At 36.7% G+C, this 144,179-nt stretch overlaps 1 pseudogene; it reads left to right on the top strand.

Annotated features, from left to right (window-relative positions):
• The first annotated feature begins 7,440 nt into the window (after positions 1–7,440).
• Positions 7,441–96,864, top strand: LOC101606459 (annotated as a pseudogene).
• The last annotated feature ends 47,315 nt before the right edge of the window (positions 96,865–144,179 follow it).

Here is a 144,179-nt window from a genome sequence, read left to right on the forward strand (position 1 = left end):
CAAAATCCAATTTTAGGGGAAAATTGTGTAGTTTTACTCTTATTCACATCTCCCAAAAACATATTGTAGAATATAAAAGATAAAGGCAAATATTTTTTATTATAATTCTTATCACTGCTCACTCGTCTTTTCTTTCTTTGAAACAGCCTTAAGAGATGCCTTAAGAACATAATGTCCTCATCAGGTCTGCAAGAAGGTAAACAGAGCTGTGGCAATGGCCACTGGCTGGAGTGAGGGGAAATGAAAGCAGATCTGTCCTTTCATCAGAGCTGAGCTGTTACATGTAGTGCCCTCCTCCTCAGATCTCTGCCACAGTCTTGGGTTGCCTGAGTCAGGACAAGGTGGTCTGTAGGAAAGCTCTGACTTTGGGGGAGTGGGTGCCAGATGCTGCAATGATTGCATCTCTCTTCTGTTTTTATTTCTCACCCTATGACACAAAGAATTTTCAAAGTTATGATTTTTAGTCCAATATATATAAATATTCTTCTTGGGTTACTTATCCATTTCTTTCTTCCAATTTGTGTTCCTTTTTCTGAGAAATGGCTGCTGCCCTAAAAGTAATCCTGTTACTACTAAGGTTTTTCAAACAAAGGGAGAGTTTTTTTTTTTTAATATCCAGTTTCCAATTAATATTCCTAGTAATTGTGGTGTAATTTCAGATGCTTCTAGTAAATGGTGACCATAATCACAGAGTTTAATGAGGGTTACCAAAAGGTGGAAAATCCAGATGCTGGCAGGCTTCCCATTCTCCAAGTTACAGTGAACATAGCAGAGATATATGGGAGTGAATATGGTAATTAATAGAAGGGTCATGCTCAGAGTGCAATTTTGAATTTATTTTTGAAATGTGGTAAACTTCTAAATACATCCTTAGAATTTAGAGGAGAATTCAATCAATATACAAGTTTATTAAACAGTTCCTCAATTCCATAGCGTATAGGATGGCCAGAGAGGAATTGTTTGAGCAAAACCCAATCTCCTAATTCTAACTTGCTTGTAATATACTCAGGATGAAAAAACAATAACAGTACATTTAATGATAGTGTTTAAGATAAAACAATGAGATGAATGTTCTAAATTGGGTGAAGGAGGCATATGCTCATCAAGTCTTGGACTCAAAACATCTATCATAGAATTTGGACTGGCACTTGATACATGTTTGTAAGAATGAATTATGATAAAATGATAAACAGTGAGGAGTAGAGAGTAAATTATTAATAGAAATGAAGTTTCAGAAAAGAATTAGAAGTAAGCAGGATGAATGGAGAAACATAAACCCAACACACAATTCAGAATCAGTGGACATGGACTCAGAGGTGTTGCAGTCAGTTTTTCCTACCCTTAATAAACATCCAAAAAGAAGCAGCTTGTAGGAGGAAAGGGTTTGACTCGAGGGGAAGCTCCATGATGGCAGGGGAAAATGATGGCATGAGAAGACACTAGACATCACCTCCTGGCCAACATCAGATGGAAAACAGCAACAAGAAAGTGTGATAAACACTGACAAGAGGAAAATGATTCTAACACCCATAAGCCTGTCCCCAACAATACATCATCATCTTAAAGAGGCTCCAATTCCCAAATTTCCACCAGCTGAGGACCTACCCTTCAAAATACCTAAGTTTATGGGGGACAGCTGGATCAATCCACCACAGAGGTGGAGTGCAAACCAACATGATTTGAATGCAGCTGTATTTGTTACATTCGTACAAAATATAACAGCATAGATCTGATGTGCTAAACATTTTAATATAGGAAAAAAAAGTGAAAACTTAGTTTAGGTGTTCAAAACACCTGTGCTTTGAAACTAAGGTTGAACAGGCATGAAGAATTCAAATTAAGGATGCTTAAAAATCTGGAGCAAACAATTCATATTTCATATAATTCAATATGTTTAATAATGGACAGTGCATGATTAAAAACATGATGAAAGCTTTTGCAAATAACTTCTAAACTAACATCACATAGGATAAATGAAGAAATTCCTTCTATTCATATTTTTGATAGCATCACAAAATGTCTTGCACATTTTACTTCACTTTTGTTCATACTTCTTAGGCAACAGAGATTGCTGAAATCATTGCCATAATTGCTCTGAGACTGCTTCAGCTTCTTAACCTCTAACTTACTATATTAAAAGAAATACCTTCTAGATTCTTAGAATAGCCCAAAATATAGTCAAATATATATTATAAAAATTATTTTGAAGAAATACAAAGACAGACAAGCACTATTCCTAAAACTTTATTTAATGGATTCATATTAATCCACAAGGCAGCATACATTATTTAAGTTGGTGACCTCACTAGAGTGTCACAGGCAAATGTGAGATAGAAAAGGTAAGGGTCAATCTGAAGCAATGCCACAGCTTCAAGGTTTCCAGTACTCTGCTATGTCACCCACTTTATTCCTTATTATGAGTCCCAGTGCCTGGCTTAGCAGGTAGTCAGGAGCAGGTGGCATTATCACAATATTGGTAGTGTTAGGGAAAGGCATGGCAAATTAGGGAAACTTACAGATGGGTTTTTTACTCCAGATTATCATCACACTTGTGTTGCTGTTAAATAAGATAAAATACTTTCCAACTGTTGTTAAGACACTTTAGGTTCGTGGTCTGTTGCTAAAGAAACCTGCATTTTGTAGGATACATATTAAGCATGTGAAGTGACAGTGATGACTACTTCGACTTTTAAAGTAAGGTCAAAATCATTGATAACTGCCTAAATATTAACTTTCAAAGCAGAAATTTCTGCATTTTTTTAAATTTTCCCATTACTTGATTTGCAATTGAGATTACTTCAAATGTGATATTTTTCCCTTAGAGCATATTCAATATTAAGTATTACTTAACAGTTTTTAGAAACCTCAAAGAAGTAATGGATTTTTCCTGACAACTACAGAGGCTGATAATTTCCTGACCTCTCTTTTTGTCCATCGTCTATATTACTAAGGTTTTAAATATGCACTGAGAGAAGTTGATTCGAATTCCATGAAATCCACTTATTTCAAGTCTGCAAGTCTTTATGGTAGACCATTTCAGACACAAGAAAAATTAGCTTTGCATGTGTAATTTTTGTTTGCTTGTTTTTTTCGAGGTAGGGTCTCACTCTAGTCCAGGCTGACCTATATTTCACTATGGAGTCTCAGGGTCACCTCAAACTCATGGTGATCCTCCTCCTACTTCTGTCTCCTGAGTGCTGGGATTAAAGCCACCATGCCCGGCTATACTGCATGTATAAATTTTGTGGTGCTATATTGCCCAGAGTTGTATGACAAGGCACTGGCTACTTGGGCTTCAATACAGTGAAGTCAAGGTACACAGTGATTTGATGATGCACTGGGCATACCATCTTGTATATCTCTGGAACATAAACACTGTAGTCTTTCCTGGTGTTCTGTTGGCTTCTTTTCCAACCAAAACTAATAAATTGCTAAGCTTTATTGTGACTTCCTTTAGATTAGTACTTTGGTAAAAACAATATGTGTTTTCACCATTGAAGCACACATTTGAGATTTCAGAAGGAAAGTTTTACTACAAAATATTCTACATTTAAAATACTGCTTAATTATAATTTAATCCTTAGGGATTGAATCATCATGTAATTTAATTTGGTATATACCCTAAGAAGAACATGGTATAGTATTTCCTCCACAAACAATAATAGTTCAATGATTTTTTTGAGGGCGGGGGAAGGATTTGAGGTAGGGTTTCACTCTAGCCCAGGCTAACCTGGAATTCACTATGTAATCACAGGTTGGCCTCAAACTCATGGCGATCCTCCTACCTCTGCCTCCCAAGTGCTGGGATTGAAGGCTTGTGCCACTGTTGCAGTCCGGTTCACACTGCTGGTAGAAATCACCCAACCAAGAGTAGCTTCTGGGAAAAAGAGGTTTATTTGGCTTATAGGCTCGAGGGGAAGCTTCACGATGGCAGGGGAAAACGATGGCATGAGCAGAGGGTGGACATCACCCCCTGGCCAACATAAGATGGAACACAGCAACAGGAGGGTGTGCCAAACACTGGCATGGGGATACTGGCTTTAATACCCATAAGCCAGGCCCCAACAATACACTTCCTCCAGGAGGCATTAATTCCCAAATCTCCATCAGCTGGGAACCTAGCATTCAGAACACCTAAGTTTATGGGGACACCTGAACCAAACCACCACAGCCACCATGCCCAGCTTCAATGATTTATTTCAGGCAGATACTGTAACATGGCCTCTTCCCCTGGAATTTTTATGCCATTGTATTTAAAAATGTAGAGCAGGTAGCCCAAGAAACATGTGAAACAAACATAAGCACTATTTCAGTCCCACCCAGAAGTCATATATTCATGTATATTTCCAGTCTGTTCCTACTACTTCAATTATTTTATGTTGAGAAGAGAATTTAGGAAGCTGAGAGCCATGAAACAGTTATGTTATTATCTCTTCAAAAAGTTCATTTTTGGACAAGTATCATTTGGATGGGGATTAACTTAATCAGAGATTTTGAATCTTCTTTACTTTAATTTTAATCTCTTTAAAAAATATGACTGAATCTTTAAAAGACCTAAACCTGTAGTCACAAAGCACTGCTTCAAAAAAGGGGGAAAAAGAAAAAAAAAAAAAGGAAAGTTTTTACAGCAGCCAGTGGCTGCAAGAGAGATAGCGCAGGCAGCAGATTTGTGACAGAGTGGAGCATGAAACCCATCAGCTGATGAGTGAAAATCCCTGGTTTCTAATTAATCGAGGTACACAGGCCAAGGGATGAAGAGGATCAGGGAAATGAAATCAGGAAAAAGATACCATCAGTCATTTCTGCGGCCCATTGTCATACTTCAGAATCTGCTGTAATGAATCACTCAGGCATTCCACAGATACATTCAAATGGTGAAGAAAATTCATTGTCCGGTGAAGAGCGCATGATAAAAATCTTTCTTTTCCCCCTCTTTGTCAGAAGCCTATGATCAGAAAAGGAAATCCAGACAGCACACACAACAGGTGTGCTTTCTGCAAGCCTAGTGAAATCTGCAAATGAACCAAGTATGGAAGAATTTTTTTTGCACTAATTTTTTCCCTCCCCAAATGTGTATTTGGAGGGTACTGGGGTCCAGTATCCAATGAAGGGGTGTGTTGTAGTCAAAAAGGTTGGAAGGGGAGGAGAAAAGGGTGTGTGGGATGAAAAGAATTAGAGTCCCTTCCTGCAGCTGAGAAATGCATGTTCTCGCATGAGCTCAATGAGGGAGATACGGGGTGACCGTTGGAAAGGTAGCTAGTCTACTGCACTGAATTATAGTAAGGGAGACATTTCATTGAAAGACCATCATGCCATTGAAGGAAGTGTCCTGCAAAATATCCTCACCCCAATCAGAAGAGAGAAAGTTCATCTTCAAAGACAGACAGCTGCTCACTAGGGATCAAGACACATTTTTGCCTGAAGATTTTGTGCCAAAGTTTCCTAATTCAGGCCTGAGTTCCTTCTGTGTTATAGCTCAGTGTTGTGGTAGTCATTTTAGTGGGAAAATAGACAGCATGGCATGGTATCTTTGTGTTCCAATGCAGGGCAGCTTTGTGACCCAGAACAATCTAGGAACAGGTCTAAGTGCTGTCTGGCATTAGGTAACATACAAAGATAATTGTTTTCAAATAATCAGGTACTATAGTACTGAGGCATGTAAGGGTGGCTGATTCATTTTAAATTTAATTATTATAATATAGGGTTTTGCTTTCTATATTATCAATCACCAAGACACTTTGGAGTTGATAATATTAAAATTGCAACAATAATGAGAATTCTACTTCATGATGAAAATAATTTTAATCATGGGTATATTACAAATCCATTTACAGTTAGAGTCACTGAGAATTCTATTATCTACCTTCTCTTGTAGAAGATGTTAAGACATGTTTTCAAGAACCATAAAAGATTATAGAAGTATGCTGCATCTATAACGTTATGCATACAGGCTTTCAGAAAACCACAAGAAAGCTTGCAAATTGTTAAGGATTGGTGGGAAGTATACAGGGCAGAGAAGGTGGCTGTGATAACAGGTCAGCATAAAGCTCTTTCTGACTCCTGTTTGCTTTACATTTTCAATATGTATGTACATATATATATATGCATATGTTGAATATATATGTATATATATGTTGAAATGAAATGAAATGAAATGAAATGAAATGAAATGAAATGTGTTATATATATGAGAGAGAGAGAGTCCTGTTGGTAGCAGGAAGTGTTAGATGCAGGGGATATTTGGCAGTGAACAACAATTTGGTTTCTATCCTACATTGAGTATTGTCTGGTGTGCACTGATGACTGTCCTGGTCTTGAATAGGCTTGGGGCTTTAAGTTGATTTCAATGTAAATCATTACAGAGCAGTGAATAAACTTAGACGGACTGGTCCATAATTCTGGAGATACATTAGACTCACGTTGGAAATTAAAGACATATCTGTTCTATCTTCATCTCCAATTCATGTCCATCTTTATAAGTATCATCTATCTATCTATCTATCTATCTATCTGTCTGTCTGTCTGTCTGTCTGTCTGTCTGTGTATCTATCTATCTATCTTCTAGCTATCTATCATCTGTCTATCTATCTATCACCTACCTATCTAATCTATCTATCAATCATCTATTGAATCTTTGCCCACGCCTTATTCTTAAGAATTTTGTGCAGGGTGAGACACAGGAACGGTATTATCTTAAAATATCCCCAGAGAATTCTCTTATGCAGCTAGGATCACAAAACACTGTACCATCTAATAGGAAAAGCTTCTACAGAAACCACATCCTAGATGCTAAGTGGGAAGATAATCATTTCATTTAGCAAACTTTGGAGAAATTTTTCTACTGTCCTATTGGCTGGTATTAACTCCTTTATAATTTTGATTCCAGAAGATTATTTGTTTCAGGATCCCCAACATCCAGCTATTTATTTTTTAAGGAACATATAACCTCATATCCTACTCTAAGAACACTTGTGCTAGCTTTTTCTTTACTTCCTATGTTATTATCAAGGTTATACAATTTCTAGTGATAATTTGTCCAAGCAAGATTTACTTATTGCTTTTCATTGGTCATTGAATATTGTGTACCCTGGAACTTCTAATAGGTAGATTTTATTATGCTAGGAATTCATTTAGGAATTGGCATCATGCTCAACTATTGATTGCCAATTACTTATAAAAATAAATTTTAAAAAAATGTCTAGATTGGGATTAGTGAGAATGTGGAATGGATATTGCTAAGACATGATTTGTCATTAGTTGATAATTATATAGCTGAGAATTGGGCAGATAGAAGTTAATTATACTGCTTTGTTTGCATTTATGTATGCTTTAACAATTACAAAGAAAACTGTACCTGTAGCTTAGCAGCAGAAGACACTGACTAAAAGAGATGTGCAAAGGGCTAGAAGGAACTCAGTGGTATGAAGGCATAGGAATGCAATGGGGATGAATGGTCAGCTTGTCCCAGCTGCATTTGCTGAACTGGTGTGGCTGCGCTCCAAAGTCACTGATAAACTGGATTCTTCTGTGCGGGGCTGTATTTTCTTTCTGAATTTGGACATTTGTCAGTGTAAGGATGTTCACTCAAATTGTTTCTTATGTGTTCCTTCTTATTCATATATTTAATCCATTTAAATATATATATATATTATATATATATAGTTATATATATATATATAATATATATATATATATTGTACATTTATAATATGCTACAAATAAAATATACAGTTTCAGCTATTGCAATTTTCTTCATATTCTCTCTACTTTCCATCTCCGTATTAGGATTTCCTTTCTGTTTGGTACCTTTCTTCATTTTTAACTCTCACCTTGCCTTTGCACATGTTTCTTCCTGTCTTTGTATTCTGAGAAACTCACAAGCCTTTACCTGATCCCTCTCCTCAGTCTTTGTTTTCCATAGTATTCATGTCTTGAATATGTGTGTCCATAGGCACAGACATGGAGATAGGTTGAAAATCAGTGTGTTACTCTCACTGTCACTTAAAACATTCCCACAAGCGTGTCAACTGCGCCCCACACTGGTTCCCTGCTTTGGCGGAACTCTATGAATAAATTACATTTCTGGAGCTTGCCAGCTTTCTAACTCCAGCTTATTGCACTTTGGAATGACATCTTTCCTTCATATGTTGCATGATTTTTGTCTTTCCGGGTCTATTTTTACATTTCTGTTTCTGTAGCTGACCAATAACTTTGTAGGGAGACATGGCCAGAGCTTCTTAGGGCAGTAATCCTTAATTAGGTCAAATTATTTGGGTTATGGTTAGAACAGAAAGCTGTGTTCAGTGGAGCTTGCCCAAGAGCATCATTATTTAACGTGCGTGTTAGTATCCTGTTTTTCAGAATTTGTAAACACATGGGTACAAATGTAAAATCAGTTGCAGTTTTCTTTAAATCATTAAAGTAGGTTTGTTATAGTGTCTTCTAACATTTAGAGAAATACAAAGCTTTGAGTTCTCACATCTTAACAGTGACAATCCAAAATTCTGAATGCGGATTTGGGAGCACACACATTTCAATCATTTAGTGTACATACCTGAATTTACACAATCAGTTGGCAAAGGGAACCGGAGCATCAACAACAACAAAAAGTTGTGAAATCGTTCAAGAAGATAGCATGCACATTGTATAGCCCACCGTTTTAATCCAGCCACTTTGCAAAATACAGCGTATTTATGTCTCATTAGGAAAAAAAAAAAAAATGAAATTGACCAGAGAGCCCACAGGTGATCTGTTCCCAAGCTTCCCCTAGAGTCAGCCCTTCAAATATTTATCACAAATGTATGCATGTTTTCTTAGAACATGATAAGGTATCAATTTGAGATTTTTTTTGGAAACTGAGCTACAATATCACCTCAGACACAGCCTGATTGGACTGGGCTCAGAAGCAAAGTGCCTTGAGAGGCCAAAAGAGGCAGAGAGGGTGAGCTTGAGAGCAGGCAGGACTGGACAGCCCGTGTTGCCAGCTCTAATATCCCAGTGCAATTATTTTGTGGACATCCACTCCTTGCCTGCACAGGAGATAGGGCTATAAGTGTATGTTATTTTTTAATTACAAGGGGGGTAGAAAAATCCTGATGACGGGCTGGAAGGTGCCATCGCATTGTTATTTTCTCCTCTCCCTTCGTTTGCTGATTATGTGAGCCGGGCTCCTTTGCTAGCCGATGATAAGCAGAATTTCCATGTTCTCTGCATAATTAATCCATCTCTGCCTCTCTTCATGCCAACTCGCCCGTTATCGCCGGCACATGCCTGAATTGCAAAAGAATCCGCTCTTCAATTGGAACTTATTGATATTCTAAGAAAAAAAAGGGGGGGAGAAGGGGGAAAAAACTGAAAATCCTTAAGTTTAAGCCGCAGATTTTTAAATGGATTAATTTCGCTGCAATCGCAGCCATCTAAGGCGGGAAGGCAGGCAGAGCAAATTGAAAGCGTCCCCATGTTTGCAGAATTGGGTCCGGAACGCTGAAATGTACTGGCATAGCTCTCTTTTAAAGTCAGAAAATTACCATTCATTTACATCACATGAAATACTTTTTTATGCTAGAAATATTCAAGAGACGTTCTTTAAATGCCTGCTAATGCTTGATAACATTTCTAACTTTCAACGTTTGGCTAGACTTTGATATGACATGATAGGAATGCCTTCTAGTAGAGAATATTATATCTGTCTTTATCACATATTAGATTACATCATCTTTTTAATTGTTCCTAAGTAGTCTTTAAACAATTAAGTTTGTCATTGGGTATGTAGGATTTTGTGTGTTGAAGAAAGCCAAGGTTGGTCACTTATTTTTCAAGTCTACCTACAACAGAAGAAAAAAAAAATGTTTTAAGTTTTCTTCAAACGCTTAGCATACTTGGATAATGATAACAGCAGTATAACAATGACCACAATTTTAAAGTAGTCATTGTTTTGACTATTTTCCTCAGCACTACAGTAAACTTCCATTTTCTCAGAGAGTTGATTCTTTCTCATTATAACTTGTAAATAGTTACTTGTGAAATCTCCTGACTTACAAATGCATCTATATCTATAGTTGGAGTCTTTCTTCAAAACGCACAGTTTAAGAATCACAGATACAGAAACTTGTCGTTCCAGGAACCTTGAGTTTCCACACCAAATTCAGAAATCTCACTAGTGGGTACTGTTTGCTTCTTGATCCGGAAGCACAGTGTATGTTCACTTCCTGACCCCTGCCAGGACTAAAAGTCTCCTTGAGACCCAGGGCTAGAGCACCTGCATTCACTCTTCCAGTGGGGAGAGAGAGGCTCACCAAACTGCACTGTATGCTGATCTGCCTGGTGAGGCCAATGTGCTCTCAGCTGGGGAGAAGAGCTGCTAACAGCTAATAGGAAGGAAAGTGTGAATTTGAATTTCTAAAACATATTCACCATTAAGTACTTTCCAAACATTTTGAATTCAGCAGAACATCAGAGGTGGGGAATAGCAATCACGCCTTAAAATGCTACTTAACTGAGAGGTGTATTTCCTTGGTATAATGTCTTTGGAGACAATTCTTCCAGTTATAAAACTACAGGCCATTTTAACACAAAATACCATCATTAGCATAAGAAGGTATGTGGCATCAGTGAGTGATTTACTTGCTAGCCTCATAGTTTTGGGGTTTTTATTTTTTTTTCTACAAGTAAACCAAAAAAATAATGGGGTAGATGAGCCTGTATTATTTTATAGTTATCAAAAAATATTTGAAAGTGATAATTACTATAAACATAATATCAATTAAGTGATAGTTTTAACTTAATCACTTTATAAAATCTTATACAATTCTTGGGCTATATAAAACATAGAATAGAGTAAACTGCCAGCTGCACATTGAGTAATTTTGTATAGTCAGCTAAACACTTTAAGGCAATTTTAAAAATGAAATGAAAAATGACCCTTCTTAAAATAGATGTAGCAAAAACATTTCAACCATAAATAACAATTTCACTGACCTTGTATATACAACCCTTTCATTTAAAGGTGTGAATTTAAAAGGAATTGAAAACAGCAAAGGAAACTTCTGAGTATTCTGAGTTAAAAAGAAAAAAAAAATAATGTGATTTAAAACTCAAATATATGCATTTAGTTCAGATTTTGGACATGTCATAAAGGATAGCCAGTCCACTTTGGAATTCATGTTTTCATAAAATCATATTGTATATTTCTGTTCTGAAATCAATGCAGAATTTTTCTCTGTATAATTAACTGCTGCAACTTAGTTTATGCAGCTTAGTACAATATTTTCTTGTGAAGTATGAAAGATACTGGTATTACTGTTATATTATAAATTCACTGGGTATTTTAAATGAGTTTAAGGTATCATGTTCCTAATTACTACCACATGTGCAGATCAGAGCAAGAAGAATGATGCAAATGGTTTGGAGATGACAGGCTAAGTCAAACAGCAGCTATTCAGTGGGAAGGAGTGATGGTGAATACAATATGAATTTGCTATTTTTCTGGAAAAGCTAAGGCACTGGCATGGTTTCATAAATAATGAACTGACTTGTAATGGAAACAATCAAATGGGATATTTTTTTCTTTTAAGTTTTAGAATGAATTGAAAGTGAAAAAGGCTATTACAAATGCTTCCCTTGGTGTCAAAAATTACTAAATAATTCTCTTCTTCTGACATTAAGAAAATGAGTGACAGCCCTTTATTTGTGTTGTGTGTGATGGATGGATTCCATCACCATGTCTCCTCTCCTTCCTCTTGTCATCTTTGCAGTTGAATGGAATTGAAGTATTTACCGCCTCAAAGTCGGCTTTTTAATCATCAGCTACCACTCTTTTCTAAGATTGAAACCTCTTCCATGCTTGTTCCAATATGCATATGCACCAAATATGTCTTCCTCACATGTGTAAAAATATCCAGTACATCCTCTAGAATAAAATAGATAGCAATACTTCTTTATCCTCCATTCTTGCCCCAAATCCAAGGGCTTCAAACTTACTCAGTCCTAGAGGAAACTTAATATACTTGAACACCCTTTCCATTTCTATTCAGTCCTACTGGGTTATGTGGTTCTTATGATAAAGAAGAAATTCAAAGAGCGTTCTACCTGATTTTAGAGTCTATTCTCAGACTCTGAACCATCATTGTTCCCAAATTTGCTCTCAAAAGATACCACCATGGGTCATCAAAAATTGGCATCCAACAATCAAAAGGAGACAACCAAGAATGTCCTATTTATCATTACACTGCACTGGTCACTGGTTAGAGAAAGAAGTTTTGTGTTCTCTCTAAATCAGTGAAGTGTTTTTTGTCTTTTTTTCACAGCATAAGTGTACTATGAAACCTCCACAATTTGTTTAATTCTAAAACACAAAGTACATTCTATTAGCAGCTACTTATTCTTTCATATACACCTAGAGTTCATTTCTGTAAGTGTAAGAACATACTTTCCAAATTGGTGATTCTCACATATAAACCATTTAATTGATATCAAGTTTCAGGATTTATATACACTACAAGAATCAATATCTTGAAATAGCTGAATTACAGTCCTTTAGAAAGAACCGTGTTGTAACTTATAGAATCAAATGGAAAGAAAGGCCCTTTCTAGGCCCCTAATTGAGTAATAGTACTTAAGCCATCATTGGTTCCTTATTTTAAAAATGTCCTTGATAATATCCCTCAGCCTTATAGATATTAACTATAGTTTTTATCAATGAAAAAACCCTGAGGTGTTGTCTTTAGAACTGTTAAGGAAACACTAAAGAAATGTCAGTTCTTGCTGCTAATTCTCTCTGATCACCTATCCTATTTATGACATTAATAATAAGACCTTAATTCCTTCATTTGTTATAATTAGAAAAAGAATACTCATACCAAAGGGTGGCTAGGATCATAAATGTGTGAAAGCACTTAACATATTTCATGGAGCATTGTACTGCCATGAAAGTAGCATCCTATATCCTGCTATGTGATCCTTAATTTATATTGGACAAATACTGGAAGAGGAGAGAAGAGTGAAGAGTGAAGAGACGATCAAGGTGGCGCGTTTGTACATGTTTCTACTTCTTTACATGCATCAGATATTTTTAATTCAAACATTAGGTAGAAATGAAAATTTTCCAATTTTTCAGAGACTTAAAATAGCTATTGTGATTTTCTAAAATAATTTCACTGTATTTGCTGTCAATCTTATGAGAAACTAAAAGGATTACAGAAGACTGAGCATTGGTTGATACTGCTGCTTTCATATAAGAAAACCTCAAAGTCCTCTTAGTTTTTTGCCGGACTGCTTGCTTCTGGCTTTCTGTTTAGTAGCTCCAGAGAAGCAGGCTGGACCTACACATGAAAGTTGTGATTTTGAAGTATAATCATCCCTCTACATTTGGTACAGTTTGGTTCCAGGATCCCCCATTGTTACTAAGTCTGTGGCTGCTCAAGTTCTTTAGATAAAACACTACAGCATTTGCACAGTACCTTATGCAATTCTCTCATAACTTCAAACCATCTGTAGATGACTAAACACATGCAAGCAATGCAAATGGGAGGTAAACAGTTGTAACACTGCATTGTATAATGACACATAAAAAGTTTATATATGTTTCTTTAATACTTCACTTTTTACACATATTTTCAATTTCTGCTTGGTTAAATCACAGTTACAAAGAATCACTGGTTACATAAGGAAGATTATAGGTAAATACTTGATTTGAACATATACATATGTTCAAATGTATATATATATATATATATATATATATATATATTCAAATATATTTCATATAATTATATCTCTTATATGTATGATCATGGATATAATTAACAAGGCAGGCTTGGTGGAGGACACCTTTAATCAATCCCAGCACTTGGGAGTCAGTGGTAGGAGGATCACTGTGAGTTTGAGGCCAGCCTAGGACTACAGAGTTCCAGGAAAGTCTGGGCTAGAATGAGACCCTACTTTGAAAAAAAAAAAAATCAACATAGTGAATTTTTAATAGATGTATCACTTGAAGAACTCAAAAGTTAAAATGTAAATCAAAGCATTTTATTTCCTATTTATTTATAATAATTCCAAGAAAGTATGTGTTTATATCTATTTGCCCTATTGAGTTAGAAACAAATTCACAATAAAATTCATGCTTTTGATTAAAAAATTTTTCATTGATTTTTTTAATGCATATACTTATGGAGTAAGACATGATATTGAATAAAAAGTATACTCTATGAAAAGATTATGTCAAGCTCAATAGTAATCTGTTATCTGACATTTTTGGAGGTAGAACACTTAAAATCTCTCCTCACAATTAGAAATATACAATATGTTATTATTAACTGTAGTCACCATGGGGAACATTAAATTTCTTAAATTTATTTCTTGTAACTTGAATTTCATAGCATTTAACCAACTTCCCTTCAATCATATGTCTCCAAGTAAGCACTGCTCTGTATTGCTTTTATTAGGTAAACTGTCTCAGATTACACAAATACTTGAAAGCACACAGTATTTGTCCTTTGGTTCCTGGATTTTTCACCATGCCCTCCATATTTAGCCATAATATCATAAAGACATTATTCCCTTATTTTTAAAGGCTGAATATTATTGCAAATGCTGTCTTTACTTGTTGGCCCACATTCAATTAAAACTTTACTAAAGAAATGATAAACTGAGTATTTTTTTCAACATTGGACTGTGTCATTACTTTATGTCTGATTTATTTCATATCACTGTTAATTTTTTATTAGTTTAGTTTATTATAAACATCGATTACTTTCACAGAAACTCCCTTGTGTCATGATCTGAATCTAAAATCATTTTCTTAAAAAATGAACAACCAGGGACTAGAGAGATGTCTTAGTGGTTAAGTCCTTGCCTGTGAAGCCTAAGGACCCCAGTTTGAGGATCGATTCCCAGTACCCAGGTAAGCCAGATGCATAAGGTGGCACATGCATCTGAAGTTCAGTTGCAATGGCTGGAGGCCCTGGTGCACCTATATTCTCTCTCTCTCCATCTCTTTTTCTCTCTTTGTCTGTCTGTCACTCACAAATAAATAAATAAATAAAACAAACTTAATAGAAAAATGCAACCAGAACATGACAGATTTCTAATTTAAGCACTTATAATAATTATTATTATACTAATAAATTTATTTAACAAATGCCTACAATGTATAAATCCATGTACAGATAGTGCAATTAATTATAACACAGGAAAGAATATAATTTCCAAGTTCATGAAAACACAATTTAATTCCAACTAGTATAATTTCTATTCTGTTACTATTTCCCTCTATATATGCCTCTGATTTTGCTGAGTCCTACACAGATCAAATGGATCATCACTGACATTTGGGAGTCTCCTTGCAGTATAGCCAACATAATTACATTACAATTACAATAAAGTCGATGAACACAGACAAAGAGCAACTGTTGGAATATGATTCTTCAATTGGCTCAGCTAGTCTTGAACCCATACTGGGAATCTGGTAACAGCGAAAATAAAACACATGCAAGTAAATAATTAGAGAAAGAAGAATGGGGCTAGGGGAGCTAAAAAAAAAAAAAATCATGTTCACATCTGAGTGTAGACTGGACTGGATTAGAACAAAAGGCTAATTGTTAGGCCTGTCAGAATGTCAGTACATGTTGGAATCCTAAAGGAACTCTGTACTGCAAACCCCAACTTATTTCTTTTGGGATCCTTCATTTACTGAAACATACTTTAGTAGATTGAGAATGCGTGATGTGCACATGCATCTTACTGAAATGAAAGACTAATTGGATACATAAAATTTAAAACTCATACTACTCATACTCTGTTGTTTTAATTAAAAATAAACAAATAAATGTGCATATTTTCATGGTAGGGTTTATTTTAAAATTTTCCTTCTTACCAATAATGAACCTATTGGTATGCTTTATAGGAAAATTCATTTCACAAAATTTTAGCAACATTTTCCCAACCTTTCCTCTTGATTTTTCCTAAAAATGTATTATTTCTATTAGTTTGCTTTTTCTGTGCTTTTAGTTCTCTGTCTTGCAATAAAGTTGGAGTTTAATGGTGTAGACTATAGTGTTAGGCTGCTGGGATCGAGCCTCAGCTGCATCCTGCTGCTGCTGTGTGAGGCCACAGAAATTCCTCTCCTCTCTGCGTTTAAGTCTTCTCATCCAAGCAGCAGAGGTGGGGATACTAGTCCTTCAAGGACTGTTGTGAATCATTTCACATTTAAATCAATTAGAAGGGGGACCAGCACAAATGAAAGCACTAAATGGTTGCTAGCTTTAAAATGCCAGCTAATTTAAGGAGTTATAGTGTCTGTGTGCATGCATTATAACATGCAAACTGAAAACACTTGGAAAATTATATATCGGTTTGGTAAGCTGTGATTTCTCTTTTTCATTTAGTTTCAAGTAATAGTGCCTGACATAGAAGCAACAGCCACTTTTCTTGATGAGGTAAATATTTCTAGAACTCTCTCAAACAGGTAGCTATTTCATAACCCTCATTAATGTTATTGTCACTACTCCCTCACCTCCACTCGGCATTGGGAATACATGATACATACCTAATCAAACCAGTGGGCTGGATGGATGGCTTAATGGTTAAGGCATTTGCCTGCAAAGCCACAGGTCCCAGGTTTGATTGTCCAGGACCCACATTAGCCAGATGCACAAGTGGTCGAATGTGTCTTGAGTTTGTTTGCAGTGGCTGGAGGCCCTGGCATGCCCATTTGTTCTCTCTCTTCCTCTTTCTCTGTCAAATAAATAAGTAAATAAATAAAAAATAATCAAACCAAGTTCACTGAGAGGTCCAAAGAAGAGCCATTGTTCACTCAGGCCCCCTTTTAAATATTATTATTTTGTTTATTTATTATTATTATTGTCATTTTCTTAATTATTGAAAACTTCTACAATTGTAAAAAAGAAATCCCATGGTAATTCCCTCCCTCCCAGCAATTTCAGCTTTGAAACTCCCCTCTCCATCATATCCCTCCCCCCTCAGTCAGTCTCTCTTTCATTTTGATGTCATGATCTTTTCCTCTTATTATGATGGTCTTTTGTCAGGCACTGTGAGGTCATGGATATCCAAGACATTTTGTATCTGGAGGAACACATTGTAAGGATCCCTGCCTTTCCTTTGGCTCTTAAATTCTTTCTGCCACCCCTTCTATAATGGACCCTAAGCCATGGAAGGTGTGATAGAGATATTTCAGTGCTGAGCACTCCTCTGTCCTTCCTCTCAGCACCATGATGCCTTCTGAGTCACCCCAAGGTCACTGCCATCTGAAAAGGGAAGGTTCTCTAATCAACAGTGAGAGTAACATTAATATATGGGTATGAACATTAAGAGAAGGGCTTACTAGACAGTTTGGTAAGCATAGTTTATAGATGTAGCCAGATACTAGCAGATGTAATACCCTTAGGGCTCATGACTACCTCTGTTTTATGTTTTCAGTATTAGGGATGTATTCCCTCACATGAAGCAGGCCTCTAGTAAAATTCAAGGGTGGTTGGTTTCCCCCATAACAGACATGCCACTATTGTACCTGTTGGCTCATTTGGCCTGGTTGGCCAAATATAAGGCTTGCAGTGTCCACTGTTGAGTATCTTTACTGGTGATTTCTCTCTCTCCCATTGAACTGCATGAAGCCTGACTTTTTCCAGCTTTCTGTCAGCTGGACTACATGGAGGAGGTTTTCAGTTCAGCTCCAGAAGGATTTCTCACTGACCTTGCAGCCCAAGTATGTGGAGTCTTCAGCAATAGGGTCTCACCATCTAAACCTGGTGGGAAACCTTGGGCCTCAGTAATGGCCTTTAATGTTTTGTGGGCATCAGGGACCTCTCTGGCCAGCAACTCACTGGAAGGTATCCCATCGCTGGCACTGAAAATTTTCTAGCACCAATCTATGGCTCCTGCGTGTTCCATGTTCCATAAAAAGTAGGTTTCCATATGACTTATTTATATCCTCTTTGATTTTGATTAGCCCTTCCTCTACCTTTCCTTTACTCAATCTCTTTCCCTGACCTTACTTATGCCTTTTTACCCTATTAATCTGTTCTTCTGTTTACATACATACAATGCTATCCTATTAATTCCCCCCATAGCAGAGGCCAGTAAGATAGAATGGTGATATAAAGGGAATATTTATCATTTTTGTATTCATTTATGTGTGTGACTGCATATGGATATGAATGACACTGCACACATGTGGAGATCTGAAGCCAACTTTGAGGTGTCTGTGTTCCACCTTCTTTGAAACAGGGTCTCTTGCCACTGCAAATGACCTGCCAGACTGCAAATTAACATCAAAGACTGTCCTGAAAACTTTAGATTCTAGTGTCTCTGCTTCTCAGTGGTGTAGACAAGTTGGGATCACAGATGTATATGTCACTTTGCATACAGTTTTACGTGGATGCTTAGAATTGAACTTAAACCAGTAGGCTTTGTAAGCAAGTACCTTTAACCACTGAACCACCTCCCCTGCCTCTTCCCCAACCTTTTGAAAAGCAATGTCTAGTTGTGAAGTCTGAGTCTGGCTTGAATGCTAGAAAGTTTATAGTTTACATCTTTGTTCTAAGTATCAGCCTGCCTATACCTTATATTTTGACCAAGTTTTCTGTTTATGTTATTTCTACTTTTCTCAGAAGGCTGAAACTTCCAATGAGGTCTCAAACTTCTGATCTTCCTGTCGCAGCCTCTTGGGTGATAGAATTGCAGGGGTGTACCTACCACATCTGCCTCTGTTCATATTTAACTAAATTCTTTGGGCTGTTTGTAATGTTGATATTTTAACCACTTATGCCACCATTCTATGAGTTCATCTTCTCTAATGGTCTACGAAATTCAAAGTGAAGAAACAATTAGTGGCAGTTAGTAAAATGACAGTTTTAATTATGGTATCTCATTTTAAGGAGAAACAGTAATACACTCCACATGTAATAACTTAAGGAATTCTAACTGGTATAACCAACAGACCCAACCTTGTATAAGTCTCAAAAGGGAAAGAAGTTCAGTACTAAGCATGTAAGGTCTGTTATCTATGATGGATTAATAACTCTTTATCTTTTCAACTTGGAACTCTATCATTTTTAATCTGTGACTTTCCAAGTTACTCTATGATGGAAAACAAACTGGCATGGAAAACCACACAAGGCATTCTCCCATTTCCTTCATATACCTCTCCTTAGTGAGTTAGAGCTACACTTAGCTCCAAGAGCTATGCTGTGTTATACAAGTTTATATAAAATAGATACTGCAATTCTGTGTCCCACAAGTTTATACAAAAGCTTCTGCATTTCATGTCCCATTTTTAAAGCTGTGTGGTAGTGTTTGTACAGTGTCCCACAATTAGGAAGTGAAAGAATGGCAATACAATTTTGTCCCTGTATATTATAGTTATGTGATAAATGAAATCGCTTAGTGGTACAGAGTCTATTCTTGGTGAACCTGTCCTGGCTAAGAATGATCACTGCTCTAGAAAAAAGAGAAACAAATGCTTTAAAACTAATTCAGTACTAAATCTCACAACACTTAAATTTCTAAAAGTTAAGCTTCCCAGTGCTTAAATTTGTACTTTAAAAATTTCTGAACAGCAGGATTGGGGATATGGCTTAGCATTTAAAGGCACTTGCTTACAAGCCTGCTGAGTCCAGTTCAATCCTCCTCAGTGCCCATATAAAGCAAAATGCAAAGTGGGACATCCATCTGTGACTCCAACACTCCTATAGCAATGGGGCAGAAAGAATATGGAAGGTCTCAAGAAGTGGCAGGAAGAAGAAGGCAGAAGAGAGGAGAAATACTCTGAGGCTGTCCTCTGATCTCTACATGCATACCTTGGTGTGTACACATCCATACATACATTTCATACACACATCATGTATATAGACACAAACATATACATATGAATACACACATATAAATAATATAATAAAATAAAACAATTTGATTAGCATTTAGAATCTCTTTAATCTTTTTTTTTTTATTGTGGTAGAGGTGAAAATAAAATCCAGGGCCTCATGCATCCTAATCACATATGCTATGATTGAGCTATTCCCAGTCTCTTGATGATCTTGATCTCTCTGACATCCTTTCTGTTGTATATTTGACAGAGATGAGTGGCACTGTGGCATACATTTTTTTCTGAACCAACAGACTAGAACTCGACACCACCTTGGCAAATTTTTATGTACTAATTATTCTAGGTCTCTATCTCTACAACTATATTTGTTCTACCTCAACCAGTTAAAACATTAATTTCTTTGATACAAAGTAGAACTGTGCTCATTTCCTACCACTTACTAATTCATACTTTGGTGTGTGTGTGTGTGTGTGTGTGTGAAATTGACCCATCCCTTTCTTTTCCTTGTTCCATGCAAATGGACGAAGACCATCTTCTCATTCTTGGGATCATGAGCATCAATTACCCTTGGCAGTCTGAAAGGCACACTATCCTCTGGATTATAACTTCCTGAGTCAATTTTCACTTTTTCATATTCTACCTTTAATACAAAATACATTTAAAAATAGAGAATTGGTTTATCATTGAACTATCCACAAAGAAAACATTTGTTATGGTGTCTGGGGCCTAGCATCTTTACTTTAAAAGCTTTATTTTGTAGCTTAATTTTTGATGTGTAAAAGTTTGGGGAAAATGTTTGTTATAAGAAAACAGATGGCAAATTTGTGTATCAGAGAAAGACAGCTTTTTGTCACATACTACTTTATTTCTCTGATACTGAGATTCTTTGTGCTTGTAATTTGTGGTTTAAAATCCCTTCACTTAGAATTTTCCAGCATTAGTAGAATATCTTCCTTTTGAGATACTGACTCTGGAACAGTTGGTATAATTTGAGCTGTACTGTTGGACTTTATTGAATATTCTCTTGAATGTTTTGACCTTTAAGAAAACATGGCAACAGTCTCTTCATATTTCTATTATGTGTATTTTTCAAGATGATTCATATTGTTGGAACATTTTCCATAAATACCTATTAGGGCTTGTGGCTGACAAGTAACCAAAATCTTTGCAAAAAAGGAAATATTTGGCTAACTGGAAATAAGTGGATGAGGTTAGCAACAGGCGTTATTAAGCAAAAGATGTGCCATCTTTGTGTCATAGCCTCTCCTCCCTCCCTCGTCACCTCTGTCTTGCTTATGTGTATAAATGTGAAATGTGGTGTGTGGATGTGTAGTGTGTGAGATGTGTGTGGGATTGTATGTAGTATGTACATATATGTGTCCTTGTGGTGCCCCATGTACTCTCTGTGGAATGTAGACACCACTGTGTGTAGATGAAGTCTCTCCTGATCCCTGAGCTTGCCATGCCCCTGACCCCAAACTCTGGAAATTTTCTGCTCCTCAAGGGACCAAATTTACTGATAAGTGTGGACATGTCAGGGGTTTATGTGGGTCATAGGGATCAAACAGGACTGGTCTCTCAAACATCCTCAGGCACTCATGTGGACACAGGAAGTGCAAGTAACCACGGAACCACTTTTCCAGCCCTAACCTCTCTTTTTATGTGGTATTTCCACTTCTCCATCTAGTTTCCAATCCATAGATGATGGCTACTAGTAACCTTATAGCTTGACGGGAAGGAAGAAAGGAAGGAGGGAGGGAGGGAGGGAAGTAGGGAGGAAGGAAGGGTGGGTGAGAGAGAGGGAGGGAAGGAGGAAAGAAGGAAAGACAGTGATTAATTGCGTGTTTAGGTAACTGGCTCATCCTTGAGACAACTATTGTATTATAGGACTGATGTATCATGTGGCTAGACCTTACCCAAATGTAAGCAATTCAAGCAATGATCATGATAACTTGATTCATTGCAGATGATATAGATCTTTGTTAATTATACAAAATAAGTAGAGTATTACTAGCCAAAAGAAGAAACATTATTGTGCATGACTGGAAAATAAATATCCCTTTATTCTTATGGATGTTATTCTTCTGGTTCTGCATATGGCCTGGCAAGTTCAGGTGCCTGGTTTCCTCAGCAAGTGATTTCCATATAAATGAAACTTTGTTACATCTACTACAAGGTGGTAAAACAATAGTTTGTCCAAAATATAAGACCATTATACCCCCCACAGTAGTTTTAAACTGTTCTGGAATGATAAACTACATTACAAAGATGTCATTGCTTTCTTATCCAACATAAGTGTTCTATAATTTTTCTACCTATATATATTTTTGCTGCATAACAAGTTCTTTCAAATCATATTGGCTAGGGAAATGATGCTGATTTTGTTCACATCTCTGCAGCTTGTGTAAAAGGGTCTGTGACAGAATCTCATCTCTGGTCTCTTTGACATTCTGATGGAAATTTGAAGGCTGGTGAGTAGAGTCTTCTGCAGGCTTAATTCTCATTCACAAGCCTCGTGGTTCATGCTGGCAACTGGCTGAGACAGCTGGGTCTTTGCCTGGACATATTGACATATAGCCTTGCTATATTATGTGAACTTCCTCACAAAATGGTAGATAGGCTCCAGTGGTGACCATTTTGACAGGAAGGATGAGATGAAACCTATGTTTTTCTGCTTATTAGAACACAAAGGAGGCCTCAGTGACAAAAGGAAAGGGGGAATAACCTCCATTTCCTTTTGTAAGAAAGTGGTAAGGTTCTTGGATAGCGTAGGAGATACTTGGACTAGATCTGTTTCTGTGGTTATTTTCAGAAAACACAAGGTACTGTAGTAACGTACTTACTAATTATGCTATCACTGTCTTGATCTTTGTAGTTTTACCTCCTTTCAGGTGTTATGTATTTCCCTTTGCCTCTATTTCCTACATTATGTTTCTAACTACCTCCAGTACAGGTAGAATTTGTAATTACTATTGTCAGTTGCAACGAAAGATGGGAAAGTATGAAAGCTATATAATTTACTTCAGAAAGCTCATATATACATGGCCTCTTAGCTTAATGGGAATGAATCATTAAACAAATATTACTTTCTAATGACATCATTATTAGAAAGAGTATATTCTAATACTTTTGCCTTATTAAATACAGTATTTTACATTTATTCATGAACTTCACTTTGTGAATTGAAATCTAAGTGCTTGAATCCAAGTAAATTGTTTTGAATTTTTTTTACCAGTATATTTTTCTAAAGGAATACTTCTCTATGACCTTCCCTTTCTCTATCATATCTGTTATCTATGGCAAAATAATTTTTATTTCTATTCATATCACTCTTCAACTTGAAATCTTTATAAATAAGTCATTTCATGTTCTTTTATGTATAATTACTGCCATCTGCATAAAATAAACTTCTATAAATGTCCCCTTTTATGACACACATGTATTTAGTTCCCCATGTCCTTGTGTTCATTATCTAGTTAACATCAAGTATTAACAATTAACAGCATGGATCTCTCTGTTCAGAGGACTGAGAGAATGACTATTTTCACTCAGAAATAAAGACCATCACTATGTATCACTTATGATTATTTTAAAGGAAAGCAGTAAAGTTATAGTACAAGCAACCTACTTAGAAGATATATTAGGTATCTGATTTTGATAGGTATTGTGGGAAATAATTTTTTATATTATTAATATTTTTATTTATTTGTGAGAGGGAGAGAAAGAGAGAGAGAGAGAGAGAGAGAGAGAGAGAGAGAGAGAGAGAGAAATAAAGAGAATAAGAATGTATATGGGTATGCCAGGGCCTCTTACCAATTCAAATACACTCCAGAGTCATGTGTCATCTTGTGCATCTGGCTTTATGTAGGTACTAGGGATTTAAACCTGGGCTGAGCCCAGGCAGGCAGGCTTTGTAAGTAAGCCCCTTTAATCACTGAACAATCTCCCCAGTCCAGAAAAAACATTTTTAACAGATTTACTTCATTTTATGGCACAGACTTTGTCTAGAAAATGTACAGCTTCTCAGTTGCAAATATTTCTTCTTATGATACTATATTTTCACAATCTAAAATCCTTCTTACTTAGGTCTTTCTTTTTAATTCATTTTTACGTTTTCATATGAGTACATATTGTAGGTTGGTTATATTCTCCATACTCCTCTGTCTTATCTGCTCTCACAGTCTTTCTATCCTTCCTACATATTCTTCTAGATATAACTTTACTTCTCCTTCCATGATGCATGCATGATTTATTCCTTCAAACTTGTCCATAGACACTATAAGATAGTATTTAAAATAGCTTCAACCTCAATAGAAATATTTTTAAGGATAATTTGGGAGAAATCATTGTAGACCGTTAATGGTAAGGTCATTGCAGACCATGACCACATTACTACTGCTGCTACTACTAAATGGCTGAGCATCACATGCTATGCAAGCACTCTACCACAGAGCTGCATCTACAGCCCTCTTCTCATGGCATCAAAGCTATTGCTTTTGGGTAGACGTAGACTTGCAGGCCAAAGTGTGAAGAGATATGCAAACTGACTGCTAGCCCTCACTACCACTGTCAGCCCAGCTAGACGCTACTGCTCTGCCTTCCTGGCTCTTTGTATAGAAGTGTATATTTGTAATTCCATGTGAGTGCTATTGAAGTGTAAAAGGCACTAGGTCTGCTCTGAGGGCAGCAATGGTACAGACTGTTCTGAAGAATAGAATTTTGGGAAATTATTTATGTCTTTTTGTTTAAACCCTAAGCCACCACAACATACAAATCTACTGGCTGGAAATTAAAAAAAAAAAACAAAAAAAAAACTTACTTTTAAACTATATTCATTAGGCGAAAACAAAAACAAAAACAAAGGAAAATGGAAACCAATTCTGACATTAATAGAGGATGGAGCCAGAGAGCAACCTTCCAGTGCCAGGGCTGGTTAAGTCTCACTGGTCAGTGCCAGGGTTTGGTGAAGTGTGGTCAGTCTGCCCCTTTGGAGCACTGAGAATACAAACCTGCTGTTTGGGATGCAGCCATCTTTTCTTTACAGACAATGAGGAGAGAGAGACAGAGAGAGAGAGAGAGGGAGAGAGAGAGAGAGAGAGAGAGAGAGAGAGAGAGAGAGAGAGAGAGAGGGAGGGGGAGAGGGAGAGAGAGAGAGGGAGGGAGGGAAGGAGAGGAAAGGGAGGGGAGGGAGAAGTACTGATAATTGAGCAAAAATAAAAAACAGGATTCTCAGAAGCTTGGAAGAAAGCTAATAAGTGGGTTGTTCTGTGTCTTCTGTGGACAAAACATGGATAGCCCTGTTGTATTAAAAGAATAAATAAGTACAATTGAGAGCATGACTGTAATCCCTTATTAAACTGCACAGTGCATTGTCACGTGTATTTGGAAAAGAGTTGGGTTAGTAGCTATTTTTTTTTCCAATAAATTTCAACTTCAGGAATTATATCTTGCTAATTTACAAGGGCCAACTTGTATACTACTGATCTCATTCATATTTTTATCTGCCAGTTTTTAAAAACCAGCTGCATTTCAGATGTTAAGGTATTATACATTTGAAAATGAAAATAACTGCTTAAAATTCAGTAGTTGAAATTATGTAATTATGTTATTGTGGTTACAAAATAAACTTTAGTGTCTGGTCATTGAAAAATTAAATGCTTTAAATGCTTCTTTACCTAGTCTGAAAATGAAAGACCTATGTTTCTACTTCAAAGGACAGAGAATTTTACATCATGATAGGCACTGTTGGAATGCCCACCATGTGCCAAACACACTTCACATCTGTTGTTTCATTTAAATGCCACCTCAAACCCGCAGTTACCTCCAATTTCAGCAAACAGAAACTCACTGACTCTGAGAAACCTGACCGAGCCACTCAGCTACTCAGGGAAGTTGAATCATGTTTATAGGCTCATTTAGTTTGGCCCTAAACTCCACACTTTTTGCCTCTAAATGGACTTCCTTACTACATTGGGATCTCTTAGTACAGGTCAATATACATTGATCGTAATATTTTTAGTCTTACTCAATTTGAATAATTTTCAGGTCCAATTACCTACTGATGTGTAACTAGTTATTGAGGATTTTGAACTCAGTAGGGTGTAAAATGGTTTGATTCGTTTTAATCACTGCTTTTACTTGTGCTCTGAGGAATTGCCTTGTCCTGTGTCCTTAATGAAATTTTAGGCAGACTTCATAAATTTCTATTTCCAATCAAATTTAGGGTGCTCCTCCCCACTCCCAAGCTGATGTGTTTTGTCATGAAAGGCAAGATGGGGGATGGAGGCCATTCTGTGGTACTCTCCCTCCCTGTTCCCCAGCTGATCCATGATTCTGTTTTGGTTTTCATGCCCGCACAGCTGGCCAGATGCTAAATCACTTGTTTGGGCTGTTTTCTTGGCCCTGGCTCTTAGATTTTGCCTAGGATAGATGGGATGTACAATTTTGAAATCATCCTGCTTCTTTGAACTTTGTAAATTCCTTCCAAGGGCAGCCAGCCACTATCCTATTGGCTCACAGTGGTCGCTGTTCTATCCAGTGGTTTCTCCACAAGGCCAGGCAGTAGCAGTAGCTCCTTTTGTACTTGAGCTCTGTACTCCTCAACTGCAAGCAAAGGCTCCTACGCCTCTGTGCCCACAATGCAGTCCATTCTCTCCTATGACAAGAGCACACCGAAGGATCTCTCACTTCTTTAACTAACCACATGATGTGTCTCTTTCTATGCTCAGCTCCCCTCTAATGGCGTTAGTGGCAGTGTGTCATCTTCTAGAATTCTCTATCTCAGCCTCTAAGGATGAATGGTACAACATTAAGATGAGGAGAAAAAGGGCGCACGATGACAGAAGAGAGGAAGGCGAGGGAGAGGGGAGATGAGAAAGGAAATGAGATAAAGGAGAGGCTAGGGCCTGAGAAGAAGGGAGGAGAAGAATGCACTCAACACTCTGCTGGATCTCTGTCCTGAGAACTCTGCGTGTCTAGGAGGTTAAAGGTGGGGGTGGCGATTTTAATGGGAGTTGGCTGGCATTTCTGCCTCATCTGTGAGCCGGTAGTACGGCACTAGTTTTCAGTAGCTTATGGATAGTTTTAGCATATGTGCAACTTCCATTTCTTTTTCCTATTTAGCTTTGAGGCAATTCATTTTGAGGCAACCATAATTTCAATGGACAGAAAAATTCAGGTTCAACATTGAATGAGAATTTAGAAAAGTAATTTAGCCTCGTGTTTTTATAAGGTAGATGCAGTTGTTTTCCTTAATACATAGTTTATAATTTAAGAAGATAAAACAAAGTAGGAGATCCGAATAAAAATGTTTAGGTTTCTATAGTTTTTCAACTATTTTTCTTTATATTTGTGAATCTCAGCAATTGTTTGATGTGGTTATTTCCATTTTATAGGTGATAACCTTGAGGCTTAGATTAGGAAATGATTATTCTAGAAAAATCCCTTTAGGTTTCAGTGCTGGACTTTTGACTCAATGATTGCTCGATTGATATGTACTTTTCTTTCTTTTTTAAAATTATTTTTATTTATTTGAGAGAGAGGAAGAGGGAGAATGGGCATGCCAGGGCCTTCAGCTGCTGCAAATAAACTCCACGCATGTGCCACTTGTGCACGGGGCTTACATGAGTCCTGGGTAATCATACCTGGGTCCTTTGGCTTTGCAGGCAAGTGTCCTAACTACAAAGCCATCTCTTTAGCCCAATATGTGCTTTTCTTAAGGGAGTTACTCAGAAAAACCTGAGAATTGGATGCCTGCAGTGGAATTTTACAAGAGGCTTGATCAGAAAAATATGCACTAGCTTGAGGAACTATAAAAGACAAAGGAAAGAATTTCATCAAGAAAGTGAATTCAGGAGGAGCCCAAAGGCACAAGTGTATGTTGTAGAGTTGAAGCTCTCTGGATTCTTTGTCGCCTTTTGTGCCTTACCTGTCAGTCACTGGTGAGAATGAAATGAAGTGTGACTAATGCTTAGGCACTCAGGATAAGTGGGGATGCTAACCTTTTTGTCATACTAAGTAGCCCAATCAAGAAATACCAGATAAAAAAAAAATTCAAATAATTTCAATTCTTGGGTAAATTGGGCAACTGTAACACTGAAAATACTGCCCTAGGATGGGTGGTAAGTCATGAAAGCTACATCACTGGAGTCTTCTGTGAAACTTGCAGACAAATGCACCACCAGAGAGCCCCCTCTCTGCAGGAGTAGTTTACTGCTTATATGATCTGGGAGAGGGGCTTTGCGAGTCCTGTGGGTTTTGAGTGTATTTATTTTCTTGTGAGTTTCTTGAGCTTCCTCTATTCCTCCACTAGTTAAAAATGTAATTTAAAGACAGAGAGTGAGTGAGAGAGAGAGAGAGAGAGAGAGAGAGAGAGAGAGAGAGAGAGAACGAGGAGGGGGATAATATCCAATAGGGCCTGCTTTGACTGTAAGCCATAGGTTGTTACAGTGAAACCCCAGTGTTAGGAATGTGATACCTCCTACTGAGTTGTTTGCAGGAATGCCAATAAGACCTTCCCAAGCAATAAAGGTCATTGTCAATGCTCTTGATTGCCCACCAGGATGAGATGGTAATATAGGACTGCTAAAGACACCACATACAAGGCACTGAGAATTAGCTCTGGAAATGAGCTGGGAGCCTATTTCCCATTGGCTAGCCATCAAAGTGGTGGAAAGTGACATGCAGGCTGTTGGGGGAGAAAAGGCTGATCACCAATTTTAACCAATAATAGATTTTCAAGATAAAAACTGGCCACCAAGGCAAGATATACCCAATGATGCAACAGTGACATGACTTATGGGGGCAAACTGCTGCTGTCAGACTGGATTTCAGGTATGCTCTATAGGACTGAATTCATGCATGATACTGAAAACCTAGTCTTAAACCCTGTGTGTTGGAAGGCTATAGCTCTTAGGAGGGAAAGAGACTACTGTTATTTGTCCAAATAGATAGGCTAGGCTCATCAAATTGTCCTTGAAATGGTTATTCTTATTCCCATTAATTAGTGCTACTCTCACTTTTGGTTGGAGAAGCTACCTTTTGTTAAGGTTGATAATTACTGAGGAGATCTAAAAACTCATCAAAGTGCTGTGAAGCAGCAGTTGAGAGCTCAGTACAAAATGAGACATGACTATCTTATCCACCAAGGCACAGGTATCATTGAAAAAAAGGTGACATAAGGAATATAAGAGCCAGGGAACATAGTGGAAGAGGAGGCACAAGAAAGATTATAAAAGCTTCAGGGTGGGTGGAAATAGCTCCCCCAGCCCAGAGACTTGGTGCTCTCAAGGAATACAATAACCCTACCTAGGAAGACCCTCAGAATTGAGTCAGGAAAGACAGAATGTAAGAGTACAATCTTTTTATTTAAAAAAAAATCAATAAAAATGAGTTTAAAAAAATAAGACAAGAGCCAGCAGATGGGAAGAAGTGCTTTGGAATGTCCTCTTTCGGTTCTGAAATGACTGTTACATTCATGACCTCACATCTGCTGTTGTTAACTGAATAATACTGATGTCATCATGAGTGATGGAAAAAGACACAAATATAGGATAGGCACTAGTATGAAAGAATATGTCTAGTGGAATGGAGATGTGAAAGATGGGACAAAAGAAAGTAATGGGAGGGGACTATAATGAAAATATATTAAGATTATGTATAAAATTATCAAAAAAGGTAAAACTAGCATATAGCCACAAGTCACATAATTGGTGGGTAGATGTGTTCATGTTTGAGCATAGGTAGTATGAGTTTAAAGCCATGATCTGTGCATAAAATATGAAAAGTATATTTTAAACATTTATTCATTCTACTGCTTATTTTTTCCCCATATGTTCTGTTTTGACTACCTGTTTATAGATTAAGCAAATTAAAATTCAGGATAATTTGACTTGAAAAAGAACATAGTCAACAATATAATCACTAAACAAGGACTAGGTACATCATGGTATTAAGGTGAATAACTTCATTATGCAAATGTATTTAATCCTATATGTTATATAATTCAAAATTTATTGTTCCATGTTTTTGTTTTTATAATTCCCTATAATTCTGTGTGTGGTTTGTAAAGGGTTATTAGAGCATTACATTTTATTTGTTTTATTATAAAATTTATCATTGTTATTTTCTATATTTCCCAAATATATTCTAGATCCTACGTCTACTCTTCTGTAAAATAAATACATACATATATGCACAGAGATGATTAAGCATGCATGTAGAGTTTAAGTAAACTATAAAGTCTTAGTGGGGTTTCAGTGTCAGTGGAGTTTCAGCATATACCTGTAACATAAGATGTCCTTTGCTTTCAGATTTTACTCAGTGTATTCCATCATCCTTCTGTTCTCCTTCCCTTCATGCCTCCCTCCTGCCCTTCCTTCATTCTTTCTTCCCCTGTCTTCCTTTTGTCCTTCCTTGTTCAGCACTTAATTAGCTTGTATTCTGACTCTATAAACCCCTCTAAGGTCAAATCATAAGAAACATATACTTGGAGTGCGAGAAATAAAACCAGTTGAAAGTAGAGAGGTTTGTAAGGTGTTCAGACTCCAAATGGTATGTAATTGGAATCTATAGGAAACTTGGAAAAACTCTTTTGGTTTCTCTTCTGAAATTTCAGTGGTGTGGATGTTCACTTAAGTGTCCTAGGATTTTGAAGGCAAACATAAATTGAATATACTTTCCAGTTTTATAATATAATTCAAAGTAAATATAGTATAAGAAAAACCAGCTAAGTAAGCATGTATGTATAAGGCATGATTAATATAATAATTAATAAAATATTTTCCTATTGGTACAAGAAATTAAGCCATGTGTAATAGTCACTATGAGTAATTTAGAAATGAAAACCTGCAGGGAATATGGAAGGAGGACTGACTTGCCTGGAAAGGACACAGATTTGTCTAAAATATACTTTTTTAGCTCTATCACTGGATTGTTACCAAACCCATTCTACTTTTGTATGGCTCTAATTTCACATGGATATCCATCTATCCATCTTATTCTTGGTTCTTATTACCATGTTATTCTGACACAAAAATCAAAATGCACATTCATAGAACATTTATAACATATCACTGCCCCATGATCCAAATATCTTTGAAAAAGCTTGGTTTTTAGTAGTAACTTATTAAATTAGAAAATAGCATTTATTATCTGATTTAAAGAATAGTGTTCAAACAAAATTTACATTCATTTTAAAATACATTCTGTGTTAATTCCTTTAAACATATCAAGTAAATTATAGACTTTTATGACACTAAGGTTGATTGACACATGTTAAGGTTTTGTTTTGTTTTCATATAAGTGACATGTATCCCACGTATTCATTTGTACGTGTAATTGCTATTTCATATATAAGTATATGAAAGTTAAGAATACATTTTAATAAGTTATTTTTCAAACAATAAACTTTAATAGCTAAGAATAAAATCACATTTCATGAGTTATTTTTACCAATCTTTAAATATTTTTATTTATTTACTTATTTAAGAGAGGGAGAGAGAAAGAAAGAGAGAATGGGAATATCAGGCCTCCAGCTGCTACAAACAAGCTCCAGAAGCATGCTCCACCTTGTGCATCTTGTTTACATGGGTGCTGGGGTATCGAACCTGGGTCCTTTGGTTTCCAGGTAAGTACTTTAACTGCTAAGCCATTTCTCCATCCCTTTTACTAATAGTTTATTTATCAACAACTTATTCTAGGTTTGATACAGAATTTGAACTTTAGTGTACTTGCCTGAAAGATTATACATTATTTAGTTGAGTCACATCAGGGGATTGAAAAGATTAATAGAAATTGTCTTTTCTTTTTGTCAATACAAAACAATGCCAGGAAACCAGCTTATTAATAACAGAAAAGTCTATACCCCAATGCATAAGTATTTTTGCCATTATTGTGAGAATCACAGTACTGGTTTCCTCTAAATTGTATATATGATGCAGACTATGGAAATTCAGTTTGAAAATGAAAGTGAGTCTTCATGATGACTATTACAAAAACTTTTTTTTAAGGTCAAAAGATCCTTTGGGATAGCCAAGCCCAGCCAAAATCCTGAGTCCCGAATCATGGGTCTGAAGACATACGGGTGAAAGTGCATTTTTCCTAAGGATTTAGGAAAATCCACTGCAGCCCTGGAACTCGAGAGGAAAGGCTATAAATACTGGTGACTCCTTGGTTTACTACAAAAGTATGGTGGTTTTTCTGTCTTGCTCAGTTCATTTTGCTTCCCCAACTTTCTTTATTCCCAGACACTGACCTCTATGCTGTGCTACAGCTGCAGCTAGCCTGGGATAATCTGCCAAGGCTGCTTCCCACACAGGAAGAAAAGCACTTACATTCCTCTCATTAGACTATGGGAATCTGCTTGGCCATAAAACAGAAGCGAGATAGGATGAACCCAGAATGGTTGAACACAGTAGCATGAAAGAGAACATTGAAAGGCAACTGGGTTTACTAAATGAAGAAGTTTCTGAAGGAGGAAATCAGGACATCTCATTTAAAGAGTATTAGCAGGGCTCAAAACCTCTAGCCAATCCTAATCTCTAGAGTAAATCCTAAAAACAAATGGCGCCTCTCTCTCTCTCTCTCTCTCTCTCTCTCTCTCTCTCTCTCTCTCTCTCTCTCTCTCTCGTTTTTTGAGGTAGGGTCTCACTCTAGCTGAGGCTGACCTGGAGTTCACTATGTAGTTTCAAGGTGGCATCAAACTGACTGCGATCCTCCTTCCTCTGCCTCTCGAGTGCTAGGATTAAAGCATGTGCCACCACGCCAGGTTTGTACAAATGGTGTCTCTTAATTACCTAGATTTTTCTTTGCATTCACAATTCTGCTTGCTAATGGAAAAGTTCCTGAGAAGTAATTTACTGAGTATAATTTCAACAGCATTTTCATAGATCTTTAGAAATATAGAAATGGACTTTTAAAACCTTTCAGAAATGAAACTAGCTTGTTATATTTTGATCTGTCTAAAAGAAGCACAGAGAGATTTATTAACATCAATTTTCCACTTTTGATGCTCTCTGTAGGAGCTGCTAGTAAAATTCAGACATTTTCCCAGGGCCTCGGCTTGAGAGTCCTGCTGATAGTTATCCAGATGGGAGCCATAGAACTGTTCTTTCTCCTCATATGATAAGTCGGCTTGTGGAAGATTTGTGCTAAACAGAGCCCTTGGTTATAAAGAGGAAGGTTTTAAACTCGTCTTTAGATTATGTGCTCATATGTAGCCATGCTATTGAGGTTCTTTCACATTTCTGGAAGGATAAAGAATGCATTTATTGACCACTCATGAGAGAAACTTCCCTTCAGAAATATTTAAAAAGAAGTGGTAAACCATGTTCTTTCTCTCCACTTTTAATCACTTAGATCTCTCAGTCTCTTGAGATTGATATTATTCTCAGAAGCCAGATGGCATGGAGCAGATTTGTTACACATCTATGATCAACTAAGCAGTAAGATTTTTTTTTAGAGCGTACTGTTCATCTTATTAAATTTATTAACTTTTATAGCATACTGACCATTAATAGTATTGCATATTTTGCATATGATAAATATATTACTACTAATAAATATATAAACTATACATCATCAACAGTGCTGATGTAATGTAGCAATTTATTTTATACTATGTGAATTTTGTCAACAGGGAATCCCTGAACGAAAAAAATAGCATAATATTAATTACTGGCACCATCTGTGGAAAACAATAGGAAAACCAATATTTTAATACAATGACTTCATGCATGTCAGTTATCTTCAACATTAAATGCTGCAGTTTTGTTGATGCCATTTACCTGTCTATTAATTTAAATAACGGATGTTCTTACAGAGGCTAAAACTATGAATAAATGAATTAAATCACATATAATGAAATATTTAAATAGGAGTAACATGAATCTGATTCATTCTCCAAGAATATATCCTGTATGCATGCATGGGTATACAAATTACTGTACCATCTGCTAGGTTTTTACAGGTTGAATAAGAATTTCCTTTACACATGAAAGACACATTGTAGATTCTTCCTAGCAAAAAGATTATGCAGTTGAAAAGGTTGAGACAAATGGACTAACTAATGCCTGGCAATGGTCAGACTCAAAGAGTGTCATCAAAAGACAGGGGCAAAGATCATCATAAGAAAGATTATTTTCCATTTAAATTTTAGGCTTTCAAGATAACATTTTGCTAATTATGACAATGGATGCTGTTCTAAGCATGAAAGAACTCTCCCCCGCTTTCATCAGTCCTTTTCGACTACATAACCTCCCACCTGGTTTGTTCTTTTATATCTACTTTAAACTATGTCTTCCATAAATATTTATTTGAAAAATTAGTGAATTCTATTCTGGAGAAGTAGGTAAAGAGAACAAAGGATCTCTTCATTATCAGTATGATTCATCCTTTTACTGATGTTCTCCTACTGACCCAAGAAGATTTCAGAGACAATCACACTTGTCTTTTGGGGAGGGGGTTTTGTCATATCTAATTAATCTCTACCTTTCATAAAATAAAAAGTTAAGGTTTAACTTCTTAAATCATGCTCTGCAGGAACTGAAAAAAAACTCACAAGCCCACAGCCTCACCAGTTTCTAAGACAATAAAATTTTCTGGTGAGGAGAAAGGAGCTAGAGATTCCATTAAGAATAATTGTCCTTAACTCAGAATGTCTATGTTTAAAAGCTGTATCTTGCTTAGTGGTTTAGACTGTCTGGGATCTGCTTTCAGGATAACTTTGCTATGTTTTATGTACTAGTCAGTCACAAACCAGCATTCATTCTTGATCTTCATAGCTGTGTGAACTTGGACATGATTTGTAAATCATTGACCATCTATTTTTATGGTATAGTCATCCTTATAAAATAATAATGATGCTGTTTACTTCTTAGTAATTATATGACAATGTAGAATCTAATGATAACATAATGAACATTAATTATTACATGTTGCTCATTTATTAAGGTAAAGAAAACAGAAGAGTGAGGATGAAATTCTTTCAGAAAGAACATAAGGAAGATGTTCTCAAAGTCATACATCACGAGGAAAATAAAATTTGATGTCACGAATATTTTTCCCCCCAAATCATAGTATAAGCTGTTCAAAAAGATCCATGTTGTCATACAGACAGGTACAACAGAACATTTAATTGAGGAGAGAAATATAGAAGGAACTGAATATTTTACTTGTTTTTTCATCTAGAAATTTTAGTTTTAGAAGCCCATCTCTATCAGTTCATTTCTTATTGCTGTTACAAAATACATGATCTGAAGCTACTTGGGGAAGGGAAGGGTTTATTTTGGCTTCCAATCCCTTTAAGTAGAAGTCATCATGGTGGGGAAGGCATACAAAGAGCAGAAATCCAGCAACATCACAAGAAGGAAAGGGAAAGGAAGAGAGAGGGGGAGAGAAAAAATAAACAAACAAACAGGAAATAAAGAGGACAGGGCTGTAACACCTCAAGCCCCACCCTCAATGACACACTTTTTGGAGCAATGTTCCATCTTCTAAAGGCTTTAAAATCTTCCCAAGCAGTGCCACTTTTCTGGAAACCAAATGTTTACACCACACCATGCTAAGGTGATTTTCAGCTACAGTGTAAACAGATTTTAGGTGTTTTGTTTACCCTCTCTACCTCAGAAAAAGGGGGTGATATGATACAAAGTAGCATATATATAATGAAGTTCAAAAAATAAAGAGAAAAATAGTCTGAAAAATGAATCATGTGAATATGGCATATCAGAAAACTTAACCTCTAACTAAATGAGACAAAAGGATGGAATTGAGATTCTAATATATAAAACATGCAGTTAAAAACCAAAGACCTTTTGGGAAAAAAAAAAAAAACAAAACATGGAGGACAAAAACATTTCATTAACTTCCTCTTTAAAGTATCCAAACAGAAAGGCAAATGAACTGTTGGATTTGGCGGTAAAAACTATTAGTCATCCATATTTGGTGATTGAAATTTGAAATATAAAATATTTGATAGCATTTGAAAACCTAAAATATTTTCAGGATAAGTTTTACCTATATGACATTTCTGCCTTTTTTAATGAAATTGTTAACTACATATCTAATTAAATATCATCTTGGAGGGGCCAAAAAAAAAAAAAAGAAAACTTACATTAAAAGTTTTTCTACTGCCGGGCGTGGTGGCACATGCCTTTAATCCCAGCACTCGGGAGGCAGAGGTAGGAAGATCGCTGAGAGTTCGAGGCCATCCTGAGACTACATAGTGGATTCCAGGTCAGCCTGAGCCAGAGTGAGACCCTACCTTGAAAATCAAAAAAAAAAAAGTTTTTCTACTGAATAGTATGAAGTTCAATGGCTAAGGCAAAAGACTGAGAGAAGTAAGTAGTGCAACAAAGGTTAGAAGGAGCACTGAAAGAATAAGAAAAGACTAAAAATTTATGATATCATTATCCAGAAATATAAATGATTGAGGTGAGAAAAGAAGAAAAATTTAACAAAATAATAAGATATCATCAAAAATGTCAAACAGATTGACCTGCAAAGATGCGAGGCTGAACATCAGAAAGAAAAAATAAAATATATCTTTGAAATGGTATTCTCAAGGGAATGCTTACATGACTACAGATAGCTTAAGAGGGAAGAAGGGGAGTGGGATTCAGATCTCCAGAGAATAAAAGCACAGAAATTCAATTGAGAGCAAAAAGAGGAATACATGAAAAACAGCTCAGTGAAATGCAGGCTAAAATCAAACATCAAGCATTCCTCTGAGAATTATTAATTAATTGTACAAATAGAAAGTGGAAGGTACATCCTGGAGAAATGTAGTATAAAATGTCCAGAACTGTGAAAGACAGGATTGGTTATTCATATTTGGTTGTGAGTAACAGAAACAAAGCAGAAATTCTCTTAGTTGAATGACTTATCTTGATTTAGCCTATGTCCTGTGCTTTCTTATAGGTTCTCACACTATGAGCTGCATTCACTGTTGACTAGAATGTTACTATGTGGTCTATCAGGAGCCTTTGGCTCCCATCTGCTGGCTTTTGTTCTTCAAAAGTAAGTTGTATTTGGTCTATAATTTTAGACACTTAGTTTTATTATCCACATGAACACTCTAATAAAGTATTAAAAAAACAAAGAAATATGTTGAAAAAATTGACAAAATTGAATGCACTGAGGAAATTCCATTAAGGCATGACATTTAATAGAATTAGCTGTAAAATTAGATTTGGGCATGAAAACTAAACTTAGGGGCTGAACACTGTAAATATCTGGAATATGGTGAACAAACATACTTCATTCCATTTCTTTATTTGAACATTTTCTTTGTACAGCTTATAGCTTTCACTTTCTGTTCTTACAATCATAACACAAAAATCAGAGAATACTCATCTCAAAGGAAAAGTCTGCACTATTCATAGAATTGCCACATGATATAAAATTATGTATGGGAATCTAAATAACATGCACTAATCATTTATTTAAAGTGAGTCCCACATTTGGATTTTTTAACCTTTCAATAAGCTAATAGCTCTGATGGACTAAAAAAAAATCATAGCCACAAAACAGAGTATCAAAGACAGAAAAACATATTGAAAAATTACTCTGGAAGAAAAAAGGAAACACTAATAACCAAGATCAAATCAGCAGTTGTATCTTAGATACTACTGCCAAATCCCAGTCACCAAGATTCCTTCTGTGATCCTTTTTATTGTCTTATCCCTTGTATGTAAGTCCTTGTCTCATTGTGGGAAATTATTCTTGTCTCAAAAAATGGAATTGGGTCCTATTAACAATTTCATTTAATTATAGATGTATACATTGACTCCCGGTCTTTCTGTTACATTACACTGTGCCACATGGCTGGAAGAAAATGGGAACAATGGCTAACATTCTAAAACATTGAAAGGGCCTTTAGTTACCTATTTTAAATGTTGGATACATTAACTTGACTTATCATAGCCTGTACTTAATCAATATCTTAAGTTATTGACCATTAAAATGAAGGTAGTTTGTAGGAAGTATAAAAAAAAATAAACTCTGTTTCATTACTTGGATTCAAAGACTTTCTTTTAAAATAAATTTGCAGATTTAATGTGTAAAAATCTAATAGTATGTTACTTGGAAGAGGATGTAATTAATTATAAGAGGCATATCTGGAATACACTGAAAAATGTATGTTAAAGAAAAAACATGTACTAGAAAATGACCCATACAAAGCTGATCTTTGACTACTATTCTTAAATTTCATAACTTAAAAACTCCATGGTGAATACCAGCAATCCAACTGAGGAGGGCTCTCAGCCGAGTGAGGATGTGGAGGAGAAAAATGATGGTACGAGTATATGATGTGTCTGTACAATGGTTCTACTTAATAAAAAAAAGAGACATAAAATAAAAAAAGAAATCTGATCTTCAATTTTAATAGTAGACATCATTTGCTTTACTGAATCCTAATTTACCTACTACTAGTTCATAGAGTCACTAGGTAGGAAGAAGGAACCTTGTGACAAAGAGGAAACAGGAAGTTCTGGAGGAAATCAGGAATTAGGAACTGGGCAGCACTTTTCAGGAATAGTTTGGTTAGTGTGGTCATACTGCCACTGTTATCAATCTGCTTTGTTGCCATGGTGGCTAGTGGAGGATCCCTACCCTCAAATTTCCTTGATTTCTTGTCTCACTCACTTCAAGAGCCCCAGGAGCTCATGCCTCATGATGAACCCAGCTGTCACAAGAAGTTGGTTTCTGTGTTGGAGTGTTCTCTGGATAATGCAAACAATGGAAGAGCACAAATTCACAAAAGGATACTGTGGACACTTCCAAAGGTTAATATGTATGAAATTAGCATATCTCAAAAATATACAAGCAATTAGCAATTGGCAACGTGGAAAGGAGAGGATAGGCTAGTTGGGGTCTTAGAAATTCTATATTCTTATGCATATTTTTGCCCATATTTAAAATGAAGCTGCACTCATGTATAATTTGTGTGTTTTTTAAAGCAAGTCTTAAAATTATATTTAAAAGGGAACATTTTCCTTTAAGAGTGAGAATTATACACCCACAGCATTTTTATACTTTCATGGAAATAATTGATGAAAACCTTGCTTCAGCAAAATTCAAGCAAGGAAAAAATCTTCCTGGGACTGTAGAGATTTCACCGTTGGCTAATCTACTTTTTTTTTTTTTTTTTCCTTGAAGTGCGTTGGCTTCATCTACCTTTAGAAGTTCCCTCTGTTGAAAACTCTGGATGATTTTTTTCCTCTGAAGCCTGCCAGATACTTTATAGTCAAATAAATTGTCAGTAAAAATAAAAAATGCTGTATGTAGAGATTTTGCTGTAATAAAAATGTGGCCACTGCCTTGCCCGAGTTGCTCACCATTTGGGATTATATATAAAACTTATAAAAAAAAAACTAAGAACTGCATGACATTATTTTTTTAATTAATCATGCACATAGGCAAATTTAACTTTGTAGTGCAGAGAAAAACAGAGTCATAGAGACCAAGAACCACTCTAACTCTGTAAAGCCAGCACAGTAATCTGTACTTCATGAAAATACCATGGTGCTTAATAATTAGTAAAATTCACAGCTTTATTAATAACCCTGAAACTAAAATCTATTGTCAACACATCCCAATAGAGTTACATTAAGTTTCCATCTGTGGTACTTACATGCTCATTCAGTATTTGTCTGACTCATTCACTTATTTCTTTAGTTAAGGTTTACTAAATCACTCTTCTTTGACAGTTTTCATGCCAGTGATGACCATGAATCAATAAGAGGCCAGGGGAGTGATGCCCACCTCACCAGGAAGCACCTATGATGCTGTGTGACCTATGCTAGGATATCAATGATTGACGTAGTTGAGAGTTCAGGAAGAGAATATATATATACACGTTAGTGTGAAGAATTGGTGGAAGGTTATGTTGCATCATGTATGCTAGCTTTCTACTACCAGAACAAAACCTCATGCAAATCATCTTACAAAGAAAATAGGTTTATCTTGATGTGTAGTTTTAGAGTTTCCAGTATGGGTCTGGTTGGCTGGATTCACTGCTGCTAGCCCTATGGTATGGCAGGGTATTACAGTTGGAAATTGTAGTGGAGCAAAACTGCTCACCTCATAACTAGGAGGAAGAAGTTCCTATTCTCTCTTTAAAGCCTGTGCCCACTCAGACCACCCTTTTAAAGGTCCTACTACTTCCCCAAAGCATTATCTTGAAGACCAAGTGTTTTAACAGTTGAACCTTTGGAAGATACATGTGGTCAAATCAATAGGTGTATGCCAAGAAAGGAAACTTGAACTGAGTCTTCTAGATTGAAGGAAATATACCTTCAGTAACAAATAAATTGACAGGAAGGGCTCCATTATGCTATGGCATCATGGAAGAGTATTTTAAACATGCTATTATTCTTAATGAAGAGAAAATATTGTTGCCTTCATGAGGTTCTGGATAGATAAGAGGCTCTCTAGCAGATATTAGCTAGGTGATATCAAGTATCTATTCACTTCTTTTCTGGGAACAAGAACCTGAGTTACATTGTACTTGAAGAATTGATTCCTTCTCTACTTTTCAGACCTTTTGTTTCAAAGAGCCCAACATGCACCCCCCCACACACACACACACCACACTTACTTCATTTCTGAGGTAGAGTACAGAACACTGGATGAACCACCTTTGGTTAAGACTTGAACTTGTGATCCTAGCCAAACTGAAACAAAGCTTATTTGATTATATTCAAGAAAGATATGCTCACTTTTTTTCTGTAATCACTGAAACCTGAGAGCATGTTGAGGTTGGAGCTCTAGGCAACCTCTTGCTACCATGTGACGCTTGGTACTAAAGCCAACATGACAGAAGGCAGAGTAAAGAGATGGAGAGAAACCAAGTCCTAATTATATTTTCTGGGCCCAAAATCTAGTCTTGTCATTTTATGTTAGCCAATAAATTCCCCTTTTATCCAACTCAGCCTCATTGTATTTTCTTTCAATTGCAACCAAGAGATAAAGCCCCCAATGAGAAGTTAAGTAGGGAAAGGATGACAACAAGTTAATATTTATTAAGCAACTCTTTCCCCCATATTATGTAAAACTAGTTACTTTAAAAAATCAAAATAACTCAGGAAAACAAATGACAATGCCAGCCTTAGCCCAAAGGTCAGCTTAATCTCAAAATTGTTGCTCATCGTCCATCATGTGGTCTATCAGTTTGTGGATGGCAATAGTCCAATATTTCCTAAACTGTGTTTCCAAAAATAATAGTGTCCCATAAGACATCAAGAAAAGTTAATAGTAGAACAAGTTCTACTTTGATTACATAAATCCTTATGATGTATGAAAAAATTTCAATCCCTTATGCACTGATCATATTTTTTGTGTTTTGAAGTGGTCAAGGGGTCATGATTAAGGATCATTAATATCTATGTGCTAGTTTATAGACAAAATTTTCAAATGATACAATATATTGATCTATAATTTGATCAAATTTTCAAATATAATGTAGGTTTCACTTAAGGTTTTAAGTTTCCACTTCTAATTTGTTTGGGGGATCTTGCAGCAAATATTTCTATAACATGTTCATCCTTTTCTGTGACTTTTCCCAAAGGAGATGCAAATACACCTCTGTTTATCCCAGATAGGACACACAAGGCAGACCAAAGCACAACTGAAAGAAAGAAAACTCCAGTTTTGGTCAACCACTGAATTTATTGAGGTTGCTTACAGAACATGCCTGAGGGGTGACTTACAGAAGGAATAATGTGACAAGTCAGGTTTCACCCTGGAGCTTGCAGCTGGACTTGAAGACAGCTAAACTGGTTGAGGAACCTCTTCTCCAAAGCATGTAGATATTGTAAGTTTCAGGAACTTCCCGAAACTGTTTCCTTAAACCCACTTATTTCCTGAGCCTTCATGAGCTTTGAAACTTTCTGAGTCTTAATGAGCTTCCTTCCAGGATGAAATGTTCCAATTCATAGGAAATTGCTATTAAAATAATCATATACTTGGCAGTGTGGTTAAGGAAAAACTTGAATATAAAGAGATATAATAGTATACTTTTAAAGTAAAAATTGGAATTATTTCATGGGAATATCATTCATGAAAACTAAGTCCCCAAACACCATTTTGGGGTGAATTGCTTAAGATCAAATAATTTTATATTTGATAAATTACCAAATGTTAAAATTAAAATATTAAGTTTGCATTATCATTTTGGATAAATTCACTTGTAAGTGATGACCATTTAGTAGCCTGGGATTAAGACAAAATATTGGAATCTATTTATTGCTGTTCTTAAAATTAAGATTTGACACAAAGGTATCATTTATTTAGTTCAATAACTACACTAAAAAGACACAGACACATTGTTCTCATAGAGGAAGAGCCCTCTATATTGCCTAAAGTCATAATAAATATAGTTTATTTATTTTAGATATTTTATTCATTTTGTTCTTGATGTTTTAATTTTTTACTTTATTGACAACTTTTGCAATACTGAGGATTGAGCTCAGGGTGTTATATTTGTTAGGCAATATTCTGCCACTAAGCCATCCTTCCATCTACTCACTATATATATATATATATATATATATATATATATATATATATATATATATATATGTATGTATGTATGTATATATACACACACATTATCATAGCTTCCTCCTGTTGCCTTCTGCTTTGCACCCTTACCTATCCTCCTGTCATTGAATCCTCTCTTCTTCCCAGCTAGTAGTCCCTCTTCTCCTTTAATGTCTGGGTTTTTTTTTTTTTTTCTTGTATATGGGTGTGACTCACTGAGCTTAATTAAGGTTATGTGCATGGGCATGGATGGGGAATTATTTAGCAGAAGATGTGGGTCCTACCCATAGCTATATCATTGCATTATATATATCCATCTCTCTCAGCACCATTAACTGCCTATAAATCCTCAGGGAGAGATGAGGGTCTCATGCCTTTCTGTACCATCCATGGTGAAATTTGGATGGATCCAATATTGTATGCATCTTTGCTAGTTATGGCACTTACTGCGAGGTCACAAATGCCATGATTATGTTATGTTGGATGGCAGTGTTCCATAGTACTTCTCTTTCTCTGACTCTTACATTCTTCCCACCCTCTCCCCTGCATGTTTCTTGAGCATTGGAGGGAAAGATATAGTAGCTCATTTAGAGTCCTTGATTTATAAAAATATTTTTATTTTATTTTGAGAGAGAGAGACAGAGAGAAAAGTAGAGAGAGAGAGTTGCCACTGCAAACAAACTCCAGATGCATGAACCACTTAGTGCATCTGGCTTATGTGAGTACTGGGGAATCCAACCCATGATGTAAGAAATTGCAAGCAAGTGCCTTTAACCACTAAGCAATCTCTTCAGCCTGAGTACTTGACATTTTTTTATTAGTTATGTACTCAGTGTATATGAAGCCATGTTGGTACCTCCTCCTCCCTGTCCACCCCCCTATGCAGGGACCCTCCTATTTGGGGAATGTGGGTCGTGCATTGTGGGGGTAGCCATCAGTTATGGGTAAGAGGAAATGTTTCTGTGCATAATGTCCCAACATGTAGCTCTAACAATCTTTCTGCTCCCTTTTCAGCAAATTTCTCTGAGCCAATGATGGGTTGCTTTTAGATCTACTTCAGTGATGAGGTCTTGGGAGCCTCTGTCCTTGATTTTAAAAATGATTTAATTTCTTTAAAAAGTACTTCAGCTCAGATATACTGTGTAAACAATGTATGAAAAACATTAGTTTTCTCACAGATATTATTTGGATTGTCTTTTATTACATAGAGAATTTTACTTTCATATGACTATGAGTTGTGCAGGTGGAAGAAATTACATTGTGGATTTTTTTTTTTAGCCCTTAAAATGTAAGGAATTTGTATGAGTGCTCATCATTTCCTAATAAGCTATAGAAGCTCAAAGATCTGGCCTTGTTGTAAAAAATTATATTCGGATGTTGACTTAAATATTGTCCTTGCAGACTAAGCTGGAATGAGATGGGATAAGGACCTTTCTGCTGAAAAATGAATTTGTGGTGGTTTGGATGCTCTTTAAGTGAGACTCTAGATAGGGACAATTTCATGAACTGTCAACCACTGTGATCACCAAGTCTGTCACTCAGGTTAAATGTCATTCTGTTACTGTCATGATATTCTTAGTCATTTTTAAGTGAAGAGACTCCATTTTCACTTTGCACTGGATCCCACAATTATATAGCTGGTCTTTTGTGTTCTAGGAGTTTTGTACATATTGTCAATCAAGTGAGAAAAAAATTAGGTTCTTATGAAACTTAAATTCTAGTGGAAGAGAAAAAAAAAACAATAAACAATATAAGAAAAAATTTAAAATATTTAAACAAGAAATTATACATAAAGTTAGAAATGGGAGATAGAACATGCTCGTCAGTACATTAGTATGTAGAATTGGAAATTTGAATATATTAGTCAGATTTACATTGCTATTTTAAAATAACTGACACAGCTAACTTCATAAAGAAAAAAAAGGCTTATTTAGCTTATAAGCTTTGTAGAACAAGGGTGTGGCACCTGCATAGATTCAGTTCTGATGAGAAATTGCCCATGTGTAATCAAAATATAGTAGAGTCATGTGTGAGTGGGAGAACCCTTATCACAAAACAGGAATTCAGAAGGATAAACTGGAATCTCATAATCTTTCTAAGGTCATGGAGCCAGTCATCTAAGGATACTGCATTAAGACCACCTCCCTAAGTACCCACAACCTCCAAATATCATACCTTGAGTACTACACTTTCAACACAATGAATGCTCATGTAACAGTCAAATCATATTAAAATCACAGCACAAACAATGATCAGGAAGTTGCCAATGAGATATTCACATTGGATATAATGACTTGAAGATAGTGAGATACAGTAGAAAAATCTTTTAGGCAAAAATAAATAAATAAATTAACAGCTCATGAAAAATTCCCAATGTAAGATTGTGTCTAGAACAGTTAGTTTATAAATGTAACTGGAGAAAGTAAAAGTGCGTAAAAGTAGTTTGAAGTGAGGCCATAGCAATTTGTGGAGGATTGGGGGTTTCTTGTAAGTCAAATGGGAAACTTTACAGTGGTTTAGCAGAGGAATGACCAGTGTGAGATTGTCACAGTGAATAATATATTGAAAACTGTAGCAGCTACCTTCTCATTGCTGAGACAAAACACCTGACCAGAAGCAGCTGATAGGATATGGTTTATTTTCCATTACATTCTCTAGGAGAAATGTCATCAGACATGGAAAGCATGGCAGAGCACAGGCTGGGCATCACATCTTGTTACATCAGCTTGGAGGTAGTAGCAAGAGTGAAGAGTGAGTTGAGGTAGCCCTTTCAAAGAAGGAGCTGGGGTCTAATACACCAAAACCTACCATCAAAAATATACCTCCCCCAGCAAAGCTCAATCTTCTGAAGATCCAGCCAGGGACCAAACGTCCAAAACACATAATCATTTATACTTCATTCAAAATATTTCATTCGACCACTGGCCCTCACAGACTCATGGCCATTTCATGCAAAATTCATTTAGTGCAACTCAAAAACACTGCATCATCTCCATTAGTCCCGGCACTGTTCAAAAGTCCAAAGTCCATAGTCTCACCTGAGACTCAAGATAGGATTCTAACTATAAGATCTTTAAAATCTGTATACAAGCTACATACGTCCAACCAAAATGGCATACAGTAAGCATTCCCAATCCAAAAAGAAGAAATGAGGGCACAGCAAGGAAAAGAAAACAGACCAGTGAAAACTAGGAAACTAGTAGGACAAAAACAAAATCCTACAGCATTTTGTCTTGCATGTGGGATTTGTGATGAACTCCCCTGAACCCTAGGAGGCTTTAACAACTCCACCCCTCCAGCAGTGCTGCTTGAAGCTTAGGTTGAATTCACCTTGAGCTAGCAGTTATCCTTGGGGGCTGTCCCAAGTCCTGGAATCTCCAACATCCTGGGTCTACACTGACACTAATGATTCATTTTCACAGCTGCATTCCATGGTTCTTTATGGCTTCTTTGAGGAGACCTTAAACCTTCCCTACCTCCAGAGCCATGCACATTTCATGATCCTCTACTTTCTGCATTTGTTATATTCCCAGAAACACTACCAGGTTGGCTACACAGCCAAAAATCTTAATCCAGGAAGAATTAAACCTTGAGGAGAGGGAAACTTCTTCAGTAATCTTCCCTCAAACCTCCTCTGTTTAAAAGAATCAGCACTCTTATTGTGAGTGCAGAGTAGCCCATTTTCAGTGGTGATCTCTTAAACAGGTACAACTGAAGTAACTATAGTCTCTGGGTTCTGAAAACTTCTTATATTTCTTTTGGTGACAAAATTCATATTTTTTCATATCTTTGTGCTATATATTTTCCTCCACCAAACACACAAGTCCACAACTTTTAAATTTAACTTATCTCAATGATAGAACGTTGCTATACAGTTTATCCACCAGAATATCACTCAAATTGCTTCTAAACCAGGGCTGACCAAAATGTTTTAGCCCCTTTGTATTCTCATACCCAAACCTCCATAGTCCACACTTTTCTTTGCATTTAGGTCTGTCAAACTCTCTTCAGAATAGCCCATCAGGGTCTGGTTACAGCATTAAAAGACTTCTCTAAAGTTCCAAATCCTTCTATATTCCTACCTTAAACTAGTTACAAAGATTAAAAAATAAATAAATAAAAACAAGTTCTTTGCAGTAATGGCCTCACTTCTTGGTACCAAGTTTCTCTGTACTGTTGTGACAAGATATGATTCCCTTGCTGCCTATTCTGCCATGCTTTCTCTGCCTTGATGAAACTGACCCCCTTGAGGTTATAAGCAAAAATAAACCCTTTCCTCCCAAGAGATGCTCTTGTTGTGGGGTTTTGTCCCCACAATGAAAAAGTAACTGCTACAAGAATAACCAAAGGAACAGAGCTGATTGGGCAGGAGTAATTGCTAAAAGCATATCAGTGAATACTGTGTAAATTCTTCATTCTATATAGACCACATAGTCTATGGATTGAACATGGTTCCCAGATGCTACTAAATACTGAAATTTATTCTAGTGGTTGCTTGCTCTTGTTTTATATTCTAGGCATCTTAAATAATGTATATTGAGCTTTCTTCTTCACATTTTTGATCTCTTACTCACTACAAAAATATGAGTCCATTGTAGGCAGAGGAATGTTAAGCCCAAGCATAGCCCACTCCTCCTACAGGACTAATGAGGAATTAGTTCTTACTCTAAACCTCACCAGTTAAACTTGAGAGGGACCTGTGGGGTAGATGGGGATAGATAGATAAATAAGAAATCACAAGTCCCACTACCCTATTCTCTGTATGTTTAATAGACAGGTGGGAAAATAAATTCTGAGGAAGAAGTGTAAAGAAATGACCGGCATAGGTAAGTGAATGAAAACTTTTGTTAGAATGCTCATAGGTGGAAATACCACTGTATAGATGTTTTCCATTATGAGGGAATGTACTCAGTCTTTAGAAGGTCACTAAAGGAAGGTTGTATACACAAATAAGCCAGTGGTTTGGGATTAGTAGATGGACTCTATTTCTGTCCTATTCTTTTTTTTTTTTTTTCATCAGAAGATGCTTAGCAACTTCTTGTACATTTTCAACTTTAAAATGCCTTTTGTGAACCCAGGGACCACTCAATATTTTCCCTAGCACCATTATCTTATCACATATATGCTAACAAGTTAAAATGAAGTCATCATAGATAAAAGTTGATTGGCCTAATTTGAGTCACATTACCACCTCACATTTTACCATTTTTAGTCATCGAGATTAATATCAAGGTAGCTTTTCAGGAATGGCTGGTGAAATATTTATAACAAAGGTTTTGCCTAAAAGGACAGTGAAGTCCTCTATAAGTCTGTCAAATCATTTTATGGCTATTTTGTACAAACTGTCTCCCCGAGAGTCAGTCCGCGGCAGTACAAGAGAATTCAGAATGTATTCCACAATTTTGGAGTACATGCAGAATAGAAGCTGTAAAAATTGGGTTTTATTCTGACTTGTTTATTTTATAATGATTTATGGCAAAAAATAATCATTTTATCTCCCAAAATGACCTCATGTGATAACTTTCATTTATAAATCAAATTGACAGCTTGGATGAACATGTTCAGTATCAATTATTAATTTTTTTTCAGTCATATAAACTTGAAAGCAAAATTTGATGAGCTATAGAAACCATGATGCTTTTATATAGCTGCATTTTTGTTGGGGGGGGGGTCACAGTTTTACAGTGAGATTTGATTGTTTTCTAAGCCCTGCAAAAGATGAAATCAAACTTTGAGCATCTGTGCTACATGAAATAATTTGTCTTATTAAAGTTGTAAAGTAATTTCTGAACAGAAACTTAACTACTTATTCCAAACATTGCTTTTAAATACTAAAACACTACAAATCTCTTTTTTTGCCTAAAGAAGAATAACAGTCTAATTTCTTACTGAGCAATTCTTACAACTTTGTTAAATGTTAAATTTAGTATTATTAAATAACAGGTTGCAATGGACACTTAAGATTGTTTATTTCCAAGAATGTCTTCTGAGTAGTTTATGCCCAGTTATACTTTCTAGAACATATTCAAAGGCATTTATACTGTTTTACTAATGTTTAAAAACAAAGAATATTTGGTAGACTATTTGACAAATATTTGGTAAACATTCTATTTAAATTATGTGTAATTTTTATGTTCTAATTATACAAAGAATTCTAAGCTTCCAGTTAGGGATATATGTTTTAATATTATTTATCTATGCTAAATCCTGTCCCAAATATTACCAGACTCTCTCAAAATTGTTGTACTATGATAATTTTACTAATGGTGTTGGGTAGCTCTCATTGCATGACATTGGTTGAAAATAAGACACCAAAAATCTACTATCCTATTTTCTGTTGGTCAAGAATTTGTTACATTAACTACCTGTGTCCCTAATCACAAAGGTAAAAACCCTGTAGAAAGAGCAATACATTCACTCACTAGACTGCTAAGTAGGTTAGCTTACAAATATGACAGACCTGTAAAGATTTTAAGAGATTCTATTGAATATAGTGGGAACCTTTGAGAAACAAACTCCTTCAGACAATTCAAGTGGCCACTCTGGATATCCTTGTTCTCACATAGTGAATTTGGGGAGGAGCACAAAGATCAAACACTTTTTAACCCTGTCTCACAAATACCATAAACTAAATGTAAAGAAATAAATCCATTCTGGAGACCAAGATAATGTGGCAGCATGAATGGACAAGAGATGTCAAACTATCTAGAAGAGTGAAGTGAAATAAAAGCCTACTGAGAGCATGTTATAAGAGAAAAGGTAGCCTCCATGGAGGGGATTTAAGATGAAGAAAGAATCCATTTGGCCAGCGGAAACACTGACCTGTCCCAAGATGATAAAAGGAGACCAGAAGCAGAAACTTACTGGCTTATGAGGTAATTCTTACAGGTATTTCTACATAGTTTTTTTTTTTCCCTCTATTTCCCCTTTTGATGGAATTTCCTATAAGCAATGATGAAGAAATAAAAGTTCCTAGACACTTTTACAAATGTAGTCAATGAGGATCAACTCAATCAGCCTTCCTGAAGGAAAGGGGAGAAAAGTATGATTTGTGCCCAAATCTCCAACTTATTCAAGTTGCCACATGAAAATCAAGCACCCTAAAGTAGTGTCTGCTGAGTGCTGAGCACCATGCTCTGAAGTCCCAGAGGCTGCTGTAAATAAAAGAGTTGTAGGCAGCTTATGGTAGTTACAGAGAAACTCAGTACTGCATGTACACTGTATGTTATGACCTCATGATTCCTCCAATGAAGACTTGGATGAGAATACATGTTCCCATGGCAGGTTCTTTTGGCTCCTGATTTCCAGCTAGATTCAATGGTGAAGGTGGACTACTATTTCTTAAGATGTTTAGATCCCAGTTCACTTACATAATACACAAAGAAACAGGGCACGATGGTCAAAGCAAGGAAACAAAATTAATCTTTAGAAAATGATCTTAAGAACACTTGAAAATGTATGAATTTTAAAGAAGACAAAGTAAGCTTTGGAAAATGCTAAGTTTAAAAGAATATGAATAAACAAAATAAGAACATCAACAAATAAATATGGAGAGGCAAATGAAAGTTTGGGAGATGAAGATGATAACTGAATTAAAAATGTCACAAATGGCTCCTTGTACACAGTGAGACCTCCTTTGTGTGAGCATTGCATGTGGTAGATAAATTCAAAGTGCTGAAAGAAATAACATTTCTGATACATAAAATGCTTTATTCAATCAAACTGCTTCTCAAAAAATGGAGAAATTTATAAAAAAAATTAGCTAAATCTGAAGGGATTCATCACCAATGAACCTTCCTTAGAATAAATGCTAAAGAGTAGAGAGTTCTTCCAGATGAAACAAAAAGATACTACACAGCAATACAAAGGGATATAAAAGAATAAAATTCCCTTGTAAAGTTAAATATATAAACATTTGATACTATAATATTGTAATGGTAGTACATAAACCACTTCTGGTTCTGATTCCAAGGTAAGAAAACAATATAAATACTTGTGGCCTATGGGTGTAACTGGGAGAGTGCTTGCCTCGCATGTGTGAGGCCCTGAGTTCCAGACATGCAGCAAAAGCATACAAAAATCTATAAAACATGTCGGTGGATACACAATACATGAGAATAAATATTTGACACTTACAATGAGTGAGAAAAACGTTTTTTGCATATAATTGAATTTAAGTGCTTATTAGCTTGAAGTAGATTCTTAACTGTTAACCACAAAAAAATTACTTATATAACATGCAGAAAGGAAAATGAGAGTGAAATCAAAATGTATCACTAGCAAATATTTGATGATACTTAAAGAAAGGTAAAACACACACCCACGTTTTTAAAAAGGATAAAAATCTACAAGACAGAAAAAAAAATAAGTAACTGGCAATAGTATAGTCTTCCTTATTAACAGCTACTTTTCATTATGAATTTCACACTTCATGTTCTTTTATTCTAAACATGTATTACTTGACAGAAATTTAACAGTTTGGATAACAGATAAAAGCAACTAGTAGTTTGAAATAATTATTCAAGGGAAATAAAAATCTACAATCAAATGAAAGTTTGGAAGAGTATTGCTTTTAGCTTAAACAGGAAATGGTTGTTGTAGTTTTGCATAAGGTAGCAATGACAATATAAGAATAAAGACTAGGGCCCAGGGATACAGCTCAGTGGTAGAGTACTTGCCCAGTATTTGTGAGGGCCTAGATTAAAAAAAAAAAAAAAAAAAAGAAAAGAAAAAAAAGAAAAGAAAAGAAAGAAACATATGAAAAGTAGATAACATTAAGTTTCTTTTTAAAATAATGGAAACTAGTTGCTTAAATTTATGATTTGGTTAAAAGAAAAAGAACCAAGAAACTTTACCTTTAGTTTAAAAACAGTAAAAATTCAAATATATTGCTTTAAATTTCAAATCAAACTATTGTGAAGACCTAAGGAATTAAGAGAGAAGTGTGAGTGTGTTTGTGTCTAATTTTAGGAAGAGGGAGAGGCTTAGGAAAGAGGACAGAGAGCCTGGAAAATGATGGCATTTATCAATTTCCTAAGACTGATGAGTGCATTTATGTTTCTTTGATTATTACTTAAAGGCATCATTATTCTGACTGCTCTGTTGAAGAAGAATAATATACCTCAAACTAAAAATAATCACATAATAAATATCAGGACGCATTCCTGTTTAATGTTTGCAATTATCTCCACACAAGAATTGGATTCATTTCTTTTTTCATTGTTTTAAAATTTTTATTTATTTATTTATTTAAGAGAGAAAGAGAGAGAGAAAGAGGTTGAGGGGGAGAGAGAAAGTGTGCCAGGGCCTCCAGCCACTGCAAACAAACCACAGACATATGTGCTACCTGTTGCACCTGGCTTACATGGGCACTGGGGAATCAAACCAGGATACTTAGGCTTTGCAGGAAGTGCCTTAACTGCTAAGCCCATCTCTCCAGCCCAGGATTTATTTACTTTACATTTTTAAAATTATTTTTAAGCACATGTTTTGTGTGGATTCATCATGTTTTAGTATCTTTTTCCTCCTCCATGCCACTGTACTGGAGGGGGCCCTCCTCAGTGGGGTTGCTGCCCATGGGGTTGCGGTTTATGCATTGTGGCCTTAGCAGTACATTTTTGGGTGGGTGGGGGGGGTAGGAGGCAGTGCCTCTGGGCATGACATCCTAACCTGTGACTTAAAGTCTTCCCTCACCCTCTTCCTCCAAATTCCATGAGCCTTGTTGGGTTTCTTTTAATTCTGCTTCTGTGATGAGCTCTTAGGAGCCTCTAATTTTTTGCATTGGTGTGGGTTGACTATCCTCAGGGTCTGTCGTCTTTTCTGTGGTGCTGCTTGCTCACCATGGAAGCAGCACTCTTGCTGGTCTCCTTACTTCTTCCGTGGTTTCTCCTGAGCCTTGGATGAGATGCCAGGGGTGGTTTATCTCCCAGGGTCTTACTATCTTGTGAACAAGGAAAACAGATTCTCTCCAGCAGGAGGATAAAGTCAACATAGGCTAAGTTGGATGAGCGTTATTAATTTAGGGAGCGTTTGATGGATGTAGTCCCTCTTACAGCCAAAGACTAGTGGGAGCTTGACATTGGAGAGCATAATTATTGTTCCATAGGATCCTAACCAGGACCCCAGTTCCAAATATGGGTTCCTTTCCATTGTGTGGATCTCTTAGCCAATCAGAAAGCCACTGGTTACCAAAAAAAGCTGTGTGTCACCATTGCACGCCTGTGTGCTTCTTGTCAGGCTGGTTGTTTCTGAGTAGCTGGTGCTCCTGCTTGCTCACACCATAGCTGGACACTTTCCCCAGTAGCTCATGTAGTGCTTTCCAGCACAAGTTGTCCTAACTGTCTAGGGACTGACTCACTTCCAGATTCCTTTTACCTCATGAGGGTAATCAAGTGCTATGATAGAAGCCTGTCTTGTTTTGGGAACCTCTGATCAACAGCTCAATGTGGGTAGTACCTATTTCTGGTATTCTGAGTTACAGGTCAGAGCCAAAGTTACTGAAGTTTAAGCATCATCTCACATCTCCCAGGACCTTTTATTCAAGTACTCCCCTATACTCCTTGTTGAGGATTAAACTTTTAGTCTACCTTCAAGGAGAAAACTTTCTATGGTACCAGTTCATTTTGGGTTTAGTGTTGTGTTTATTCCTCCAACACCGCCCTCCTTTCCCTCTTTCCTTCTATCCTTAGTGCCTCAGCCTTGAGTTGTCTATCTGAAGCTGATAAGTTAGCAACCACAAATGAGTGAGGATATGAGGCATTTGTATCTCTATGATTGTGTGTGTTTGCTGAGTATGATCTGTTCTAAGTCCATCCACTTTCTACAAATTTCATTGCCTTGCTTTTTCTTATTGCTGAGTAGAATTCCATTGTGTATATGTACCACAACTTTGTTATCCATTCCTCCAATGATTGGCCCTTAGGTTGATTCTAGTTCTTAGCTATTATGAATTGTGTGTGCAGCCATAAACATAGTTGAGCAAATATCTCTGTAGTTAAGTATAGAGTATTTAGGGTAAATGCCCAGTAAGGGAATAATTGGATCTGACTGGTAGTTCTATATTCATCACCTTCAGGAATCTACATATTGCTTTTCATCATGATTGTACAAGTTTGCATTCCCACAAATTGAATGAGGGTTCCTCTTTGCCCACATCCATCTTTTGCCAACAGTTGTTTTTATTTGATATTTTAATGATTGTCATCCATACTGGAGTAAGGTGGAATCTCATACTTGTTTTAATTTGCATTTCCCTGGTGGTTAGGGATGTTGAATATTTTCTTAAGTGTGTGTTAGCAATTTGCATTTCTTCCTCTGAAAACTCCCTATTCAGTTCTCTACCCCACTTTTTTGACTGGGTTGTTTGATTATTTTTTTTTTTTATTGTTTAGTATTTTGAGTTCATTGTAGTTTCAAAATATTAGGTGGTATAGCTGGCAAAAATTTCATCCCACCCTGTGGGTAATCTATTGATTCTGCTTATGGTTTGTTCATCTGTGCAAAAGCTTTTTAGCCTCATGAGATCCCATTGGTTGAGTGATTGTTTAATTTCATGGGCAACTAGGGTTTTGTTCAGAAAAACCTTCCTCTCTTCTATATCACAGATCTCTCCTATATCCTAATTTTTCTTTGAGTTGTTGAAGAGGTTCAAGTCTTACATTGAGGTCTTTAATCCGTTTGGAGTTGATTTCTGTGAATAATGAGATGAGTGGAACTATTTTTTCTACAGTTCGTTATCCAACTTATCCAGCACCATTTGTTGAGAAGGTTTTCATTTTTCCAGGCTATATTTATGGCACCTTTGTATAAAATGAGTTAACTATAGCAACTTGACCTAAGAGGCAGATTTTCAATTCTGTTCCATTGATCTATATTTGTGTTTTTATACCAGTACCATGCTGTTTCTGTTACTATGCCTTTGTAGTATAGGTTATATTGGGTATGGTAATACCATCAGAAGTGGTTTTTTTTTTTTTTTTTAACTGAGGATACACTTACATATCTGAGACCTGCTGCCATTCCATATTAATTTTGTGGTCATTTTCTCAACCTTTGTGAAAAATGGTGCTGGAATTTTTATTGGAATTTCATTAACTCTGTATATTGCTTTTAGTATAATACTCATCTTCACAATATTAATTCTACCTAAGGAGCATGGGAGGTCTTTCACATCCTTGGTTAGTGTTATTTCAAGATATTTAATTTTTAAGGTTATTGAAAATGGAACATGGGCTGGAGAGATAGTTTAGTGGTTAAGAACTTGCTTGTGAAGCTCAATTCCCCAGGACCCACATAAGCCAGATGCACAAGGGGGCACACGAGTCTGGAGTTTGTTTGCAGTGGCTGGAGGCCCTGGCATGCCCATTCTCTCTCTATGTCTTTCTGCCTCTTTCTACCTCTGTCTGTGGCTCTCAAATAAATTTAAAAAAAAAATAAGCAAAATAAAAAAAAAGAATTGTTTAAAAAAAAGAAAATGGAATAATTTCACTAATTTTATTCTTTGTTTATTAGGCCTTTTCATATAGAAAGCCCAGTGATTTTTGTGCATGGATTCTGTATACTGACACATTGCTGAAGGAATTTATCACCTTTAGAAGTATTGAGGTGGAGACTTTCAAGTCACTTATGTATAGGATCATGTCAACTGCAAATAGGGCTAATTTGATTTCATCTTTTCCAATTTTTATCCCTTTATTTCTTTCTTCTGTATTTTTGCTTGGGCTAGGATATCTGCTACTATAAAGAGCAGTGGTGATAATGGATATCCATGTCTTGTTCTCGAGCTCAGTGGGGACTCTTGAGTCATTCCCCATTAAGTATTATTTGGGCTCTAGGTACTTTATATATAGTATTTATTGTGTTGTGGTGTAAACCATCCATGCCCATTCTTTCCAAAGTTTTGTTAAATATGTTGTTTATGCCTCTGGTCTGGATTTCTTCTCCTACTGGTATACCCATGATCTGGATATTTGGTCATTTTAGGGTATTCCAGAGTTCTCTCATAGATATGTTCACATGATTTTTTGAACTTAGCTTAGTGTTTGGACTCCCAGCCAATTTCATCCATCTTGTCTTCCAGCTCAGGAACCTGTTTTCCATATGAACAACTCTGTGAGAGGTTCTAGAGAGGAATTTTAAATTTTCATTTTATTCTTGGTTTCTGTTGTGTTATACTGCACCATGTTCATCTCTTTTTTGAGGTATGGTTTGAGTTTGAGGTCTGATTTTCCTGATGCTTCCTAGAATTCATTCTTACAATTTGATCATGTCTTCATTAAGCCTAATCAGCTGGTTATTGAGATTCTCTATTTTTTGAGTTACCTTCAATTCATTTATATATCTTTTGAGGCCTCTCTGGCTTTCATCAATTAAGTTAAGCCTAATAATAAAAGCTATGCTTTCTAAAAGAGAAGTCTGCTCAATTTTGTTTATGAAATTTTTAGTTTTTAAATCCTTTGCTTCTAGTTCAGCAATCTTTGGAAGAGTCACATTTCTTTTTTTGTGTTCATTTTGGGATTAAATTTCTGATTTCATTGGAGTCTTCCATTGTGGGACTAGGCATTCTTGGTGGAGATTTCTCATTTTTATGACTTTTGTAGACTTTTTTGCATTGTGGTTTACCCATTTTTCTGGTGCACCCTCTGGAGCAAGAGATCTGGGAGTTGGAGACCCAAGGGCCATTTAATCAGGTATGGAGAGCAAGGGACCTGCTTCAGCCTGCAGGCTTCATCTGACCCCAAGCCAGCAACAGGGTTACCAGGACTAGGGAATTGATGCGTTTCTTAAGCTGTAAAACATGATTTAAAGATTCTAAATTTTACCTGACGTATAATTTTGGACTTCATAAAAGGAAATTCTGAAAAAGAGTACAAGTAGAGGAGATTAAGCATGATAAAATTTAATTATCAAATAGGTAAATTTTATTACTTAGAAAATTAATTAAGCCGAAGATAGAACAGATAGCTGAGAACCAGACCTATTGGATAATAAGCTTCTTTAAAAATAGTTTATTAATTAATCTACTTTGTTTAGTGTTGGTGGAGAATACACACCAGGAAGTCAGAAGACAAAGTTTGGTTCTGGGAAATTCTCCTTCTCCCTCTCATATCTAGCAATACACACACTAGTATTAAACAAACCCACCACAGCATCCAGATTTCATGAAGGGTCTGGAAATCCAAACTCAGGCACTCACAGTTGCATAGCAAGCAAAATTTCCGCCAAGCTATCTCCCCAGCTAGCTTATAAATTCTTAAAATCTAACAACAGAAGAAGGTAAAACTTACCGAAAATGGAATTACATTAGAAACATGAATTCATAATATCATTAAAAAATGTATCAATTCATATAATTATACTAATTAACAAAACTAAGCACATTTTAAGTTAAATTACCTCCACCCCATTTTGTTTTTGGTCTTTTGAAATTTTTAGGTAGGGTCTTCCTCTAGCACAGACTGACCTTGAATTCACTATGTAGTCTCAGGTTGGCCTCAGACTCATAACAATCCTTTACCGCTGTCTTGTAAGTAAGTTCTAAGATTAAAGGCATGTGCTACCATGCCCAGCTTAAACTGTGTCTTATTGCAAGAAATTAGAAAAGAAACATTTTGAAAAATTTGACATTTGTACATTAAATGATAAATTACTAATAAAAATATTTTAATTTGTAAACATATCAAAGTTATTTGGATAAAATAATAACAAAACTGTAAACAATGCTGTGTGGGTATGATTCTGTATGCATGTAGTACCAGCACTTAGGAAGCTGAGACAGGTGGATTGCAAATTGGAAGTCAGTATGAGATATATGGGAAGACCTTACCTCAACAAAATAATGAAGAAACTTTATCTGGGGAATTACTGAGAAAATATTAGATAGGAAGAGATTACAAAAATTACATTGCATATGTTGTTTATTTGTTTATTTGCACAGGGTATCATGTAACCCAGATGGCCTCATACTACTTAGATAGCCAATGATGACCTTGAACATTTGTTTTTTTCTACCCCAACTTTCAAATGTTGAGATTACAGACCTGTAATCTTTAATGCTATGCTGAGTACTGAACCCAGAGATATGTGCATTCTAGGAAAGAGGCAATTAACTGAACTATATCTCAATTCATGTCTTCTGTATATTTAACATAAATTACTTTATATGTGTTTAATGTGGAAATCCAACAAAATAGGCATATGTACACAATGAAAAGTTGTAGTAATATGAATAGGGGGCATCTTACACAAGTTCACACACACAAACAACTATAAAACAAGTATATGAAAATATTTTTATTGGGCTTGGGAGATGGCTTAGCTGTCAAAGGTCTTGCTTACAATGCCTCATGGCCTCGGTATCAATGCCTCAGACCCCTGTAAAGCCAAAGTGGTGCAAGAGTCTGTAGTTTACAGCAGCAAGGGGCCCCTGTGTATCCATCCTATCCTCTCTCTCCTTCCAAATAAATAAACATACAAATAAAAAGCCAGGTGTGCTGGAGCATACCTTTAATTCCAGCAATTGAGAGGCCAAGGGAAAGGGAGCCCCTACCTTGAAAGCCATTGTATATATGGTTTTAAGATGTTTGTCTTTATCAATTTCTTTAGTATCTAAAAGTCAGCATGATAAAACATCATGAACCTTTATGTAAACACTGCTGATGTCACATTTCTGAAAGCTATTTAGGAATAGTTTATAAGGCTTATTAAATATTTAGTTTTAATTTATTTCATTATAATTATTTATTTGAGAGAGAGAAGACACACATTGAGGGAAAGAAAGTGGGCACACCAGGGTCTCCAGCCACTGCAAACAAACTCCAGTTGCATGAACCACTTTGTGCATTTGGCTTACCTGGGTACTAGGGAACTGAACCTAGGTCCTTATGCTTAGCAGGCAAATGCCTTAACTGCTAAGCCATCTCTCCAGCCCTTTATTAAAGTACTTCTAATTTGTAACCCAATAATATTATATATGTGGCTCTTTCCAAAAGTAATAGTCTAACATGCAGGAAAAATGCAGGTCATAGATATTAAGCATTGAAATATTTGTAATAGCATGGTATTAAAATCAATGTAACTATCCTATAATGGGACCACGAAGTACATCTCAATATTATATGATTTTAAGAGTAAAATATCTGGTTAAATATTAAATACTTTGTAGAAACATAAAGATTTTGTATATTGTGATGTTATATCACTATTAACATGTATGAAATTATACATATATACAGATGTTAATAAACAGATAAATTGCATCAGGTAATTTTTTGTGGAATAAACACCAGGGTACTAACAAAAATGTCTTAACCTGGAAATATTTTGGACACTTTTTCAACTTTTTAATAGTTTCCTCAAGTTACTGTGACTTTCATACTTAAGATATAAGACTGAAACATTATTGCTAATATCTGAAATTCATTATGTAAGTCCCTGTTTATTATCTGGATCTGTTTACTTGAACAGCACTCTGTACAGAATATTTTCTGCTAAGTATAAGAAATCCATCTTATTGATGTATTTGCATGTTATGAATAACCTTGTACTGACAAATATAAGAATACTTAAAAAATAAAGAGCAGCCAATGATAACCTACTTGAACATATCCTTTAAATCACATGTAATGATCATCACAAAGTATTCAGTGAGACCTGTGTAAAAGAAACCACAAATAAATGTCCCAGCAAGACTGTTTTGTAGCAGTAGTGGATAAAACATTCTGCAAGGAAGTACTGGCAATTGTTGGAAATAGTCTAAGTATTCATGTTCTCTCCAGTGAGAACAGACTGTTCTGGTTCTCTGAGATGTTAACTTGTAAATGATTTAAGTTTTCATCTGGTTAGAAGTGAGAATAGGGAGGAAGGGCACAGCCTTAGAAATATAAAGGCTTCTGAGTATCCTCGTGATGTATTATTGACATCACTGTTTGCCAGGCCAACTTCCTTTTGGTAAGCACAGCCCCCTCCTCTACCCATTATCCTTTCTCATGCTGTCCACACACCAGTAGGAGTGAGATTCATTCCAGACACCACTACTTATTTCTACACCTTCCTTGGACAGAAAATATTTCAAAGCTTTTGAAAGAACTCAGAATTTCCTTGACTGGTACATTTTTAAATGAAGTTATTTTAAAATTAAAAAGTCTTTACAGGCTACCATAGATACTGGCTTTAATATATTTTTCTAATATGTAGCACTCAGTACAAAGCAGAATCTCCTGGACCTCATCCAACAATTTCTCATAAAGAAATTAGAATATAAGTAAAACCAAGCTTATAAGGACAGTCTCTTTTTTATTGTTTATATTTCATGAACATTTTCAAAACATAGATTTTTTTTACTACTTCCATTCATAATTCTTACCTAAATATTTTGCTTTCAGTCATACTTACATTCAAACAAGTACTTATATAAATGTGAGAATGAAAAAGCAAACACTGTGCACAGATCCAGGTCACCTGTGCCTTGATAATAGTCCCTCATTCATTAAACTGTAATTTTGAAGCACCTACTTTGTACACAAGAGCAATAATGAGTAGAACAAAGATCCTCTCATTATGAAACTCACATTTTAGTGGAAGTGGTAGAAATTTTATAAAGTATAGTAAAAGCTATAGAAATGCAGTGGTGGTGAAAATGTTATGAAGAAAAATAAACACTGTCTCAGATAGTGAAAGTGACAATATGGTCAGAGAAAATCTGTCTGGTTTGGTGACATTTGAGCAAAGACCTGAACGAGGTAATATCTAAGGGAAGGAAATTCATAGCAGAAGTGCTAAACCCAGGATTCTGGAGATGAGACATGGACCACAGTACCAGTAACACCAAATGCGGACAAACATAGGAAGGGTGAATTTCAGAGAAGATATATGTTGGGGCAGCTATATAGGCCTTAATATAACTTTAGATCTTTTCATATGAATTCATCACATACTACATAAAAATAACAAACAAAAGCATACCAAAATATGTATTTGTTGTATTTTAAGGGAATATTAAATGGTAGGTTTGTTACAGTCCACTGCCCCTCAATAATTTATGAAATGTACAGTGTGAATCCACCAAATCATAAAAATAATGGATTAAAAAAGCAAGGACTCACTATGTCATTTGATATTTTTGAAATAGGAATGCTTTCATGGACATTGTAAATAGAAAGACACTGTGTTAGAAAGGTCAGAGACATATTTATAAAAGTATCTAACATTTATTTTAGTCATCACTGTAGCCCCCAATACATTCTTCAAGGATTTGTACCCTACGAAACAAAGCCCTCCAAGTTCCTATGAAAGGGCTCCACACTCCTTTGCACATAGACCCAGAATGAGGAACAGTGCAAGAGGATGCCTGAATTTGAGCATTCAGTGCAATCCTTTCATCTGCATTGTGTATGATAAGTGAGGTAAAGAGGATCAGAAATTTAAAAATAAAAACATTTTATTTATATTTGCTTGTGGAGAGAGAGCAAAAGCCAGAAAGAGAGAGAGAAGAAAAAGAGAATGGGAATCCCAGGCTTCTTGCTGCGTCAAAGTAACTACAGATTGCATGCTCCACTTTGTACAACTGAATTCATGTGGGTACTGAGAAATCAAACCAGACCAGCAGCCTTTGCAAGCAATACCATTAATCAGTGAGCCATCTCCTCATCTCCCAATATCAGACTTTTAACTTCTTGGCAGATCTGTGCTAGCTTCACTGACTCCCATCAAAACTAGTGTTCAATATTTCAACAGGAAGATAAAGAAAAGTTTCAAGCTCTCTTTATATTAGGACTTGAAGATACATATGGCTTTAGAATTTCAGATACTTGATTACAATGGAAAATGGGAGGTGTCATAGTCAATGTGGAATTTTCATCATTCTTTAGGATGATTACAATGTTGTTAAATTTATTACGATATTGCAAGAATATTATCTGTTTTCAAGTTATTTAAATCTGTCAGAATAGAGCATAGTACATGTATCATAAAATACACTATACCAGCTGTTAACATTTCTCTATTGTGGAAAGTAAGGTCTAATGCATGTCCAGTCCCACTGATTTAGCAAATGTAAAATTGAAAGTCATCTTTGCCTTCTTATGCTTGAAAACTAGTAGCATTCAGAATCTGCTGTGAAGGCTTAGAGATACTTAACATTTTTGCCATAAGCCACACAAGTTGTGTAGAAATTTACTTCTGAACTAAAATGCTTATTAAAAATTAAAAGGACAAATCTGAATATCATGTAAATTACATTTCTATACAAACATAATTTTGTCTACAATAAAATTAATATTTCAGAGACCATGCAATTCTTAATTTTGTACTTGTTTGCTTTACTTTCTGCTGTCATGTTATTAACTATATAATAAATCCATTTACAACCCAAACTACTCATTTTGAATACTTATATAAAATATCTGTGAACAAAGACCCCCAAAGCATCCAAATATGGTAACTTAGAAAGTAAGCCAAGGAAATACGAACACTTAGAAGAAGTGAATTATTATACTTCATATTTTTTCCCCAAATAGCCTTAGATCATTCTCAAACTTTATTCACATAAATTTCTTAAGAAGGTCTGGTAAATGTACTATCATCTGCACTTCAGTAAGAAGCAAATTCAATGTGACACTGGTATTTTATTTAAACTATTATTAGTAGAGGTTGAAATGAATTTCATGTATTTCAAAGTGGAAAGCATTAAAAATTATGAATATTTTGATACTGGTGATAAAAATAAAACAAGGAGTTAAAATACAAAAAAAAAACTTGATAGAAAGGGATACTTGAAAGAGGTGAGCTTATTAATTTTTCTTCCCATATGCTTGGTGTATCTTATTATGCCTTTTATTTAAATTCAACCTGCTTTTTGTCTTTAAGAAAAAGACCTTTGGTCTCCCTTCTTAAGAAAGGTTTCAGAGAAATTTTAAGGAGGGATTTGCGAGAGGAGATAGTTTTAAATAATAAGCAAGAAATGTACAATATGGAAAATTTCAATCTTATAAGTGTGAGTAATAAATTATATACTGTATATTAAAGTCTCCCCTTTTACCAAAGATAATAGTTTTAAATTTCAATGTGATTCCCTTACCCCTCCCCTTTGAGGACCATGACCTTCCTTCTCTTGGTGTATGACATCCATGCCTTGGGTTTGTGCCTGAGAAATGCCATGGATAGGGAGTACATGTTGGAAATGTCTTAGAAGGCACTCAAAGTGAAAGACAAAAGCATACAATGTTTCCAGCCTTTGAAATTCAGAAAGAAGGCCAACTGTTATCTTGAAAAGAGACTTTCCAGATTTACTTTCAACTTCATCATAAGCAAGCAAGTCTACATGGTTCCTGCTTAGAATTTTCTCATATTAGACAAGGTATCTCTGGCCACATTAAAGCTTAGCTTAAGTTTAGAAAGCAGGAGGATAAAAAAACAACCAAAAAATATATAAAAGCCCACCTCTTGCAATTTTTGAGATTAGTGAAATGAGGAAGAAGAAAGAACTAATGCAAATGTGTATAATTAACAATAACACATAATTTCCTCACCAAGGCTATAAGGCAGAAATAAAAGTAATACTTTAAGTTGGAAAGGGGTCCTTCATTCCAAAACCTTGTATCATAGTGAGAGTCTGAGAGAAGTCCTTAAAAGTCTGTGCTGGGAGCTCCTGGATCCCCTGTGTAGGAGGGTGTGTGCTTCCAGAGTGAGTAGGCTAAAACGCCTTGAAATTTCTGTGCCTGCCAGTTCCCTGGCCCAAGTACCCTTTCTGCTGGCTTGGGGCAGCCTGGACCCTGAATTCATGCTTTGGAAGCAGGCCTTTTTCTCCAGCTTCCTGATTGACCAGCCTATGGGTCCCCAACTCCCTGTTCCCTTTAGCCAGATGGACCACTGTGGGAGCTGACATTTTGCTCCTGGGTCTCCAGCTTACCAGCTCCTGGTTTCCCAAACCTGTGACCTTAACCCTCAATTTTCCTGTGCTGAAGAGTGCACACAAGTGTAGTGAGTAGGACTGAGGTCCCAGTTCTACACATCCCAGCTCTCCAGATACCCTTGATAAACTTCAACCCCCACAATCTGTGGATCTGCAGTTATAACCACAGCCTGCTCCAATCTGGTTCACATTTAAAATAGAACAATCACTGAAAATCCTATAAGAACAAATACTTGCTTTCTATTTAATAAAATGATACTTTTACCCAGAGATGGGTAAACCACAACACCAAAATTAACATCATAAGTCAGAAAACTGAGAGATGTCCACCATTAATGCCTAGTCCCACAATAGAAGCTTCCAATTAAATCACAGAGAAAATAACAGAAATTGAATCTCAAAATGAACACACAACAAGCTATGTGGCCCTGATGCAAACAATTGCTGAAGTGGAAGCAAAGGTTTAAAATACCAATGATTGCATAAATTAAATTGAGTAGAATGGTCCCTTAGAGCACTCAGCTTTTGTTATTAGGCTTAAATTAATTGAAAAAAAAAAAAAAACAGGGAAGTCCCAAAAGGGATATAAATGAATTGAACATGAGTCACCAAATACAGAATCTCAATAACCAGCTGATTAAGCTTAATGAAGACATGATCAAATGCAAGAATGTATTCCAGGAAAGAACAAGAATATCAGAACTCAAACTGAAATCATACCTCAAAAAAGAGATGGGCAAGATGCAAAATAACATGATATAATAAAACAGTCATATAGAGTTTTTAAAAACACAAACTACTATACTCAGCAAAAGTATTGCTCATAAAAGATGCTGAAAGTATATTCCAAGCAAACAGAAATAGAAAACAAACAGGTGTTAATATATTAATATCTGATAAAGCAGACTTCAAACCAAAAGTAATTAAAGAAGGCAAAGTAGGCCACTTCTTACTCATCAAGAGAACAAACCAACATAAGGACATCACAACCATAAATCTATGTGCACCAGACATAGGTGTACCACAGTTTATAAAATAAAATCTTCTTGACAACAAAACAGAAATAAACAATGCCATCCAATTTGTGGACTTCAATACACCACTATCATCAATACACAAATAATCCAAGCAAAATAAATAAGTAATAATAATCACCAGGGAAACAGTAACACCATAGATCAACTTGACATAATAGACACCTACGGGACTTTCCACCCCAGTTCTACAGAATACACATTCTCCTTAACATCTCACAGAACCTTCTCAAAAATAGATTATATGTTAGACCACAAAGCATTCATCTATAAATTCAGGAAAATTGATATAACTTTCTACATCATTTTAGATCACAATGCTTGAAAGGCTAGAAATAACAACAGTCACATCATAAATTCCAATAGGTCCTACAGACTGAACAACACACTTTTAAACAATAAGTGGCCTATGGGAAAAAATTCAAAAGAAATTATAAAATTTCTAGAATTGGATGATAATGAAAACAAAATTTACCAAAACTTATGGGGCACAATGAAGGCAGTCCTGAAGGGAAAATTCATAGCACTAAAAGCCTTCATAACAAAGATGAAGAGGTCCCAAATTAATAACCTAACTAGCTACCTAGAGACATTAGGAAAATAAGAAGAATCCAACCTAAAGAGCTCCAGACAGAAATAAATAATCAAAATCAGAGTAGAAATTAATGAATTGGAAACTAAGAAATTAAGCAAACTGATGAAAGGGAGAGTTACTTCTTTGAAAAAATGAGCATGATTTATAAACACTTGGCTAATTCAATAAAACGAAGAAAAGTCTCAAATTAACAAAATCAGAAAAGAAATGGGAGAGGTCACAACACACATCAATGAAATTGGAAGAATCATCAGGACGTACTTCCAAAACTATTACTAAACAAAAATGGATCATCTGGAAGAAATGAATGAAATCCTACACATATACCACCTACCTAAAGTAAATGCAGAGCAGATTAATCTCCTAAACAATCCTTACACATCCATCTAGATTGAAGAGGTGATCAATACCCTCCCCAGAAAGAAAAATCCAAAAACAGATTGCTTCTTCACTAAATTCTATCAAACCTTCATTAAATAACTGAGACCAGTTTCCCTCAAATTACTGTGCACAATTGCAGAACAAGGAATCCTCCTCAATGACTTCTGAAGCTTGTATCAGCCTAATACCAAAACCAGACTGAGATGTATTTATCAAGAAAAAAATAACTGTAGGCCTCTATCCCTTAAAAAATTAGATGCAAAGATTCTGAATAAAATCCTCACAAACCAAATTCAATGATACATCAAAAGCATTACTGACATTTTCAGAAGGTAGTGAGATCAGAGGAGGTAAACTACCACTTACACTTCAGCCAGGGCATAGCTGAATCCACAGAGGAATTGGTGAGATAAGCAAGAGTGCTGCTTCCATGCTGTTCCTGATAATTGGTACCAGGATGTAGGAGACAGTCCCTGAAGATACTCAACACCTACCAAAGTAGAGATCCAGAGGCTCCTAAGAGCTCATCACTGCAGTAGACTTAAAAGTCACCTGCCATGGCTCAGGGAATTTTGCAGAAGAGGGTTCAGAAAGATTGTAAGAGATACATGTTGAGACACCATGCCCAGAGGTATTTCCTTCCTCCAAAAAACTAACTACTACTCCCACAATATAAACTATAACCCCATGGGGGATACCTGCAACCCCACTGAGGAGCATTCCCAATGGAATGGGGGAATGGATGAGGGAAAAGATGGTACCAACACATAATCTATCCATATGAAACATCTTGATAATAATAATAATAATAATATAAAAAGCAGTATAAACCTTGATTAAGCAGGATGTATCCAAACAATGCAGGGATGTTCCAACATATGGAAATCAGTCAAAGTAATACAACACATAAATAATTCTAATCACAAGAACCATATGATCATTTCAGAAGATGCAGAGATCTTTGACAAAATAAAATACAACATCACTTCATGATCAAAACACTGGGGAGAATGCACATAGATTGTTCATATCACAACACAATAAAAGCTACATATGAAGTACCCAAAACCCAAATAATACTTAGCAGGAAAAACTCAAGGATTTCTCACTAAGACTGGGAACAAGACAGGGGATCCCATTCTTACCACTGCTCTTCATATTACTAGAAATTCTAGTCCAATCAATAAGACATAAAAAAAATAAAAGGGACATAAATTGGAAAGGAAGAAGTCAAATTATCCCTATATGCAGATGGCATGATTCTATACATAAATGACTCAAAATCTCCACCTCAAAGCTTCTAAACATGATTAATTTCTTCACCAATATGGCAGGACACAAAATAACACACAATAATCAGTAGACTTTCTATATGTAAAGGACAAATTTATAGAAACTGAATTTAGTAAGGTTATCTCATTTTCAATACCCCCCCACACAAATTTAACCATCTTGGAATAACACTAATCAAGGATATTAAAGACTCATACAGTGAAAACATAAGTACACTCAAGAAAGAAATTGAGGAGGACTTGAGAAGATGGAAAGACCTCCCATGCTCCTGGATAGATATAATTACCATTGTGAAAATGGCAATTGTACCAAAAGCAATAAACAAATTTAATGCAATACCAATAAAAATTTGAACATCATCTTCACAGAGATAGAAAAAAAAAGATCAGAAAATTCATATGTATGGCAGCAGGCCTCAGATATACAAATATATCCTCACCAAAAGAAACAACTCTGGAGCTCTTACCATACCCAATCTAAACTTAAAGTTATACTACAGGTCCATTGTAAAACAAACAAACAAAAAGCATTGTACTGGCATAAAATCTGATATATTTAGACCAGTGGAACAGAATTGAAGACATGGCCTTTAGTTCAAGAACTATGGCTAATTAATCTTTGACAAAGGTGCTAATAGCATAGACTGGAAGAAAAAAAAAAACAAAAACAGCCTCTTCAGCAAATGGTGCTGGACAAATTGATAACCACATACAGAAAAATGAAACTAGATCCACTTATTTCACCATACACAGAAATCAACTCCAAATGGACTAAAGATCTCAATATAAGACCCCAAAATCTTCAACTTCTAAAATTAAAAATAGGAAGAACTCTCCACAACATAGGACAAGGGAAGGACTTCCTTAACAATACCCCAGTAGCCTAGGAAATAAAACTATTACTCAAACAATGGGGATTTCATGAAACTAAAAAACTTTTGCACAAACACCATAAGCAGAGCCAATAGATTACATATAGAATGGTAGAAAATTTTTGCCAGCTATAATAGCCTAATGTCTAGAATCTACAAAGAACTCTAAAAACGACACAATGAAAAATCAAACAACCTAGCCCACAAAATGGGGTAGAGAACTGCATAGGGAGTTCTCTGAGGAAGAAATACAAATGGCTAACACACACGTAAGAATATGTTCAACATCCCTAACAGCCAGCAAAATGTAAATTTAAAAAAAAAACTATGTTATTTTACTTTATTCCAGTAAGGATGGCAATCATTGAAAAAAAAAAAAATCAATGTAAAAGAAATGGTGGGGAGGATGTGGGGAAAAAGGAACCCTCACTCACTGTTGGTGGGAATGCAAATGTGTACAACTACTATGGAAATCAATATGGAGATTATGGAGATTCCTGATAGACATGAGTATAGAACTACCAAAAGACCCAGTTACTCCCTTACTGGGCACTTACCCTAAGTGCTACATGCTTCACTACAGAGATATTTTCTCAACCGTATTTATAGCCTCTCAATTCATAATAGCTAAGAACTGGAATAAACCTAGGTGCCCATCAATGTACAAGTGTATAATGAAGTTGGGGCCCATATACACAGTGCAATTCTACTCAGTAGTAAGAAAAAAAATGATACAATGAAAACTGTAGAAAAATGGATGAACTTAGAGCAGGTCATACGCAGTGAACATACAATCACAGAGAGACAAACGCCACATGTTCTCACTCACCTGCAGTTCCTAACCTGGATCATCTTGAACTGCTCCCCTCCCACCTCCCCTCTCTATTGTCTGGTCTTCGAAGTGCTTGGTAGGTATGTCAGCAACTTGGGTAGGTTCGGGTTAGGAGCTGTAGATGAGTGAGACTATGCAGTGATTATCTTTCTGTGACTGGGTGAGTTCACTGAGAATAAGCTGTTCCAGGTTCCACAATTTTTCTTCAAATTTCATTGTGTCATTTTTCCTTACTGCTGTGTAGAATTCCATCATGTAGATATACCACATCTTAGTTATCCATTTGTCTAATGATGGACATCTGGGTTGATTCCAGCTCTTGGCTATTACAAATTGAGCAGCTATAAACAAATCTCTTTGAGCTGTCTGAGCATCAGCCTTAATCATCAGGAAAATGCAAATTAAAACCACTATGAGATTCCACCTTACCCCACTAATGATAGCAAGTATCAAAACATCAAATGCAAACAAATGCTCTCCTCCCTCTCTATATCCACTTTCTCTATGCTTCATTCTAGTTCCATGTCAATACACCTAATGCTTACTGCCACATACACACAATTCAAACTGTTCCAAGTTAGGAGCCAACATATGACTTTGCTTGTATGATTTTATCATAAGGGGAATGGAACCAGCACATGACTTATTCATACAGTAAGGTTTATACTTAATAAAAAAATAAGTGATTATGAAGAGATGAGCCAAAAGAGTGTGGAGGGAAGGGCAAAAGGATACATATGATAAGCAAAATACTAATTTAGTTACTAATCTAGCTGGGCATGGTGGCTCCGCCTTTTATCCAACACTTGGGAGGCAGAAGTAGTAGGTTCATCATGAGTCCAAGGCTACCCTGAGACTACATAGTGAATTCCAGGTAAGCCTGAGTTATAGTGAGACCCTACTTCGAAAAAACAAAAGATAAAAATATATATTATTAATCTAAATACATGTATGGAAATAAACTTGTCTGTAGTTATTTGTGCATGCAAAACTACTACTTTTAGTAGTTAGTTATTTCACAGTTCCACTTGAATATGCTTTTAAGTCTTCAAATATGAATCATTTTATTTAGAAATAAATCGTGGAGATATGCTTATTCATTTCCTTGTATTATAATTAGTGCATATTAATTATACACTTACGAGTTTTACATAGTGATTTGTACATGTATGCATATATTGTGCTTTGAACTTAACCCTTGAGTTCTCTCTTCTATTTCCTCATTCTGCTCTATACCCTTGGCAAGAAACCCCTTTCCCTAATGGTGTCTATATTGCTTTCAAGTCAACTTTTTTTTTAAATTATTTATTTATTTATTTATTTGAGAACAACAGACTCAGAGAGAAAGACAGATAGAGGGAGAGAGAGAATGGGCGCGCCAGGGCTTCCAGCCACTGCAAACGAACTCCAGATGCGTGCTCCCCCTTGTGCATCTGGCTAACATGGGACCTGGGGAACTGAGCCTCGAACCGGGGTCCTTAGGCTTCACAGGCCAGCGCTTAACCGCTAAGCCATCTCTCCAGCCCTCAAGTCAACTTTTTTATAATTCCAGGTTTTATATATGAAAGAAAAAGTACAATATTTGCAAAATATGCCTTTTCAATCTGGCTAATTCTGCCTAACCATGATGACTTCCAGTTCTTTCCTTTTTTCTGCAAATAATGTCACTCCATTCTGTTTTATGACTTAATAATGCTATAATATATATTTGCATATATATAAATAAAATAATGTATATATGTGTATATATACACTATGCATATGCCATATTGTCTTTAGTCATTCATCTGCTAGGCAGATGTGAATAGTGCTAACTTAAATATGATTTTTCAGATAATTTTATAAAGTGTGGTGACTCCATTTCTGTTATGTATGCTCCTGGGAGTGATATAAATGTGGCATATTGTGTTTCTATTTTCAGTTTTTTGAAGAAGTCCATGCTATTTCCCATAGTGCTCACAGTAATTTCATTCCCTCCAATGCTGTAATAAGAGTCCATGTCTCTCAAATACATATCCTTGGTTGACTATGTGGGTTGACTTTTATGTTCTGTTGTCTATTCCGTTGGCCTGCATGTCTGTTTCATTATAATAATATGTTGTATTTGCTGCTATGGCTCTGTAGTACATTTTAAAATCAGTTATCATGATCCTGTGGCATTATTTTTTAAAAGCTCAGGACAGTGTCGCTACTATGTAGTTTTTGTGCTTCCATATGAATGTTAGAATTTATGTTTTTACACACATATGAAGAAAATCATCTGAATTTTTAAAAAAGCTTTTATTGACAGTTTTCATACATTTATGTCATGGATTTTGATTATTACTCCCACATTACCTTCTAGGGTTTACTTTAAACTCAGCCCTTCTTTTGACTAATCTAGTCCCTTCTTTATTATTATTATATTTTTATTAATTAGTTTTGTACTCAGTGGATATAGTCAAGTTGGTACCATTGTTATCTTCCTCCCTGTCCTTCCCCCTCCCCCAGGCCCCTCCTTGTTGAGGTACATGGGTCATGCATTGTGGAATTAGCCCTCAGTTATGGGTAGAAGAAATGTCTCTGCATATCATGACCCAACATGTGGTTCTAACATTCTTTCTGCCCCCTCTTCTGCAAAATTTCCCTGAGCTATGTTGGGTTCACTTTAGGTCTGCTTCAGTGATGAGGTCTTGGGACCCTCTGTGTCTCTGGATGTCTGCTTTGGTAGGAGCTGATTTTTCTCTGTGTCAATCTCCTTCACCCTTGTGCTGGTACCAGGTTCGCCAATAAAACAGCACCCTTGCTTGCTTTGCCAATTATTCTTAGTTTCAGTTGGGGCCCTTTTGAGGTATGATGGGGTTGTTTTCTCCTTAGTATCTGCATCTATCTGAAAAAGAGAAGCAGATTCTCCAACAGAGAGTAAAGTTAGCACCAGATAAATGGGATAACCCTTATTTTGTTTAGAGAGAATTTAATAGGTGTAGGCCCTTTTGTAGCCCACAGTTGCTCGTAGCTTGATAATGGTGAGCAGGCTCATTTTTGCATAGGGTTCTGACTTGTTTCCCAGTTCCAGCTATGGGTTCTATTCTACTGAGCAAATCAGTGAGCCAAATCGAGAACAATTGATTTCCCACCATGGCTGTGCACCACTATTGCACTTGTATGAGCATCACAAAGGTCATTTGCTGTTAAGTAGGTTAGACCATGAGTTGCTTGGACAGATATTGGTCATTTTCCCCCAGTTGCCCATGTAGCACCTTCTGGCACTAGACACACTGACTGGGAACTGACTCTTTTCCAGCTTCCAGCCATGCCCTTCCATGTTATGTGTCAACCACATATGGTGTCTTCAGCTGTTGTGTCTTACCACTAACCTTTGGTGGGTCATCAAGTACTCTGACAGAAATCTGTCATTCTTTTAGGAAACCCTGTAGGTCTCTCTGATCAAAAGCTCACTGTGGATGATAGCTACCTGCTGGTATTGGGAGTTACAGGTCAGTGCCCATGAAGAGAAGGAAGAAAATGATATGTAATATGAAAGAGTCAGTCAGAAGAGAAAGAGAAAAAGAGAGAGAGAGAGAGAGAGAGAGAGAGAGAGAGAGAGAGAGAGAGAAAGAGTGAGAGAGAATGGACTCACCATTGTCTCCAGCCACTGAAAACAAATTCCACATGCATGTACCATCTTGTGCCTCTGTCTTACCTGGGTACTGGAGAGTTGAACCTGGGTACTTAGGCTTTGCAGGCAGTGCGTTAAACACCAAGCCATCTCTCCAGCCCATGGACATGATACTTTAACTCAGGACTTTTCTAAGTTTTATTATTTCAAGGTAACACTTAATTGTGAGTAACCCAATTTCAGTGGCTTTGACAGATAGAAATACAGTTACTATCATGTGTCCTTAAAGTTATGAGAAAATACAACTTGGCCTATACAGGGAATTGTACTAGTATGGTTGCTACTGCTTTTGAGTTTTGCCTTCAAGTTCACACTTCACTTCTGCTAACAATTCATTGGTCAGCAAGTGTTAAGAAATGACTCTCATCGCTTCTCAGCCTTTTGGCTAAGATCAAGTGTAAGAAATGACTCTCATCAGTTAAGGGTAGGCATTGTTATAGGATTTGGGTGGATAAAAAAAAAAAATCTGTCATCTTCATTCTTGATTGTCCAGATCACAGCTAGCTTGGCTGTCCAAGTAGGAGATTAGGGGACAGTTTTCCATTATCTTCTTACTCTCTGCCTCAAACACGAAGCTGCACATGCGTAGTCATAAGAATAATATTATTAACTGAAAGATGCTATAGCATGAATGAACCTTGAAAATATTAAGCTAAGTTAAATAAGTCAGATACTGAAGTTTAAACTTTATATGGCTTCATGTGCATGAAATATTTTGACAAGCAAATTCCTAGAATCAGAAAGAAGATTTAAAGGTTATCAAAGGTGAATAGAGACAGTAAATGGAGATTTTGCCCACAATAGGTACAGTGAGCTTAAGGGTGATGAAAACAAAAATGGAAATAGTAGTGATATGCAAAATTTTGAATGTAATTAATACCACTGCTCATATAGTTGAATTGGATAAAAACACAATTTATATATTTTTTAAATCTATTTTAACTTAATAAAAGATAGAAATCAGCCTTATCTTTAAGGAATTTGAACTTTGCTACTGGGAAGAAAATGTATTATATAAATTATTAAAATGTTAAAAGAAAACACAGTGGTGCAACCAGCAATTCTAGGAGATTTAATAGAACTGGAAATGCCAGGGAAATCTTTTGTTGTAGGAACATGGTGAGTTGAGTGGGCTAAACAAGAGTTTTCTAGGTAAAGGTCAGAGAAGATGCAGAGCATATTCTAGGCATAGAGAATAAAGGGCAGGAAAAGAGCTACACTTCTTCTGGATGTCCATTGTATATGTAGGATTTGTACTGGAAGAATATTATCTGACTAGAAAGTAATTGGTTGCCTTACTACTTTCTGATTATTGCAATTTCTGTCTGCCTACACCATAAATCTGGAACAGCTAGAATGATTTTTTCCCAGGTTTTCTTCCAACTAGGTCAGTGCCAAGTAAAGGAAAAAAAAAGATTAAACATAAAAACCACATGATCATTTTGGTAGATGCAGAAAAGGCCTTTGAAAAGATACAACATCACTTCATGATCAAAACATTGGAGAGAATTTGCATGGTTAGTTCATATCTTAACATAATAAAGGCAATATACAAAGCTTGAAAGGCCCAAATAATATTTAATGGAGAGAGACTAGAGGAATTCCCATTAAGATCAGGAATGAGACAGGGTGGTCCTCTCTCACCTCTGCTTTCCAATATAGCACTGGAAGTCCTAACTCAAGCAATAAGACAGGAGAAGGAAATAAAAGGGATGCAATTTGGAAAGGAAGAAGTTAAGTTAGCTCTATTTGCTGATGACATGATTGTATATGTAAGAAACCCAAGAGACTCCATCCCAAAACTCCTGAAGGTGATTAACTCCTATAGCAAAGTAGCAGGATACAAAATCAATACACAAAATCAGTAGCATTTCTATATGCAAATGACAAAGATACAGAGAAAGAAACAAGGGACATAGTCACATTTTCAGTAGCAACAAAAAAAAATACTAACTTGGAATAACGTTAACCAAGGAAGTGAAAGATTTATACAACAAAAACATAAAAACACTCAAAAAGGGCTGGAGAGGTGGCTTAGTGGTTAAGCACTTGCCTGTGAAGCCTAAGGACCCCGGTTTGAGGCTCAATTCCCCAGGAACCACGTTAGCCAGATGCACAAGAGGGCGCATGTATCTGGAACTCATTTGCAGTGGCTGGAAGCCCTGGCACACCCATTCTTTCTCTATCTGTCTCTTTCTCTCCCTCTCTCTCTGTCATTCTCAAATAAATAAATAAAAATGAACAAAAAATTTTAAAAAAAAGCACTCAAAAAGTGAGGAGGACTTGAGAAAATGATAAGACCTCCCATGCTCCTGGATAGGAAGAATTAACATTGTGAAGATGACAATCCTACCAAAGGCAATATATAGATTTAATGCAACTCCAATTAAAATCCCTACAGTGTTCTTCAGAGAGATAGAAAAAATGATCTCAAATTTCATATGGAAAGCCAGAAGGCCTCTCATATCCAAACATATCCTCAGCAAAAGAAATACCTCTGGAGGCATCACCAAAGCTATATTACAAAGCCATAGTAATAAAAACAGCATGGTACTGGCATAAAAACAGGAGTATAGACCAATGAAATAGACTTGAGAACCCGGGTTTTGGGTCAACCAACTATAGCTACTTGATACTTGACAAAGGCCCAAACAATATAGGCTGGAAAAAGACAGCATTTTCAACAAATGGTACTTGACAAACTGGATAACCACATGAAGGAAACTAAAACTTGATCCACACATTTCACCATACACTACACTCAAATCCAAATGGATCAAAGACCTCAATATAAAACCAGAAACTCGAATACTACTGGAAGAAAACTTAGGAAGTACTTTTCATGATATAGGAATGGAAAAAGACTTCCTGAACAAAACCCCAGAAGCTCACAATCTTAAACATTCACTCAACCAATGGGATCACATGAAGCTGAAGAGTTTCTTTACAGACAAGCATACAATAAGCAAAGCCAATAGATTACCCACAGACTGGGAGAAAATATTTGCAGGTTATTCAACTGATAGAGGTCTAATCTCTAGAATCTACAAAGAACTCAAAAATCTAAACAGTAAGAAGTCAAACACCCCACTCACAAAATGGGGCAAAGAGCTGAACAGGCAGTTTATAGAAGAAGAAACACAAATGGCAAACACACACTTAAGAAAGTGTTTATCATCACTAATCATCAGAGAAATTCAAATTAAAACAACTATGAGATTCCACCTCACCACAATAAGGATAACAAACATCAAAAAATCAAACAAAAATAAATGCTGGTGAGTATGCAGAGAAGTAGGAACACTCATCCACTGTTGGTGGGAATATAGGATGGTACAATCACTTTGGAAAGCAATATGGAGACTCCTGAAAAAGCTGACTATAGAGATACCAACAGACCTAGTTGTTCCTTTACTGGGCATCTACATGGAAACCTTCAAACTGCAGGCCAGAAAGATTTGCTCAACCATGTTTGTAGCAGTTCATTCGTAATAGCTAAGAGCTGGAATCAATCCAGATGTCCACCACTAGAAGAATGGATAACTAAGATGTGGTATATCTACACAATTGAATTCTCCCCAGAAGTAAGAATAACTGACACAAAGAAATTTGAGGAGAAATGTGTGAACCTGGAACAGATCATTCTCAGTGAACTTACCCAATCACAGAAAAAAAAAAAAAAATCGCCGCATAGTCTCACTCATCTACAGCACCTAACCTGAATCTACCCAAGATACCTTACATACCCAGCAAGCATTTCATGGACTAGACACTAGGATTGATGGGGAGGGAGGGGAGGGCATCGAAGGGGTGGAAAACACTAATCTAGATGCAAACGGCAATGGTACCATAAAAATCTACTTCCTAAAGGGTATACCAAATGGTTGAAACTTCACCAGGCCCTTACAGGAAACACCTGAACCACAAGACACTGGAGAGGGTAGGATCAAGTCTAACCTAAACCTTCTACATCTTCCCTCCCCCCCTCTCTTTCTTTCTCTCTCTCTCTCTCTCTCTCTCTCTCTCTCTCTCTCTCTCTCTCTTTCTCTCTCTCTCCTCTCTAACTCTTGTATATTAGTTATATTTTTCCACATTTTCTTAGTGGACACTGACCTGTAACTCCCACTACCAACATGGGGCTATCATCCACAATGACTTTTTGATCAGAAAAACCTACAAGGTTTCCTAAAAGAATGACAGATTTCTTTCAGAGTACTTGATGACCCACCAAAGGTTAGTGGTAAGACCCTATGGCTGAAGACACCATATGCAGCTGACACATAAAATGGAACAGCATGGCTGGAAGCCAGGAGAGAGTCTGTCCCCAGACAGTCAGTGTATCTAGTGCCAGAAGGTGCTACATGGGTGACTGGGGGAAATAACCAATATCTCTCCAAGAAACTCATGGTGTAACCTACTTAACAACAAATAACTGGTTGTAATGCCCACACAAATGCAATAGTGGCACACAGCCATGGTGGGGAACCAACTGCTCTTGATTTGGCTAACTGATCCCCTCAGTGGTATGGGACCCATAGCTGGAGCTGGGAAACAAGTCAGAATCATATCCAAACATAAGCCCTCTCTCCAATATAAAGCTACTATCAATCATGGGCTACAAGAGGGCCTACACCTATTAAACTCTCTATTAAAAAAAAAAAAGTAAGGGTTATTTCATTTGTCCTGAAGCTAACTTACTCTCTGTTGGAGAATCTGCTTCTCTTTTTCAGATAGATGCAGATCCAGAGAGCCACCCCATCATACCTCAAAAGGGTCCTGGCTGAAACTAAGGAAAATTGGCAAAACCAGCAAGGGTGCTGTTTCCTGATGAACCGGATACCAGTACAAGGGGGAAGGAGACCAACACAAAGAAAAATCAACTCCTAACAAATCAGAGAGCCAGAGCCTCAGAGGCCCCCAACACCTCATCACTAAAGCAGACCAAAAATGAACCCAACATGGCTCAGGGAAATTTTGTGGAAGAGGGGGCGGAAAGAATGTCATAGCCACATGTTGGGTCAGGATATGCAGAGACATTTATTGTACCAATAACTGTGGTCTAACTCCCCAAGGCACGACCCATATACCTCAACATGGAGGGGCCAATGGGAAGGGGGTAGGTCACGGATAAGCCTAATAATGGTACCACACTCCCTATATTTGCTGAATAGAAAACTAATAAAAAAAAAAAGAGAGAGAGAAGAAGAAAAAAAAAAAGGAAATATTTGAAGGGTTCCTAATAGGATTTTTTCTTAACCTTTTTTCAAACGAGTGGATAAGCGTGGCTAGCACTTCCCTCTCTGTTTTATTCTTCCAGTGATATAGATACCTATAGCCACAAAATTATGTCAACATGATGCAGATGGAGAAGAACGATCAGAATATCATAGATAGGATTTTCTCTCCTCTTTCTCTTTCTTTTCTTTTCTTTGTTGGTGTATGTATTATGTGGTGGTAGTGTGTGTATTATGTATGCACTCATGTAGAGATATGTACCCACTGTGTATCTGTGTGTGAAATCCAGAGGAGAATGTGGGGTGTTGTGCTCTATTACTTATCTACAATTTTACTTAAGACTCAGTCTGTCATTAATCCTAGAGCTGCTAGGTTTTGTTGTTGTTGTTTGTTTTTGTTTTTGTTTTTTGAGGTAGGGTCTCACTCTGGCCCAGGCTGACTTGGAACTCACTATGTAGTCTCAGGGTGGCCTTAAACTCACAATGATCCTCCTACCTCTGCCTCCCAAGTACTGTGCTTTTTAAATTGTTTTTTTTTTTAATATTTTTGAGAGAGAGAGAGAGAGAGAGAGAGAATTGGTGAGTCTGGGCCTCACCCACTGAAGTTGAACTCCAGACACTTACGCCACCTAGTAAGCATAGGCGACTTTCCCCTTGCTTCACGTTTGTGCATCTGGGTTATAAGGGATCTGGAGAGTTGATTATTAGTCCTTAGGCTTATCAGGCAAGTGATTCATATATCCAGCGTCAGAGCTGCTGTTTTTGTTCAAAATAGCTGACTAGTGACCCTCAGTGATTTTCTGGTCTCTGCTTCACACAAGAATGGGGTAATAGGCATGTGTGGCCCAGACATCTATGAAGGCACCAGGGAAACCATCTTAGGGGAAATTAAGTCCTCTCAGGTTGACATTTTTACACATTGAGCCATTTCTAGCCCTGTTTTTTTTTTTTTTATTTTTTTATTTTTTAAGAAAGAGTCTCATTATTTAGTCAGAGAGTGTTCTTATTTGGTAGCCAGTGGAGCTGTTTAGGAAGGTTGTGAAACCAAAGGAGGTGGAGGCACACTGGAAATAGTGGATTAATGGAGTGGAGGGACTTGAAGTTGTATAACCCAGGCCTGTCAATTCTCTGATTCCTGACTGTGGATACAATGTGAACTGCCTCCTCATGCTCCTTCCACTGTGCCTTCTTGATTATGATGGACAGTGTTCCTTCCAATTGTGAGCCAAAATAATCCCTCCTTCCATTAGCTGTTTTTGTCACATCTAATGAGAAGGTAGTTACTACAGAATTTTTAAATGAAATTCAGCAGTTTAAAGATCTATGCTTCCTCTATGAACAAAATATAATTTATATGTATATTAAGACTTTTTCTTTCTTATAAATGAATGTGTCACCAATTGGTATAAGATGTAAGGAGAGGAGCACAAAGATTTTCGTATGAACTTCTCACTAAGTAGTTTTATAGATTCAATACAAAAGAGTAATATAGGTATAGCCATTCTTTTGAAAATTTATGCTAAGCATTGTGAACTATAAGCACTATAAAACAGGATTAAATTAAGGATGAAAAGCCAGATATAATGCAGTGTACCTTTAATTCCAGATATTAGGAGGCTGGAGTAGGTGGGTCACATGAGTTTGAGACTAGCCTAGGGGTACAGGGTGAGTTACAGGTCAGCCTGCACTACAATAAGACCCTGCCTTGAAAAAACTAAGGAATATAAAAGCTTATAAGATGGTTGGAGCAATGGCTAAGGGTTAAGGCACTTGCTTACAAACCCTGATGGTCTGGGTTCAATTTTTCGGTACCCACTTAAGACCAGATGCACAAAGGGCAAGTGCATGTGGAGTTCATTTACAGCAGCAGGAGATGCTGACCTATCCTCCCTCCTTCCCTCTCTCTCTCTCTCTTTCTCTCTCTCTCATAAATAAATAAAATATGTTTTTGAGGCAAGAAACACATACTGCCCTTTGTTTTTAAAATGTGAGAGTTAAAGCAAGAGACAATGAGAACTGGCATGCCAGAGCCTTCAGCAACTGTAATCAAACTCCAGATGCATGCACCACCTATGCATCCTTGTATGTTTACATAACCTTGAGCATCGCATCTTACTTACATGGGAACTGGAGAGTAGAAAATGGGCCCTTAAGCTTCTCAAGCAAGTGCCTTAACTGCTAAGCCATCTCTCTAGCCCAAATAAAATAATTTTTAATGCTAAAAATATGATGTCTTAAATGAAGAGATTAGTGTTGTGAATGAATGGTGGAGGTCCAAAAATATTTTAAAAATTATGTCAATACTAACTGATGAAAGAGGAAGGAATAACTTTTATTTATTTGTTAATTTTTCTGTATTAGTTATGTACACACTCAGTGTGTAAATAGCCATGTTGGTTCCATTGTTAGCCTCCTCCCTGTCCCTCCCCTTCCAAAGGTACCCTCTTTTTTGTGGATTGTGGGTCATGCATTGTGGGGGTAGCCATCAGTTATGGAAAAGAGGAAATGTCTCTGTGCACATCCAACATCTATCCAAGCAAATTGTGGTCTAAGGTACTCAGCAGCACACAACATGACATGATGTTCACCCAAGTCCAATGATAACTTTTTTAAGCTGTTTGGAAGGAATGGAGGAAAAGTAATGGTATGGAGAGTACAATAAGTAGCAGAACTTAGAGGCTGGTCAGTTCTCTTTGCAAATGGAGTTTGAGATACTAAAGGAGCTTCACAGTTCTTCATGGGTTTAAGGCTCAAGAGATAACTGATCTGGAAAGATGAGTTTGGGAACTACAAGCAGAAGCAAGAGCATAAGACTATGGGGTAGGTGAGATGAGGTCATAGACTATGGACAGCAAGAAAATTCTGTCATAAATAATTGTGAGAAACAAGTCTGCATGGGAGGTAAAGAAGGGGATCTTTGAGGTAACTGAGAAAGAATGTGTCAGCAAAGAACAGAGAACCAAGAAAACAAACAGGAAAAGGAAAAGGGATCTGAAATGTCAAAAAAAAGAGAATTTGATAAAAGAGGCTATGGTTGATGGGTCAAATTCTGCTGTTAAGTAAGAGTTAAATGTTAAGTACAATTAGGATGGAGAGTTGAATTTAGTAACTAAGAGATTATATGTGACCTTCATGGCCACAGTTTCAGTGGAGCATTGGAAGGCAAAAAATAAAATAAAATAAAATAAAAAAAAGCAGACTTCAGTGGGTTAAGAGTTAATATGAATAGAGAAAGTGCAACCATGAGAGGTAGATCATACACATAAGTGGCTTGCCTATAAAGAGAGGGAAAGAGGGAGCAACTATCTGGAGGATAGCACAAAATTAGAGAAAGGTTTCGGAAAATGTATAGGTTGTAGGTTAAAAGCTATTAGAAGGAAGAAATTAAAACTAGGCAGAGATAGTAGATAATTGATAGAGTGAGGTTCCTATGAAGACAGGAAGGGTTAAGAGCCAACCTTACTAGGGAGATTAACTCTGGGAAGGAGGCATATTATTTTTCAGTTGTGATATCTGGGAACTGGAGAAATTGTGACTTTTTTATAATGCCTCATTTGTATTTAAAAATGTTAATTATAAAGATCATTAGATGGAGAGCAGGTAAAGTTACTTTATATTCAAGTTATATCTGACTAGAAAATATACTTCTAACAAGGATCATGGATACTTCAAATATTTCCTTCCCACCAGCAACAAATAATTCAGGCTTACCATATAGTTGATAGTATTTGACATTAGTATCTTTTATTTCAGTCTCATAAGTATATAGTGATATATTTTTATAGTATTTATTTGCATTTATTTGATAGCAAATGATACCAAATGACTTTTGCTATATTAGCATATCAGGAAATTTTCTGTGCTATTGACCAATGTATTATGTTTTGAATCATAGTAGTTTCTAGTAGCAGTGCTATTTTGAGATGCTTTGAAAAATTCAGGAGCTGGGGCCTAGGTAGAAGAAACAGGCCAGTGGGTCATGCCTCCAAAAATCATGCTAAATCCTCCATCTTCACATCTCTGTCTGCTTTGCATTCATCATCTAGTAAATACATTACCCCTTCCTTCTACATGCTCCTGCCATCATAAAGTTTTGTCAAATCAATAGGGTTATGAAATAATAGATTAAATGAACTTCTCTTCCCTCAAGTCATTTTTGTCATATATCTTGGATATAGCTTAAAAAGTAACTCATGCAGGAACTGGTACTGGAGAGATGGGGTTATTAGAGTGACTTGTCATGCCACTGTAGTTTACAAACCCAAATTTGGGATTAGTTTGCATGAGGAATTTAGAACAGTTTGTAGATGCAGTATAGAGATGCTCTAGAATCCAATCAGCAGAGCTTAATGGGGGAGTCTGGTGGGAACACAGGCATAGATAGTGAAGGTCAAGATAACATAGGAACTAGCGTTGTACAGGGAATTAAAGTAGGGGTCCTTTATGTCACATTCCAGCAAAGAATTTGCATATTTTATCCATGTCCTGAAACTTTAAGTGAAGCTAAATTTAAAAGTAATGGATCCACTCAATGGAATGGAACAAATAGATGGAAATGGGAAACAAGTCAGAATTGTATCCAAAAAATGAGTTTATTCTCCAATATTAAGCTCCCCCCCAATCTTGAGCTATAAGAGGGCCAACAGCTATTAAATTCTCTCTAAAATAATAATGGTTATCCCATTTAATCAGTGCTGACATCACTCTTCACTGGAGAATCTGCTTCACTTTTTCAGAAGGACACAGAACCTGAGGAGATAATCAGCTCATCACACCTCACCAGGACTCCAGCTGAAACCATAGAGTAATTAGGGAAATGAGCAAGAATACTGCTTTCTTGGTTAACCTGGTATCAGCACAAGGGTGAAGGAGATAGACACAGAGAACCCTCAACTCCTACTAAACCAGAGATTGAGATACTCAGAGGCTCTCACGACCCCATCACTGAAGCAGATATGAAATGAATCCAACATGGCTTAGGGAAATTCACGGAAGAGGGGCCAGAAAGATTGTTAGAGCTAAAAGTTGGGACATTATGCACAGAGACATTGCCTCTTCCCCATAACTAATGACTACCCCCACAATTCACGACACATATTCCCCAATGAGGAGGGTCCCTTCCAGAGTGGGGAAGAGAAGGAAGAGGCTACAATGGTACCAACATGTGCTATTTAGACACTGAGTATGTACATAACTAATAAAGAAAGAAAACGTAATGGACTAGCCAGTTTTGACAGTACATACATGTAAAAGTAGCCCTTAGGAGGTAGAGGTAAGAGAATTGAAAGTCCTAGGCTTAAAAATCCCGGCCAGCCTTGTAGTGTCCTGTAACAGGATGTGGTCTATATCCACAATCAGCTGTTGATCAGAGAGGCCTACTAGATCTCCCAAAATAAATAAGACAGACTTCTGTCAGAGCACCTGATTACTCACCAGAGGTTAATGGTATGACCCTACTGCTGAAGACACCAAATGCTGTCAGCAGAGCCATGGAGAGACCTGTTTAGTATCCAGAGGAGAGCCAGTCCTCAGATAATTAGCCCATCTAGTGCTGGAAGGTGTTATATGAGCTACCAGGGGAAAGTAGCCAACATCTGTCCATGCAACTCAAAGTCTAAGTGACTCAGAAGCAAATAACCTGATGCGATGCTCACACAAGTGGAATAGCGGCACACAGCCATAGTGGGTAAGTAACTGCTGATGGAAAGGAAACCATATCTGTAACTGGGAAACAAGTCAAATCATATCCAGATAATGTTTTCCATTGTCAAGGGCCCACTAACCTTATACTATAAAAGTATCTAAACCATTTTAATTCTCTCTAAATTAATAATGGTTATCCCATTTAACTGGCATTGACTTCACTCTCCATTGGAGAATCTGCTTCTCTTTTTCAGATGGGAACTGGACCTGAGGAGATAAATGACCCAGACCCTCCACCCCTGCCCCACCTGAAACTATGGAGGACATGGTGAAATGAAAAAGAATGTTGCTCTCTTAGTTAAGTTGATATAAGCACAACAGTTATGGAGAAAGATACTGAAGACACTCAACACCTACCAGAACAGATATCTAGATACTCCTAAGTGCTCATCACTGAAGTAAACTTAAAATGCTCCCAGCATAGCTCAGGAAATTTTGCCGAAGAGGGGCAGAAAGATTGTTAAAGCCACAAATTGGGACATTTTTCACAGAGACATTGCATCTTCCCCATAACTGACTGCTGCCCCCATAATGTATGACCCACATTTCCCATGTGAGGAAGGCCTCTTTAGAAAAGGGGCAGGGAGGAGGGAAAGGGTAGTACCAACATGTGATGTTTACATACAAAATATGTTCATATCTAATTTAAAAAAAAAGAAAGAAAAGAAATCCTAAAAATAAATAAATACCCTAACGACCTTTTACACTGTGAGAAAAAAAAATAGATCTTGGCCAGCTTGAGTTATAGTGAGATCTTGTTTCAAATGCCTAAATTTAAAAAAATAAATAAATAAAAATCATGTGGTACTTAGTATGGTAGGGAAAATTTCAAGAAAGCATTCTGATTGTGGAATGAATGCTATTCACTGCTTTTAGTCATGTTTCCAATGATAATTAGGGAAAAATCACAGTGGAAAAATTTGAAAAAATTATAGTTTGATTAGATAAAGCATATGCTTATATTTCCAGATAAAAAGGACATGATTATTGAAGATATCAGAGCTATTAAAATATATTTATTATTTAGCACAATTGGATAGAGGATTACATGTCATCTCAGGAATTAGATAGACCAAACTAGTTTCAGGCTGAAGGGCATTAAATGGTAACATTTTCCATAAGACTCCTAAAGAAATTCTGGTGGCAAAATGGCAGCCTTGGAAATTGTTTTCTTGATTCATGCACACCTCCACACTTTGCCTCGGGTGTTAGCCTATCAGTTCATTAACACAATATAATATATCTTATATACAAGTATCCAAGTCCTTCATATTAGAGGAACTGTATGTTTTTAATTTTGTATTTAGACGCATCTTTCAATATGAAGATATTTGCTGCTAAGTATCAACCTTGTACTTTGCTATCCTGTTGAACTCACTGAGGTTTTCTTTTTTTCTTGTAATTTTATTATGTAGACAATCACATCATACATAAAAGAGAGTTTCATTACTTAATTTCCAATACTACACCATTTTTTGTTGTTGTTGTTATCTTGTTTCATGGCAGATGCAGTATCTTTTAGTGCTACATTGAGTAAAAGTCATGGAAATAGATATGTTCATTGTATTCCCAATCTAAGAGGTAAAGCATTTGTTCTTTCACTCCTAGATGTGATGGTTATTGTATGCTTTATGTAAACGGCCTTTATCAAGGCACGGAAATTCCATTCCACTTCTAGCTGTCTGAGATTTAAAAATCAGAACATATTTAATTTAAATGAAATAATTTCCCTCACCAATTGGTATAAACATATGATTGATTGTCAGAATTAAAATTAAATGTACCAGTTATCTTCCTGTTGATGAAACAAAGTACTTGACAAAATCAGTTTAAGGGAGGAAGTATTTCCTTCAGTAAACAGTTTCAGGATATAGAGGAAAGTATAGTGGCATGAGCTGGCAGAAGAGCTGGGCACATCTGGGTCAACAGGGAGGAAGCAAAGGAGATGAATGCTGCTTCTCAGCCAAAAAATAAGAGCTAGCTCTTATTTTTTCTGTTGTTTGTTTTACTTTTCCTTCCTTCCTTCCTTCCTTCCTTCCTTCCTTCCTTCCTTCCTTCCTTCCTTCCTTCCTTCTTTCCTTCCTTCCTTTTTTCTCTCTCTCTCTTTCTTTCTTCTTTCTGATTTTTCAAGATATGGTCTCACTGTACCCCAAGATGACCTGGAATTCACTGTATAGTCTCATGGTGGCTTCAAAATCTAGGCAATCATCCTACCTCTGCCACCCAAGTGCTAGGATTAAAGATGTGTGTCTCAGCGCCCAGCTCGAGCCAGGACATCAGCCCATGTAATGGTGTCACCCACAGTTGAAGTGGGCCTCCCCACTTCAATTAACTTAATCTCGATAATCCTTCACAGGTGATTTTAGGTCCCCTCAAGTTGCCAATCAATATAAACCATTACATACACCTAAAATATCTGCCACATTTTTACTGCAATTCTTTTTCTACATTGCAGGATATGATTTGATAATATCTGAATGAACATTTGAATGTCCAAACTGAAGAGACATAGTTGTGTATAATTCTCTATTTTTTTTTCCTTCTTTAGGCTCTCTTCTTGTCTTATCAATGGATATTGGCTTTTCTCCTTTTCTCTGCCATCTATATAACATATTCTCCAAACAAGAATGAAAGCATCTTGTGCTAAAGGGGGGTACTTTAACATCTCTTTAAAAAGATATTCTTATTTTTTATTTGTTTGTGAACAAAGACAGAGAAAAAAGATTGAGAGAGAGATAGGGAGAAAGTATGAGAAAGCATGAAACGGGCATGCCACGACTGCTACTGGCTTCCAGAAGCATGTGTCATTCACTGCCTGTGGCTCTGTGTAAGTACTGGATATTTGAACCCTGCGTTATCAGGCTTTGCAAGCAAGTGTCCTTAACTAGTGCACCTCCTCTCAAGCCTACTCCTTTAATGCCTGTGACGATCACTTTCTAGTCCTTCTACCACTTGTGAAGATGGTGTACATGCTATATTCAACTATAATTGTGCATGTGTGTGTCTTTGATCAGACTTATCCACTTTTGTTTCTATCTCTAATGTGTGTATTCTTTTAATCATGTACATTTAGGGTTGTATGCTTTTCTTAAGAATTGGTGCTATTGTTCTTGCAGAGTGTTCTTATTTGATTCTAGTATTTTTTTGACTTGAAAACTGCCTCAACTGATATTAATTTAGCCTCTTTTGCTTTTGTCTTCAATTAAGGTTTGGATAAAGTATCATTGTATCCTTTCAATTTGTATATAACATTATATTTTAAGTTTATTTCCTATGGAAAGAATATTGCTCAGTAATTATTTATTAAGTTTGACACATTAGGGAGTATACATTTAAGGTAATTGCATAGTTGTGCTTAACTTTCATTTTCCTATTTTGGTTTACTTCACGTTTTTCTATGGCTTTTTGTTCTTTGTGTTTTTAAGACTCCATTATGAATTAGATGAAATATTTTTGAGGATATTGCTTATATACTGATCTGAATGGCTATTCTAAGTATTGTGGTATATATATATATATGACTTACCAAAGTATTTTGGCATTGTAGCTAGTTTTACTGTTGTGAGAATAATACCTAGCAGAAATAACTTAAAAGACAAAAGATATATTTTGGTTCACAGTTTCAGAAGGTATAGTTCGTCATGTTGGGGAAGGGACAGTGATACTGCACGGTTTTTAACATGGGAAAGAATCAAGTAGAGAAAGAGAAATGTCAGTGAACAACCAACTTTCTCCCCCCTCACCCCTTTTATTCCATTCAGGTCACCAGCCCATGGGATGGTGTCACTCACATTCAAGATAGGTCTTTCTTCTTAATTGATCCTCTCTGGAAATGGTCTCACAGATAGACTCCACCAATCTCTAAGTGATTCCAAATTCAGTCAATTAATAATGCACATTAATCATATCCTCACGTATTGATGTTTTAGAACTCAAAGTAAGAGTCAATAGTTAATTTTTCCTTTGTTTCTTTATTCTTACATCTTTCATCTTGTCTTAAATACTATAAGGTAGACTATTTCACCTCTTGTTCCATATGCTGATACTTTGGTTACCTTCTGAAGTTTTAGCCCTTCTTATTTTCTTTCTGTTCTGAGAACTTACAAACTGTCTTTTTACTAAATACACTCATGCAATTCTTAAAAACTAAATTTACAGTTGTTACTGATGATTTTTCTCTCCTTAAAAATAACAAATTTGAAAACAAGATTATATTTAATACACATGGGGACATTTATCTAACCAGTGGGACAAAAATCTTGACTAAGTTGTCAAGCTGTGGTTCAAGGATGGTCAGCACATGTCTCACCTGGGGATTTAAGGATGCAAATTCTTGAACTCTTTTTCAACTATTTAATCAGAATCCTTGAGAACTGTATTTCGGAATTTTCAAGAAACTGTATATTATGATGAGAAATTTTCATTTTAACAAACCCTCCAGGTTCTATTGTTGAATGACTACGTTAGACCTGATCTACCTCCCTGGGGATTTTATAGTATACCTCAAAGTTTTCTGAATATTTTAATCAAGTGGATTATTTCATCTTACTTATGGTATTTAGCAATTAAACAAAAATGCTCATGTCATAATCTTCTCAAAATACTTTGTACATATTTTTTTTTAATTCATGTCTTCTGTCAACTTAAGGAAAAGCAATCATTTTCTGGAGTCCCTTTAAACTCTTTTCTCTGCAGTACAGTCAACATCACCCTGCAATATTCAAAAGGGGATAGCATTTGAACCTTCCAGCAACCTTGTCTTGGTCATTGTAACTTAAACTGGCTCAGCCTCCATGATATTTTATGCCTGACTCCATTTTTGAAAAATCATATGTAGCCCTGGAGAAACTCTGAGAGCTTCACCCCACAATATGTAGTACTACCTTTTTAAGACTTCCTGCAGTCCATGGTCAAGAAATTGTCCCTTTCTCTACTCTCCCACTTGCTTTTGAGGAAGTAGCAAATTGTTCCTGGTCACACAATGAGTGGACAGCTATAATAGGCTCAGTTTTGGAGACAACCTTGTTATCATGCATCCACTAAAGAGAAGACACTGTCCTCTTGGGAAGCCCCAACTGACTATGACTAGATCTCTGGTGATACTATCAGTGACACTGGGAAGGGGCCAAGAGAAAATTACATCTGCATCTCTGTTACAGCAACCTTATCAGTAATTAATGCTGAAATCTTAGTGAGCTGTTATGGCCACCCAAGATTTTCCCATGTTATCTGCTCTGAGCACATATGTAATTTGATTGTTGTCAACCCACACTTCTAAAAAGCACTCCAAACACGTAGTCCTCAAACTTATCAGGCCTTACCCATTTTGGAGACAGGCGATCTATTTTGTGGGTAGACTAAGTGTCAGTGGTAGACACACTCCAGCTGCAAAAGATATCACCCTGTGCTACCTCTTCATGTCTTGACAGACTACTGCCCTTAGGCAGTCAAAGGTGGTAGCTTTGTAGATAATGAAAAGCAAGGATCAGCCAAGAGGAGGCAGACATTATGTAATCCACCAAAGCATCATCTAGTTGTAGGTTTCCCTCTACCTCATCCTTCACAGAACAGGAAACTAAATGGATTCTGGTGGAGGAACCTTTATTCTTGCTTATTCTGTGAGCTTCCTCCACTTATGTCCAACTCATAATATTACATAGAGTGTTTCAGAAGCCTAGCAATTAAAAAAAAAAACCTGCATATAGGCACTGAGTTACTCTACCTGCAACAGTGCTCTGTACTCTAAAATTGTGTAGTCAAACAATGGTAGTAGACAGCTTTTCAGGATTAATCCTCATTTCTAATGAATACTCTGTGTTGATATTTATAGCCGTCAAAGAGATCATGCATAAGGAATATGAAGGCACTACTTGAAAGTGTTATTAGGTAGGTATTTGACAATTTCTACTTTTGGTATAATGACTCAAACTGCTCATAATTTTACATAGCTCTAGGAATTGTTTTGGATTGTTTATACATACATGCATGTGTTTATGTGTGTGTGAGCATTCATGTATACATGTTCATAATGTAATTTAGTTGCCTTCTGCCTAGGAAAGTTTATAGGTTCTGGGACATGTGAATTATACCATTGATTCAAAAAATGTTAATTTTTTTTAGAATGTCTTCAATTGTAACAGTGGAACATCTCTAGATCTGGTTTTTTCCCCCATTAGGGTTCAATGGATATGTTTTTATTTTTTGTTGGTCATTCTAAGCCAAAACTTTGTCCTGTGGATGAAAAAAGAAAATGCTATCCCAGGCTGGAAGTTATCTTCTCACCCCATTTATTTACTGTTAAAGTAAACATTAACCATAAAGCTCCTAACTTGGTCCAGAATCCAGATGGTACAAATGAAAAGGGAAAAGACACCAGCTGTGGTCATGTGATATCTCTCTCTCTGTGTCTCTCAATCACTCTCCCTTTCTCAAAATGAGTTTTTAGGAAACAAATCTATGTAGCATAGATTATTGCATCCCATGCCACTAACAGAGCTTGGATAGCAATTTGCCTAGTTTGGAATTTATTTGTGTCATCTGTGTGATCGTTCTTAGGAAAGCACCTGTTTAAGCATTTAACCAAAATAAATTTGCAGTTCAGTATTCTACCTTCCTACATCTAGCCACTCTCATCCTTCTAGCTACAAAGAATTAGATATTTGCTACCGAGGAGTTTAAATTCAGTAGTGAATTGGGACTATTAATATTGTTTAGCCCTGAGTCCCTTTAGTTTCTGTCTCTTTACCTATGTCAGGAGTCAAACCCAAAAGTTCAAACAATTGGAGGGACCCCCAAAATCCTATCCTCTCTTTCAGTGTTTTAACTTACTGTGGTCTTCATAGCTTTTAAATTCCATTTAAATTCCATTGTGTTTTAAAAACACTCAGCTTAATAAAATAGATTGTATAATTATACAAAAGTATCTTGGCTGGTATGGTGGCATACACCTTTAATTCCAGCACTGGGAAGGCTCAGGTAGGGATCATTTTGAGTTCTAGACTGGCCTGAAGCTAAATAGAAAATTAAAGGTCAGCCTGGGCTAGAGCAAGACTCTTCCTGGAAATTGTGTGTGTGTGTGTGTTTTCAAAGAGACAGGACCTAAAATAACCTTGGGATATTATCTAGATGAGGGTAGGCTCTGGACATAACATCAAGGGATTATTTTATTAGGTTACTTAAATTGATGTGGTGGCTTGAATCAGATGCCCCCCATAAACTCATGTGTTCTGTATGTTTGACCCCTAGCTGATGGCACTTTTGGAGGCATTGTGTTCCTGGAGAATGAGCACTGTTAGGGGTGTGCTTAGGGACCTTTGAGCCAGCTCCCCTTTGACAGAGTTTAGCTCATTCTCCTGCTAATTTGTCTAACTACTGTGGAAGAGGTAATCCTCAGTCTCTTCTCATGCCATGCTTTCCCCTGACATCATGAAGCTTCCCCTCAAGACTGTAAGCCAAGGTCCAGGAGTATATGAAAGGGAGACAGTTGGCTGTACACCTGCATTTTTTGCTCTCTGCTTCCTCACGGTGCTGCCTGAAGCTCCCGCTGCCATTCTCTCCCTGCCATAATGGACTCCTGGAGATTTAAGCTGAAATCAACCCTTCTGCACTGAAACTGATTGTTATCAGGTGAGTTTGTATCACCAACGAGAAGGTAACTAATACAGTGTTCTTGTTAATAAGTTTTAATCTATTTTAGAAATTGTATTTAATTTAATTTTATTTATTTTAAATTGTTTTATCTGTCTAGTTTAGAAATTTGGTTCCTTTTTTTTTTTTTTTTTGGTTTTTTGAGGTAGGGTCTCTCACTCTGGGCCAGACTGAGCTGAAATTAACTATGGAGCCTCAGAGTGGTCTCAAACTCATGATGACCCTCCTATCTCTGCCTCCCAAGTGCTGGGATTAAAGGCATGCACCATCACACCTGGGTGTTACTTCTTACACATTTATTTTGTCTGATAGAAACACAATCCACATAATTAGGTTTGACACACAGGCATTAGTATTGTTTTTCATCTCTACATCTTCTCCCAAGGGAAGACATTAAGAAGCAAGAACACCTACAGACCTTGTTTCTCATGATCACAATACCTGCCTCTTGTAAACATCCTAAAGCACCTGATTAAGGCTGTTTTACAGTTAACTTGATAATTTATATAAGCAGAAGAGCTAGGAATTTTTCTCAATGGCAGAACGTTTGCTTAGTATACACAACTCTCTGGGCTTGCTGCCTAACACCACACACTCACACATATTTTTAAAAACTCAATTAAACTAGCCTATACAATGTAATCAGAAGGAACACAATCTAAAATAACAAAATACATACTACAGAAAATATTTCAATGTATCACACATTTACATATCATCATTAACATGAATTACATATTGTACATACATGTTGTACTTTTTTTTTTCCTTTGCTTTGGTTTCTTCTTGAGGTACAGTCTCACCCTATCCCAGGGTGATCTGGAATTCATTCTGTAGCCCAGTTTGGCCTTGAGTTCATTGTTATCCTTCTACCTCAACCTCCCAAGTCCTGGGGTTATAGGCATGAGCCACCATGCCCAGCTGTATGATGTGAATTTTTGTGACAGTACAGTAGGTTTATACCAGCTCCGTCAGAGACATATGAGTAATCCACAGTGCTAATGTGTTCCAGTGCTTACCATATCATTGGAGACAGGTATCTTTCAGCTACATTATAAACATATGTAACCACCATTTGTATATGGTCTGTCATTTTGCAGTACAAATATGTATTAGGTTGAAAGGGTCAGACTTGTGGAAAACAAGATCACATATAAAGTATTCTCAGATTTTCTAAAGTGGTGATTTAACACATGTAAGAACAGCCAAAGTTCATATTTTCCCCGAGCTCTACTCTTTTCTGAAGAGGCTATCTTTTCTGCTAAGAGGCTTCGGTTGTCCTCAGTATTCTGTAAATGAGGCAGAAATGGCCTCAGTCAGTATGGTGGCACTTAGGGCATTTACTTCCTCCCAGCAGGCTGAGACCCATTAGCTTCAAGACTGGCCAATACCAAACTCAACTTTTTACACACAATAATTGTTATAAACAGACCAATAAAATATTTATAGCCTTTTACAGATTTTCTGCTGTGTATACACAATCTCCACCCAACATCTGTGAGCCATAGACACAAACTCTTCGGCTATAAACACCTCAAGCTGCTGCTTCCTTTTGGAACTGTGATCCACAGATTCCCTACCATGTTGCTGAGAAACACCTACTAGACATGCTAGACCCTTGTTTGTCTCATTCCCTGTGTCCCGGAAATTCTCTTTACAATCTCTCCTTCTAGTTGATGGTCATCGCTTCTACCCTGGAAATTGTCTTCACATTATTCCCTTCTACTTGGTATTTCCTTACCACAGCAATTGTGCTGTGAGGGATTTTCTTATATCCAAATCTATGAAAATAATATCAAGCTAAAATTTGTACATGTTACTGTTGATTCATAGTCATATGTATTTGCTTGATCCACAAACAAATATCTTATATATAGGTGCTAAGCTATTTTTTTGCTCCTTTGAGCTTCAAAATACATAGAACATTGGAGTATGGTTATTTCTTAGAGCCAGTTACATGGTATAACCTATCTATATATAATAAAGTACACATGTATGAGAATAGATGACATTTTGAGGGGACATGGTAAGCTCTACCACCTCTATTTCCACAATAGTGTTCTTATACCTATAATATAGGATGATCATATAAAGTGTATTCAAGGTTATATTAAATGACAGAAAGTTTATCTAATGAATCTGAATATATTCAACGTTGGAACTATACAATATCAAGTTATATATTTGGGGGCTTCTGTAATACTAACTGTGTTGGTATATTCCATCTGGTAAAGGTCTTGAAAATATGTAAAGCATATTTCTTAAATAATATAGAATCTTGATGAAATTTTTACATTTTATCCTTTATCTACGATCACATGTGTCAACCTCAAGTATCTTACTCAGTAGCTGTCCGTCTTATTCTTTGAGTCAAGACTTAGAACTCACTAATGCTGCTAGACTAGCTGGTCAGAAAGCCCCCTAAGGGGTCCCTTATTTTTAGGGGTTAAAGGCATGTGTATGCTGCCATGTTCAGAATTTCATGTCAATACTGGGATCCAACCTCAGGCCCTCTTGCTTGCAGAGCAAACATTCTACCCACTGTGCCATCTACCCAGACCTTCAGCTGATATTTGGGCCCAACTATTTTACTGTATGATGTACTTCTTGTTAAATTGCAGCACCTGCTACACCAGTATTGATGAAAACACTGATTTCAACATTTGTACATAGATCACAGAGCATTACCAAAACATACTATGGTGATTCCATGAAAATCAGAATAAAAATTCTTTAACCATGGCTGTCACATGTACATACTGCATTTACCAAGGACAGATCATAACCTCTTGATTGTAGACTGCACATTCATTGTTTCATCCAAATTATTAAGTAATAAATCAGTTTGGGAAGAGCTTTTATGGTTGGATTTTTTGAAATGGTCATAAGGCTAAGATGTTCATGCTTCATGCGGAACATGATCATTGCTGTGCATTCCACATGTTCATCAGCCTTTCTTCCCAGTTACCACAGAATTTATGTGGGCTCATGAACAAAGTATTATGGTGACAGGGAGGACTACTATTTTAATTCCCAAAAGCATGAGTTTCCTCCAAAAGATGTGTGAACCATGACATTAAATAGTCAACTTACTGACATCAGAGACCAGTGTAAAATTCCCACTAATATTTCATTTTCCAGGCAGATTGGACAGCCACTCTTGGTAGAGTGGTGACACCATACTTTGTCTATCACAGAAGCTGGCCCAGATATTATCCATTACTACATAGACCTTTAATTCCTTGTAGCCAGTTCCCTGTAAGGAAAAAAAGTGTTCTAGTAATATTATATGTCGACCTTCGCATGGCCTTATCTGTCCATTGACACAGCGTTGCTTCACATCAAAGAACTTGCGGTATAACACAAAAGTAAATCTAATCTAGCTGCACATAAGATTGGTTAGTTAGTTGTGGAATCAGAAAATACAGTTGGTGAATACTTTACTGGAGCTTTAGCTATGATCTCAGTGCAGTACAATACCCCCTGTGGCTCATTCTCCACGTGCAAAATTTACTTCCAGTCAGTGACCATCTTTTTCTATATGGTATACAAGTCCTTGAATAAAGAGGAGAACTAGAAATAGCTCTTCTCAGTACTTACTCTAATAACTACACCTCAAAAATTATTTTCTTCCTCTCTCCTCAATGTTGAGCTTATATATTCCAGTTGAACACCCCAGAAGTATTCTTAATCTGATACAGTGAAAGTCACTTAGGACTCAGGTCCTTGTAGAAGGAGAGTTGGGTTAGTTACCACAACTGATAATAGATCTTTATTATCTAAAGTGTAACCTAAAAAAAAATGAGAACATGGAATACAATGGAAGAAGGAGTTTAATACAACCAATATGTTTGTTTCAACTACAGAAATACAACTATAGGAGATATTTATACATTTTGACATAATAAATTGCAAATAATATATTTATAACCAGTAATTATATAATACATATAAACATGCATACATACATATGTATTTGCAAATTGCTATGAATTAATGTTTTATGTTTTAAATCTTAAATTAATGCTTAAATCCTAATCTGTAAGGTGATGCTATTAAGAAAGAGGTCATTGAGAAGTGATCATGTCCTCACTGGTGGTGTTACTATCCTTATAAAAGAATCCAAGGGGAAAAAATGGGCTATGGAGCTAAAGAGAGAGTTCTCAAAGGAAGAAATACAAATGGCATATAAGCATCTAAAAAAATGTTCTGCATCACTAGCCATCAGGGAAATGCAGATTAAAACTACATTGAGATTCCATCTCACTCTTGTCAGATTGGCTACCATCATGAGAACAAATGATCATAAATGTTGGCGGGGATGTGGAAAAAGAGGAACCCTTCTACACTGCTGGTGGGAATGCAATCTGGTCCAGCCATTGTGGAAATCAATGTGGAGGTTCCTAAAACAGCTAAAGATTGATTTACCATATGACCCAGCTATAGCACTCCTAGGCATATATCCTAAGGACTCATCTCATTTCCTTAGAAGTACATGCTCAACCATGTTTATTGCTGCTCAATTTATAATAGCTGGGAAATGGAACCAGCCTAGATGTCCCTCAACTGATGAGTGGATAATGAAGATGTGGCACATTTATACAATGGAGTTCTACTCATCAGTAAAGAAGAATGAAGTTATGCAATTTGCAGAAAAATGGATGGATCTGGAAAGGATTATATTAAGTGAGGTAACCCAGGCCCAGAAAGCCAAGCACCACATGTTATTCCTTGTATGTGGATCCTAGCTACAGATGATTGGGCTTCTGTGTGAGAAGGAAAATACTCAGTAGCAGAGGCCAGTAAGTTAAAAAAGAGATATAAAGGGAAGAGAAAGGAAGGGAGGAGGGTACTTAATAGGTTGGTATTGTATATATGTAAGTAGAATGATTGAGATGGGGAGGTTATATGATGGAGAATGGAATTTCAAAGGGGAAGGTGGGGGGAGGGAGGGTATTACCATGAGATATTTTTTATAATCATGGAAAATGTTAATAAAAATTGAGAAAAATAAATAAATAAATAAAAATAAAATATTTTAAAAATAGAATCCAAGGGAGCTCATTTTTGCCTTTTGCCATGTGAGGGCTTAGAGAAAAGGTGGTATCCAGGAACCAGTAAGAAGGCTTTCAACAGACACCAGTTTTGCCAACTCCTTTATCTTGTATTTCGTGACCCATGCAATATTCATTTCTGTTGCTATAACCCACACATGTACGATATTATGTTGCAATGGCCTGAGAAGACTATATTTATGCATGCATATATGTATGTATAGGCATCTTTCAGACTTTTCTCTCAGTATTTTTTTAAGTCTTTTATGTAAAAGAAGTCTAATTCTGTCATGTTGTCTAAGTGAGAAGCATTGCTCATCAAAATTTCCTAATAACACAAAGACAGGCAACTCCATGTACTTGATCACTGGAATAAGAGGTGGATTGTGTCACTTACCTGGGTCATGGAGTCCTGTAGCCCAGGTCTTTCCTGAATCAGGATGGGGGAGTGCTGGGTCTAGGTGGGGCTCTTGCTGGCTGAGTACCTGCACATCCCACTCGCTCATCTCTCCCGTGCCCTGCACTCCTGGAAGACTTCGGCAAGTTTTTCACCTGGGGCTGCGCATCTTCTACCACGACTCTGTGGGTGTTGTCGGAAGTCCTGACACCACTGTGCTTTCACATGGCTCTCCAACATCCAGCTACGACTGGTACAAGATCTGGGAAGGTCTGACCTTGGGGTTTCATCAAGTGATTGCCCTTGATTTTTTGGGCTTTGGTTTCAACGACAAACCAAGACCACACCCTTATTCCATATTTGAACAGGCCAGCATTCGCGGCACCTGGGGCTCCAGAATCATAGGATCAACCTGTTGTCTCATGATTATGGACACATCGTGCATGCTGGATGTTAGTTTTTCAACACATTTAATGGGAGAGGGTAATATAAATTAGCCCACAAGCAGAATAGATCCTGCCAGCTCAGCATAAAGAGTCTCTGTCTGTCAAATGGAGGTAGATATCTTTCCTGAGACCCACCATTCTCTCCTCCAAAACCTACTCAAAGATGGAGGCGTGCTGTGACCCATCCTCATCCGGCTGATGAACTTTGTTGTATCCTCTCGAGGTCTCACCCCAGTATTTGGACCACACACTCAACCTTTTGAGGATGAGCTGTGGGACGTGTGGACTGGGATCCACAATAATGATGGGAGCCTGGCCATTGACAGTCTCTTACAGTACATCAACCAGAGGAAGAAGTTGTGAAGATGCTGGGTGGGAACACTTGCCCCTGTGACTATTCCCATTCATTTTCTTTCTCACTATTTTTTGTAGAAAAAATATATGATACTGTATTCAACATATCATAATCTTGGATTATTACCAAAAAAAAGTGAGATCAAGCTTTTATGATTCAATAAATGTGCAATATATATATGTATGTATGTATATATGGCAAAAAACATCATTAATTGGAGATGGTTAGGGTTAGTATGAGGAGGGTGTAATATGTATCTTTACTTGCATGAAGGTCTTTTACGTCAGATAAAAACATGGCCTTGCTGCCATTTTGAGATAGAAACCTGTTTATGGATATTGAATTTCCAAATGAATAGATTTTTCCAGATATTTCCTACTGGTGTCTTTCTAAGTGCTCTTCTATGCTATCTAGATGCTTGAAAACTGTTTGACTGAGATTACCATTTTTATACAACCTAAGACCCTCTTGGTCCTGACACTGGAGGCTGGCAGCCACATGTACATCTGTAGAAGCAGGCATGAGGTCTTGTGGTGGTGGATAGGCATTCTGGATATCATCCACTTTATTCTTTCGAGGCCTACACCATTCATGATTTCTTCTTGCAATTCCTACAACAGCTCATTTTCCTAAAGCTGTCCAGAGCCTTCAGTAACATGATGGGTTAATTTATATTACCCTCTCCCATTAAATGTGTTGAAAAACTAACATCCAGCATGTTAGATGTGACTTTATCTGGAGATAGTGACTTTAAAGTGTTGATTTAAAGTTAAAAGTAGGTTGTGGCAGTAGACTGTCATTAAAATAAGGAGAGATTAAAATACACAGAGAAATAACAGAGATGAGACCATGTGAGGACACAGGAGGATTTCAGCCATCTGCAAGCAAAGGAGAGGAGGCAGAAGAAATCAAACTTGCTGATAATTTGTAGCTTTACCTTGGCAGTGTAGACTCCAGAAATATTCAAAGAAACATTCCTGTTGTTGAAAACACCCATCCTGGTGTTTTTATTTTCTTCTTGTTGTTGTTTTTGGGTTTTGTGTGTGTGTGTGTGTGTATATGTGTGTGTGTATTTTATGATGGACCTAAAAAGCTATTACAAATCTCACTCTCAAATACGTCCAAATATTTTTATTAGTCTTTCATTTATTGTATTAAATATCTTTTTTTTTTTTTTTTTTTTTTGGTTTTTCGAGGTAGGGTCTCACTCTGATCCAGGCTGACCTGGAATTAACTCTGTCATCTCAGGGTGGCCTTGAACTCATGGCAATCCTCCTACCTCTGCCTCCTGAGTGCTGGGATTAAAGGCGTGCGCCACCACGCCCGGCTGTATTAAATATCTTCTTGATATACAACAATTTCATTCTCTTTAAAAATAATTTTATGTTTTATTTTCAAGGAGAGAGAGGGCAGGGAGAGGGGACAGGTACAGGGTTTGGGGCATGCCAGGGCCTCTTGCCACTGCAAGTGAGTTCCAGATGCATGCACCACTTTGTGTATCTATCTGGCTTTATGTGGGTAGTGGGGAATTGAACCTGGGTTGTCAGGATTTGCAAGCAAGCACCTTTAACCACTCAACCATCTCTACTGTCTTGATTTCTATTCTATGACGCAAATCAATCAACCTAATGATAAAATACAAAACACATATCATATGATATAAAATGACAATTTGAAAGAGTCCAACAGATAAGACTCTAAAATGATTAAGCAATATAATAGAACTCAAACTTATGTATTGAAAGTATTTTTGGCATCTTAAAGTTCACTTCAGTAAAGTGCAAAGTTCTTTTCTCTCACCAAGTGCCAAACTACTGAGGACTTTTTGATAGGCTGGGAGAACAGATTTAGTGATGAGTGGAGCACATATTGAAAAAGCTTTTTAATTGGTCCTCTGTGCCATTTTTAGCCTCTGATAGTTTGTCACATTTGGGGGTCTAACCTACCAAGCTACCACACACTTTATTATTTAGTATTGAGGCTCTGGTGTCTCTGAAAATAATCTTGATTTTAATGAAAATGTTTTGAAAAAGCTTAAGACCAGTAGTATATTGAACTGATTAGACAATGTGTCTGAAGATACGTGAGGCTCACAACTAACACTGCCCTCACCTAGTGATGTATTTACTAGGATGTTTAATAAAATCTATTTACTAGCAAGTATAATAAAAAGCTCCACCCAGGATACTAGGTATGGTTTTCTCTTTCACTAAATATTTTGAAGTATAGTACATTGTTTTATTTGATGTTACCAAGACAACTGATTTACCTTTCAAATTGATTTTGTGTTACTAGCATATAAATAAATAACTGTGCATTCTCCAGCATGCCGAGTGTACTAGGAACATGTTCTTATTTCTGAATGTCTTAGGATTTTCCAGATCCAATATCACATCAATTACATTTTCTTTCTTTCCAGCTTGAATACCAGTTGTTTCTTTTACTTGCCTACATACCCTCACTGGAACTTCAAATGTTGTAGTGAAGTACCAATAATAGAAATTGTCGTGGCTCCCAGATATACATGAATTGATTTTGAGTGGTAAATTTACCTTCCATTGACAAAAGTTACTAGTTTTCGATTATGCCACATCAATAGCTACCTTGAGTTGCATGTGCCCTGCTATGAATGCAATTGTAATCATATCTTGCTATGTCTTATCTTAGTTATATTCTTTCTTTTATTTTTCTCAATTTCATATATGTATAGAACTCATTTTGGCCATATTCATATCCCATTACTCTCACTTATTCCCTTCCCTCTTTGCAAACTTCTTCCCAAATAATTCCCTTCCCTTCCTAATTGCATGCCTGTGTGTGTGTGTGTGTGTGTGTGTGTGTGTGTGTGTGTGTGTGTGTGTAGAGCTGGGGAGAGATCCACTGAATTCAATTAGGATTGTTTAGTCTTTTTCCTCAATTTCTTAGTGGGCACTGACCTGTAACCCCCACTTCCAGCTTGGGGCTACCATCCACAATGAGCTTTTGATCAGAGAAACCTACAAGGTTTCCCAAAACAATGACAGACTTCTGTCAGAGTACTTGATGACCCACCAAAGGCCAGTGGTAAGACCCTATTGCTGAAGACTCCATACGAGCTGACATGTAAAATGGAATGGCATGGCTGGAAGCCAGGAGAGAGTCAGTCTCCAGACAGTCAGCATATCTAATGCCAGAAGGTGCTACATGGGCAACTGGGGGGAATGACCAATATCTGTCCAAGCAACTCATTGTCTAACCTAATTAGCAACAAATAACCTGATGTGATGCCCACACAAGTGCAATAGTGGCACACAGCCATGGTGGGGAACCAACTGCTCTTGATTTGGCTAACTATCCCCTCAGTGGTATGAGACCCATAGCTGGAGCTGGGAAACAAGTCAGAACCATACCCAAACACAAGCCCACTCTCCAATATCAAGCAACTATCAATCATGGGGTACAAGAGGGCCTACACCTATCAAACTCTCTATCAAAAAAGTAAGTGTTGTCTCAATTTTCCGGGTGCTAACTTACTCTCTGTTGGAGAATCTGCTTCTCTTTTTCAGATAGATGCAGATCCTAAGGAGAGAGCTGCCCCAACATACCTCAAAAGGGGCCCAACTGAAACTAAGGACAATTAGCAAAACAAGCAAGGGTGATATTTTCCTGTAAATTGAATACCAGCACAAAGGGGAAGGAGACCAACACAGAGAAAAATCAATTCCTACCAAATCAGAGAGCCAGAGCCTCAGAGGCCTCCAGCACCTCAGCACTGAAGCAGACCAAAAATGAACCCAACATGGCTCAGGGAAATTTTGCAGAAGATGGGGTGGAAAGAATGTCAGAGTCACATGTTGGGCCATGATTTGCAGAGACATTTATCATACCAATAACTGTGGGCTAACTCCACAATGCATGACCCATTTACATCAACAAGGAGGGTCCAATGGGAGGGGGTAGAGCATAGATGAGTCTAAACAATGGTGCCAAACTGCTTCTATTTGCTGAAAAGAAAACTAATAAATTAAATTTAAAAAAATTAGGATTGTTTGCATGAACATGGCTTGGGCTTATTTACTAGAGCATGAGCAACTTAGTAGTGGCTCTATTACTTAAGCACATGAGTTCCCCAGCAACCATAAACTCCCATGGCTACATTGGGAGGAGTACACTAAATTATCTCTAAAATAATAATGGTTATCCCATTTATCTGGTGCTGACTTCACTCTCTGATGGAGAATTTGCTTCTCTTTTTTCAGATGGACACAGATCCTGAGGAGAGAGTCAGCCCATCACACCTCACCAGGGCCCCAAAGTAACTGGGGAAATGAGCAAGAGTGCTGCTTCCTTGATGAAACTTGTTACCAGCACAAGGGTAAAGGAGATAGACCCAGAGAACCCTCAACTCCTACCAAACCCGAGATTCAGAGACACAAAGGCTCCCAAGACCTCATCACTGAAGTAGACATAAAACAATTCCAACATGGCGCAGGGAAATTTGTGGAAGAGGGGGCAAAAAGATTGTTAGAGCCACAAGTTAGGACATTATGCACAAAGACATTGCCTCTCACCCTTAACTAATGACTAACCCCACAATGTATGACCCATATTACCCAATGAGGAGGGTCCCTGTGGAGTGCAGAGGACAGGGAGGAGGCTAAAGATGGTATCAACATGACTGTATACACACTGTGTACATAACATTAAAAAAATAAGTATTGGCTTATATAACTTCACCTTTAAAAAATCTAAGAAAAATGAAGATGTATTTATGGTTCATATATTAATCTTCTTCTAAGCTATTTCACATTCTCTTCACTTGTTCCAGCATTTAGCTTTGTATGTTTTATATAATAACTCCCTCATTCCAATAGAATTCCCATTTGCTTGGTTTGTGCAGTAATTTTAATGTGCATTGTTTCTAAGTGTTATATTACCAATAATCTATTGGTATCCATAGCAATGAATCTTAATTCATAAAGAGAAGACCTTAGAGAAAATGTACACTTATGGTTTTTATAATTATTATATGTTACTGGTGTTTATTTACATGTATATAGTAGTATTTGCTTTCAATTTGAAGAACTTCCTCAAATTATTCTTGATAAGTAATATCTAATAGTTTATTTTTAATTAATTCATTTTTTATTAATTAGTTTTGTACTCAGTGAATACAGTCAAGTTGGTAACATTGTTAGTCTCGTCCATGTCCTATTCCCTCCCCCGGCCCCTCCTTGTTGAGGTATATAGGTCATGCATTGTGGAGTTAGCCAAAGTTATGGGTAGGAGAGATGTCTCTGTGTATCATGACCCGATGTGTGGCTCTGACATTCGTTCTGCCCCCTCTTCTGCAAAATTTCCCTGAGCCATGTGGGGTTCATTTTTGGTCTGCTTCAGTGATGAGGTCTTGGGAGCCTCCATGTCTCTGGATATCTGATTTGGTAGGAGTTGATTGTTTTCTGTGTTAATCTCCTTCACCCTTGTGCTGGTACCCAGTTCACCAAGAAAACAGCACCCTTGCTTGTTTCGCCAATTATTCTTCATTTCAGCTGGGGCCCTTTTATTTATTTTATTTCATTTTTAATGTATTTATTTAAGAGTGACAGACAGAGAGAGAAAGAGGCAGATAGAGAGAGAGGGAGAATGGGCATGCCAGGGCCTCTAGCCACTGCAAACAAACTCCAGATGTGTGTGCCCTCTTGTGCATCTGTCTAACGGTGGGTCCTGGGGAATCTAGCCTTGAACCAGGGTCCTTAGGCTTCACAGGCAAATGCTTAACCGCTAAGCCATCTCTCCAGCCCTCAGCTGGGGCCCTTTAGAGGTATGATGGGGTGGTTCTTTCCTTAGGATCTACATCTATCTGAAAAAGAGAAGCAGATTCTCCAATGGAGAGTAAAGTTAGCACCAGTCAAATGGGATAACCCTTATTTTTTTTGAGAGAATTTAATAGGTGTAGGCCCTCTTAATAATTTGTTTATTTGTGAAAGTCTTGATTTTTCCTTAATTTTTAAGAGATAAATATTATAGGTATAAAATCCATGATTGATAACATTTTTCAGAATATGGATATATTAAATGTAATATGAAGATGTAATCATATTGATCTAAGTTTCATGCACTTTTGATTGAAAATTTTTGCATGTTAATCTCATGTAGGTGCCCTTGTATATTAAAAGTACATTCTCTCTTATTTGAAGATTTCCTCTTTGTCTTAGGCATTTGACAGCTTATATGTGTATATGTTACTGTGGATTTCTTTATGCTTATAATTATACTTGGGGCCTGTTGAACATTTTCAAAATATAAACATGTTTTTCATTAAATGTGTGATAGTTTTTCCAAACAATTTCTTTTCTCCTCTTCCTTTCCCTTTGGTATTTCTTTAATTTATTCCATGTATGTTGGTGTGCTTACATGTTAGTACTTATATGTTAGTGGAATTTATTGTTTATTTGTTCGTTTTATTAAGGATTTTAACATAATAACACACCATAATTTAAGTATATTCCCATCCCATTGCCTTCTCATATGCCTTTGCCCCCATCTCTATTCTATTTCCATGTGGAAAGAATATAATAAGAGTCTTAGGGTAGGAAGGAGGACTTTGCAACACTGTCCTCTAGACATGAATCACTGGTGCTTTCATCACCTCACTGGGGTTATAATTGTCCAATAAGACCTGCACAATTCTGACCCTATCAACATTTTGAAATAGGGAACAATGAAGGACAAAAGATTGAGGCATCAACACAGAGGAGTTTCTTATTACCTTAAAATGCTTTTAATTTATTTTCATTCATTCTTCTTTCTTCTGATTGTATACTTTATCAATATAACCTCAAATATGTTAACTCTCTGTGAAATTCAACCATAGTTGAGCTTCTATGGAGAACAATTATTTACTTCAGTTATTGCATTCTCATTTCAAAATAATAATTTAAGTTTTCCTAATAACTCCTGTATCTGCACTGCTATTATTTATTTATGAAACAGTGTTATTACAGCTTCTTTTACCCATTAAGAATTGGTTACTTTAGGTTTTTAACAAGTAATGTATAGCTAGACATGGTGGCTCATACCTTTAATCCCAACACTTGGGAGGCAGAAGTAGGAGTTCAAGGCTACCCTGAGACTACATAGTGAATTCCAGGTCAGCCTGGGCTAGAGCCAGACCCTACCTCAAAAAAAAAAAAAAGTAATTCATAATATTTGTTTAGATGTCTTTGTCTTTTAAATTTGTCATCTGAGCCCTCATATAGGCAATTTCTATTGTCTACTTTTCCCTCACATGTCTACATCACACTTTCTTGTTTCTTTGCTTATATCCTAGGTTTCCTGTTGACACTAGACATTTTAGACACTTTATCCTGCCCTGGGCTATTTACTCACTTGTTTAGTGTCTTGGCGGAACCATTTCTATGAAGCTACATTCCATTTGATACACAGCCTTTGATGTTGTTCCTCAGAGGACACAGCCTGGAGCGTGTAAATGGTAACTCTGGAATTACAGTGGTTTATGAAGGGCTCTTATTGGTCTCATACTTTGCTCATTCTGTTAGGCTTCTAGACAGTCTGTCTGTATTACTGTCAAACCAAATTAGCCTCCTCTAATTGCAGACTGATACGTCTATTGTTTTTGACAATACCTGGAGAAAAAAATTGCTTCTTAGTCTTATCCAATTAAATTTGGGGCCCTTGATAGGGATAGTAATTTGAGCTGATCTTTATATCTTGTTTAGAAGTATGTGTCTTAGCTGATTCTAGTTCTCCGTATTAAACACCTACCTGCTATATATTTTAGCCTTTTGGTAGCATAGAGGTACCAACCACCCAGCTACTTACTATCAAATCTCTATTGTTTTTGATTGCATGCTTTGGACTTGAAATTTCTTTTCTCCAAATAAAATCAGTTCTTTTGTGGATAACTTTAAGCTATCTACTCTTATGACAGACTTCTGCAAAGAGCAAACCTCTCTGCCAATGCCCCAAGGCTCCAAACTAAGCATGGAGGGAAGTGACTCCCCCTGAGGGTCCAGAATTATTGGCCTACCTCCAAGAAAATTCTCCTGCTAATGAAAAGAGCATCTGTCCATGTAGAGACTGAGGGGATAAAATAAGCCACAGAATTCTTATCCTCTATTACCTAGAAGATAACTTTACTACATAAAGCTAGAGGTGATGAGCCACTATGCTCCTCGTTTTTCTAAAAATCTGACAGGCATAGAAAACCATTAATTTTAGGCAACTACCAAGATATATTTATTACTTTTCTCATTGATTTGATAAAATACCCGAGAAAACCAACTTAAGGAAAAAAGGGTTTGTTTCAGCTTAATGTTTCACAAGATACATGCTTAGGCACTAAAGCAGGACAGGAGGCATCTGGTCACATTCCATCCACAATCAGGCAGCAGAGAATGATGAATAAATGCTGTTTCTCGACTCAGTTTCTCCTTTTGATACAGTAGAGAACCCAAGTGTATATAACAGTGCCACCCAGTTAGAGTGGGTCTTCCTACCTCAATTAACCTAATCTAGAAACTCATACAAGCTCAGGAATTTGTCTCCTACATGAGTTCAGATACTTTCAACTTGTCCCTATTAATCATCCTACAAAAGGTAGACATTTACCTCACTGGTTTGGAGATGGGGAACTGGTCATGATTTACTCTCACTTTTCTTACTAAAATTTTATCTCATTAAGTTTTCTAGAATAAACATTTTCCCCATTTTCCAAATACCCTTGTGACAACTTCAGAAACTAAGTAGGAATATGTACACAAATATGTATATATTGATCAATAATGGTTGTTGTATTGTCTAAAAAGCTCATGAAGAGACTCACAGTATATTCCAAAAAATTCCTTCTTAACCTAATGGTGTTTCAGAAATATGATGGTTTTTTATTCATTTTAAGTATGAAAGGAATAAAATCTGTATTTTTATACTAGAAAAGATCTCTCTTCTTTCCCAAGGGAAGACTATAGTTGAAACCTTTTAAGGTATCACAAAATGAGTATGTCAATAAATAAAATGAAAAAATGGTGGTGCCTTCATATAAAATGCAAGTAATAGTTCTTATATTTTCTGAAGGAAATCAGTTACCAAAGTGATAAAGTCTACCACACGAAAGCATCTTCATGAAAAGCTGAGGCTCTGGAGGTGGGTGACATCTTCTGAGAAGGTGGCCTAATGCTGAACTGCAGGGACCATTTGGATGTCCAATCTGGACTATTTCTTATATTTTCAGGTGGATAGTCAAGATACATTTGTAGCAACAATATTTCACAGGGAACAGGAATTTACAGAGACAGAGATCAAATGCTAATGCTGAGAGGACTTTTAAAACATCTGCTCAGATGAATGCTATTGGATCAGAGTAAGTGAAGTATTTTCAAAGGAATCATATTTATAACAAGGAGGGGACACAAGTAGGAAAGATCTCTGCTAACATAAAAACATATTATGATTCGCTTTTTGGAGGACCATAATGATCTCCCCAACCTATTTAACAAGGTGATGATTTTCCGTTTTTACTAGAATATCTGGGGGCTCATTTTTAGAAAGAGAATAGCAAATACCCAGGGATGACAACAGATAATGCCTCTCATGTGGTTTCTCAAGCATGAGGCAGTCATATGGTTATGCTTCTGAAATCCACACGTGGGTGTGGTGGCTTAAAAATGGGATGATGACCCTCAGAAGTGAAACATAAGCTGGGACAGCTGGGTATCAGTGGGCTGATTTTTAACAACTGCAAGGAGTGGAATATTCTGGAAAGGTGTAGAATTAAACACAACTTTAAAATGCTTTCTATAAAATTCACTGCAGAAAACTGTATGTGTGTCTGAATCAAGAGTTCAGTCATGAAGATAAACAAGCTAGTTACTTGATCAGAAACAAATTTGTGTAGAAAGCAGAGGTTGGATGCTGGTTAGGTATGAAGGGCTAACGAAACAAAATGCATGCATGGAAACAAAAAGAAGACAGTAGCTGTACAGAGCAGCTGCTGTCCTTAAGCCTAGACATGTCACAAATAAGGATGGTTTGGGGCATCAGAAACTAGACAAGGCCAGGGACCTATACCCCTGAAAGTGTGGACACTACACACTTTATGTTGGCACCTTGGATTAATGAAACACATTCAAGGTTGCAGAAGAATCTGGTAGTTGGAACAACTATTTCTGTAAACCAGGTGGAAAGGCACAGGAAGAGTGACAGGAGTAGCAAGCATAAAGGAGTAAATTCTTTATTCCCTTTTCTATTATGTAACTTCCATCCAGTGGCAAAAGAATAGGGAACTTTAGCATGGAAGCAGATGGAAATTGAATAATGTAATTTTCATGGTATCAGCCCAACATCACAAAGCCGGCTAGAGAACCTGGATTAGAATTGAGGTGCTGTTGTGTAATCATTGACACAGTCCTTAATGGACCTATGGAATGGTGATTATTTTATTCCAGATTTGTTTCTGGAAGCACATTTGTATGGTTTCAGGGTATGTTAAAACAGGTTTCAAGACAGTTAAAATTAAAAGTTTAAGGGCAGGTTAATACCTTGTCTATTGTACTCTTATTTCACTAAAGTATAGGAGAAGATATGCATTATACTTACATATTCTATAAATTCCCAAATACAAGTCAGACTTTGCATTTTAGCTCAAAAGTTCATGTTTATTACAGGCAGAAAAATGTTTCCAGAACTAACCAGTAGTTATGTTACGTAGCTTCACATCTTAAATTCAGCAATTAATGATATGGGCATGAGAAATTACTAACATTTTCCATGATTAGTATCTTATATCCAAGAAGACATAGGAAGAGTACCCTCCTCATCAGATTGTTAGGAAGACTAAATGGGTTATGATAATCAAATGGTCTATAACAGTGCTCAGCACATAGAAAAAGGTCATGTGACTCTTGCCTTCAACACCTTTCTATTCAACTTCATATGCATTAATACATCAGTGCATCTCATGTCTTGGTTATAGAATTCCAGAACTTTTAATTATGCACACATGAAGCGTGACCAACCTAATTTCAAGAGTTAAGATTCTGCACCCAAAGATGACAAACTCAGGTAAGTGGCTCTGCTGAAAGACACTACCTTAATTATTTCTGTTTGTGCTATATGTTACAATATCAAGGAATTTGTGTGAACAGATTATATGGAAGTGTTGACTCCCATAATAATTCTAATACAGGAAAAACTGTCACCCTCATATCACAGTGGTGGACTTGCTACCTAAGAGAAATATTGACACCCACTGGAGACATTTTACAAAAAACTTCTACTTCCTTATCTAAGTGTTCAAAACACATTGGTTTTCTTGATGTCATAAGCCAAGGTTAGATTGCAACAGAAAAGTATTAACAGCCAAAAAAAAAAATCTATGGAATTCATATTTTCTTTAGCAATATTCTATAAGAGTCAGTCACATTTCAATGGAAAGCCTTTTGGAATTTTACACTATTAAGTAATTTTACTTATTTACTGAGTATAGTAATCCTTGGAATTCCATCAGAGATTGGGTTTACAACATTCTACCTTTCAAGTGTGTCAATATGGTGACACAAGTTCTTATATAAAAAGTCATAATACTTATATATAATAGATTCATTCTCTCCCATATACTTCTAAGTCATTTCTAGATTACTTCTAACATACAGTACAATATAACCGCTATAAATGGTTGTTGTGCAGTATTATTGGGGAAATAATTGTAAGGAAAATATGCATGAATTTAGTAGTGACACATTTAGTCTTCCATGTAGCTTTGATCTATGATGAGTTGAATGTACCGATATAGAAGACATGGTTTGGTTACAGAAGGCCAACTGTATTTGTATGAAAGTACAATTATTTTTTATGCTTATTGACCTATAGGTAATTCCAAAGCAAGGAATATTTCTTCCAATGTCATTAGCATATTTAAATGTCTCTAATATGTGAATATTCACTAACATATGAATGTACACACTAATACAAATTTTTTAAAAAGTATTGATTGTACTTACAACAGAAAACTATTGTCAAACAGAAATCTGGTTTACACAGCCTGTATGTCACAAGGCAGGGGAATGCTGCTCCGATTGTATGTGCAGCATAGACTCCACACCGCCAAGGCCTTATGAGACTCTTCATATCCTCCACTCCTTCCCCTTAGTACTTGTGTTCTCTTGTGAACAAAAGCCTTATGGCAGAGAGCACCTGAAGAGAGATACTGAGCTTCAAGTTCAGTTAGGCCCTACCTGGAGGGATATAATTACATATAAAAATGGGCAACTTTAAGATATAATTTACTTTATAATTTTTAAGCTATGAAAAATGAGATGTTAAAAACTAGAAAAAAAAAACAGAAAAAGATGTAAAGCCACTTAAAGCAATGAAAGGCAATTTGCAATTCAAAGTAGAAAGGGTGATATATTTTTCAAAGGCTATTGAACCATTCATAAAACAAGTTTGAGATCCTTACTTCATAATATATTTGAAAATAAAGCTTAGGCAAAGAATTTAGTATAACAGATAAAATCATGTTTAGAAATCTAAAAATGTAGGTCAATGTCTAATATCTTAAATTTGACATTCTTGGTGAAAAATGATTAAAGAAATATCACAGAATTCATAAACAAGTCACAAGATTCTATACAGAAAGTGAAACTTTTCTGATATTAACACAAGTATTCAGATCAAAATATCTATAAGTTTCAGAGTGAAATGTATTGCTTTTAAATGCTATAGGTCTGGCTTCATGATATGAATAAGCATTTTTATATATTCATTAGATATTTGTTATATTTCATCATTTTTAATTACCTGCTTATTTAAGCTTCTGCAGTCTTAATTTTTTTATATGGGCTTAGAAGTACTTTTATTATTAAAATATATCCCTTTGCCCAAATTCTTTTAAAATGCACTTTCTTTGTAGTTATTTGCCTTGAAATTTTGTTTATGATATGATTAACATATAAATTGATTTTTAAAGCTGTGACAATGCTACAAATTTAAGTCTTATCTAGGGTCCCAGTTTTTATCTTTCCATTTATGTGAGTTGGTGTTTATCTATCCCAATAATATGATGAGTTCAACACAAGTCTCATTTGTTATGAATTTGATGTTTTCCTTGATTGATACTGCAAAATGTTTTAATGATGTATTTTTCATTACAAATTCTAACTGGTCTTTATTTTGTGATATAAAACTCATTCTCATCTCATCAGTGTTTTAACATTTTATTATTTATTCCTAAGTATTATCTCATTTAATTCTCAAATCATTATTATATGGGCATTTTTAGCATCCCATTTTCTATGACATATTTCAGTCACAACTAAACATAAATGAATAGTAAGATAATGAACAACTATGAATGCACCATCCACCTATGAAATGGTATTTCACCATGAAGCCGTTTCTGGATATCACTCCCCTCGTTATCTGTGGTTAATTACTGTTTTGATTTGGTCATTCCCATGCACATTTACACAGATTTGTGACATGATAAGAGAGATATAAAATCTGTTATTGTCTTTTATCTTTATATATATATATATATATATATATATATATATATATATATACAATATTATGCTGTGTATATCATCTGAATTTATAATTTAGCATTGCTTATACCTATATCTATGCTAATATATGTAATTATGGTTAATTCATTTGAACTTCTATTTGATGTTGCTGTGTAAAATGATATTATATTTACTGTTTTCAAATGACCACAGAAGTCTGTATATATATACTGAAGGCAATAAAATATATACATACATATATATACATATATTTAAATATATCTATCTATCTATCTATCTATCTATCTATCTATCTATGTACAGCCTTTGTTTTTTGCTTCTGTCATTATTGGGGGCAGGGTCTTATCCAGATCTAGCTTGACCTGGAACCCAATTCAGAACAGAAAGCTCTACCTCCCAGTTGACAAGATTAAGGGTATAGAACAACATACACCCTTAGGGTTTTTGGCTTTATATGACTATATGTTTGTTTTAATCCCCACAATTGCATACTTTGTGTTGGTTTTTACTGATTATGTATGTTACTTGGTTGAAGTTTAGAATTTGCCAGTAAATTATTCTACCCAGTCCACTAGAATACTTGCTTAGCAAGCAAACTTAACACCTAGGATTATTTCTCTGGCTTGATTGGGGTACAAGAACTACACCTGACACCTTGAACTCGTATCCTGAGGGTATATATGGGTGGGTCACCATGTCTGGGAATACTGAAGATAAGAAGAAAACCCAAGCATCAAATCAATTCAGGATGCAAAAGTTGCTACAATATAATAAAAGAAACTCAAAGACTCAAGACAATTCAGTCCCACCAAAAACTATAAATCCATTAGAAATGATCACCAATGAGAATGTCTTAGATGAAATCCTGACAAGATTTCAAGAAAATAATGTATCTATGCTCGAAGAAATGAAGGGAATCAAAGAAGAAAACAAAGGAATTAAAGTACAAAACAAATTTCTGAAAGAGAACATAGGAAACCAGCTGAATGAAATAAAGAGGTCATTACAAGACATGAGTAAGGAAATAGAAATACTGAGGAAAAAACAGGCTGGAATCTGGCTCTGAAGAATACAATCAATGAAATAAAAACCTCTGTGGAAAGTTTCACCAGTAGAATAATGAAGAGAATATCTAACCTAGAAGACCAGGTGGCAGATCTAATATACTCCAACAAAGACTAAGACAAGCTAATAGTAAGATATGAATGAGAATTTCAAAATATCTGGGACATTATGAAAAGATCAAATATAAGAATTCAGGGTATAACAGAAGGAGAATTTCTATCCACAGGCTTTGTAGGTGTTTTCAACAAAACCATAGAAGAAAATTTTCCTCAAATTGGGAAAGAAATGCCAACGCAGATGTAAGAAGCTTCTAGAACACCAAACAGACAAAATCTGGAAGAAACCTCTCCTCTCCATGTTTTAATTAAATTATTAATTAAACACACAAACCAAAGAAAATATATTGAAAGCAGTTAGAGAGAAGAAGCAAGTCACCTACAAAAGCAAACCCATCAGAATAACTTCAGATTACTCAACACAAAATTTTAAGCAAGAAGGGCTTGGAATGATGTACCCCAAGTTTTGAAAGATAACAACCACCAACCAAGACTACTTTATCCTGCAAAGCTTTCTATCCAAATTGATGGCGAAATAAGTACATTCCAAAACAAAAACAGGCTAAAGGAATTTATGACAACAAAGCCAGTTCTACAAAACACACTTTAAGGAAATCTTAATGGCAAGGAGAGATCAAAACACATACAGGAGGAAATAGGAAAAAATAAATTACACTCAAATAACAGTTAAAACAAGTAAAGGGAAAACAGGAAACACCACAAAGTAAGAAGAATGATGAGAATAAATGCATACCTTCCAATAATAACTCCTAATATCAATGGCCTCAATGTACCATCCAAAAGATACAGGCTTGCAGACTAGATTAAAAGGCAGGATCCTGCCATTTGTTGCCTCCAGGAAACTCATCTCTTAATAAAAGGTAGACATTGTAGTAGGGTGAAAGGACGGAAAATGGTATTTCAAGCAAATGGGCCTAGGAAACAAGCAGGGGTTGCTATCCTGATATCTGACAGGATAGACTTCAAACCAACCTTAGTGAGGAAAAATAAAGAAGGTCATTTAATACTGATTAAAGGAACTCTCTAGCAGGAGGACACTACAATCCTAAACATATATGCACCTAACGTGGGGGCTCCCAGTTTCATAAAACAAACACTATTAGACTTAAGGTCACAGTTAACATCAAACGCAATTGTAATGGGAGACTTCAATACTCCACTCTCATCAATTGATAGGTCATCCTGGCAAAAAATAAACAGAGAGACATCTGAATTAAATGATGTCATGGAACAAATGGACCTAACAGATATCTAAAGAACATTTCATCCAAATGGTACAAAATATATTTTTTTCTCAGCAGCACATAGAACATTCTCTAAAATAGACCATTTATTAGGACACAAAGCAAACCTCCATGAATATAGGAAAATTGAAATAATCCCTTGTGCTCTATCTGACCACAATGGAATTAAACTACAAATCAGCAACAAGAAAAGCTGCAGAGCATACAGAAATTCTTGGAGACTCAACAGAACACGATTGAATGATCAGTGGGTCATTGATGAAATCAAAAAGGAAATCAATAAATTCATAGAATCAAATGATGATGATAATTCAACATACCACAACCTTTGGTACACAAGGCTCCCTAAAGGTCCTAAGAGGGAAATTTATAGCTCTTAATATAGTGAATATATTAAGATATTAGAGAGTTCACAAGTAAACAATTCAATGCTGTACCTTAAGGCCTTGGAAAAAGAAGAACAAGGCAAACCAAAAAGCAGTATATGAGAAGAACTCATGAAGATTAGGGCAGAAATTAATGAAATAGAAACAAAACAAAACAACAACAACAAAAAAAACAATTCCAAAGAATCAATGAAACAAAGAATTGGTTCTTTGAAAGGATAAACAAGATTGAAAAACCTTTGGCAAATTTGATCAGAAGAAAGAGAGGAGAGACAACAATTAATAAAATTAGAGATGAAAAAGGCACCATTATAATAAATGCCAAAGAAATTCAGACAATTATAAGGACATACTTTAAGAATATATATGCCTCTAAGTTTTAAAACTTGAAAGAAATGGATGATTTCCTTGATTCATATCACATACCAAAATTAAATCAAGATGAGATAAATCACTTAAGTATACCTATAACAAGTACAGAGATCCAAGCAGTTATAAAAAGTCTACCAACTAATAAAAGCCCAGGCCCAGATGGATTCATTGGTGAATTTTACCAGACCTTCATGGAAGAACTAACACAAATGCTTGTGAAACTTTTCCATAAAATAGAAAAGGAAGGAATTCTACCAAACTCCTTCTATGAAGCCAGCGTCACCATCATACCAAAACCAGGAAAAGACAGAATAACAGAAGAAAATTACAGACCCATCTCCCTCATGAACATAGATGCAAAAATTCTGAACAAAATATTGGGAAACAGAATACAAAAATATATCACAGGGCTGGAGAGATGGCTTAGCGGTTAAGCGCTTGCCTGTGAAGCCTAAGGAACCCGGTTCGAGGCTCGGTTCCCCAGGTCCCACATTAGCCAGATGCACAAGGGGGCGCACGCGTCTGGAGTTCGTTTTTATAGAGGCTGGAAGCCCTGGCGCGCCCATTCTCTCTCTCCCTCTATCTGTCTTTCTCTCTGTCTGTCTCTCTCAAGTAAATAAAATAAAAAATTTAAAAAAATATATATCACAAAGATTATTCACACCGACCAAGTTGGCTTTATCCCAGGGATGCAGGGATTTGCAACATTTGCAAATCAATAAATGTAATATATCATATAAATGGTCCTAAGGACAAAAATCACATGATCATCTCAATACAGGCTGAAAAGGCATTCGACAAAATCCAACATTCTTTCATGTTAAAAGTATTACAGGAACTGGGACTAGAAGGAACATTCCTCAACATAATAAAAGCTATTTATGACAAATCTATAGGCAACATAATTCTAAATGGTTAAGCTCAAAGCTTTTCCACTAAATTCAGGAACAATACAAGGATGTTCCCTATCCCCACTTTTATTTAATATAGTACTGGAAGTCTTAGCTATAGCAATAAGACAAGAGACACTCATAAAAGGGATACATATTGGAAAGAAAGAGATTAAATTATCACTATTTGCATATGATATGATTCTATATATAAAAGACCCTAAAAACTCTACAAGCAAACTGTTAGAGCTGATTAACACCTTTAGCAATGTAGCAGGATACAAAATAAATGCACAGAAATCAGTAGCTTTCCTATATATTAACAACAAATATGCAGAGAATAAAATCAGAGAATCTCTCCCATTCACAATTGCCTCAAAAAAAAAAAAAAAAAGGTACCTTGGAATAAACTTAACTAAGGAAGTAAGGAGCTCTACAATGAGAACTTTAAAACAGTCAGGTGAGAAATTGTAGAAGACACAAGGAAATGGAAGGATATCCCATGTTCTTGGATTGGAAAAATCAATATTGTGAAAATGTCAAACTTACTAAAAGCCATCTGCACATTTAATGCAATCCCCATTAAAATTCCAATGGCATTCTTCACAGGAATAGAAAAAAAATCCAAAATTTCAAATTTGGAAACAAAGTAAACCTCGAATAGCCAAAATGATTTTGAGCAAGAAAAATAAGGCTGGTGGTATCACCATACCCTGATTTTATTTGTATTACAAAACCATAGTAACAAAAATAGCATGGTATTGGCACAAAGACAGACATGTAGATCAATGCAACAGAATAGAGGAACCAGATGTTAATCCAGGCAGCTACAGTCATCTGATTTTTGACAAAAATGCCAAAAATGTTCACTGGAGAATAGACAGCCTCTTCAACAAGTGGTGCTGAGAAAACTCGATATCTATATGTAGAAAGATAAAAATAGATTCTTGTTTTTTTACCCATGCACAAGAATCAAATCCAAGTGGATCAGAGATCTTAATATCATACCTGAAACTCTGAAATCGCTACAGAAAAAGGTAGAAGAAACCCTTCACCATATTGGCATAGGTAATGACTTTCTGAATATAACCCCAATTGCTCAGAAAATAAAACCACTAATAAACTACTAGGATCTTATGAAATTACAAAGCTTTTGTACAGCAAAGGACACTATTAATAGACCAAAGAGACAACCTACAGAATGGAATAAAATCTTTGCCGGTTACACATCAGATGGAAGATTAATATAGAGAATATACAAAGAACTCAAAAAAAAAAAAGAACAATAAGAAATCAAACAATCCAATCAACAAATGGGCTATGGAACTAAATAGAGAGTTCTCACTGGAATAAATACAGATGGCATATAAACATCTAAAAAAGTATTCTACATCCTTAGTCATTAGGGAAATGCACATTAAAACTACCTTGAGATTCCATCTCTCTCCCATCAGAATGGCCACCATCAAGAAAAAAAAAATGACAATAAATTTTGGCAAGGTTGTGTCAAAAGGGGAACACTTCTGCACATTTGGTTGGAATGTAGTCTGGTACAGCCATTGTGTAAATAAGTGTGGAGGTTCTTGAGACAGCTAAAAATAGATTTTCCATATGATCAAGCCATAGCTCTCTTTGGCATATATCCTAGTGACTCTTCTCACTACCTTAGAGATACTTGCACAAACATGTTTGTTGCTGCTCTATTCATATTAGCTAGGAAATGGAACCAGCCTAGATTTCTATGCACAGATTAAAGGATAATAAAGATGTGGTACATCTGCACAATGGAGTTCTATTCAGTGGTAAAGAAAAAATGAAATCATGAAAATTTCAGGGAAATGCATGGATCTGGAAAGGATTATACTAAGTGCGGTAACCCAGGCCCAGAAAGCCAAAAGTTGCACATTCTTTCTTATATGTGGATTCTAGCTACAAATGTATAGATTCATATGTGGTCTGGAACCAATAATCAGGGGCAGAGGTCCATAAGCTAGAAAAAGTCTATAATGTAGGGAGGAGAGGGAAGGTGTTAAGAGGATGGTATTGTATATATGTAAGTAGAAGCACAGATTACAGGGAGGGGAAAGGCCTAACTGAGGTCAGGGTAAGAGATTGTATAAAAGAAAGATGGGGGAGGGGGAGTATCAATCAAAATTTAAGATATTCTGAATAAGACATATGAAAATCTACTTTTTAAAATAGTGGTACATCCAGAAGCCATAGATGGTTACTAGAAAAGTTTCAGTGCCTGGGATGGGATACCTTCCAGTGAGTCATTAGCCAGGGAGGTCCCTGTTGCTTCCAAAACATTATAGGCTATTGCCAAGGCCCTTGGTTCTCCTGTGAGAAAGAGATGGTATGAACCTATTGCTGAAGACTTCCCATGCCTAAGAGGCAAAGTCACTGAGAAATCAAGTTGGTACTGTGCAGAATAACTTCTCCTTGTAGCCCAGCCAACTGAAAGCTAGAAAAATCTGCACTGTATGTAGGCTTATGGGAAACAGATGTCATCAGCAGTGAAAACAGTGAACACTGGAAACCTCAAGTTCGGCCAGACAGGCCAAATGACTGGATGAGTGCAATAGCGGCATGTCTCCTCTGGGTGAGACCAACTGCTCTATAATTGAACTGAAGCCCACTCTATGGGAGGGAATACATGCCTGGTACTGAAACCTAATCAAAAGCCTATGGCAGGGAAGGTCATGAACCTTAGGGGTATAAAGCCTGCTCTTGCTTGGATAAATACATGTATTATTCTTACCAAATTGCCCTGAAAGCACTATACTTAATGTTCATACTCATATATTAATGCTACTTTTACTTCTGGTTAGAGCATCTTCTCTTTTCAGAATGTGATGACCACTGGGATGACCCAATAGGCAACATAGTGCTGACAAGAAGGGATGGAGGAGCGTCCATCCCTGAAACATCTCACACCCACCAAGGCTCAGGGTCCATTGCTGAAGACATGGTAGAAAGAATATAAGAGCCAAAGGAAGGGTATCACTCCTTACATACAACTGTCCAGACAGAATTTGGCCTTGATATCCAAGACCTTGCAGTGCCTAACAATACCTACACAAGACCCTCATAATAGGTGAAAAAGATGATGACATCAAATCAAAAGAGAGACTAATGGAGAGAGGGAGGGGATATGACAGAGAACAGAGTTATGAAGGAGAAAGTGGGGGAGGGGAGGGAAATATCATGGTTGGTTGTCTGTAAGCATAGAAGTTGTCAATAAAAAGAAATATTTATTTTTAAAAAAGAAATAAAAAATGAATAATTAAGATAGCATTTTTTTTGTTTTGATTTTGTTCTAGTTTTTTTAGTTCGAGTACTGGGGATATAGCTCCTCATTTACAGGAACTTGATCCACAATCTTGGTGACCCAAGGTTTCACAGGACCCATGTCATGCACTCAAGGTGGAACATATGTCTGTAATCCCAACATGCCTACAGCTTTGGGGAAATGGCAGGCAGAAACAAGGGAGTCCCTAGGCTGCCAGAACATCTGGACTGCCTTCCTAGTATCAAAATAACAAGAGATTCTCTCTCACAAAGAAAATGAAAGGAAACCCTGAGGTTGTCCTATGATTTGTGCATGCAGATTATGGCACATGCACATATGTGTGCATATACGCACACAGACACACATACACTGGTGCACATATTCACACAAGTAAATAGTTAAAAAAAAATGAAATTTTGGGCTGTAGAGATGGCTAAGGACCTTGCTTTAAAAGCCTAATTACTTGAGTATGGTTCCCCAGTGCCCATATAAAACCAGGTGCACAAAGTAATGCATGTATCTGGAGTTCTTTTGCAGTGGCTGAAGGCCCTGGCATGTCCATTCTCTCTGTCTCTCTGTCTCTGTCACTGTCTCTCTCTCTCTCTGTCTCACTCTCTGCATGCAAATAAAATATTAAATAAAAAGAAGAATTTTTAGATTGAGTTTTTACATTTCATGGTTAATGAGTGTCTTTTAATACTTTTTATATTTTCTCTATAAATTCTTATCTTATCTCTAGCAATCATCATTCTTAGGTAACTCTTATTTCATTTAATTATTTCACAAACATAAATTTAATATGAATCACATGAGAAACAGGAACCCTAGTTATTAGGAAACATTAGTTTATAAAAGGAGTAGACCCTGTCTTCAGGAGTCAAATGAGAAAATAAAAACTTACTGACAAAAATGAGTTGAATATTGGTTGGATTATATTTAAGCTGAAAATAGGCACAATTGGAAAAGTACTGAGAGAAAACAAAGATGGCAGGAAAAAATATTTCCATAAATAATACTTTTATATTTTTAAACCATACTTTATAGGTCTAATAACCTTGGTGAACTCAAAGCTGTGTTAAAATAAAGAAAATAGGTTTAGGTACCAACAATAAATGGAAAATCTTGAAAACGGAGATAAAAAGAAAAGCAATTTGAATGACCTCCATGTTGTCAGTTAAAAAGATAAGAAATCAGGGGCTGGAGAGATGGGTCAGCAGTTAAGCTCTTGCCTGTGAAGTCTAAGGACCCTGGTTTGAGGCTTGATTCACCAGGAACCACGTTAGCCAGATGCACAAGGGGGCACACGCATCTGGGTTTGTTTGCAGTAGCTGGAAGACCTGGCAGGCCCATTCTGTCTTTCTATCTGCCTCTTTTTCTCTCTGTCTGTCACTCTCAAATAAGCTTAAAAAAAAGAAAGTTAAAAGATAAGAAATCAGAAGAATGACATGTTAAATGTGTAAAGAGAAATCAGTCTAGGCTGGTTTAATCTGGTGAATATTTTTGCCAGGATGCAGAAGATATAAAAAGATTTTCAAATTAAAAAAATACCACAGAAAGTTTTCACTATCCCATCTTTAACTGTACGAGTTGCTAAAGGATACTGTTGCCCATGAAGGAACATAAGATGCAAACAGATATTCTAGGAGGAATGACAGCAGCTAAAATGATAGCTATCGGGAAAATTGTAGTACACTTTTATTTTTCAGTTGGTTTTCAATAGTCTTGTGGGGGTTATAATGCATGAAGACGTTCTACATGTGACAATTTTAAAAAGATGGTATTAGATTTTAACATCAATGATGTGAGTGTAAAGTAGCCTTTAAATTCAGTATTTCAGTGTTTTATATGAAATAGCACAAGATGAACTCTGTGTACCCTATGAATGACCACAGATGCCTAGTTTCATACTCGAAATAATCAGCATATGTAAAATGCATGACTAAAACACCAATTTATACCTCCAAACAGATTTCTTAAACATATTCCAATAGCTTAAATGAAGGTAGAAATCAGTAATAAAACAACAACGAAATTCAATGGGAAAACAAATTCTTAAAATATATATCGAACACAACAATATTTGTACTATAAGTATAATTGCACTAAATTCAGTGGAATAAAGTCATCACTGATAAGTTAAAACTTGTCCCAAAAGTAGAAGGAAACATAACCCAATTACATGTCGTCTTTGAGAGACAGACACATTTTAAATATTTGGCCACAGACTGATAGTAAAGGAGTAGAAAAAGGTATGCTGGGCAAATGCTAAACACAAAAAACCTGGAGAGCTTTTATGTACATAGGCAATATACTGTATTAGAAAGTATTGAATGGTGTAAAAATCAAGAAAAGTATAGAGCAGAATATGGGAGTCAGAGTGTTGGAGGGTTTATAATTTCAAGTAGATTGGTGTGAGTGATTTCATAACAAAAATAGGTGAAAGTTGCATGGCTAAGATGACACGCTCAAGCTCAGCTTTAAACCCAGTTAGATCAGACTTTGTTGCCATCAATGCTAATGAGAGGAAAGACCTCCAGATAGATATTCTGTCCCTGTATAATTAATTCTCCACTGTATATTATTCTTTCTCATCCTTGTATCATTCATGCTCTTTGCTTGCTGTTCAAAAAAGATAGAGATGAAACAGAATCTCAAGTCACAGAAGAGAGAAATATTTGGAATTATCCCACCTCAAGATAATACTCAAAGATAGAAAAATAACTGATCCACAAAAAAAAGACTTAGATGTAGAAAGTTAAATGGAATATATTACATTAAAAAATTCAAAGCCAGATACGGGTTGGAGAGAGAGTTCAGAAGTTAAATCACTTGCCTTCAGAGCCTAATAACTAGGGCTCGATTCCCTAGAACCTATGTAAAGCCAAATACACAAAGTGGTTCATGAGTCTAGAGTTTGATTTCAGTGGCTGGAGGTCCTGGTGCTCCCATTCTCTCTCTATTTCTCTTTCTCTCTCTCTCTCCTTGCAAATAAATAAAAGCCAGATATTCCAAAAGAATTTCTTCTCATTTGAGATAGAGTTTTTGAACAATTGCTTTATGGTATGGTATTGTTTTTGATAGGTGCTTTGCTATAACTATGAATGAGTAAAGATCTGTTTTCAAGGTAGTCTTTCAGATAAGAAACTAATATTTTGTGTAGGATGTGATTATTAAAGTGTGTTTAAAGTTAAAACTGACATAGGAAAGATAAAGGAATACTAGAGAGACCTGTAGTTCGGTAGTCATGGCAAGTGCAGATGAAGAAGGAAAGAGGACTGAAGGTAAACTTTTGACAGTGTGAAGGGAAAATGTCTTCAGTGTACAAGAAGCCCAGAAGGCTTGAAGCACAATGTTTGTAAGTGTAACACAGGACTAAGGAGTAAGACCCAGGATAAGCCAGCAAATATTCAAACTGCTAAATGATTTGGCCATGTACACACAGAATGCTTTCAATTATGCAGTTGGAGAATTCAGATCTGGTGTTTAAAATTGTAGATTTATAACACAAAGGATGAGTGCATAAAAGCAAGCAAACAAACAAAAAACAGATACTGATGAACTTCTCTAGTAAAGAGTGTTTGACTCTGATCTAAAGAAGTGCACTCTCAATTATCGGGTGAGAGTAGGATGTGTATTTGCGAAATTTATCTCAGCTGGGGCTAACATGACGATTATAAAAAGGGATATGGAAACCAAAAGCAAAAAAGAAAGAAAGGGGCTGGAGAGATAGCTTAGCGGTTAAGCGCTTGCCTGTGAAGCCTAAGGACCCCGGTTCGAGGCTCGGTTCCCTAGGTCCCACGCTAGCCAGATGCACAAGGGGGCGCACACGTCTGGAATTCGTTTGCAGAGGCTGGAAGCCCTGGGGAGCCCATTCTCTCTCTCTCCCTCTATATGTCTTTCTCTCTGTGTCTGTCACTCTCAAATAAATAAATAAAAAAGAAAAAGAAAGAAAGAAAGAAAGAAAGAAAGAAAGAAAGAAAGAAAGAAAGAAAGAAAGAAAGAAAGAAATTGGGGTATTGTTGCACACACCTTAAATCCTAGCATTCAGGAGGCAGAGGTAGGAGTATCTCTGAGAGTTCAAGGTCACCCTGAAACTATGTAGTGAATTCCAGGTCAGCCTGAGCTAGAACAGAACCCTACCTGGAAAACACAACCCCTCCCCCCAAAAAAAGGGAGGGAGATGAAGATGAAAACAGACTATGAATTGTAGGAATTCTCAATTATGAGTTAGGGATATAGGGTGGATACTATTGCTGTTGACTGAAAGAAGATAGTCAAAAGGAAGAGATTTCGCTTTGGAATGGAAGGCGAGAAGAGGAAGGTGAGTCCCCAGTTTAGGTATGTTGGGTGTGCAGTGATTACTGGATAAAGAGGACTACATGATAAGCGATATGTGCAAAATTTGACACATCAGAAAGATACCCAATCAAAATATCTAAGTTGTCATTATTTTCCATATGGATATTATTTATAATCATGGAAGCAGATGAAATCTTCTTGGAATGATATGAAATGTGAGAAGGAAAGTGACTCTGGAAAAAATCCTGTGAGCACTAACTCCTAAGGCAGATGACAAGACATCAGCAAAAGACAGAATAATTAAGATAACATAATGCCATGAGGAAGTGAAATATATGTTAAAATATATTTTTAAAGTATAGAGAAAATAATTGGTATTCCATAACATAAATAAATGCAAATTGGAATTTATCAGAAGAATAAGAAAGTAGTAGAAGACAAAATTGTATCTATTATTTAAAATATATTGTCAGAAATTCCATTCACCTACTTGGTGTTAAAAAATCAAATTTTTATTGTTTCTTATAGTTTATATAAAAATTAAGTCCAGAGAGAAAATGTAATATATATGGTGAATCATGTTAAAACACTCATAAATTAATCCAAAACAATAAAGGGAAACATTACAAATAATTCATCAAAAGTATATTAGGTCTATAGCCAATGGGGAACAATGAGAAGGAACTTGTCAATAATTTTATATTTACCATAATTTTATCTTTTTTAAAAAAACTTTACAGAATAGTCTAGGAAACAGTAACCAAAAAGGTTGTGGCTCTCTGCTATTGATCTATGACGGTAAGCAAACTTTTCCCACTTTTGATGGTGTTTCCTTCTGTAAACCTAAAACAAACCCTTTCCTTGCATCAGCTGCTTATGGTTGGGTGTTTGTTTCAGTCATGAGAAAATAACTGTTTTTCTTGGAGAAGGCATGGAAAGGTCAATTTATGTGTGGGGGAATTCAAGAATTGAATTTAGTACTTGATTTTAAAAGGAAAGACTTTTATCAAGACTAGTTTTTTGATTTTTCTTGATAACAAATTTTCTTCCAAAATATTGTCAATTTTTCTGTCTGATTTAGCCAACTACTTGTAACTAGCAGCTAAGCCAGTTATTTCCTAAACATAATATCCAGATTTATTAAGCATGGTTATTTCCTCATTCTCTTACCTCTTTCCCACTCAAATCACTTGTGTCTACCTTTGAATTCCCTTAAGAATAGGGACCAAGCCATACCCCTGCCTTGTTCTTTGTCCTAAGTCACTGCATGCAGTGAGAAAGAGTTTACTGTTCCTTCTCACACAAATATTTTTAGTTCAAGCTCCTCAAGTAGTAAAGTTCTATAACATTGAAAGACCTTAAGTTCTGAGCTTGTTTTCATTTCCTCTGGGATACTAGCTCTTCTCTAAGTCTAGGTTGTTTTTTTAATAGTTTGTGAATTACAGCTAATTATAGGGAACTCACAGTAGGGCTGTAAAGCATTACAATATTTAACTATAACTAAACAGTTGCCATTAAGACTCCTCAAAATAAGTGTGAGCAATGGTGTTTAGCAAACACTGATCCATATTCCCATCCTATGTAGCCCTTTCTCGATTCCATAAAATTTATTCTAAATATTATTATTTTGTTTTTTGAGATAGGGTGTCACTCTAGCCCAGGCTTACCTGGAGCTCACTCTGTAGTCCCAAACTGGCCTTAAACTCACAGTGATCCTACTATTTCTGTGTCCCAAGGGCTGAAATTAAAGGTGTGTGCTTTGACACTCAGCTAAGCTCTTTAATTTGCAATAGAAAAAATTTGGAACAACAACTCCATTTAAAAGTAATGACGTTTGAGCTGGGTATGGTGGTGCATGCCTTTAATCCCAGCACTCAGGAGGCAGAGGTAGGAGGATTGCCATGAATTTGAAGCCACCCTGTAACTACATAGTGAATTCCAGGTCTGCCTGGACTGCAGTTAGACTCTATCTTGAAAAACCAATAAATAAATAAGTAAATAATAATAATTTTAAAAAAGGTAAAATATCATTAGCTCCTTTATGCCCTTTCCAAAATTCTGAGTAACTTAATAAAATATACTTATCATTAATAATTAATATGTAATAAATTAATGCAATTACTCTTTCCGCATGAAACAAAATCTTTCCATATTCATTCCATGGGGTCAGAACTGATTGAACTAGAGCTTGAGGTGTAATAATTGCTCAAAAATTATCCATGATACTATTATTACTACTATTATGAAGAGTTCATATTAAAGTGGAAAGAAGCTATTGGATAAAAAGCACACCAGTATTTTGAAGTTGGTTTAAAAAGAGAGAACCAACTGCATTACTTGGTTAGGGTTGTACAGCCTAATACTGCAGATCTAGTGCAATGGTTTAAATAGGACTTTATTGGAAACCAGAAGTGGGAGACATGGCTTGGACTGGATTGTTTCTTTTTGATGGTTGCAAGGAAGACTCTGTCCTGTGCTTCTCATATATAATTTATGTATTTATTTATTTATGAGACATACAGAGGCAGATTGGGTGAAAGGAGAGAGGAAATGGGCACTCCAAGGCCTCCAGACACTGTACAGAAAACTCCAGATGCATGTGCCACCTTGTGCTTCTGGTTTACAAGGGTTCAAGGAATCAAACCTCAGTCCCTATGCATCACAGGCAGGTGCCTTAACAGCTAAACCATCTCTTCAGCCCCTATGCTTCTCTTTTAGCTCCTGTTTTTTTCTAAAAATCTTAGACATTTTGTGACTTGTAAAAATACTGCCTCAACTCTCCTTTCTTCTTTACATGGTGTGGTTTCTCTGTGAATATCTTTCCACAAATTTTCCTTTATAAAAAGGACACTACTCAAAATGAATTGGTGCCCATTCTAATGACCTCATTTTAACTTGATTACTTTTGTAAAGTGCCTATTTCCAAATAAGATCATATTCTGAAATTCTAAAGATTAAGATTTCAACAAATGAACTGGGTAGAAACACAATTCAACCCTAACATAGAACACATTAATAAGACTATTCTCATTAATGTGTTCGTTACTTAAATCATGTGTCTGCAGTGAGCAATAGTATTTCTTTTTGGTGGGGATACAACATAGACATTTATATTAGGAATCAATTGTGCATTTCTTACTCTTTAATGAGCATAATTATAGTTAATGAATATCAGAAAGTTGGAATGTAGGGTGATTAAGAAATCCCATAGCTTCCTGTGTCTATTTCCAGATATCAAAGATATTTGTGTACTATAGGAAATGATTTGCTATGACAGAACCAAATATACTTTTAAAATGGTTGGCTTAACAAAATTTTCCTATACAAAAACTGTTATTTTGCCAGAAATCTTCTATTAGGAAAATTCTTCTCTCTCTCTCTCTCTCTCTCTCTACACACACACACACACACACACACACACACACACACACACACACACACATATATATACATATCTATCTATTTATTTATTTATTTAAAAAAATGGATGTAATGTCTTGCTCTAGCCTAGGGGGACCTGGAATTCATTACATAGTCTCAGGCTGCCCTGGAACTCACAGAAATCCTCCTACTTCTGTTCCTAAGTGCTGGTATTAAAGGCATATGCCTCCACCCCTGGATGTTACATTTTTTTAATTATTTAAATTTTATTTTAAATATATTATAACAGATTATACTCGTTATCTCCTCCTTGCTACTCTTGTTACTCTGAAGCCTTTCCACAGTGCAGTTATGCTATTTACTGTGGGGTTATGAAGGCCTCAATCAGTCCCTGGGGAATAGTAGGGGGAACCATGCTAACCACTGTGTGGATCTTACAGTCTATCTGCTCCTTCTTCCACAATGTTCCCTGAACCATGGAAGGCCTGTTGGCAGTCTGATATAATGACAAGTTTTTTGTGGCCTTTAGATTTCCACTTTGATAGCTTTGGATTGATCAATGTGTCCATCACCATCACCCTAGAGCTGGTTGTCAGCCAGACAGTAAGAGTAGTATTCATGTCACTACTTCCTCTACAGTTTCTCTTGGTCCCTTTAAAAAAAATATCTTCATAGACTTAAATAAATATCAAAAGAATAGAGTCAGAAAAATATCACTGAGGCATTCATTCATTTAAGTAAATTGATATCTTCAACTTTCAGTATTTAGATTGTGAGCTAATATTTGCTTGAACAGATGAAACTTCATTATAATTTACAATATGGTAAATTGGAAACCTACCCTATGCTATAGAGAAATGAAGGCATATGTTGGGTCTCAGACATTGTTTTTAAACAATGAAGTTACTCACGTTTAAAAATGTAGGGATAGCCGACTTCCAGTTAAGATGGCAGCATAGGTACCACACCAAAGGAGCCTGGGAGGAAAAAGCCAAAAAAAATAAAAAAAAATAAAAAACAGCAAAATGCACACTTTTACTAAACCATGAGGCATATAGGAAATTGAAACATCAGCAGAGAAGTAGGAGAGATCCAGAACATCCAGAGCTCACACAGGCCAGCTGCCAGGCTCAGCTTGAGCCACAAGAAAAGCCAGGTGAGGGGATTTTCCACTCACACTGGAGCTCTCCGCAAACTCAAGAAAAGTGAAGGGAGGAAGGCATTGAACAACAGAGGAGCAGATCACAAGGTAGAAGAACACGCGGAATAGCAAGAGAACTAGAGTAGCATCGGCAGCCTCCCCACCCCCAGTGCCAGTGCCCTGCTCCCACGAACAGAGCAGCAGTCCAGAGACCTGGCCATACCTACTTGAACTGACAATGGGACCCAAGCATAAGAGACCAAAATCATCCCAAAAGGTAACTGTGGTTACACCAGGTCAGTACCTGCCTAATAAACCTGGTTTATAGGCCAGAACCAGAAGTGCTAATTGCACCTTCCATATCAGGATAAATTTTATGTTAAATCTGATGGATGGTCAGATTTGCCATTCTTAAATAAGCTGTATTTTGGGCTTGTTATTTGTTGCTTCTTGATTTATAGTGGCTAAGTTTCCTCCTCTATTATACATTAGGGAAGGGTCTCACCTGGTCACAAACTGACTTGGAACCTTCTACAGGCCAAAAATATAAACCTCCTTGTTGTCAGGACTAAGGGAGTGAGTGAGGCACCACACAACCTAAGGGACAAACAGAAGATCTGGTTGTCATAATACCTACTATTGGATAAATACTCTGCTGTTTTTCATTGAAAGTGTATATTGTTTAGTTAAAATTTAGAAACTATATGTATGGTTCCACTCAGACTACTTGAATACTCTTATAGCAGGCAACCAACACCGAGAGTCACTTTTGTAGATACCCTGAGAGCCACACCTAGCACCTTAAGCTCTTACCCTGAAGATATATAACACCAGATTGATTGGTACATCTAATAATACCCCAGCTAACTAGAAAATCCAATCATTAAATAATCATTGATGCAAAAAAAATATACATTATAACACAAGAAACACCAAAAATCAAGAGAATATAAATCCACCAAAAAGTATTAATGCATCAGAAATGACCTCCAGTGAGAACAAGTTAAAGGGAATGCCTGAGAAAGATTTCAAAAGAATGATTATAAATATGTTTAAAGTACTCAAAGACTAAATCAAAGGAAGCAAAGAAGATATTGGATGCCAATTTAATGAAATAAAGAGGTCAATACTAGACATAAGTAAGGACATAGAAATAATAAAGAAAAACCAGTTAGAATTACAAGCAATAAAGAACACAGTTAATGAAATAAAAATCTCTGTAGAAAATCTCATCAGTAGAATAGATGAAGGAGAGGAAAGAATATCTAAGGTAGAAGACCAGGTGGCAGATATAATATAGCCCAACAAAGAGAAAGACAAACAAATAGAAAAGTATGAGTGGGAATTTCAAGATATTTGAGATACTATGAAAAGATCAAACGTAAAAATTCAAGGCATAGAAGAAGGAGAAGAATTTCACTACAAAGGCATAGTAGGCATCTTCAACAAAATCACAGAAGAAAACTTCCACCAAATTGGGAAAGAGGTTCCAATGCAGATACTGGATTCTGTTAGAACACCAGCCAAACAAAACCTGGAAAGAACCTCTACTTGCCATATTGTAATCAAACTACCAAACACACAATCAAAGAAAAAATATTGAAAGCAGTCATAGAGAAAAATCAAGTTACCTACAAAGGTAAGCCTATCAGGATTACAGCAGACTATTCAACACAAACTTTAAAAGCCAGAAGGGCATGGAGTGATGTATTCCAAGTTCTGAAAGATAACAGCTGTCAACCAAGGTTACTTTATGTTGCAAAGGTATCCATTCAAATAGATGGAGAAATAAGGACATTCCACGACAAAAGCAAGCTAAAGGAATATTTGAAGACAAAACCAGCTCTACAGAAAATGCTTGAAAGAATCCTCCATGGTGAAGAAAAAGAAAAGCACACATATAAGGAACTGGGAACAAACAATATTAAATACTGGATAACACAACAGAGCAAAGGTAAAACTGAAAGAACTACAAAAAAATGGTCAAAATGAATACACGCCTTTCAATAATATCTCTTAATATCAACAGCCTCAATGCTCCAACCAAAAGACATAGGTTCACACACTGGGTTAAAAAGCAGGATTCTTCAATCTGTTGCCTCCAAGAAACCTGCCTTTATACAAAGGATGGATACTATCTTAGGGTAAAAGGTTGGAAAACAGTGTTTCAAGCAAATGGACCTAGAAAACAAGCAGGGGTTGCTATCCTAATATCTGACAAGGTAGTCTTCAGTCCATCATTAGTTAGGAAAGACAAGGAAGGTCACTTTATATTGATTCAAGGTACCTTCCAACAGGAGGATATTACAATCCTAAACATATATGCACCTAACATGGGGGCCCCCAAATTCATCAAACAAACACTATTAGAACTAAGGTCACAGATAACACCAAACACAGTGGTAGTCGGTGACTTCAGCACCCCACTCTCATCAACTGACAGGTCATCCAAGGAAAAAAAAAAATAAGTAAACAGAGAGGCATCTGGACTAAATGAGGTCATAGAAAGAATGGACCTAACAGATATAAACAGGACATTTCATCCAAATGCTGCAGAGTATACATTCTTTTCAGCAGCACATGGAACATTCTCTAAAATAGACCATATATTAGGACACAAAACAAATCTTAACAAATACAGGAAAACTGAAATAATTCCTTGCATTCTATCTGACCATAATGGAATCAAACTATAAATCAATAGCAAGAAAGGTTATAGAGCATACACAAAATCATAGAAATTAAACAACACACTACTAAATGATGTATGGGTCAATGAAGAAATCAAGAAGGAAATCAAAAAATTTATAGAATCAAATGATAATGAGAATACAATATACCAAAATTTCTGGAACACAATGAAGGTAGTCCTAAGAGGTAAATTTATAGCTTTAAGTGCCTATATTAAGAAATTAGAAAGGTGGCAAGTAAATGACCTAATTCTTCACCTTAAAGCCTTGGAAAAAGAAGAACAAGGCAAACTAAAAATCAGCAGATGGGAAGAAATAATAAACATTAGGGTAGAAATTAATGAAATGGAAAACAAACAAACAAACAAACAAAAAACAATCTAAAGAATCAATGAAACACAGAGTTGGTTCTTTGAAAGGATAAACAAGTTTGATAAATCCTTAGCAAATCTGACCAAAAGAAAGAGAGAAGACACAAATTAATAAAATTAGAGATGAAAAAGGTAACATTACAACAGATGCCAGAGAAATTTAAAAAATCATAGGGACATACTATAAAAGCATATACTCCACAAAATATGAAAATCTGAAAGAAATGGATGATTTCCTTGATTTATTTTATTTTATTTCATTTTATTTTATGTTTTTGTTTTTTTGAGGTAGGGTCTCACTCTGGCTCAGGCTGACCTGGAATTCATTATGTAGTCTCAGGGTGGCATTGAACTCACCGTGATCCTCCTACCTCTGCCTCCCAGGTGCTGGGATTAAAGGCATGCACCACCATGCCCGGCTTGATTTCCTTGATTTATATGACCTACCTAAAATAATCAAGATGAGATTAATCACTTAAATAGACCTATAATAAGCATGGAGATCCAAGCAGTTATCCAAAATCTCCCAACTAAAAAAAGTCCAGGCCCAGATGGATTCACTGCTGAATTTTAACAGACCTTCAGGGAAAAACTAACGCCATTGTTTCTTAAGCTTTTCCATAAAACAGAAAAAGACAGAATCCTCCCAAACTCCTATGAAGCCAGCATCACCATGGTACCAAAACCAGGCAAAGATAGAACAAAAAAAGAAAATGGCAGACCAATCTCCCTCATGAACATAGATGTGAAAATTAGTATGTGGTATATCTACACAATGGAATTATATATAGCAGTAAGAAAAAAAAATGACACAATGTAATTTGAGGAAAAATTATTGAACCTGGAATAGATCATTCTCAGTGAACTTTCCCAATCACAGAAAAAAAAAAAAAAAACAAAACCTCATCTTCAGCACCTAACTAGAATCTACCCAAGATGCCTTACATATCCAGAAAGTATCTCATGGACTAGACACTAGGATGGACAGGGAGGGAGGGGAGGGCAACAAAGGGAGTGGAAAACACAAATCTAGACCCAAATGGCAATGGTACCATAAAATTCTACTTCCTACAAGGCAGACCAAATGGCTGAACCTTCACCAGGCCCTTCAAAGGAAAACCTGAACCACAACACACTGGAGAGGGTATGATGAAGACTAACTTTAATCTTCTACAGCTTCCCTCCCTCTCTCTCTCTCACTCTCTCTCTTTCTCTCTCTCTCTCTCTCTCTCTCTCTCTCTCCTCTGTAACTCTTGTATATTAGATATCTTATTTTTTTCTTTTCTCAGTGGGCAGTGACCTGTAACTCCCAGTACCAGCATGTGACTATCATCCACAATGAGCTTTTGATCAGAAAGACCTACAAGTTTTCCTAAAAGAATGACAGATTTCTGTCTGAGTACTTGATAACCCACCAAAGGTTAGTGGTAAAACCCTACTGCTGACAGTACCTTATAGGGTCAACATATAAAGTGGAATGGCATGGCTGGAAGCTGGAAAAGAGTCAGTCCCCAGACAGTCAGCAAATCTACTGCCAGAAGGTGTTACATGGGCAACTTGGGGAAAATGACCAATATCTGTCCAAGCTACTCATGGTCTAACCTACGTAGCAACAAATAACCTGTTGTGATGCTTAAACAAGTGCAATAGTGGCATACAGCCATCGTAAGGAACCAACTACTCATGATTTGGCTAACTGATCCCCTCAGTGGTACAGGACCCATAGATGGAGCTTGGAAACACTCAGAACTATATCCAAACATAAGGCCACTCTCCATTATCAAGCTACCATCAATCTTGGACTACAAGAGGGCCTACACCTATTAAATTCTCTATAAAAAATAGTAATGGTTATCTCATTTGTCCTGGTGCTATCATACTCTCTCTTGGAAAATCTGCTTCTCTTTTTCAGATAGATGTAGATCCTAAGGAGAGAGCCACCCCATCATACCTCAAAAGGGCCCCAGCTGAAACTAAGAAAAATTGGCAAAGCAAGCAACGGTGCTGTTTTCCTGGGAAACCAGGTGCCAGCACAAGGGTGAAGGAGATTAACACAGAGAAGAATCAACTCCTAACAAAACAGAGAGCCAAAGACCCAGAGGCCTCCAATTCCTAATCACTGAAGCACAACAAACATGAACCAACATGGCTCAGGGAAATTTTGAGGAAGAGGGGATGGAAAGAATGTCACAGCCATATGTTGGGTCATCATATGCAGAGACATTTATCCTACCCATAACTGTGGGCTAAGTCCACAATGCATGACCCATATACCTCAACAAGCAGGGGCCAAGAGGAGGGGGTAGGTCAGGGATGAGCCTAATAATGGTACCAAACTGACTGTATTTGCTAAATACAAAACTAATTACTTAAAAAAAATTAATTAAAAATTATCAACAAAATATTAGCAAACAGAATACAAGAATATATCAGAAAGATCATTCACCCTGACCAAGTAGGCTTTATTCCAAAGATGCAGGGATGGTTCAACATATGCAAATTGATAAATTGAATACATTATATAAATGGACTGAAGGACAAAAATCACATGATCATCTCATTAGACTCAGAGAAAACATTTGACAAAATCCAACATCACTTCATGGTATAAGTCCTACAGAGACTGGGAATAAAAGGAACATATCTCCAATATGGAGACTCCTGAAAAAGCTGACTATAGAGTTACCAACAGACCCAGTTATTCCCTTACTGGGCATCTACCCTAAAACCTTCAAACCAGTGGCCACAGAGATTTGCTCAACCATGTTCGTAGCGGCTCAATTCGTAATAGCTAAGAGCTGGAATCAATCAAGATGTCACTAGAAGAATGGATAACTAAGATGTGGTATATCTACACAATGGAATACTACACAGCAATAAGAAAAAAATGGCACAAAGAAATTTCAGGAAAAATGGGTGAAGCTGGAACAGATCATCCTCAGTGAACTTACCCAATCACAGAAAAAAAAAAAGAAGTCGCCACATAGTCTCACTCATTTACAGCACCTAACCTGAATCTACCCAAGATACCTTACATACCCAGCAAGCATCCCATGGAGTAGACACCAGGATGGATGGGGATTGAGGGGAGGGCATAGAAGGGGTGGGAAACACTAATTTAGACCCAAACGGCAATGGTACCATAAAATTCTACTTCCTAAAAGGTAGTCCAAATGGTTGAACCTCACCAAGCTCATATAGAAAACACCTGAACCACAAGACACTGGAGAGGGTAGGATCAATCTAACCTAAATCCTCTACATCTTCCCTCCCTCCTCCTCCCTCCTCCTCCTCCTCCTTCTTCTTCTTCTCTCTCTCTCTCTCTTCCCTAACTCTTGCATATTAGTTATATTTTTCCTCATTTCCTTAGTGGGCACTGACCTGTGACTCCCAGTACCAGCATGGGACTATCATCCACAATGACCTTTTAATCAGAGAAACCTACAAGGTTTGCTAAAAGAATGACAGATTTCTGTCAGAGTACTTGATGACCCACCAAAGGTTAGTGGTAAGACCCTATTGCTAAAGACACCATATGCAGCTGAGACGTAAAATGGAATGGCATGGCTGGAAGCCAGGAGAGAGTCAGTCCCCAGACGGTCAGCGTATTTAGTGCCAGAAGGTGCTGCATGGGCAACTGGGGGAAATAACCAGTATCTCTCCAAGCAACTCATGGTCTAACCTACTTAGCAACAAATAACCTGTTGTGATGCCCACACAAGTGCAATAGTAGCACACAGCCATGGTGGGGAACCAACTGCTCTTGATTTGGCTAACTGATCCCCTCAGTGGTATGGGACCCATAGCTGGAGCTGGGAAACAAGTCAGAATCATATCCAAACATAAACCCTCCCTCCAATATAAAGCTACCATCAATCATGGGCTACAAGAGGGCCTACACCTATTAAACTCTCTATTAAAAAAAAGTAAGGGTTATTTCATTTGTCCTGGAACTAACTTACCCTCCATTGGAGAATCTGCTTCTCTTTTTCAGATAGATGCAGATCCTAAGGAGAGAGCCACCCCCTCATACCTCAAAAGGGCCCCTGCTGAAACTAAGGAAAATTAGCAAAACAAGCAAGGGTGCTGATTTCCTGATGAACCAGATACCAGCACAAGGGGGAAGTAGACCAATACAGAGAAAAGTCAACTCCTACCAAATCAGGGAGCCAGAGCCTCAGAGGCCCCCAACACCTCATTACTGAAGCAGACCAAAAATGAACCCAACATGGCTCAGGGAAATTTTGAATAAGAGGGGGTGGAAAGAATGTCAGAGCCACATGTTGGGTCAGGATATGCAGAGACATTTATCATACCAATAACTGTGGTCTAACTCCTCAAGGCATGACCCATATACCTCAATAAGGAGGGGTCAATGGGGAGGTAGTAGGTCATGGATGAGCCTAATAATGGTACCAAACTGCCTGCATTTGCTGAATAGAAAACTAATTTAAAAAAAAGAAAGAAAAAAAGGAACATATCTCAATATAATACAGGCTATTTATGACAAGCTTACAGCCAATATATTACTAAATGTTGAAAAACTGGAAGCTTTTCCACTAAAACCATGAACAAGACAAGGGTGTTCACTGTTCCCACTTTTATTTAATATAGTACTGGAAGTCTTAGCCATAGCAATAAGGCAAGAGGCACACATAAAAGGGATACAAATTGGAAAGGAAGAGATCAAGTTATCATTGACATGATTCTATATATAAAGGACCCTAAAGAGTCTACTAGCAAATTGTTAGAGCTGATAAACAACTACAGGCATGTAGCAGGATACAAAATAAATACACAGAAATCAGTAGCCTTTCTATATGCTAAAACAAACACATAGAGGTTGAAATCAGAGAATCACTCCCATTCACAACTGCATTAAAGAAAATAAAGTAGACTTCCGGTTAAGATGGCGGCGTAGGTACCACGCCAAAGCAGCCTGGGGGGGGAAAGACCAAAAAAAACTCAGCAAAATACACACTTTTACTAAAAAGTGAGGTGTATAGGAAGTTGAGGCGGCAGCGGAGAAGTGGAAGAGTTATAGAGCATCCAGAGCCTGCACAGCCGGGAACAGCGGCTCCGGGGCGGCTCGGCTACCCGCCGCAACCGTGGAGCGGCAGAAAACCGCCGGACTCTCGGCTCGAGCCGCAGGACAAGCCAGGTGCGGGATTTTCCCCTCACACCGCGCTCTCCGCAACTCAGGAAACGTGAGGGGAGAACGGCAGCGAGCAACAGAGGGAGGAGCAGACCGCGAGGTAAAAGCACACGTGGAGAAGCGATACATCCAGAGCAGCCGCGGCTCCCTCCCCTCACCCGCCGCCTGAACCCAGCTCCGGCGAACACAGCAGCGGCCCGGGACCCGGCCACGCCAACTTGGGCTGACGGCGGGACCCAAGCAGGAGCAGAATTCGGCAGCAACTTCAGCGGCTCCAGCACCGGTACCAGTGGCCCCAGCAGCAGCGGACCCAGGAGCGACTTCGGGGTGAGCAGCACCGGTGGACACGGCAACGGCAGCTTCAGCAGCGGTGGGGGCTCCGGGGGTGGCAGCTACAACAGCTGCAGAGGCGGCAGCAGCGACTCAGTTTGCCCCATAGGAAAAGCAAGTGCCCAGCTCCAGAAATCAGAACAGCAGCCCGACGACCCAGGCAGCAACTTGACTGAGACCACAATCACCCAAGGTAACTGGGATTGCACCAGGGAAGGGTCTCACTTGGTCACAAACTGACTTGGATACCTCAACAGACCAGAAATCTAAACCTCTTTGTTGATAGAGGATCTGGTCATTATAATAACTACTCTTGCATACATACTCGGGGCTGTTTTTGATGGAATGGGTACAGTGTTTAGTTAAATTTTAGAATCTACCAGTATATTATTCCACTCAGCCTGCTTGAATACTCCTATAGCAGGGAAACTCAACCCCTAAGAACATCTTTGTAGATACTCTGAGAGTCTTAAGAGCCACACCTAATACCTTAAGGTCCTACCCTGAAAATATATTACATCAAATCAATTGATACAGCTAAGAATACACAGCTAGCTAGAAAATCCAAGCATTAACTTAATCCAAGATGCAAAAATATATACATTATAACACAAGAAACACTAAAAAGCAAGACGATATAAATCCACCTAAAAGTATTAATGCATCAGAAATGTCCTCCAGTGAGAAAGAGTTAGAGGAAATGCCTGAGTAAGAGTTCAAAAGAATAATTATAAATATGTTCAAAGAGGTCAAAGAACACATGAAAACAATCAAAGAAGAAATCAAAGAGGAAATCAAAGAGGAAATCAAAGGAATCAAAGAAGAGGCAGGACACCAATTTAATGAAATAAAGAAGGCAATACAAGACATAAATAGAGAAATAGAAATAATAAAGAAAAACCAGTCAGAATTACTAGCAATGAAGAACACAGTTAATGAAATAAAAAACTCTGTAGAAAATCTCACCAGTAGGATGGATGAGGGAGAGGACAGAATATCTAAGCTAGAAGATCAGGTGGCAGACCTAATGCAGTCCAACAAAGAGAAAGACAAACTTATAGAAAAGTATGAGTGGGAATTTCAAGATATTCGGGACACTATGAAAAGATCCAATATAAGAATTCAGGGCATAGTAGAAGGAGAAGAATTCCACTCCAGAGGCATAGTAGGCATCTTCAACAAAATCATAGAGGAAAATTTTCCCCAAATTGGGAAAGAGGTGCCAATACAGATACAGGAAGCCTTTAGAACCCCAGCCAGACAAAACCCAGAAAGAAACTCTCCTCGCCACATTATACTCAAACTTCCAAACACACAAACCAAAGATAAAATATTGAAAGCAGTTAGAGAGAAAAATCAAGTTACCTACAAAAGCAAGCCCATCAGGATTACAGCAGATTATTCAACACAAACTTTTAAAGCCAGAAGGGCCTGGAGTGATATATTCCAAGTTCTGAAAGATAACAACTGTCAACCAAGGTTACTTTATCCTGCAAAGTTATCCATCCAAATAGATGGAGAAACAAAGACATTCCATGACAAAAGCAGGTTAAAGGAATATCTGAAGACAAAACCAGCTCTACAGAAAATACTTGATAGAATCCTCCATGCTGAACAAAAGGAAAAGCACACATATAAGGAACCTAGAAAAAACCAGCCATACTCAAATACCAGTTAACAGAAGAGAGCACAGGTAGAACAAGTAACACACACACACACACACACACACAAATGGCAAACATAAATACACACCTTTCAATAATATCTCTCAATATCAACGGTCTCAATGCCCCAACGAAAAGACATAGATTTGCAGACTGGGTTAAAAAGCAGGATCCTACAATTTGTTGTCTTCAAGAAACTCACCTTTCTACAAAGGATAAACATTATCTTAGGGTGAAAGGTTGGAAGACGGTGTTTCAAGCAAATGGGCCTAGAAAACAAGCAGGGGTTGCTATCCTAATATCAGACAGGGTGGGCTTTAGTCCGAAGTTAGTCAAAAAAGATAAGGAAGGTCACTTTATATTGATTAAGGGCACACTACAACAGGAGGACATTACAATCCTAAACATATATGCACCTAATATGGGGGCTCCCAAATTCGTCAAACAAACACTATTAGAACTAAGGTCACAGATAACACCAAACACGGTGGTGGTGGGTGACTTTAACACCCCACTCTCATCAATTGACAGGTCATCCAGGGAAAGAATAAACAGAGAGGCATCTGGACTAAATGAGGTCATAGAAGGAATGGACCTAACAGATATATACAGGATATTTCATCCAAAGGCTGCAGAATATACATTCTTTTCAGCAGCACATGGAACATTCTCTAAAATAGACCATATATTAGGACACAAAGCAAATCTTAACAAATTCAGGAAAATTGAAATAATTCCTTGCATTCTATCTGACCACAATGGAATTAAACTACAAATCAGTAGCAAAAAAGGCTATAGAGCATACACAAAATCATGGAAACTAAACAATACACTACTAAATGATGAGTGGGTCAATGAAGAAATCAAAAAGGAAATCAAAAAATTTATAGAGTCAAATGATAATGAGAACACAACATACCAAAATCTCTGGGACACAATGAAGGCAGTTCTAAGAGGTAAATTTATAGCCTTAAGTGCCTATATTAAGAAATTAGAAAGGTCGCAAGTAAATGACCTAATGCTTCGCCTTAAAGCCTTGGAAAAAGAAGAACAAGGCAAACCAAAAAGTAGTAGACGGGAAGAAATAATAAAGATTAGGGCAGAAATTAATGAAATAGAAACAAAAAGAACAATCCAAAGAATTAATGAAACAAAGAGTTGGTTCTTTGAAAGGATAAACAAGATTGATAAACCCTTAGCAAATCTGACCAAAAGAAAGAGAGAAGAGACACAAATTAATAAAATCAGAGATGAACAAGGTAACATCACAACAGATTCCAGAGAAATTCAAAAAATTATAGGGACATACTATAAAAGCATATACTCCACAAAGTATGAAAATCTGAAAGAAATGGATGATTTCCTTGATCTATATGACCTACCTAAATTAAATCAAAATGAGATTAATCACTTAAATAGACCTATAACAAACATGGAGATCCGAGCAGTTATCAATAATCTCCCAACTAAAAAAAGCCCAGGCCCGGATGGATTCACTGCTGAATTTTACCAGACTTTTAAGGAAAAGCTAACACCATTGCTTCTTAAGCTTTTCCAGGAAATAGAAAAAGAAGGAATCCTACCAAACTCCTTCTATGAGGCCAGCATCACCCTGATACCAAAACCAGGCAAAGATAGAACAAAAAAAGAAAATTACAGACCAATCTCCCTCATGAACATAGATGCAAAAATTCTCAACAAAATATTGGCAAACAGAATACAAGAGTATATCAAAAAGATCATTCACCCTGACCAAGTAGGCTTTATCCCAGAGATGCAGGGATGGTTCAACATACGCAAATCTATAAATGTAATACATTACATAAATGGGTTGAAGGACAAAAATCACATGATCATCTCATTAGATGCAGAGAAAGCATTTGACAAAATCCAACATCCCTTCATGATAAAAGTCCTACAGAGACTGGGAATAGAAGGAACATATGTCAATATAATAAAGGCTATTTATGACAAGCCTACAGCCAACATATTACTAAATGGGGAAAAACTGGAAGCTTTTCCACTAAAATCAGGAACAAGACAAGGGTGTCCACTGTCTCCACTTCTATTTAATATAGTTTTGGAAGTCTTAGCCATAGCAATAAGGCAAGAGACACACATAAAAGGGATACAAATTGGAAGGGAAGAAATCAAGTTATCATTATTTGCAGATGACATGATTCTATACATAAAAGACCCTAAAGACTCTACTAGCAAGCTGTTAGAGCTGATCAAAACCTACAGCAATGTAGCAGGATACAAAATAAATACACAGAAATCAGTAGCCTTCATATATGTTACCAACAAACACACAGAGGATGAAATCAGAGAATCACTCCCATTCACAATTGCATCAAAAAAAATAAAATACCTTGGAATAAACCTAACCAAGGAAGTAAAGAATCTATACAATGAGAACTTTAAAACACTCAAGCTAGAAATTGCAGAAGACACTAGAAAGTGGAGAAACATCCCTTGTTCCTGGATTGGAAGAATCAATATCGTGAAAATGGCAATCTTACCTAAAGCAATCTACACATTTAATGCAATCCCTATCAAAATTCCAAAGGCTTTCTTCATGGAAATAGAAAAAACAATCCAAAAATTCATTTGGAATCACAAAAAACCTCGAATATCTAAAATAATACTGAGCAACAAAAAAGAGGCTGGTGGTATCACCATACCTGATTTTAACCTATACTACAGAGCCATAGTAACAAAAACAGCATGGTACTGGCACAAAAACAGACATGTAGATCAGTGGAACAGAATAGAGGACCCAGATGTAAGCCCAAGTAGCTATAGCCACCTGATATTCGATAAAAATGCCAAAAATACTCATTGGAGAAGAGACAGCCTCTTCAGCAAATGGTGTTTTGAAAACTGGATAAATATCTGCAGAAGGATGAAAATAGATTCTTCTCTCTCGCCATGCACAAGAATTAAGTCCAAATGGATTAAAGACCTTAACATCAGACCGGAAACTTTGAAACTGCTAGAGGAAAAAGTAGGGGAAACCCTTCAACATATTGGTCTTGGCAAAGACTTTCTGAATACAACACCAATTGCTCAGGCAATAAAACCACAGATTAACCACTGGGACCTAATGAAATTACAAAGATTTTGCACCGCAAAGGACACAGTGAAAAAAGCAAAGAGGCAACCTACAGAATGGGAAAAAATCTTTGCCAGCTATATATCTGATAGAGGATTAATATCTAGGATATACAAAGAACTCAAAAAGTTAACTAATAAGTAATCAAACAGGCCAATCAAAAAATGGGCTAAGGAGCTAAATAGAGAGTTCTCAAAGGAAGAAATACGAATGGCATATAAGCACCTAAAAAAATGTTCTACGTCACTAGTCATCAGGGAAATGCAGATTAAAACTACATTGAGATTCCATCTCACTCCTGTCAGATTGGCCACCATCATGAAAACAAATGATCATAAATGTTGGCGGGGATGTGGAAAAAAAGGAACCCTTCTGCACTGCTGGTGGGAATGCAATCTGGTCCAGCCATTGTGGAAAACAGTGTGGAGGTTCCTAAAGCAGCTAGAGATTGATCTACCATATGACCCAGCTATAGCACTCCTGGGCATATATCCAAAGGACTCATCTCATTTCCTTAGAAGTACATGCTCAACCATGTTTATTGCTGCTCAATTTATAATAGCTGGGAAATGGAACCAGCCTAGATGTCCCTCAACAGATGAGTGGATAATGAAGATGTGGTACATTTATACAATGGAGTTCTACTCAGCGGTAAAGAAAAATGAAGTTATGAAATTTGCAGAAAAATGGATGGACCTGGAAAGTATTATACTAAGTCAGGTAACCCAGGCCCAGAAAGCCAAGCGCCACATGTTCTCCCTCATATGGGGATCCTAGCTACAGATGACTGGGCTTCTGTGTGAGAATGAAAATACTTAGTAGCAGAGGCCAGTAAGTTGAAAAGGAGACATAAAGGGTGGAGAAAGGAAGGGAGGAAGATACTTAATAGGTTGATATTGTATATATGTAATTACAATGATTGTAATGGGGAGGTAATATGATTGAGAATAGAATTTCAAATGGGAAAGTGTGGGGGTGGGGAGGGAGGGAATCACCATGGGATATATTTTATAATCATGGAAAATGTTAATAAAAATTAAAAAAAAAAAAAAAAGAAAATAAAGTACCTTGGAATAAGACTAACCAAGGAAGTAAAGGATCTCTGCAATGAAAACTATAGAACACTCAAGCGAGAAATTGCAGAGGACACTAGGAAATGAAAAGACATCCCTTGGTCCTGGATTGGAAGAATCAATATTGTGAAAATGGCAATCTTACCAAAAGCAATCTACACATTTAATGTAATCCCCATCAAAATTCCAGTGACATTCTTCATGGAAATAGAAAAAGCAATCCAAAAATTCATTTGGAATCACAAAAAAAACCTTGAATATCTAAAATAATACTGATGGTATCACCACACCTGATTTCAACCTATACTACAGAGCCATAGTAACAAAAACAGCTTAGTACTGGCACAAAAGCAGACATGTAGATCAATGCAACAGAATAGAGGACCCAGAGATAAATCCTAGTACCTATACCCACCTGATATTCGATAAAAACACCAAAATACTCATTGGAGAAAAGACAGCCTCTTCAGCAAATGGTATTAGGAAATCTGGATATGTATCTATAGAAATATGAAAATAGATTCTTCTCTCTTCCATGCATAAGAATTAAATCCAAATGGATTAAAGACCTTAACATCAGACAAGAAAGTCTGAGACTGCTAAAGGAAAAAGTAGGGAACATATTCAACATATTGGTCTTGGCAAGGACTTTCTGAATATAACCCCATTTTCTCAGGCAATAAAACCACAGATTAACCACTGGGACCTCATGAAATTACAAAGATTTTGTACTGCAAAGGACACTGTGAATAAAGCAAAGAGGTAAACCTATAGAATGGGAAAAAAATCTTTGCCAGCTATATATCTAGTAGAGGATTAATGTCTAGGATATACAAAGAACACAAAAAGTTAAATAATAAGAAATCAAATAAGCCAATTAAAAAATGGACTATGGAGCTAAATAGAGAGTATAAGCATCCAAAAAGATGTTCTACATCCTTAGTCATCAGGGAAATGGTGATTAAAACTACATTGAGAGTCCATCTCACTCCTGTCAGATTGGCTACCATCATGAAAACAAATGATCATAAATGTTGGTGGGGATGTGGTAAAAGTGGAACCCTTCTACACTGTTGGTGGGAATGTAATCTGCTCCAGCCATTGTGGATATCAGTGTGGAGGTTCCCAAAACAGATAAAGATTAATCTACCATATGACCCAGCTATAGCACTCCTAGGCATATATCCTAAGGACTCATCTCATTTCCTTAGAAGTATGTGCTTAACCATGTATATCATTGCTCAATTCATAATAGCTGGGAAATGGAACCAGCCTAGATGTCCCTCAACTGATGAGTGGATAATGAAGATGTGGCATATTTATACAATGGAGTTCTACTCAATGGTAAAGAAAAATGATGTTATGAAATTTGCATGAAAATGGATGGATCTGGAAAGGATTCTACTAAGTCAGGTAACTCAGGCCCAGAAAGCCAAGTGTTACATGCTCTCTCTCATATGTGGCTCATAGCTACAGATGATTGGGCTTCTGTGTGAGAAGGAAAAAACTCAGTAGTAGACACCAGTAAGCTAATAAAGACATATAAAGGGAAGAGAAAGGAAGAGAGAAGGGTACTTAATAGGTTGTATTGTGTATATAGAAGTAGAAGAATAGATTAATGGGGGTGCAAAGGCCCAAAGTGAGGGCAGGGGAAGAGATTGAGTAAAGGAAAGGTGGAGGGACGGCTAATCAAAATCTAAGAGGATGTAAATAAATCATATGGAATCCTCCGGTTTTGGACAATGGAACACTGAGGAGCCATAAATCGTTGCTAGAAAAATTTCAGTACCAGGAATGGGATACCTTCCAGTGAGTTGTTGGCCAAGGAGGTCCCTAATGCCCCCAAATCATTATAAGTCATTGCCGAGGCCCTTGGTTTCCCACCAGGAATAGATGGTAAGACCCTATTGCTGACGATTCCACATACTTGGGCTGCAAGGCCATTGAGAAATCTCCTGGAACTGAGCTGATAACCTCCTCCATGTAGACCACCTGACAGAAAGCTGGAAGAAGCCATTCTACATGTAGTTCAATGAAAAAGAAACCACCAGTGAAGATACTCAACAGTGGACACTGCAAGCCTTATAATTGGCCAGCCAGGCCAAATGTGCCAACGAGTGCAATAGTGGCACATCTGTCATGGTAGAAATCAATTGCCCTCCAATTGGACTGGAGGCCTGCTCCATGGGAGGGAATACTTCCCTGATACTGAAAACTTAAAACAAGGGTAATCTTGAGCCCTAGAGGTGTAACATCTGCTGATGTCTAAATAATGATAAATGTATATACTATGCTTATCAAACTGCCCAGTAAACACTTTTCTTAATATTCATACCCTTATATTAATGCTTCTCTCAATTTGGGTAGAGAATCTTCTCTTTTCAGATGACAGTGACCTTGGGACGACTCAGAAGGTATCATAGTGCTGGAAAGAAGTGACTGGAGTACTCAGTAACATCTCGATCACACCTTCCACAGCTCAGGGTCTAACACAGAAGAGGTGGCAGAAAGAATGTAAGAACCAAAGGAAGGGTAGGACTCCTTATAAAGTGCTCCCTCCACACATTAAATGGCCTTGATATCCATGACCTCATAGTGCCTGTCACTACCTATTCAAGACCATCATAAGAGGAGGAAAAGATCATGGCATCAAAATAAAAGAGAGACTGATTGAGATGGGGAGAGGATATGATGGAGAATGGAATTTCAAAGGGGAAAGTGGGAGAAGGAAGGGTATTACCATGGGATAGTTTTTATAATCATGGAAAATGTAAATAAAAATTGAGAAAAAAATAAAAAAATAAATATGCAGGGATAACTAATTTTGGAGGTATAGATTTTTTATTTGCTTCTGCTCTGAACCACATGCTTTATTTACTCTAACTAAAGTGTCATGGTGAAGGAAATAAAGTTGTCTGGAACCAACAATCTGAAGAGTCAAAATTTAACACAGCTCTCTTTGGCTCAGCTTTCTGTTACTTGTTGTCTTTTGATAATCTCCCCCTATAGCTCAGTTATTAAATATTACCATCTTATTTATAGTTGCAACTTATCTTTCTATTGCCAGACCTTCTCATATAGGATAGAAAGTCACAATATTCAGTAAGTTTACTTAATTGTATAAATGAATGGATGAAACTCACTGAGTTGATTTGAGGGAACTTGATTCATAGCTTAATCAATATTGCCTGTCCTTTATAATGAAAGCCCCAGGTTAATCTCCTTTTTTTAAAAAAAATTAAGAGCTTTCATTTCTGTAAGTTATTAAACATATATTTATAATTTCAATGGTTAATATTGCAGATAAATGATTAGCCTTCACTA

This window comes from Jaculus jaculus, chromosome 2 (genome assembly GCF_020740685.1).
Source record: "Jaculus jaculus isolate mJacJac1 chromosome 2, mJacJac1.mat.Y.cur, whole genome shotgun sequence".
Taxonomy (NCBI): Eukaryota; Metazoa; Chordata; class Mammalia; order Rodentia; family Dipodidae; genus Jaculus; species Jaculus jaculus.